Consider the following 144,179-nt stretch of genomic DNA (forward strand, 5'->3'; position numbering starts at 1 on the left):
AAACATAGGATGCAAATGTGAGTGACCAATCACTCTGTACTCCTGTGCATGAAACAGGCCAGCAAGGCAGATATAAGGCAGCCAGGTCCCATGAGAGAGCACTTGCCTGCACATCTTTGGATTCTACGACCCAGCTGCTGCTCCTGATTCCCTGGAACCATGTCAAGGTCTGTGGAGAGGGCACAGCCTTTCACCCTGGAGGAGAACCTGGCATTGCTGGATGTGATCCTCCCACAGTACCCCCTGCTGTATGGGCGACCAGGGTATCAGGTGAGTGCAGAGTCCACTAGCACAGACTGTGTCCCTTTTTTGTGACTGGGACTTCTGCCATTGTGTCCAGGTGTGACACACATGCAATGTACTGTAGGGGGGGTCCCAGGGGGGGGAATGCCTGATGTCTCCCAGCCAGAGCATGCTGTGGTGCATGTCTGCCGTCCTCACTTGCATTGTGTTTACTGTGACAATCACTGCATGGTGCATGCCACATTCTGCCTGTCTTATCCTCCTGGGAATCTAGCCTCTACAGTCCTCATGTGATTATGTGGTCAGCCCAGTGTGACAGGTGATTGTACCCACATATGTGTGTTAGTTCTGTGTACCTGTGCTGAGAGTGTCCACATGATGTGTTCGTAACCTGGACATCGGTGTGTGTGTAAGTCCCCTGTCATGTGGGTGGGTGCATATGTGGAGTGTAGCACCCAAGCTGCATGAGGGATGGACATACCCTGCCCATCTGATGTGAGCAGGGAGCAGTGCTGTGTGTCTGACGTGCAGAGCCAGCCCCACACCTGTGAGCCCCCCCGTCTAGTGGCACATGTGCAGAGTGAGGTTTGTAGCTGCATTTGGCAATGGCAGGTGAATGTCCTGTGCCTGTGTGTGTCTGTGTACTCTGCTGAGGTAGCGTCAGTGGCCTGTGGCATGTGACTGCTTTGAGGTGCTGCACATAATCCTGGTGTAGCTTGTGATGCACAGTGTGAGCCTGGATCATTGATTGTGTCGTTGCCCTCATTCCACCTGTGTACTTTCAATGGCACGTACTGCTTTTGCCCTTCCCCAGAGGATCATGTCCCTATGACAAAGGTGCAATGCGTTGGATGCATATTATGCCTTGTTGTAAACAGCAAAATTGTTCTAATATGTGTCTCTGTGACATGTGCCAGGTGTATTGATGTAGTGTTACTTGTTCATCCTCACAGGTAGGCGCCTCTGCCAAGAAGCAGATCTGGATGAACGCCGTCAGTGCCGTGAGGAGGACGGACGGTCGCAAGCGGCGCCTGGCCCAGGTGAGAAAACGCTGGCAGGATATCTGGTGCTGGACGTGGAGGATCGCACGGGTCCTGCTGGGGGACTCACCTGAGACCCATAAGAACCGCGGGCGCCGCCGTCTGACCCACATCCACAAGCGTGTGCTGGCGGTGGTCTTTCCATACTGGGACAGGCGCTTACAGGAGAAGCAGCAGCAGGAAGGGGGTAGGTACATGTGTGTTTGTTGTGTGTCACCAGCATTTGTAAGTGCACAGTTGCATGGATACACTGCCAGGGTTTAAAGGTGCTGTGCAGATCCTGTTACCCCCAGTATAGCGGTGCTCTCCTGCCTCCCTTCCCCTCCTTGCAATGTGTTCCCTGGTCTGTGTGTAGTCACTCCTTCACAAGGTTATGTAGGCTGGCACTTTATCCACGTGAACAATGCCTGTAGCATCATGTGTGGGGGTGGTGTGTAACAGGTTTTGGGACCTTGCCTGTGCCCTGTCCAGTTCAGTACTTGTGGGTTCCATGTCAGTTGGCACTGATGCTGAGTCCAGACATGGGAGTTAGTCTCTCAAGTGTCATGCCTTTAAGCACGCATGTCCTATGTTGTGGCCTGTGACATGATGTGCATGAGTGTGCGATACGCATAGTGCAGGGATGGTGGCGTGTGTTGCAGTCATTCCCATTCAGGACCATGGAGTTGTGTGGCCACTACTGTCCCCTGGGGCATATTTTCCTAGGTGTCATGTGTGTCATCACAAAATGTGGACACTCTCAGTGTCTACAGCATAGGTTGTGCTCTGTGCCATTGTCCCCTGGCACCATGTATATTGACGTAAAATGTAGTACAAGTGTCCACTGTACAGCCTGACCTGATTTTCCTTGTTCATACTCACGGCGGCCAGTGCCTGTGTGTCTTATTACAATCATCTGATGATGACAATTTGTACATGATTATTTGGACAGGCGCACCTTGGGTATTTTGTGTCCAATCTTGCATTTATCCAGCCCATGTGTATTTCACCCAGACTAAGAGATGTAAGTGCTTCCTGTGTCTCAACAAATTGTCTCATGTAGGGGGTGGTTGGTGCGGGCAAAGCCTACATGTCAAAACCTGATATCTCCTTGCTAGGTCTGGCCAGTGTGTGATGTTTGTCTGGACATACACTGAAGGTGCAGTGAGCCAGTCATGGTGGGCATGTTTTCAGTATTACCTATGCAGCATGTGCCTCAAGTTCATGGATATGGTCCCTGCTCATCCCTATTTTCGGCAACGCTGTGTGGTGCAGATGCACTGCTGGATTGTCCCCAGGGCCTGGCTCCTCTGTCAAAATCCATTTCATGTTATTTGCTATTGTGTCATGCTCTCCATAGTTTTTCAGTGGCATGGTGGGTCAACCAACTGTGTGTTGCATGCCCTACATATGTACCTTGTTTTGTAGATGTTACTCATCTTTCTTTTCAGGCTATGCACTGTAACCTATGTAGATTGGACTCATGTGACATATGTATACAGGTGTATGATTAATTGTTGTCTCTTCACCTTGCCCACAGCATCGTCGGGGGACACAGAGGGAGACATCGGCACAGACGGAGCGGAGGGACCGAGCACCAGTGCCAGCGGTGACATCGTGGCTGGCACATGGAGTGGAACTGAGGCGGAGGAGAGTGAGGCCGAGGACCTGTCCACTGGCACCACAGAATATGAAGCTGACGGGTCCGAGGATGATCTCTCCGAGTGGGCGGAGGCTGCACCAGCAGCTGACAGCGGCACAACATCTCTCCCCGCCCCCTCCATTGCCATCAGTCGCCTCCCACTTGCTCGTGTCCCTTCCCAGCGTGCCCAGTCACCACATGTCTCCTTCCTGCCAGGCACCGCACCCCCTGCCCCTGTCTCCACTGCTGCCGCCAATGCCGAGTCTGTGGACATCCAGCGGCAGTTGCAGGTTGGTCAGGCTGCGATGCTTAATGTCCTCCATGGCCACAGCCAAGTGCTGAACAACATGGAGGCATACTTGGAGGGCATTTTCTCATCGCAGGCTGACCAACGCAACTTGCTGAGGTCCATTGACTCGACACTGACTGCAGCAGTGGGTCTCCTGCAGCGCTTCGTTCAACCCCCTACCCCTGAGCCATCCACACTTCCCACTCCCATGCCTGTCCCACGTACACCCAGACGTCAGCATGCACCCACCACAACAGACACAGGCACCACACCAGCAGGGAAGGTCAAACGCACACCTCCTGGCACGCACACACAGGGTGAAGTAGGCACACCCACTGGGTCGGGGGGCAAACGTAAGACACGCAGCCAGAGTGGGAGTCCGCATTCCACCAAATCCACTCCCTCCAAATCCCCTCCCCTCAGCTCTCCTGGCCACATATCCGGCTAAGACTCCTTCATGGCCGCACTGTCCCTGAGCCCCACAGTGACACCACCCCGCAAGCGGTCAAGGGAGTCCCCGGTCAGGGTGGTTGAGTCCCCCCCCCTGTCCACACCCTCCCCCAGTGGCGCTGCGACCCATCCCTCTGACCCCCCCCCCCTCCTTGGGGCCTGTGGTTCCTTCGGGTGCAGGGGAGTCGCTGGAGGACCTTGCTAAGGTGTGCAGCGACATCCTGGCCTCCGCCTTTGGCCCTGCCCCACCCCCTGTGGTGGAGTCCTCCATCCTTGCACCCACGACGCCTACCCTTCGCCCTCATGTCCCTGCGGTGCCTGGTCCTTCCCCCCCACATGATGCCCTCCCCCCTCTGAAAGACGATGCAGTCTGACTGTGCAGGCAAGCTAGGGGACACGCGTCCCACTGTGTCCCCCACCTGGATTTGAACTTTGGATTGCCCTATGGGCATTGTACATTTTGAACTTTCAAGGGACAAACAGATTTTTGGATGCTGAATAAAGCAATTTATTTTTCCTTAGTACACTACTGTCTGTCTGGTATTGCTGTTGGTGGACCTGCCCCATTATTTTGGGTGGTGATTATGTGTTGGGTGTGTGGGAATTGTAGTTTTGTGCTGGTCATAGGGTGGATCCTGGTATCTGTGTGCCATCACAAGCTGTTGGCTACATAACTTTGTTGATGTAAGCAGTTACTGCATGGTGACATCGTCCCAAGGTGTGTTCCTTCCTCTGTGTAACCTGACATCTTCCCTGCAGGGTCTTTCCAATATGTGGTGCTGAGCTGTGTCTACATAGGCTGGGTGTGTGACGGACTCGTTAGACTTGGGCCATGCATGCTGAGCGATGTCTCCACCTGCATCATTCGTGGCGTCCTTGGTGGTCACTGTACTTGTGTATGTAGACTGTTGTCATGACTTCATGTGGACATGTTTTCTTTTCGGCGCTATGCATGTGTATACTTCCAGCCTCGCACACATGTGGTACATGTACTGCAGGATCTTTGTGCACCTGACTGACATTTGTGGGCATTGGATCTGTGGGTACTCCACCCTTTTCTTTGCAGGGGCACTGCTGTGAGTGTTAGGCACCCACCCCTCCTGTGTCTGGGCACTGCTGGGAGGACTCTACACCCACCCCTCCTGTGTCTGGGCACTGCTGGGAGGACTCTACACCCACCCCTCCTGTGTCTGGGCACTGCTGGGAGTGTTAGGCACCCACCCCTCCTGTGTCTGGGCACTGCTGGGAGGACTCTGCACACACCCCTCTTATGACTGGGCACTGCTGGGAGGACTCTGCACCCACCCCTCCTGTGTCTGGGCACTGCTGGGAGGACTCTGCACACACCCCTCCTGTGTCTGGGCACTGCTGGGAGGACTCTGCACCCACCCCTCCTGTGTCTGGGCACTGCTGGGAGGACTCTGCACACACCCCTCATGTGTCTGGGCACTGCTGGGAGGACTCTGCACCCACCCCTCATATGTCTGGGCACTGCTGGGAGTCATAGGCACCCACCCCTCATATGTCTGGGCACTGCTGGGAGGACTCTGCACACACCCCTCCTGTGTCTGGGCACTGCTGGGAGGACTCTGCACCCACCCCTCCTGTGTCTGGGCACTGCTGGGAGGACTCTGCACACACCCCTCCTGTGTCTGGGCACTGCTGGGAGGACTCTGCACACACCCCTCCTGTGTCTGGGCACTGCTGGGAGGACTCTGCACCCACCCCTCCTGTGTCTGGGCACTGCTGGGAGGACTCTGCACACCCCCCTCCTGTGTCTGGGCACTGCTGGGAGGACTCTGCACACACCCCTCCTGTGTCTGGGCACTGCTGGGAGGACTCTGCACCCACCCCTCATATGTCTGGGCACTGCTGGGAGTCATAGGCACCCACCCCTCATATGTCTGGGCACTGCTGGGAGGACTCTGCACACACCCCTCCTGTGTCTGGGCACTGCTGGGAGGACTCTGCACCCACCCCTCCTGTGTCTGGGCACTGCTGGGAGGACTCTGCACACACCCCTCCTGTGTCTGGGCACTGCTGGGAGGACTCTACACCCACCCCTCCTGTGTCTGGGCACTGCTGGGAGGACTCTGCACACACCCCTCTTATGACTGGGCACTGCTGGGAGGACTCTGCACCCAACCCTCCTATTTCAGGATATGTACGCTTAGAACATACACGGGTGTGGGTTCGCTCCATGCATACGCGGGTGAGGGTACGGATCGTACATACACTGTTGGGGTGGGGGGTACGCTCCATACATACGCGGGTGAGGGTACGGGTCGTACATACACTGTTGGGGTGGGGGGTACGCTCCATACGTACGCGGGTGAGGGTACAGGTCGTACATACACGGTTGGGGTGGGGGTACGGTCCGTACATACACGGTTGGGGTGGGGGTACGCTCCATGCATACGCGGGTGAGGGTACGGGTCGTACATACACGGTTGGGGTGGGGGTACGGTCCGTACATACACGGTTGGGGTGGGGGTACGCTCCATACATACGCGGGTGAGGGTACGGGTCGTACATACACTGTTGGGGTGGGGGGTACGCTCCATGCATACGGGGTGGGGGTACGGTCCGTACGTACACTGTTGGCATGGGGGGTACGCTCCATACGTACGTGGGTGAGGGTACGGGTCGTCTATACACTGTTGGGGTGGGGGGTACGCTCCATACGTACGCGGGTGAGGGTACGGGTCGTACATACACTGTTGGGGTGGGGGTATGCTCCATACGTATGTGGGTGAGGGTACGGGTCATACATACACGGTTGGGGTGGGGGTACGCTCCATACATACACAGGGGAGGGTACAGGTCGTACATACACTGTTGGGGTGGGGGTACGCTCCATGCATACGCGGGTGAGGGTACAGGTCGTACTTCAACTGTTGGGGTGGGGGGTACGCTCCATGCATACGGGGTGGGGGTACGGTCCGTACGTACACTGTTGGCACGGGGGGTACGCTCCATACGTACGCGGGTGAGGGTACGGGTCGTACATACACGGTTGGGGTGGGGGTACGCTCCATGCATACGCGGGTGAGGGTACGGGTCGTACTTACACTGTTGGAGTGGGGGGTACGCTCCATGCATACGGGGGGTGGGGGTACGGACCATACATATCCGTACCCACGCTGTGGAATGCTTGTGCGGGCCGTACCCAGGCCTTTGGCACGTGGGTACGAGCCGTCCCACCATTGTTGGGGTGACGTAGGTGTGGGCGTGGTACGACTCGTACCCACGCTCTTAAGGCATGGGTACGGGACGTACCTGTATTGTTGTGTTGCCGGTTCGCGTCGTCAACCACTTCCGTTGTGGCGGACGCTGGCTTTGCTGGACACGCCCCCACCCCCTCGTAGTGACCAGGGCCTGGGGGTCAGGTATGTCCAGGGCATGTGTGCTGTATGACTTTGGTGGGGGTTTTGTGGCCTGCCCCTGCTCCTGCCCCCCCCCCCTTTCCCCCCTCCCTTTGTTGTTCTGACCTTCTGCGGCGTCTGCGTCGTAACCTGTAGAGGAGGTCGACTGCTATGAGGGCCGGGATGACACGTAGGTTCGGGTCCATGTCTGTCCGTCGCGTGCAGGTACTCCTTGTTTGCGTCGTCCTGATTTCCCGCCAGTTTTTGGCTGCCGGAAAATATTCTCCGTGCGGGATGACGTCGGTGCGATTCGTACTTCCTAGTTCGTGAATGGCAGGCTGCGTGCGTCCCAACGTCACGTCGGCGCTTTCCCGGATCACATTTGTATGCTTATTTTCGTCGGTTGGGGTTTTGTACGATTCGTACGGAAATAGTATTTCCGTGCGAATCGTACTTACATGTTTGTATATTGTTACGACCGGGTACGCGTCGGACGGGGAATATGCTCCGTCCGACGGTTTGTACCCGGTTTTTACAGGATCGTAATCGGCACCATAATGTATTAAGCTGAGCTGCACACAGGAGAGCAACAAAGACAGTGAAATAGAAATGGCCATGACCCTTACGAAAGTTGCAAAGTGCACCCTATTACTATGTGAAGGGTGTGCATTGCCATATTCCACGTGGTCATTGCAACGTGTTTGCGATCCCGTGCGGACTGGGAGCCAGTATCCAGTATGGTCGCCACCTTTTCGAAGAGAAATATATCCGCCATTTATTTTGCTTTAAGAGTCTGCAAAGGCTCATGCGAGAAAATAAGACTTCAAACCAAACCGTATATATCCATTTGTAACATTACTTTCTGCCTTTGCTTTCTTTCATTATTAGTCATGAATCCTTAATTCAGATTTTTATTACATTTAAAGTGTTATATATTAATATTAGCTTTTGAAGCATACACAGATAAGAGCTAAACTGCAGCTTTAGGCGATTTTTTTTTCTTTTGCACTAGCGGGACATAAAATACCAGTAGAGAAAAAAAAGGGCCAGGTGGCAACTCTAGTAGCATAACAAATAGACTTACAAATATGCGCATGTTTGCTCTATAGTCTTACTTATTATTCTCATATTTCATTCTGAAATTTAGTTGTATTGCTAAATCTCATGGAGCTACCTCACCCCTAAATTGGTTTTGTGGTGGGTTTATAACACGTTTTAATGTTTGTTTTCCCATGATTACATCTGTGCAGCATGGATGTGCCCCCACACAATATAATTATGATTGCAACTCTCTCCATAATGGCGCCACAGCCTTCTCAGTACCCAACTGACTGTCCAGGTTTTGGCTTTTAAAGTAGCACTGCCGAATAGTAGCATCTGCATTCATCCTCAAAAGGCTAACACTTAATAATTGACAGTGCCTTTCAGAACTATAAATTAACGGTAGCACTATTCTAACTTAAAGTTGGTCAGGACATTTTCTTGAAAGTACTCCACAAACTGAAATAGGCCGGCCCCCTCAAATATTGGTCCCTTCCTAGCAAATCAGAGAGCTCAAATCGCCCACCGATGGCTTCCGGGGGAAGTACAGTCGCAGACTACTCTTCCTATGGGGTACTTCATGCTGGAACAGGACGTAGACAGGATAGGCTGTATTTGGGGGGAGAGGGGGGCTAGCGAAGTGACAGATAAAAGTGTCAGGAAGGGCCTGTCCAACATATTCCTGATTCTGAGCACCACTGGGATGGTTTGCAAAAAGGGTTACAAAAAATGTGTGTTCTCCCCAAGAGCCAGATTTGTGGGAGTGCGGGGGTATCATGGCAGCGCCAATTTGCTCAGAGCTGGTGTCTTGGACCATGCCTCAGTGGGGCTTTGGCGCCCAACACGCTCCGTGTCGGGCGGGGGTGCGGCGGCCGCTGCGGCGGCCATTGTGGCGGTAAACAGTCAAAATATCGAAAAAAAAATATCGACTGGACAGAAGATCGAGTTTTTAATATAGAATGGACAGAATATCGAATTGCCAAAATATAGTGGTGAAGAATATCGCAAATCAGGTAAGAAATATCGATTTACATAATATCATAGTAAGTAATATCGACAGTCATAATATAGTTGTTAAAAATATCGATTTTTTTTATGGTGTTTTAAGTGTTAGTATATGTGTTAAAAGTATGTATTAATTTTGGAATGTATGTTTGAATATTTTTAAAGTAATGAATTTTATGTTATTTAATTTTTTTGTAATTTAATTCCGTAGCGGGTTGTGGGTTTATAGGGGATTAGGGTGGGAAGTAATTTAATTATAGTACAATAAATAATAATTTTTAGGAATAATTAATTATTTGTAATTTAATTTTGCGTTTTACTTCTGTAGCGGGTTGTGGGTTTATAGGGGAATAGGGTGGGAAGTAATTTAATTGTAAAAAATTAATAATTTTTTTAATTATTTTTGTATATTGATAATTAATTTATTATTAATTAATTATTAATTTGTATTTGTATTTATTAATTTTTTTGTATTGAAAATTAATTGGATGTTAAATAATTATTAATAGGTAATTAATTTTAAAAATTATTTATTGGTATTTATGAATAATTAATTATTAAAGGTTGTGTGATTGGTAAATAATTTTAATACATTTTTTAATAATAATAAATTTATTTTTAATAAAATATTATTTGTACCCCTATGCTATCCAATGCTTTCCCTACTGTTGCACTCACTGGAGTGGGAATAGTATTTTTTACCCTCCCGCTATCCAACGCTTTCCCTACTGTTGCACTCTCTGGAGTGGGAATTGTAATTTTTACCCATACGCTATCCAACGCTTTCCCTACTGTTGCACTCTGTGGAGTGGCAATAGTAATTTTTACCCATACTCTATCCAATGTTTTCCCTACTGTTGCACTCTCTGGAGTGGGAATAGTAATTTTTACCCTCCCACTATCCAGCACTTTCCCTACTGTTGCACTCACTGGAGTGGGAATAGTAACTTTTACCCCTACGCTATCCAACGCTTTCCCTACTGTTGCACTCTTTGGAGTGGGAATAGTAATTTTTACCCTCCCGCTATCCAGCGCTTTCCCTACTGTTGCACTCTCTGGAGTGGGAATAGTAAGTTTTTACCATCCCGCTATCCAATGCTTTCCCTACTGTTGGACTTACTGGAGTGGTAATAGTAAATTTGACCCGCCCGCTATCCTACGCTAAAAATATAGAATATTTTTTATTAATATTACGTTAATATATATAGGTATTACAAAAAAAAATTTTTTTAACTTACATTATTTATTAATTGTAAAGTTATTTAAGTATTTGTAAGTATGTTTTAGTTAATTATATGTATTATTTCATTAATTTTACATTACTTTTAAGACATTTAAAAAATTAGATATTTTGACCAACTATATTTTTTACAACGATATTTTGGAATCGATATTTTTGTACTTACCTGTTTGTAGATAGGGATTCGATATTTTGGCATTCTATATTTTTTCCTCGATATTTTTGTAGGTCGATATTCTTCTCCTCGATATTCTGTCAGTGATCCCATTGTGGCCTGTGTTTCACCATGGGGGGGAGAAAGAAGACCCAATCTGGAGCTGGGCCATGGCAGGAGCGCGCAGCACTCTGCTGGGGCCCAGGTGGAGGCTGGGAGGCGACGCAGCCTCTCTGGCCAGGTTACAGGCCCCCGGGGAGGAGCAGGATGGCTCAAAAAATTCCAAGGGGGTGGGGCTCATTATCGCCGACTCCATGCCTACCCGCGATTCCCCTTATTACCTCGCAATGCTCCTGATCCCACAGGGCAAGAAGGACCACTGGAATTGTCTTCCCGGTCTCTCCCTGGGGATACATTCAGAGCAGTGACTGGGTTAAAGGGCCCAGCCACTAAGAGGTACAAACCGGCTGCAGGGGGTTTCTCAGTAATGGGAGGGAGGCTGCAGGGGAGAGGGCTGGACAGCAGTGAAGCAGGAGGCAACCATAGTTTGAAGAACTCTGAGGCCACGGGCAACAAGTGGCAGGGGGTAGATATTGAGGCCTAGATTAGGGAACAGCAGCCTCGTCCAGGAGACTGAGGAGTGATGGTGGTGCATGTGCAGGAACAGGGAGACTGCTCTGCATTCAGGCTTTACTAGGGAGGGTGGGTGTTCTCCCAGGTGAAGATGTTTGCAGCTTTGGAGCCATCATTACCAGAAGTGGGGGAGGGAGGCATAGGCTCTGGGTGTGTGAAGTGGGGGACCAAGTCACAAGCAGGAAGGGAGCTGCTGCAGCTCGGGAGCCCGGTGGTGCGAAGGACACCCCAGGTTTATACAGCCTGGCAGGGGAAGTTGTGGGAAAGTCAGCAGGTGACGCTGGCAGACAGGTGGTGAAGCCGACAGATGCATGATGGCTTCTGGACTTTGCTCCTGAAGAGGTAGGGAAGTCTGTGGTGGCCACCCCACACCAAGGCTTGTGCCTTAAAAGTGAAACAGGATCATCAGTCCCAGCTGGACAGGGATGCAATTGCTCAGAAGTGTTGTGGTGTGCATCAGACTGCATGTGATGGTGGTGAGAATGAGGATCAGCTGGTGCTGGATTATGACGATGACAGAGATGAATGGTAGGAGGGCGGGCTGCGTGATGATGAAGAAGTGGGAATGCCAGAGGTATGGTCCAAGTGGAATGTGCGTGCAATGGGTGGTGCAGTTGGTGGTTTCAGAAGTCAAGTGTGGACAAGGGCAACACCGTGGACAGGGCATAGAAGCCAGAAGGGACACGTCACAGAGAGAAGGATGTTGACCTCTTGCCTTCAGGTTAACGAGATTGGTGGTAAGTGTAATGCATGGTGGAACAAAAGTTTGGGGGTAAGGCTTGCAGGTCAGAGGGTGTTGGTGACAGAGTCATTGACAAAGGTGCCGATTAGGATCCTGGAAAAAATTTCCCCAACCGAATTGAATCTGGACTTTTTTCCGTACAAATGGTAAAAGCGCCGTACAAACTGCCAAGTACGATTCTTATGGGAAAAAGTCCATACAAATCGCATTGGGAAAATTCCCCTACACGTCCTCGGGTCGGGAAAAGTCTCCGACACGTCCCCGGACATTTTTACGTACAAATGGGAAAACTGAAGTCCAAATGCGCAAGTACGATCCGTCCCATCCGTCCGATTGTACAACTGTATGGAAAAAAGACCGTCCGGAGCGAACTCCCATAGCAACCATGGAGATGTCCAAACAAGTGACCGGTACGCGCCGTACCCCCCCCGCCCCCCGTATGTTCGCGCCGTACCCCCAGCCCCCCCGCGGATGGGCGCGCCGTACCCCCAGCCCCCCCGCGGATGGGCGTGCCGTACCCCCCAGCCCCCCGTATGTACAGAGCGTAGCCCCATACCCCCCAGCCCCCCGTATGTACGGAGCGTACCCCCAGCCCCCCGTATGTACGGAGCGTACCCCCGTACCCCCCAGCCCCCCGTATGTACGGAGCGTACCCCCCGGCCCCCCGTATGTACGGAGCGTACCCCCCAGCCCCCCATATGTACGGAGCGTACCCCCCAGCCCCCCGTATGTACGGAGCGTACCCTCACCCCCGTATGTACGGTGCGGACCTCCAGCGCGTTGCGCTGGGGGTCCGCACCATACATACGGGGGTGGGGTACGCTCTGTACATACGGGGGGCTGGGGGGTACGGGGGTATGCTCCGTACATACGGGGGGCTGGGGGGTACGCTCCGTACATACGGGGGGCTGGGGGGTATGGGGGTACGCTCCGTACATATGCATACGGGGGGCTGGGGGGTACGGGGTATGCTCCGTACATACGGGGGGCTGGGGGGTATGCTCCATACATACGGGGGGCTGGGGGGTACGGGGGTACGCTCCGTACATACGGGGGGCTGGGGGGTACGCTCCGTACATACGGGGGGCTGGGGGGTACAGGGGTACGCTCCGTACATACGGGGGGCGGGGGGGTACGGCGCGTACCGGGCCCCCTAATCAGCTCGCATCGCTGCGTACTTAGCTTTTCCGGCACTTTTTAGGTGCCGTAAAAATTTTCCCATCCGGACTGCAGTCGGTGCGAATCGTAATTGCTGGTACGTAAAAACATGCCTAACTCTGTCCGGACGTCACGTCCGCGGTGTCCCGGATCACATTTGTATGTATTTTTCTGTCGGTTGGTCTTTTTTCCGATTCGTACGGAAATGGTGTTTCCGTACGAATCGTAATTGCATGTTTGTAAAGTTTTACAACCCGGTACGAGTCGGACGGAGAAAAAGCTCCGACCCACGGTTTGTACCGGGTTTTTCCAGGATCGTAATCGGCCCCAAAGAGGTAGGGAAGAAGAGCTCCTTGAAGGAGAAAGGTAAGCCCAAGTGGTTTGGCAGCGGCAAGGCTGCAGATGGGAAAGGCGGTCATACTGATAACTTGGAGTCAGATGCTTCTTGGGGAAGGATGTCACTGAGGAGGACAGACAAAAGAAGAGACTGCTGTACATGGGGTTGGCAATGCCCTTGGAATCCCATCTTTCTGACAAAACTAAGAATAGGATTTGGAAACACAAATATGTTGACGTATTCAAGATATTATACGGGGACATCCAGGCTGATGAGAGGTCTAAGGAGGAAGAGTGGGAGTTGACAAGGAGGCCCAGGGTCCTGATCAACTTGTAAAATTAGACTTCAGCATTCTTCATATATGCCGGTATCTACTGTGAATGGCACAAGGAGTTCTGGGCGAGGGTAATCCTTAATCCCGATAAACCTTAGAGGGAGGTGGACTCTGAACTGGGTATGCAGTTGATGTCTTCTACGCAATCCATGGCCTCTACGTACACTGCGAGTGGCCTACCCATCATCTATCAACGCTTTCAGTCCCACCCAGCTCCGCAAGGGGCTAGTTATGCACCAAAGCCAGCCAGAACCTATGTTGGGGCATTTTGTTCTTTTAATAAGGGATTCTGCTCCCAACACCCAAGCAAGTTTAAATACAAATTTTACAAGTGTGGGGGGAGAAATGCCATCACATAGTGATTCACTTTGGCTAGCCCAGCTTAACAATGGAATTCAGGGGGGCAAGGTCAACAGTGACAGCCTGGGCCAAAGGGTGCCTACGCCCATTAGGGTGGAGGCCATGGTCCTGTGGCTTGCCGCTTATCCAGACAGGGAGACAGCTTTGCGGCAGGAATGGGATTTCTTGGAAGGTTTCAGGATTGGTTACAAGGGTCCTAGGTGATGCAGAAGGGCAGACAATTTGCAGTCTGCCAAGGACGTTCCAGGGGTGGTAGCAGCGCAGTTGGACAAAGAGGTGTCAGAGAGGAGAATAGCAGGCCATTATTTTGAGTGGCCCATCACAGACTTGATCATTTCCCTGAGGGGGTGGTACCGAAAAAGGCGGCAAGGTAATTTCGGTTGATTCATCACCTGTCATGGCTAGAGGAAGCTTCGGTGAATGACTTCATTGCGGAGGATGACACGAGGGTGCTGCATGCATCGGTAGATGATGCTATTCGTTTTGTACGGACAGCGTGAGTGGGCAGCCGAATTGGAAAAATGGTACATCACGTCTGCATTTCGGCTGCTGCCAATACGCCCCTCTGATTTCTCTTTACTGGGCATGCAGTTTGGGGGTGCCATCTATGTGGGCAAGGTTTTGCCATCTAGTGGTCATCACAGGGTGTCTCACTACATGGATGGTTTTGCGTTTTGTGGGCAGGAGGAACTCTGGGGACTGCCTCAGGGCACTTCAGCAATTTCAATCCCTGGTGCTGAAATTCTGGGTGCCTATGGCTCTGGAGGAGACGGAGGGTCCTTGTGAGGTTTTGACTTTCCTGTGCATTAAATTGGACACTTTACTACTGGTTGCTCGGTTGCCGAGGTCGAAGGTGGTGGAGATTCAGAGGTTCCTGTCAGAAGTGATCAGTAAACGAAATTGAGTTGAGGAGCGTTGCAAAAGTTGGCTTCTTGAATTTCGCATGTAGAGTAGTGAGAGCAGTTCGGACGTTTTGCAGGCGTCTGGGTATACCCATTTCTGGGCGGTTTTGCCTCATCATAGTGTGCAAATCTCGTTGGCTGTCAGGGTTGACCTTTGTGTCTGGAAGACCTTCTTGGACAACTTCAATGGAGTATGCACTTTTTGCATGAGAACACAGTATGGCAAGTTCTGTTTTTTTTCAGATGCAGCGGGCACTCAGGGTTTTAGTCTGTTTCGTAGACTTGCGCCAGGAGCAGAGAAGGATAAGACAAAGTTGCCAGCAGACATTTGGGCTTTGGGGTAATGAAAGCAGTGGATGTGGTTGAAGGATCATTGGCTGAGTCTACCAGAAGAAACTACCATCTGGCTTGGAGAGAGTTGAGGTCATTTGAGGTCTGTTCACTGTAGTATTTGGCACAGAATCAACAGGAAGCAGAAGAGAGAGTGTTGTGTTTTGTTTTGTTCTGCTTTGATAAAAGTTTATCGCTCACAACTATTGCGGGCAAGCTGGTGGGGGTTTCATTCTATGGTAAGCTGTACTGGGGTTTTGACCCTGCCATGGACGAGATCCTGGGCCAGGTTCTAAAAGAGTGGGGTAAGGAAGGAGGCGGGGTCAGCGTTAGGGAAGCAAGAATTGCTGGCGGTGTTGCCTGCTTTTTGTTATGATCATTTTGAAGTGTCTGTTGTCCGTCTATGCATGATTTGGATGTTTCTTTTTTCCGTGTATCTGAGCTTTAAAGGCAGGCACAGGAGTTGGGGGTGCTGCCTGAGGTAGTGCGTTTGGACCGGGATGATGGGCATTTGTTTGCAGCCTTCTAAGATGGATCAGCAGGGTACAGGGAAGTGGGAATGGTTGTGTGAGGTGGGATTTTGGAGGTGTGCCTTGTGCAGCAATGGCTAAGCTTTCAGGTTTAGCCTGGTCAGTGGCAGAGGGTGTTTTTTTGTCATGAGAAGGATAGCTGGGTGACAGCTTTTCAAAGTTGGCAGTCCTGTGTATGGCGCTGCACTGCCTGGGGAAGGGTCCAGCTGTTTTTGGGGTGCATTCCTTTCGGATTGGTCTGGCGCACTTTGGGTGGGACTGAGGCTAGATTCATCATATTGGCAGGTGGAGATCGAGGTGCTGCTGGTGCTATGTCGGGCAGTGGTGGGGTTTTACCGGGGGATGGGCGGGTGGTCTGAGGTATGTCACCAGAGCTAATTGCTTTTTCTACTAATGTAGGGTGTGTGAGCAGTCCATGGACCAAGACAGTTGACCTGGATTATGGAGCGTTTGTGCACTGGACAGCAAAGTATGTAGACCAGCAAGTATACGGACGGAACCTGGGATTGCACAGCAGCCGGCATGAGGTGCTATGGTGGGTAAAGGGGGGGATGTGTTGGGGTAACTTGTTGCCTTGGTTGACAAGGCTGATTCCGCAGAGGCGTTGCCCGGACATGATCCTTATTCATCTGGGCCAAAATAATCTTGTTCAATTGTCAGGCTTGACACTGCTGCAACATATGCAGTGGGATTTGGAGGCAATCAAAGCGAACATTTCTGGGACATGTCTAGCATGGATTGAATTTGTGATGTGCAGGGTATGTAGGGGGCTTAGAAACATGCAGCATTGTCTAAAGCTCGTTGGAAACTCAAACGGGTCAAGACAGTTGTTTGCATGGCAAGGAACATTAGGGCGAACCTGGAAGGGGGAAAAAGGGAGAAGGAGCAGTGTCTTTTTCAAGATAACGAGTTGCACCTTTTGCAAATGGGAAATGCATATTACATGATGGAGCTGATGGATTTGATGAGCCAGTTGTGGCACAAAAACATCTGGTGCAGGAGCGATTACTGTTGATGGGGCTTTGCGAGGGCAGTAAAATACCATCGGGTGGGGGGGAGAATGAGCACACGTGACGAAAGATGGTGTGCACTTTTTCATCGAGCAGGAAAAGAGTTTCAGTGGAGGGTGCTTGGTAGGAAAATGAAGTTGAGTCTGGATATATGGAAGGGGCTCAGGGAGTGGAAGAGGGAAGAATGAAACAAGGCATGAGGGTTTGGGGATGAAAGTTGGTGTGAGGTGTTACAGGAGGTGTGGGAATGTCATATTTATAAAGTTTGATGTTATTGTTTAAATGCTAACAAAATTCAAATTAAGTGTTTGCAAGCTGTCCTAATAAATGGCCTTTTACACTAATTCATGGACATGGAGTGTGTTTATAGCAGGAATTTACTAATAGGGAAGGTTTTAACCAGTCATGGGCTGCTGTCTCGGCGTTTACAAGAAATGGTAGCCTGCCTGCCTTCAAGTCTTCTTAAAGGCAATGTGTGTCCTAATAGGAGAGGAATGAAAAGCCTCAACAACCCTGAACAATTGGCCCGCACACCTCTGAACGATATATCCACTTATTGACCTATCAGAGCAGCCCTTCAGGCACCAGAAAGATGATCTTGACAGTACGGGGACAAAACTGGTGAGTTTAGCGCAATAGCCTTATTGCCCTCCTAGGCCAGTTCAACCTGACGTAAATCCAGAGTTGTAGGTACTGTGCACCTTGAAATCTGGATCTGAATTACAAACCATACCCGCTGGGTCTTGAGTGGTCAGTGTACGATTAAGGCTGGCCGCTAGAGCCACCTGCAAAAATTCTTCGCATAGGGGTCATTATAAAGCATCACTAACATCAGCCCTCTATGCAAGTTTAAAATTCAATATACTTTGTGGCTTAATGCAGCTAGTAATTAATTAACATCAATTAATACCTGCCCGCCACCTGCACTTCCATGGGCCTTTCCTAGCAGTTGCAAGATAAACGGGCACTGAAGGATAGGCCAGTGCAAACAACTGAGCATTTATTTGGCCATTTATAAAGAGCGAGCTCGACCTGAATGTACTAGGGCGCTTTACACGAGCGCTAATTACCTCATACAAGGCACTTAATTTTTAGGCAGAGGGTAGATTAAGTAGATGTGCCAAGAATCACAGGGCATTGGCCTAATGCCGAGAATCAAAGTTGTTCCCTTGTTCACCATCAACAGCTCTGGCCCTAGCACTGCATCCTCTCGCATTAAAGGAGGGACGTGAAACCCTAACTTTCAGCCCTGGCTTAAGAAAGGTGAGCTTGTAGGTTATTTAAAGCATCTGACAACAAAACGCATAGCAAAGCCTAGCATCGCAGTGAAGCACATAATTACCAGGTGCCTACATTTGACAGACCTGGATGCACAGCTCTCTCCGCAGATGTGGGACAAACGTGCTGGCAGAGAGTGCTGAGGGAGACAGACTGCCAACAGATTTCAACAACGACACATCGCATGTAAGACCTCTCTCAGCCTGCTTCTACGCCTGGACAGTGTGCTTCTGTGGGAAGCATATGCAGGTCTGTGACTCACAGCCAAGGAAAGTGGGCGCTGCTTCATCTCACAGGGCCAAAGGAATGTCCTGCCTGCCCGGTGCAGACAGCCAACGTTGGATTTAGGGGTAACTCATGATCGCTCAGAGTCTGCCGCTGCCCGCGTCCCACGCAGTGGGACATCAGCAGGGCAGCTCTCTAGTGGCCGCCCGTCGCAGCCTTCCCCCTCCCCCTTCTTCTGCCTCGCGCGCGAGGCCGCGCCCAGGGAGGAGATCTCCCAATGAGTGTGCAGGTGGAGGTGGGCCGTTAGGGGGGCGAGGCTAGCCCCCCCCTACATAGGCGTCCCTCTCGCCCAGTTCCTCCTCTGCTTCCTGCGCGCCGCTCCTGCCCGTAGAAAGGCAAAAACGAGGAGATGTTGCTAAGATATGGGTCAGTTTGCAGTAAACAATAGGATAATACCATGTGAAAGGAAGCAAATTTATATACCCGTGATGTCAGCTTGTGTTTATATACGTAGGTAAAGTGGCTGACTCACACGCTACCTTCACCCTGCTTGTGTGCTGTAGCTGTTGGGAACACAATTACAAGCCAGGAAGGCACTTAATTTGGCCAATTGAAAAATCTTAATAAGATTGCAGGTCCATAAGTGCCTAATTCACCTATGCCTTGTTACCAATGCCATATTTCCCAGCGTGAGAAACAGATTTAGGTGTTGCTCTTCTCGCTCAGCCTTTCTTGGAGCCAGGGAGTTGGGAAACATTCACAAATGTGGGTCCCCGAGCTGAGAGATGTATTCTTCGGCAGCTCAGTCAGTCATATTGGGAGTCATGATAAAGGCGTCCGATTAGCAGTTGCGTTAAAAAGGTTTTGCCCAGCCGAGAAATCATGCAATCCTCGCAGTAGCCGCAGCAACTCAGGAACCATGACGTTATCAATACATCACCTTTGTAGATAGAGTGGAAATTAAAACCTTCGTGCTAGGATATGAAGGGAATCGATGGATTGAAGAATTCAGCTATGGTTCATTTCTGGCTCCATATGCAGGTGCTAGATCTTCCCATAATTACGTTAGGATGATCTGCTGTGGCATCGCTTAGAAGGTTAGGAACACCAGTCACGTCTAAGCTTACGGCAGTGGGGCCAACAGACATCCTTTGTTCGTCTGCCCTGGGCTTCTGAGTAATGTTGCAAATTAATGCCGTCTTTTACGGGTTACAGAACAGGACCCCAATTTAGCCCATTATAAGCTGGCTCGCAGGGGCAGGGCACATATAACAGCAAAGGGAGGAAGGGGGGGCTCTGGCAGCGACGGTAGCCTCCCCAGAGCTGTGGCGGAGTTACAGGGCGATCTGGAGGCAGACGGGTACAGTAAGGGTACCTCTGCGACAGTCGGTACAGTAAGGGTACCCCTGTCCGGCACAGTAAGGGTGCCCGAGCCAAGGTCCACGAGCCGAAGGGGGTTCTGGGAAGACCGCGACGGCGCCCCGTTAGTCCTTCGGGCGGTTGGGGGGCCTGCCCAACCGGGGGTGTGCCACAACACGCTCCGCCCCTGTCAGAAGGGGCGGGAGTAGGATACAGATCACGTGACCCAGTGGATGATCTGAAAATAAATATGTGCCGCACTGCCGGGCATCGACCCACCGTGCGTGCCGGCTCACCAGGCGGGCGGAGCAGCGAGGGGCTGCTTGCCCTGAATCGCCCGTAAGATAACCCATTTATCGTCATACTTATGTTGTATGAAATAAACCTGCAGCAGTTCTTCACCCACAATGAAATTGTCAGTGTAATCCTTGGGTGACGTCTGTGCATGCGTGTTGAATGAAGCGGATGACGGTGTGGTCACTATGCCGCTGCCCGCGTCCCACGCAGTGGGACATCAGCAGGGCAGCTCTCTAGTGGCCGCCCGTCGCAGCCTTCCCCCTCCCCCTTCTTCTGCCTCGCGCGCGAGGCTGCGCCCAGGGAGGAGATCTCCCAATGAGTGTGCAGGTGGAGGTGGGCCGTTAGGGGGGCGAGGCTAGCCCCCCCCTACATAGGCGTCCCTCTCGCCCAGTTCCTCCTCTGCTTCCTGCGCGCCGCTCCTGCCCGGACACGCGTATTCCCACCCTTTCCGCTTACCCTGCGTGGCAGAGACAGCGCGTTATTGGAATGTTTTAATGTTTTTCTTTTGCGTTGCAGGCGGAGTTACAGGGCGATCTGGAGGCAGACGGGTACAGTAAGGGTACCTCTGCGACAGGCGGTACAGTAAGGGTACCCCTGTCCGGCACAGTAAGGGTGCCCGAGCCAAGATCCACGAGCCGAAGGGGGTTCTGGGAAGACCGCGACGGCGCCCCGTTAGTCCTTCGGGCGGTTGGGGGGCCTGACCAACCGGGGGTGTGCCACAACACGCTCCGCCCCTGTCAGAAGGGGCGGGAGTAGGAAACAGATCACGTGACCCAGTGGATGATCTGAAAATAAATATGTGCCGCACTGCCGGGCATCGACCCACCGTGCGTGCCGGCTCACCAGGCGGGCGGAGCAGCGAGGGGCTGCTTGCCCTGGATCGCCCGTAAGATAACCCATTTATTGTCATACTTATGTTGTATGAAATAAACCTGCAGCAGTTCTTCACCCACAATGAAATTGTCAGTGTAATCCTTGGGTGACGTCTGTGCATGCGTGTTGAATGAAGCGGATGACGGTGTGGTCACTATGTGCTTGGATCGAACTCCCTTAGAGCTGTGCTTCTGCCGGGGTCCCGGACAGCGGCATTGAATTCCCTCGGAGTTGTGCCTCTTCCGAGGGCCTGGACTGTGGCCGGACGGTGCTCCGCAGGCGGGCTAATTTCTTTGCTTGACCCAATGACTCTCCGTCTGTGGATGTGCACCACTCCGGCGTCCTTCCCCTGCTGCTCGACGATGACCCACCGGCTATTCTGCACTCTTGCCCGTCGCTTGTTCCTGAGCCCTCCTGCAACCTCGGCTGCTGCTGTGTGAGCTGTTCACCGGACCCACCGGCATTTCTAAACTCCTCCTGTATGCAGCTATTTCTCCTGTCGCTTGTTCTCGAGCCCTCCCGCAGCCTTGGCTGCTGCTGTGTGAGCTGTTCCCTACCCTCACACCGACCTGAAAAGAGCAGTGCTTAATTTGTAAAATATGAAGTGCAGGTGCTCAAAGTTTTTAGGGAGGCCACACCCACTTCCCTCGGCTCCACCCACTTCCACCAGTGGCTCCACCCACTTACTCTAGTTGCTCCAACCACATCCTGATTTGGCACTGCTGACTACTTGGAAGTTTATTTTCTTCTCTGGATTATGGCCCAGGAGGCCCAGGCTACTCCCTTCACCTTTACTCTCCATCACGTCTTCACCCTTTTTTTTTTCTTCAGATTATTATAGTGGTTTACATGAGCACCAGTTATGTTACCCTGGGGCACATTGATTTGCTTGATAGGCACGGGCGGATGACGTGATTTGCCCAGAATCACAGGTTTTTGAGCCGACCCCGAGACTCTAAGCTGGACCCGGTTCCCCCATTCCAAAGTGGGCAGCTGTGACCATTATGCCACATCCTCTACCCCTGACATGGAATCAGAAATGCTCCTTTCTGTTCTCATCACTACCACAGTGTACATTACAACGCTTTCTCCGTTTTGGTTTCAAGCTCTTCCCAGCTTCTGACTGGAGTGGACTTCCCTGAGCCCTCTCAGGTGCACTTGTCTCTCTCCACCATGTAAGAAGCTAAGGAATTCCCCGGTCCGGCCTATTCTGCAATTACCACTCTGGACAGTGTTGTTAGGCCATAACAATGGCACACCTGAATCCACAAATACCATACAATGTATCAGAACTGCACAACAAAATCAGAAGCGGATGAAAAATACCTCTCGGGCACTATTAAACATAGCCGGGACACTGACCCATTATAGCGCCCAGTTAATTAGAGGTGCACTTGTGCAAATACCATGTCACAAACAAAACGTTTCTTACAGCTTGCCTAGTTTCATTTTGTAATTTTTTATGTGTTTCCCATCATAACATTAATTGCAGATTTTGAGTGCAAATTTTAGGCCAGTGACGCATTGCAATCCTAAGGGCGATTGATGCGAAAAAGCTGAGCCAACTTTTCAGGGTCAATGAAGATATTTTTGCTGCAATTCGCTTCTGCAGATGTTAAGCTTTTAAACATTTTTGGTGACATGATTAATCTCCAGAAAGATTCTGTACCGCCTGACCTTGTCTGAAAAGTTGAAGTGGTTTCTCAAGGCATAGAGGGCACAGGCAATATTTTAAGAATACCTGTTTTAATGTCAGCTAGCAGTGTCAAAGGGTGGCAGTGGAATAAAGGGCCCCGTTACCTGTTAAGGTCTAATTTTTAAACTGTGTTAAAAAATTAAGTAAATAAAACATATATGCAAGCAGCCTTGTAGGGTGGTGAGGACACAGAGAGGAAATTTCAACTAGGAAGCCAGACATGCTCTGCACTGCAATAAGTATCACCCAGGAGTTACCAGACCATCCTACACCTCACAGATCTTGCATACATTCTGACATTTTCCTAAGCTACGGTAGAGGCTGGTCCAACAGGGCTCATCGTCCTTTCCCGGCTCCCACCACTGTGGCTTCCATTCCCTTCCTCCGCTCTGTCCCTTGTTATGAGCCTGAGACACGGAGATCTGCTCAGAATCTCTGGGGATGTCCGCTCCTTGTTCTTTGTAGTTTCCCCCTAGCTGCCTGGTTATTGCTGGTGGCTTGACTTGCTTCCCCCCCCCCCTTGGTTCTCACTGCCAACAACAATCCTGGTTAATCTATGTAATCTTTTTGTCGCAACTCTGAATATCATCTCACTGCTGATGACCCACTAGGCCCTCCAATGTAATCTTTATTTATTTATATTTCCTGTATTTTCAAATCCAATGAGCCCAACCACGCCCTCCTAAACACTGTCGTTGATTATATCGATTTGCTCTAATTTGCTGTTTATTATTCCTGTTCAATTACTCCTGTTGTATTACCCTCTTTTCCTATATTTTCAAACCTAATGAGACCAACCACGCCCTCCTAAGCACTGTCATTGATTATCTCGATTTGCTCTATTTTGCTGTTTATTACTACCGCTCAATTACTTAACTTTCTGTTACAACATCTGAAGACTATCGCATCGTTTATAATCCACCATGCCCTCTAATTGTAATTCTCATTTATTCAATATGCCAGTATTTTTTACTCTGCTCTGTCTACTGAATATTCAGAATACCATCTCATCGTTCAATGACTTACTTGGCCCTTGACTGTAATTTTAAGGATTTCTATGCCTGTAATTTACACCATTATCTTTGCCTGTGAATGCTCTTTTACTCATCATCCCTAACCACTGCCCCTTCTGTACCCCCTTAACACAGACCCCCCCCTCCCCTCTCCTTTCATAGATTCCCCTCTCTTTCTGATGCCCTTATGATTGTTACTCTTCCTCCATCTCCCACGGAACTTTCTGGCCTGTCCCCTCCCTCGCCCCCTTATTTCTGACCCCCCTCTCTACACGTGCCCTCTTTGATTTCAATATCCCCCCCTTGTCTCCTTCTCAACTCTCCCCATATCACATCTCCAGTAGTGACCTCACTCTCGACCTACTACTCCACCCAGGTTTCCCCCTCCACTCACACAATCCTCATAATATTCCCTCCACCCTGCACGATCCTCCACTGCAAACTTTCCTGCCCCGGACTCAACAGTCCCCCCCTGCTCTACCCTCTTTACCCGAACTGCCCTCTTCCTACTCTCTACTCATCATTCTTAGGCCCAACATGCCCCCACACAACTTCGCCCACACCCTCTGGGACACTACTCTCTCCAAACATGGCCCCAACTCATGGACCATTCTTTACCCCCGAAATCTCTATAAAAATGCAAAGAAAAACTTTAAGTATAAACTCTTCATCCGAAACCCTGAAACACTCATTGTTGATAACTACCTCAGCCGCACCTCCCCCATTAAAACCAACTACATCTTCTATTCCAAACGCCCTTCCAAATGGAAAAGCATATTCCTACGACATCTCCTAGTTACTAACTCAACTAAAATCCCGTATGGATTTAAAATATCCACTTCTCCCTCCCCAGCTTTTCCTGGCAAAATTAATATCTCCATCTTCAAAACGGGTAACATCCTCATACAAGCCACGGAATTCTACCTTACCATCTTTGAGCACCACTTCAACACTCTGTCTCTCCTTCTTGACAAAACTGTTCCTAACCTTCCGACTACCCAATAGCCCAGAGCCTGCGCAACATAGAACGTGATCTCTCTAATTTGACGACTGAACTCTCTCGATTTTATCTTCCTCAGATCTAGAACCCTCCCTAACCATGCAATCTCCCCCCACTCTCCCGAAAATACCCCACCACTAACTACAATCATTGGAGAACGACCCCTCTCCGCTGCCGTATGCATAGGTCTCGGCACACCTTGAACCATCTCTCCCCGTCTGACCTTTCCGACCTATGCAACTGCTACCTTCCTATTTCATCAATCACCAATCCTCCACTCCCCTACTCCCACATCCCTGTTATTCTAGGGACTAACAGAATCCCCTCCTCTCCCGTCTCCCCCAGAAAGCCTCCTCAACTCACTGCTATCCACTGCTGCCCTCCCCCAAAAGCAACCCCAAGCCCCTTGCATGTATGCTAGTTAACTGTCGTTCTGCCGTCCGGCATGCCACTGAAATTTCTGAAACTATCCTGAGTGAATCTATTGACATAGCGTTTCTCATGGAAACCTGGCTCAATGACCACTCAACGAGCGTACTTGACCTACTCTTCCCCCACGGATACTCCATCCTTAGAAAAGACAGACACGACAGAGTTGGGGGAGGTCTAGCCATTATCTTTAAAAATGAACTTCAGCTATCCCTTGTCAGTAATTCTGGCCACTCCTCCTTCGAATACCTGGAAGCTGAATTAAAAACACAAGGTTCCCTCCCAATTCATCTACATAACATCTATCACCCTCCTGGAGACCCTCATCCCTTCATTGATGAATTATCCAAGCTTCTGACACAATCCTCATTATCTAACTCAAAAAATCTCTTCCTTGGTGATCTAAACCTCCACTGGAACGATGATCCCACAATCTCCCTCCTCACTAATCTACTTGAGATCAATGACCTCAAACAACTATGCCAGTCACCGACTCACATCAAAGGAGCCATCCTGGACGCCATTATTACCAATAAAGTTCTGGCCTCCCTGACTAATATCATCCCCATCGACTGGTCTGATCACCACCTCATTCTGTTCACCCTTGCTACAACGCTAATTCCCCCCCCCACCAAAATCAACAAACCTAAGAAATGGACTAGAAATCTAAAACGTATCCCCCTGGTCTACTTGAGTCTAAACTCCAAGCTCAACTTCTACTCACTCCTCCCTCGCAAAACGTAAATGAGCTTACCGAACACTTTAATAAAGCTGTCACTGTGATCCTTGACCAATTGGCCCCGCACAAACTCAAAAACCAAAGCAGTATCCCTTCCAATTTGTGGTTTAATTCTGAACTCAACAATGAAAGACGTTCACTTAGACTGACGGAAAGAACATGGAGACACCATCCCTCTCCCTCAAATCTGGCACTCCTCAGATTAGCTAGATCCACATACAAAAAACACATTTTTGATGAAAAAGCATCCTTCTTCCGTAGACAACTAAGGGCCCGATGTAGGTGGCCAAATACCGGTCGGTAACAGTGAAATTCGGTAAATTTCACCGTTACCGACCGGTATATAGGCATGTGCGATGTAGGGAAGGAATCGGTAAATTGGTAAATACCGATTCCTTATTACCAATTCCTAATTCACCGAATCGGAATTACCGCTTCCTAATTTACCGAATTGGTAAATAAGAAACGGTAAAAACGATAAAAGAGATGTAGGAAAAGTCGGTAATACCGAATTTCATGAAATTCGGTATTTAGGAGTCGGTAATTAACACTGAATGAAAGCAGGTGGTAATCAGGTGAAGTGTATATAAGCAATCCCAAAATGCAACAGTGTGATCACTATGGCGGCCTTCTGTGTAATTGCAAGGCGGCTACGGCTACAGGCAGCAGGAGTGAGGATCTGGAGACGGGAGGAGCGCGTTTACAGACAGCGCATCACACTCTTCCAACTGACTGAGGCTGAGAGCCATTAAAGGTACAGGCTACACCCCCAAACCATCATGGACCTGATAAGGGACTTGCACCCACTCCTGGATCATCCAACAACACGGGCGCACGCCATACCACCACATGTGCAGGTGCTCTGTAGACTACACCTACTTGCATCTGGCAGTTACCAGGGGGTGATAGCTGCGGTAGGTGGGGTGTAACAGAGTTGCCTGTCCCGTTTCTTCAAGAAGTTCCTGGACACCATGATGCAGAGAATGCATCACTACATAAGCTTCCCAAACACACAGGCGGAACTGCTGAAAACCAAGACAGACTTTTACCAAATGGCACAGTTCCCGCATGTCATAGGGTGCATTGATGGGACACACATTCCAATCTGCCCACCTACAGCCACTGAGTATATCTACAGAAACCAAAAATCCACCCACTCCATAAATGTGCAGGTAATCTGCGATGCAGCCAACATAATCACCGACATTGTGGTCAAATTTCCAGGGAGCACCCACGACTCCTACATGTTCCAGGACAGTGGGATCTACACACGCCTGGCTGCAGGAGAATTTGGAGAAGGATACCTGCTAGGTAAATCATTGTGACACACCCTGATGGATACAGCAGATTAATGTGTCGGTGTTTGTAATTAATGGCACTCTCTTTCTCACCTAGGCGATAGCGCTTATGCTGTGCGGTCATTTATCCTCACTCCCCACCTAAACCCATCAACCCCGAGTGAGAGACGATACAATGTGGCACACAAGACAACACGCAACGTAGTGGAGCGCACGTTTGGACTATTGAAAAGCAGGTATCGCTGCCTCCACAAAAGCGGAGGCGCCCGTCAGTACACACCCATCATCTGCTGCAAAATCATTGCAACTTGTGCTATGCTGCGCAACCTTGCCACTAAGAAAGGCACAAAAGTTGAATTAACGGACTCAGAGGACGATGATAATGCAATTGCTGAGCCAGAGCCCAACGCAGCAGGAGTGGCGCCAGCACCAGATGGGAGACAAAGACGGGCAGAGATCACACGCAACTACTTCTGAGTAAGTAAGGAGACACAGCCAGTTGTTGCATTTGAATGACTATGAGAAGTTGGCCTGGCATATGCTGATCACTAGTTATAGTGGCCACCTTGCACCAGTCCAATTCGACTCTTATGGTAGATAGGTTTAAGACAACCGTTTAAAGAAAGCTATCCTAGTGGTGGCTGTGGAGAGCAGCCTTCAGGCTAAGTTTCAGAGGAATGTAAAGCAGCTTGTTTTACCTTATAATCTCTTGAATTACCAAATGAAAGGACATCACACAGGTATATATATCAAATATATATGTATTTATTACTAGACACACTCTACTAATCTCTTTATGAGATTAGAAGCCAGATACACATTCAAAATTCAGTGTTTCTCAATAAGTTAAGCACAAATATGGCTGGAGCACTAGGGGCGTACCAGACCATATACTAAAAAAATGGTATAAGAATATCGACTTGCAAAATTACAAGCCTAGGGCCTGGGGAATCACTGGGGCTTCACTACTGCAGTGTTAGCAGGTAAGTCACAGACCCAGGGGAGACGCGCGCAGTGTGTGAACACAGCTGCGGGTTCCCTATTGATTATAATGGTGCAAGTTGCGGTTTGATTTTTAAAGTTTTAGGGTACTTCGAGGAAGTCTACAAGCAAGCCACTTACAAGGTAAGTACTTCAAGGGCCAAAACACACTATGGCACTGGATTGCACGAGTTACCTCACCCAGGGAAGCCGGGTGCATAGGTGTCTTTTGGTGTCAGGCCGCGTTGCTGTTTTCTATGGAGACTAAAGAAGACTTGCTGCTTGCGTCAACTGAAGAAGTGTCCGGTGGAATCCAAGGGTGGATTCAAGATGGAGGCGACCTGAAAATGAAGGGACAGTGTTCAAAGTCAATCAATAAGCTTTATTCGACAGTTTAGTCATAAAAGCACATTACAATCATAACACAGAAACATGTAAATGTGGGTGTACTTGTAAAGCGCACTGTGACTCCATGGAGTATCCTGGCGCTGAAGACCGCTGGGGAACCCATCCTGGTTTTCCCTGTGAGATGGTCCCTTTCTGGGTATCTCCAAGGTGAAACCAGGCATCCCCAGCGTCTGTGGGGGGCCGTTGTAGAGATAAGGCAAGCTTAATGCCCAGAGTTGTCGAGTGTGTTCCTGGTTAGAGTAGGTACCGCGGCGAGAATTATCGAGTCCGTTTTTGACCTGGTCCACGACCCTGCCGCGTCGGGAATTGAACCCTGGTCCCTGGCCGATTCTCTGCTTACGGGTCTGCCGCCTCTAACCAGTGAGCCACACCTCTCTACTCAACATATAAATTACCTAAAATTTATAAAACTAGGATTAAATTCATAATACAACCGTCGCTAAAGCTAAAATCGGCATAAATTTTCTCAATTTAGGGTATCACATATGTTCAAATTACTGTTAAAATTCCCTACCTTGGGGCTAACATTTGGTGAAACTTATACAATTTGCAGTTGATCACTATACATTACCATCGCAACTCATGGCTTTAGCCCGTATACCCCAGGCCCACCCTAGGAACTTGGCCATTGCTATACAGATAAGGGGAGCAGTATCAGTACTCAGAATACGAAAGGCTATACGATAGTTCCTTGTACCCAATAACTTACAAACGGGTTTTATCCAGATCTTCCGGGGTATCATATACATTGGGCAAAAAAATAGCAGGTGTTCTACAGATTCACAAACCTCGGTGCATCTATAGCACTTGTCACTTTTGTTTTGGGCACTCCCCCACCCCGCTGTGAATTCTGCAACCGGTAGGGTACCCACCCGTAGCTGGAAGTATAGCTTACGGTCCGAGGGCCTCTCTATTATATCCCAATACCTCTCAAGCAATGGACTAACTTTTAGGTCTAAAAAACGTCCAGTTAGGTGGGAAGAAAGTCCTTGGGTTGTTTCTATCGTAAAAACCCATTCCCAGTATATAGCTTTCAGCTTGTCCTTACTAGGAAAAGTAGCATTTAGTGGGTCATTCCATAATTCGATCAAACCTAAACTACCCAAAAGAAGTTTAATACTACGTAGCCAGTGTATGTTGTGTGATGAATCAGTTTTTAGTATATCACTGAAGCCGCTCTGGTAATGTGCAAGTTCATCAGTACACCAGAGTCGGTGCCAATAGAGTAGTGGACAAAGCTTTGTAAGGTAAGCCAGGGGCTTTTTCCCTAAGTCTAGCAGTAGAGGACGCAATGGAGTGCTAGCAGGAAGGCTTGTAATTTTGCGTAAAAATGCATTTTCAAGCAACGTCAATTTATTCAGGTTGCTAAAGCCCCAGAGTTCAGACCCGTATAAGCATGAACTCAGTACCATTGTCCCATATACTTCAAGGACTGGTGAAATTGGTTTTGTATATGAGCTTTTTAAACTAGTTAAAAGAGCACCTGATTTTTGTTTGTGTAATAGTGTAGCGCGGTCCATTTGGGAATCCCAGCGCATATCCTTCTGTAATGTAATGCCCAAATACGTGAAGGAGGATACCTCCTCCAGGGGCAAGTCGTTCATAAGAATTTTTCCCCTGAATGATTTATGTGCGTTGAAGGACATAAACTTAGTTTTTTCAGTGTTGACCACCAATCCCCTTATTTTACAAAATTCTTCGAAGCGTCCGAGTGCCTTCTGCAGACCGCTTGGGGTCTTAGAGATAATCAACGTGTCATCCGCAAACATGAGGATAGGAACACGGGTTCCAGCCAAAACAGGAGCATCGGTGGGGGTCTGTGAGAGGAAGTCGACCACCCCGTTGACAAAGAGCGAGAACAGGGTTGTTGCCAAGACACAACCCTGCCTCACACCCCTGCCAACCGGGAAGTGTTCCATCACCTCTCCCACGTCCCCCCAGCGAACCCGAGCTACATTACCCTCATGGAAGCGAATGATTACGGAAAGAAGTTCTGATTCAAGTCCCATTTCACGCAAAATTTCCCAAAGTTTTTTCCGTGGAACCAAATCAAAAGCCGCTTTTAGGTCCACGAAAACCGCGTATAGTGCGCCCTTGCCTATAGTTACCGTCTTCCAATATAGGATGACAAATCGGAAAATTTGATCTATTGTGCTTGTTTTCCGACGAAAGCCTGCCTGCATTGGACTTAAGATATCCTGCTCCTCGATCCATAATAGGATCTTCTGTAGGAATAAGCGGGCCACAATCTTCTGCATCGAGTCTATTAGGCTAATTGGCCTATAGTTGGCCGCAATAGACTTGTCCCCCTTTTTAAATACGGGGACAATTTCTGCACCTTTCCACGAGTCAGGGATATCAGCACCCTGTGCAATTGCATTTGCAAGGCGCATAATATACCTGCACCATAGTGGTCTGTTGCCGATAAACACGTCTGCAGGGATACCATCCATACCGGGAGCTTTACCCTTAATCACCTTATCTAAAGCCTGGTCCACATCTTTTAGAAGAAATATTGCTTCCTCATAGTAGGTGTGGCAGTAGGTGACATCTGTGTTTACTTCGTCACTTGGTACTGCATACTGTGGTTTAAAATGATCAACCCACGCCTTCTTGGCCACATTATTCTGGGGGCGCTCTGGTAGCCCCCCCCTGTCCCATTTATATATGTCCCAGAATTGCTTGCTATTCCTGGACTTGCTAGCATCTAAGAGGTCTTTCCACTTTTCATTATCCCACATCCCTTTTGCATCTTTCAGTGTCTTCCTATAGTGGGACCTGGCCAATCTTACCAAAGGTACGTCTTTCAACCTTAGGGCACTGCCAAGTTCAGCTCGTGCCTGCTTACAATAATTGTTATACCAACCCGCAGTGTTACCTTGCTTGGAACTGCTTTTGGAGGTGGTTTTAACAAAATATTTTTTCAAGCCCTCAAAAAGTTTGTTGTGTGCTACCACCACTGCCTGGTGGAAACTCGTATTTCCTACCATTGTTCCAGAGGGTTGTAAAGCATCAGTGACTTCTTTATTCAATGCAATCATGGTTATTGGGTCTTCTTTGATCCTGTCCCATTTTAAGTAACGCAGATTATTGGACAGAAATTGATCCGCTACATAAGTCACTTGCTGAGATAGTTGTCTACCTTGAAAGGGTAAGTCGAATTGTGCTACTAGTGGATGGTGGTCGCTCTCAATTCGGTTAATAACATCCATATCAATAAGATGTGCCCAGAGTTTTACATTGACAAGTAGATAATCTATACGACTCACCCTGCGACCATTATCAAAGATGTTCTTTGCAAGTTTATCTGACTTACTTCTACCGTTTGTGGCCCTCAGCTGATTAGTAAGACACAGACCTTTTAATTGGATTGCTGCATCTGTCCATCTTTTTATAGGGGCAATCTCTAAGGGGGGAATTCCCCAGCTCATGTCTTCCTCTACAGTAAACTGTGGTATGTCATGGCCAAGGGGCTCATAGGTGGTATTAAAATCACCTGCTACTACTGGTAATATATTAGAGGGGAGGAGATCCAGGGTGTCTTCAAGTTCTTGTACTACTGGAGATTTTTTCCCCCCCGGGAGGCCACGTGCGTACACATTAAAAATTTCCATTTTGAGACCAAGCTGTGAGGTTATTCGTATTGAAAGTATGTCATTGCTAGATCTAAGTCCTACTTTTATATGGCACCTCATGTCTTGTTTTACCCATATGGTTAATCCGCCCGAAGGGCGGCCTCTTGTGCTTTTTAGCGCAGGAACATAAAAATTTAGGTAACCATTACAGTGGATAGGGTCTATTGACCAGGTCTCTTGAAAGAGGCAAACATCATGTTTTGTCAAAAAGGCCATCCAGTCTGGATTATACATTTTTGTGCCCAGTCCTGCAATGTTCCATGATAAAATTGACACAATACCATTTTCCCTACTTACCCCCAGGTTACTAACTGGGCTCTCTAATGGAATATTTGTGCTACCTTTCTTAGCGGGGTTCACACTATCATTCATATTAACGGCCATGCTGGGCTTGGAGTTCACTTTGGCAACTTTTCCTAGAACACTTACACCACGCGGGGAGTATGTCGAGCAACCAGATTTATCACCTATGAATTTTTGGCGTACCACCCCGACTGTTTCATGTCAGTTGATAAAGATCCAATATGCAGATTTACTTCTTTACTATAACAGCAATCACTGTCATGTACATTTATATTTATACAATTGCATATATGATCTTTCTTAAGGAAAACATTGCCTAGCCTAGGTGGCTTTTCCCCAACCCCGAGACATCGTCAATCGCAGTCTTCCAAACCGGAGGACCTAGCAGGCCCATGCTGTGCATTCTGATAGCTATATGGCCTGTCTTCATTATCTGGATCTGTTTGCCCACGTATATCTAAGTTGGACTGTTGGTGACCACAGTAAAAAAAGGACAAAGGTAGGGAAAGGATAGGTGTGCTAGAATTCGACCTCTGCCAGTTGAAAATATGTTTGACTGCCCTCTTGTCTCTGAAATTAATAACAATGCAATCTCCCTTAATCGATTTGCTCTTGGGACCTACCCAATCCACTCTTCTAGCAAAAAGTATCTCCGTTGAAACATTCTGGGGTAGGGGGCGATTTAGATTAAGCCAATAGATGCACTTATTTTTCAATTCCCAGTAATCCTCCCTTCTATCTGAATCTAGTGGTTTAACCCCCGCCAGAATCACTACATAAGGAGAGGACTGTGGCGGGAGGTGTAATTTGGTGTTTTCTTTTACCGGCCCACTTGGTAAATCCCTCTTTTTGAATGTGCCTACTAGGCTTTTATCGGTAGCTGTCCCCCTAACATACGACGGGTTACTAGCGATATCCCCACTCGGGGCCCGAACTTCCTGCCCTAGAGTTAGTGGAATAGAACTAGTTAGAATCGGGATGGGGGCAGGAGTGATATTCGCTGTGTTAGAGCGTTGAGTTGGGCATTGAGTTGGCAATTTAGCGGGGATTGTGGCAGACTCTTGGCAAGTACCGACATTTTTTTGCTTAGGCAGTACTGAGGCATAGGACAACTCTAAGCAAACCAATCTATTTTCAATAGTGTCCAGCCTATCATAGATTGGAAGACAGGTTTTATAGAAGATGGATTCAATTTTTCCCCAAAAGTCCACATCTCGATCTTGCGCAGCTGTAAAGATGGGGTCGGGAAAGAGTGTACTATTTCTTTGTCTTCTGCAACGGAGATAGATTTCCCAATAGGGACTTGACTCTCCATACAGTTGGCATCCGGAATTGTCCGCCTAGTCTTTGATTTTTGGCCACCGTTTGGCGGGTCGCCGCATTTCCTCTTCGATCTCAGGTTCTTATTAGTTCCCCTTTTATTTGCCATTGCATTTTTTCCTATGGAGTTATTGGCGGAACGGGTCTTAACACAGGAAGGAGCACTGTCATTTTGGTTAGGATTACCTTGACCTACTCTTGGTCTTGAATTTAGGTCTAGTCCTTCAGATTGAGGTAGGCAATGGAGAAACTCCTCGTCATGAACAGAGACGTTTGCAGACTCACTGGACACCGGGATAACCTCATTTCCTGATCTCGCTATTGTGGTAGGCCCCGGGGATTTGGCATTACTTAGATATCCCAGAGAAGAGTGTTTGTCAACCACAGAGCCCAGAGATAGTCGTTTCTCCGTCAGATCAATTTCTTTGTCCAGTATTGAGGATACTCTCACCAGGAATTGGTCGAGCGTTCCCACTATAGATTTCGTAGCCGTCATTTTGTAGCAAAGGGATTTACAATGGAGCAGTTTAGCAGCAGCCACTAACACTTCTCACTCGCATGTGTGCTAGCGCACAGAATTGTTACAATGTCACTGACCTTTGTCTTAGATGTACGGAGGGTGTCCCATCCCAGCCTCGTCCGGCCTCTAACGGGCTCAAACGGGCCCGCCCTTGGCCCGGGCTTCGCCCGGCGCCCGCCCGTGCGCGTCCCGCGCAGCGGGAGCAGCGAGCACTTTTATATCCCTTGCAGCGGTCACTTGCGGCCAATAAGCAGCGTCGCAAGCCCTCCTGGGAAATGCAGTCCAAGGGTGTCCGTCGAGGTCAGGTTTAGCAGAGATCACCCAGCGCACGAAGCGGCTCCCGCGCAGCGGGAGCGGCGAGCACTTTTATATCCCTTGCAGCGGTCACCTGCGGCCAATGAGCAGCGTTGCAAGCCCTCCTGGGAAATGCAGTCCAAGGGTGTCCGTCGAGGTCAGGTTTAGCAGAGATCACCCAGCGCACGAAGCGGCTCCCGCGCAGCGGGAGCGGCGAGCACTTTTATATCCCTTGCAGCGGTCACCTGCGGCCAATGAGCAGCGTCGCAAGCCCTCCTGGGAAATGCAGTCCAAGGGTGTCCGTCGAGGTCAGGTTTAGCAGAGATCACCCAGCGCACGAAGCGGCTCCCGTGCAGTGGGAGCGGCGAGCGCTTTTATATCCCTTGCAGCGGTCACCTGCGGCCAATGAGCAGCGTCGCAAGCCCTCCTGGGAAATGCAGTCCAAGGGTGTCCATCGAGGTCAGGTTTAGCAGAGATCACCCAGCGCACGAAGCGGCTCCCGCGCAGCGGGAGCGGCGAGCACTTTTATATCCCTTGCAGCGGTCACCTGCGGCCAATGAGCAGCGTCGCAAGCCCTCCTGGGAAATGCAGTCCAAGGGTGTCCGTCGAGGTCAGGTTTAGCAGAGATCACCCAGCGCACGAAGCGGCTCCCGCGCAGCGGGAGCGGCGAGCACTTTTATATCCCTTGCAGCGGTCACCTGCGGCCAATGAGCAGCGTCGCAAGCCCTCCTGGGAAATGCAGTCCAAGGGTGTCCGTCGAGGTCAGGTTTAGCAGAGATCACCCAGCGCACGAAGCGGCTCCCAGTGACCGGTGGCCAGGAAGATGGCTGACCACGGATGTCGCATGATTTCAGGTCGTCGATGGTGTTTTGACTCTTCACTCACGAGGTCCAGGAGGGATCGACGATGACCAGCAGCTGGATTCGGAGTGCGCCACAACGTCTGCAGCTGATGGCTGTGTCGGCAACCGGATTGGAGCCAACAAGCTTTGGCAACTGGAAGTCTTGTGTGGAGTGAATTAAGTCGATGGTGCAGACCAGCAAGATCTGAGGGACTCACACAGCAAGGGTAAGTGAGGGAAGGCCTGGAGTAACAAGGGAAGCCCTTTGAGTTGATAAGAAAGTCTTTGGGGGACCCACCAGCCAATGGGCAAGGGATTGCAAAGACGCCCATTCAGGAAATGCTTCACAGGAGCCCACGGTCCCTCAGGATGGGGTAGGCCTCTGATTTTCACTACAAAGCCTGACAGAGGCTTGGGCCACAAATGGTCCAATGCAAAAGTTCGTAGAATGTCGTGAAGGGTTTGCACTCGACAATAGTGCATGGTCCCCAGGTATTGCTGTTCTTCGTCACTCGTGGGGTCCACTTGCCACAGCTCTGCTGGGGACTCACAATGGCCGTCGAGAAGTCAGGAAATCTACTTCCGGAGCTGCAGGGATTTCGAACTCCGGCGGGAGCGGGAAAGTTTGCAACCCTTGTTTAAGGTTTTTGGTGCCTGCCAAGCAGGGGAGTCACTCCTTGACTCCAAGGGAGATTCTTCTGTCTCCCAAAGGTAGTGGAACATCGAAGGGCCAGGATTCTTCTTTGTAGAGCATCGTCCAGGGTTATCTGTTTTGCAATGGCAAAGTTTGCTATCTTATAGTGAAGATAGGGGAGGGACTAGCTCTATGACCACTCCTCTAGGAGGGTCAGGGGAGGGGATGGTTACACCCACTTCCCTTTGTCCAGTTTCGCACCAGAGCAGGGACAGGTAGCCCCTGAACCGGTTTGAGCTGGCATATGCACAGAGGAGCCTACTGCTCCCCCAGTGCAGGACTTCAAAGCACTCTAGGAGTTCACCCACCCAGCCCCAATACACTAAATCTTGTCTGGAAGGTGGTGACACCTCCCTGTGATAGGATGCCTTTTGCTGGGCTCACTCCACTGCGAGTTTCAGTCAGCAGCAGGAGGGCAGCCCAGTGTCTGTGCTGGTGGCATCCATTTTGTGATGCCAGGGCTCTTTCAGATTTCTGTCGTTTTACATGTCATCCCCTCTAGAAGGGTGGGATCAAGCGCCCACATCATGGACTGATTGTAAACCAAGCACCCTGCCCTCAGGATTGATAGGGCCTACCATAGGGGTGGCTGATAGGTTTATATGTGTATAAGGAAGCTTCTAAACAATTCCGGAAAGCTATTAGGAAAAGCAAAAAGCGCTTTTATGCGGACTCAATTTCTCAGGCAGATCAGTCCAGCAAACAAGTTTTTAAAGTGGTACAGTCGTTTTTTAAGCCAAAATGCATTGAAAGAGAGGTTGTACCCACAGCTACGCTATGTGAGCAAATTTCTGAGTATTTTGATCATAAAATTAAAAAAGTCTACGACTCTTTTGGTCCAATAACAAAAACAGTGAAGCAGGACATAACGAATAAAGGCGAGCTAGAAGAGACTTTTACCCAGTTCATGCATATTCCACTGAATGAGGTAAGGCAAGAACTTAGCCGATGCAAATCCGGCTCCCCTGACGACCCTTGCCCAGCTAAACTATGGAGTGCCATTGCAGACTCGGTAGCCCCGATACTTCAATGTATTTGGAATTCTTCCATTGCTTCGGGCATTTTCCCGGACGTCTGGAAGCATGCTACTCTTCTACCCCTAAAGAAGAAACCCAATGGGGACCCAGACGACCTTACGAATCTCCGCCCAATATCCCTACTTGCTGCCCCGGGAAAAATGCTGGAAAAAATTATACAGCGACAATTGAGTAAATTTGTGGAAACCAATAACATCCTACATGAAACTCAATCGGGTTTCCGTCCCGGTTTTAGCACAGAAACAGCGCTCATAGAGGTAGCCGAGTCAGTGAGGTGGTCGATGGATGCAGGAGACTCAGCAATGCTGGTACTCCTGGATCTGTCGGCCGCCTTCGACACGGTGGACCACGCCAGCCTACTCAGCCGGCTTGCAGAGATAGGCATTCAGGACAGAGCACTAGGGTGGATAAACTCCTACCTATCACTTAGAACGCAGAAGGTAGCACTTGGGACGTTCTCTTCCACACCCAAAATTCTTGGAAGTGGAGTCCCGCAGGGATCGGCCCTCAGCCCCCTTCTGTTCAACATCTACCTGGCTCCTTTGTTCACGTTAATTGCCAACTGGGGTGTCAAGGCAATTTCATATGCCGACGACACCCAGTTGGTATTTCCGTACTCGGAGATGACGCATGATTCTTTCTCAAATTTCAAAGGCTGTCTCCAGGATATAGCACACTGGATGAACACTAATAAATTAAAACTGAATGCCAATAAAACTGAAGTCATCTTCTTCAGCAAGGGTCCCCCCCCCGCCCCTGAACTCTGGTGGCCCACGGAGATGGGCCCGCCCCCTTCACCAAGTCACTCGGCACAAAATCTTGGAGTGAGATGGGATGATAACTTGTCCTTTTCATCCCATGTCCAACAAGTGGCCGGGTGCTGTCTTAGCAAGCTGAGAAACCTCCGAAAAATCCTAAGGCTCTTACCGGAGAGTTGTAGAAAAACGGTTGTCCACGCGACTGTCACCTCACGGCTGGACTATGCCAATGGTTTATACCTGGGCCTCCCAAAATACTTGACTCACAGGCTTCAGGTAGTTCAAAATGCGGCTGCGAGACTGTTACTGCGAATTCCTTTCAAGCAGTCAGTCTCTCCGCATTTTCGAACCCTGCATTGGCTACCAGTGGCCAACAGGATAAAATTCAAAGCTTTGACGCTTTGGTTCAGATCTCTGTATGGCTCCTGCCCACAATACCTGAAAAACCGCCTTCCTAGATACTTTCAAAGCCGTGCACTACGATCCAATGACCGTGTCCAACTGGTCATCCCGCGGGCAAAAAAGGCCCGGCTAGGCGGTCGGACCTTTTCAGCCAACGTTTCCGCTTTGTGGAACTCCCTGCCACAAGTTATCCAACAGGCCCCCTCCGAACCCTGCTTTAGGAAATTGCTAAAGACCTGGCTTTTCTCCCAGCCACGCTAGCTCTCCTATTTTTTTATGCCTAAGGTTATCAGTGATCTACTAGCGCCGGGACACCTCCTCGTGAGGTAGCTGTTCGCGCTGTATAAAATCCAGTATTATTATTATTATGTATGGGGAGATATTGAAACCTATATCTCAGTGAGGAGTGCTAACACTAACTCACACAGGCTGCAGTAGCAGGCCTGTGGTGTCAGATTGAGAATGCTTCCCAGGGGTGGCATTATACATGCTGCAGCCCCTGGTAGGCCTGTGAAGTGCCTATGCCCTAGGTACCTAAGGTACCATATACTAGGAGCTCATAAGGTACCACAGTATCCAATCACTAGTGCATCTAATATGCACAGCAAGTCGTTTAGAGAGAACAGAGAGACTGGGGCCCTGATTATCAGGGACCCAGCCAGGCTATAGCCAGAAACCAGTGTATACATCAGAAAAAAAGTGGGGGCAACATAAGTGCAGATCCTACTCTCCTACACAATATGGCCTCAGCTTCTTCAGGGCCCACACCACAGCAAAGGCCTCCCTCTCTATAGCTGACCAACGTTTCTCTCTAGGGGTCAGCCTTCTGCTTATGAAAGCTACTGACTGGTCTTGACCTTCATCATTAAGTTGAGACAGTACAGCTCCCACACCCAGCTCTGAAGCATCTGTTTGAACGATTAACTTATTTTTGTAATCTGGACTCTGCAAGATGGGGGCAGTGCACATTGCCTGCTTGAGGTCATCAAATGCCTTTTGACAGCTAGCTGTCCACTGAACCTTTTTTGGCATTTTCTTGGAGGTCAGATCATTTAAGGGGGTCACTATAGATCCATATCCCTTAACAAACCTCCTATAGTACCCAGTCAGGCCTAAAAAGGCTCTAACCTGTGTCTGGGTTGTTGGAGCTACCCATTCCATGATGGTTTGGATTTTGCTCTGCAATGGTTGAACCTGGCCTCCACCCACAAGGTTGCCCAGGTACACAACCTAACTCTGCCCTATCTGGCACTTAGGGGCCTTGATAGTGAGGCCTGCTTTTTTCAGGGCCTCCAAAACATTTCTGAGGTGGACCAGGTGATTCTGCCAGGTGGAACTAAAGACAGCAATATCATCAAGATAAGCTGAGCAATAGGTTTCCATACAAGTCAGAACTTTATTCACCAACCTCTGAAAAGTGGCAGGTGCATTCTTCAAACCAAAGGGCATTACCATAAAGTGATAGTGCCCACCAGGGGTTGAAAATGCTGTTTTGGCCTTGGCATCATCAGCTAACTTGATTTGCCAGTAGCCAGCAGTTAGGTCAAATGTACTAAGATACTTGGCTGAGGCCAAAGTGTCTATAAGTTCATCTGCCCTTGGTATTGGGTAGGCATCAGTCCTGGTGACTGCATTGAGGCCTCTGTAGTCAATACAAAACCTAATTTCTTTCTTACCACCTTGGGTATGAAGTTTAGGTACAAGGACTACTGGGCTAGCCCAAGGGCTATCTGAAGGCTCAATAACACCTAGTTCCAACATTTTCTGGACTTCAGTCCTGATACACTCCCTGACATTGTCAGGTTGCCTGTAGATTTTACTCTTGACAGGCAGACTGTCTCCAGTGTCCACCTCATGGGTGCACCAGGAAGTCTGACTTGGGGTAAGGCCAAACATGTGTCTGAACTGTTGCAGAACTTGTCTGCATTCAGTTTGTTGATGCTCAGTGAGGCTGCTTGCCAAAGCAACACCATCAACTGACCCATCATCAGGGTTCTGTGAGAGCAGGTCAGGGAGAGGGTCACTCTCCTCCTCCTGGTCCTCATCAGTTGCCATGAGCAAGCCCATGTCAGCCCTGTCCACATATGGCTTTAATCTGTTGACATGGAGCACCCTAAGGGGGCTCCTGGGAGTTCCCAAATCCACCAAGTAGGTGACTTCTCCCTTTTTCTCAACAATTGTATGGGGGCCACTCCATTTGTCCTGGAGAGCTGCTGGGGCCACAGGCTCCAACACCCACACTTTCTGGCCTGGCTGATAAACAGTCAGGACAGCCTTTTGGTCATGCCAAGCTTTTTGTAATTCTTGGCTAGCCTCAAGGTTTTTAGTTGCCTTCTTCATGTACTCTGCCATCCGGGAGCGGAGACCAAATACATAGTCCATCATATCCTGTTTGGGAGGTTTGAGAGGTAACTCCCATCCCTCCTTCACCAGACATAAGGGTCCTCTGACAGGTTGCCCAAACAGAACTTCAAAAGGGCTGTAGCCAACCCCCTTCTGTGGGAACTCCCTGTATGCAAACAGAAGGCAGGGAAGTAAAAGGTCCCATTTTCGCCTAAGCTTTTCTGGGAGGCCTTTAGTCATTTCCTTTAGGGTTTTGTTGAATCTCTCAACTAACCCATTGCATTGTGGGTGATAGGGAGTAGTGAATTTATAATTGACACCACACTCCTTCCACATTGCTTTTAAATATCCTGACATAAAGTTTGTAACTCTGTCAGATATGACCTCCTCAGGGAAACCCACTCTGGAGAAACCTCCAATGAGGGCTCTTGCTACGACAGGGGCTGTGGTAGTCCTGAGGGGTATAGCTTTTGGATACCTGGTGGCATTATCCACTACCACCAGTATAAATCTGTGCCCAGATGCAGTTGGAGGGTCAAGGGGACCAACAATGTCAATCCCTACCCTTTCAAAGGGAACCCCCTCCACAGGTAGTGGTTTCAGGGGGACCTTTGTTGTGCCACCTGACTTGTCACTGGCTTGGCAAGTGACACAGGAGCGACAAAACTCCTTGGTGTCCTGAGACATGTGTGGCCAATGAAAATGAGGGCCAAGCCTGTCCCAGGTCTTGTTTTGGCCCAAGTGTCCTGCTCATGGGATATCAAGTGCTAGGGTCAAGAGGAACCCCCTAAACTTCTGAGGTATTACCAACCTCCTCGTGGCTCCAGGGGTAGGATCTCTAGCCTCAGAATATAGGAGTCCCTCATCCAAATAAACGTTATGGGACCCACTAGCACTCCCAGCAGCCTCAGCAGCAGCTTGCTGTCTGAGGGGTTCAAGAGAGGGGCAGCACTGTTGCTCCCTGCTCAGATCTTCCCTGGAAGGTCCCCCTGCCCCCAAGAACTCAACCTGACCAGGCTCAAGTTCCTCTGGGGCAGTTCCTTCTTCAGGCTCTGCTTCTCCTCCCTCAGGAGGGGAATCTGAGATCTGAGACAGAGGGGAAGGCACAGCCTTAACCCTACTGCTCCTCCTCTTGGGTAGCATCTGGTCCATAGTTTCAGGATCCAGAGCTGGTTCAGCTTTATGCATTTTGGCCTGTGACCTGGTCACAGCAAACACCTCTGCAGGTATGCCCAACATCTCAGCATGAGTCCATAATTCTACTTCAGACCAGGCTGAAGTCTCCAGATCATTGCCCAACAAACATTTGACAGGGAGGTCTGCACTGACTACTACCTTTTTGAGGCCAGTTACCCCTCCCCAGGAGAAATTCACAACTGCCAGACTATGGTTGGTCCTGACACTGCTTTCATTGGTCACCTGGTACATTTCACCTAGGATGATCTGTGCAGGGTCCACTAGATCCTCTGCCACCATGGTGACACTAGCACCTGTGTCCCTGAATGCCAAAGCCTGTTTGCCATTTAATATAGGCTGCTGTTTGTACTTGCCCAGATTACAGGGGCTCACTAGGAAGGACATATCAAGGTCTCCCTCACAAACTAGCAATGCCTCTGTTGGTACTCTGACTAGGCCAGGGTCCACATCAGAACCCAGGGTCAACCCTACTACTCCCTTATTCTGGTCACCACCTCCACCAATGACTGCACTAGGGGGAGCAGGTGACTTAGGGGCTGGAGTGGTGGTGGTTTGGTCTTTGGACGTGGTACAATCAGAAGTCCAGTGCCCTTTCTGTTGACAGAATTTGCACCAGGGCTTCTTTTGGCCTTTTCCCTTTGTAGACTGTGAATCCCCACCAGTTGCAGATATTTTGGGCCCTTGTGAAGACTTCTGGTCTTTTGACTTATCCCCACCTTTATCTGAGCCTTTAGGATCCTGCTTCTTGGTGTCACCCCCTTGGTTATGGGTTTTCTGCCTCACCCTGGTTCTGACCCATTTGTCTGCCTTCTTTCCCAATTCTTGGGGAGAGGTCAGATCAGAGTCCACCAGGTACTGATGCAACAACTGGTTTTGGCAATTATTAAGGATCTGTTCTCTCATGATAAGAGTATACAATCCCTTAAAATCAGTAACTTTACTACCAACCAGACAACCTTCTATAGCCTTGTTTGCACAATCAACAAAGTCAGTCCGATCCTGAGTCTGTGCTTTCTGGGTATCTCTGAACTTCAACCTGTACTGTTCAGTGGTTAAGCCAAACCCATCTATTAATGCACTCTTCAGGGCTTCATAGTCATTAGCATCCTCTTCTCTAACAGTGAGGAGCTTGTCTCTACCTTTATCAGAAAGGCGAGCCACAAGATTGCTGCCCACTGTTTCTGGGGTACCTGTTGAACTTTACAGGCCCTCTCCACAGTAGTTATCCATTTGTGGATATCATCCCCACTCTGGTAGGGAGGAACAACCTTCGACAGGTTCTTATGGTCTGGAATATATTCCCTACCTCTAGGGACACTGTTGCTGCCACCAGGGGTATCTAACCCCTCTTTTCTAGAAGCTCTCTGGAGCTCAAAGGCTTCCCTATCTAAGGCCAATTGCTTGGTTCTGAGGGCAAACCTAGCTTCCTCATACTGCAGAAACTTGTACCTTCTTTCAGAGGAGGTCTCTCTATGTAAGTATGAGCTCCTCTGATGGACAGAATCCTTGTCAGAGTGATATGAGTGGGTAGACTCCCTTGATAGGGACCTAAGCCTTTCTTCCACTCTGCCAACTCTCTTAGGGAGAATTCCTCTGTCCTGTTCAGATCCTTGTGGATCTGGCCCTTCAACCACAGAGTCCTGGTCATCCTGATTTTCATCATCAGACCCAGACACTGTATTTGACCCATCCCCTGGTTCAGACCTGTTAGCTCCTAGAGCTGACCTAAGGTCATCTGCTATTAACAGATCTATCAGGTGTAGGGCTGAGGTACTCCGTCCTAGCTTCAGGTGTCTTTCAACACACATGGCCTTCAAGTCAATGTAGGTCATGTCCTTGTACTGAGGCTGGGTGGACCCACTGGCTCCACCTTTTAAGGACATTCTAGTGTTGTGCAGTGTTGTACTACCTACACTAGTTTGTGGCCTACTGAACCTACCTTGAGCTGTAGCAAGGGTGTGCTATCCCTTCACAAACAGCTCTAAGTTCAGTAGAACTTATTGATACTAAGCTTGACTTTATATGTACCTTGAGTACCTTTAGTGGTTTTCAGTTAGTAATTCAAATAGAGATTTTCTGGTAAAACAATGGCAAGCTGGAATCCCACACGCTGCCCACCAATGTGAGAAGTTGGCCAGGCATATGCTGGTCACTAGTTATAGTGGCCACCTTGCACCAGTCTAATTCGACTCTTATGGTAGATAGGTTTAAGACAACCTTTTAAAGAAAGCTATCCTAGTGGTAGCTGTGGAGAGCAGCCTTCAGGCTAAGTCTCAGAGGAATGTAAAGCAGCTTGTTTTACGTTATAATCTGGTGAATTACCAAATGAAAGGACACCACACAGGTATATATATCAAATATATATGTATTTATTACTAGACACACTCTACTAATCTCTTTATGAGATTAGAAGCCAGATACACATTAAAAATTCAACGTTTCTCAATAAGTTAAGCACAAATATGGCTGAAGCCCTAGGGGCGTACCAGACCATATACTAAAAAAATGGTATAAGAATGTCGACTTGCAAAATGACAAGGCCTAGGGCCTGGGGAATCGCTGAGGCTTCACTACTGCAGTGTTAGCAGGTAAGTAACAGGCCCACGAGAGACGCGTGCAGTGTGTGAACACAGCCGTGGGTTCCCTATTGATTATAATGGTGCAAGTCGCGGTTTGATTTTTAAAGTTTTAGGGTACTTCGAGGAAGTCTACAAGCAAGCCACTTACAAGGTAAGTACTTCGAGGGCCAACACACACTAGGGCACCGGAGTGCACGAGTTACCTCACCCAGGGAAGCCGGGTGCATAGGTGTCTTTTGGTGTCGGGTCGCGTCGCTGTTTTCTATGGAGACCAAAGAAGACTTGCTGCTTGCGTCGACTGAAGAAGTGTCCGGTGGAATCCAAGGGTGGATTCAAGATGCAGGCAACCTGAAAATTGAAGGGGCGGTGTTCAAAGTCACTTGCCAGTGACCGGTGGCCAGGAAGATGGCTGACCACGGATGTCGGGGGATTTCAGGTCGTCGATGGTGTTTTGACTCTTTGCTCAAGGTCCAGGAGGGATCGACGATGACCAGCAGTTGGATTCCAAGTGTTCCACAAAGTCTGCAGCTGATGGCGTTGGCGGCAACCAGATTGGAGCCAACAAGCCTTGGCAACTGCAAGTCTTGTGTGGAGTGAAGAAAGTCGATGCTGCAAGCCAGCAAGGTCCAGGAGGGATCGACGATGACCAGCAGCTGGATTCGGTGTGTCCCACAACGTCTGCAGATGATGGCGGCATTGGCAACTGGATTGGAGCCAACAAGCCTTGGCAACTGCAAGTCTTGTGTGGAGTGAAGAAAGTCGATGGTGCAGACCAGCAAGGTCTGAGGGACTCAACCAGCAAGGGCAAGTGAGGGCAGGCCTGGAGCAACCAGGAAGCCCTTTGAGTTGATAAGATAGTCTTCGGGTGACCCGCCAGCCAACGGGCAAGGGATTGCAAAGACGCCTCTTCAGGAACTGCTTCACAGGAACCCACAGTCACTCGGGATGGGGTAGGCCTCTGATTTTTGCTGCAAAACCTGTTGGAGGCTTGGGCCACAAATGGTCCAATGCACAAGTTCGTAGAACGTCGTGAAGTATTCGCACTCGACAATAGTGCACGGTCCCCGGGTATTGCTGTTCCTCATCACTCGTGGGGTCAACTCGCCACTGCTCTGCTGGGGACTCACAATGGCTGTCAAGAAGTCAGGAAATTCACTTCCGGGGCTGCAGGGACTTCGAGCTCCGGCGGGAGCGGGAACGTTTGCAACCGTTGTTTAAGGTTTTTGGTGCCTGCCAAGCAGGGGAGTCGCTCCTTGACTCCAAGGGAGATTCTTCTGTCTCCCAAAGGTAGTGGAACATCGAAGGGCCAGGATTCTTCTTTGTAGAGCGTCGTCCAGGGTTATCTGTTTTGCAATGGCAAAGTTTGCTTTCTTATAGTGAAGATAGGGGAGGGACTATCTCTATGACCACTCCTCTAGGAGGGTCAGGGAAGGGGGTGGTTACACCCACTTCCCTTTGTCTAGTTTCACGCCAGAGCAGGGACAGGTAGCCCTTGAACCGGTTTGAGCTGGCATATGCACAGAGGAGCCTACTGCTCCCCCAGTGCAGGACTTCAAAGCACTCTAGGAGTGTACCCACCCAGCCCCAATATGCTAAATCCTGTCTGGAAGGTGGTGACACCTCCCTGTGACAGGATGCTTTTTGTTGGGCTTCCTCCACTGCAAGTTTCAGTCAGCAGCAGGAGGGCAGCCCAGTGTCTGTGCTGGTGGCATCCATTTTGTGATGCCAGGGCTCTTTCAGATTTCTGTCGTTTTACATGTCGTCCCCTCTAGAAGGTTGGGATCATGCTCCCACATCATGGACTGATGTGGGGGTATGATTTCAAGTTGTTTAACACCAAACACGACATGTTTTGATGCAGTCATTCCAAAGTTAGCATTTTAATGCACTTAAGAGTATATGGTTTAACCGCATCCACAAACAGCCATAGAGAATAGACTCTGGTAGCTGCAGAGGGGCCCTGCTCAGGCAGAGGCACCCCCTCACATTGTAAAGCAAGCACCCTGCCCTCAGGATATATAGGGTCTGCCATAGGTGTGGCTGATAGGTTTATATGTGTGTGTATGGGGAGATATAGAAACCTATATCTCAGTGAGGAGTGCTAACACTAACTCACACAGGCTGCAGTAGCAGGCCTCTGGTGTCAGATTGAGAATGCTTCCCAGGGATGGTATAATACATGCTGCAGCCCCTGGTAGGCCTGTGAAGTGCCTATGCCCTAGGTACCTAAGGTGCCATATACTAGGGGCTCATAAGGTACCACAGTATCCAATCACTAGTGCATCTAATATGCACAGCAAGTCGTTTAGAGAGAACAGAGAGACTGGGGCCCTGATTAGCAGGGACCCAGCAGGGCTATGGCCAGAAACCAGTGTATACATCAGAAAAAAAGTGGGGGCAACATAAGTGTAGATCCTACTCTCCTAAAATGACGGTACTAGATACTCTCCCCTGAGGCGGAAGCCGGGGGCTCTATTCTATCCCTGTTGCATTTCTGGCGAGTCTTTTTTAACGATTGTACATATTTTAAACTGGTGTTTTTTAATTGTACATTTACGCGCTCAGTGACAACAAGCTTTGTTTAGCACTGAGGCGCGTTTCACTCACCTTTTCCTCTCGCCGTGGCCGATCAGGGGCTGACGACGCGGGGCATAGGCGCCATCTTGGAGGGAGAAAGGGTTGGCGGTCCAGTGGCAGAACGCCTCCCACCCTCCCGGATACTTAAGTTGCGAGTGTCCACCGCTCTGTGTACTAGATACTCTCCCCTGAGGCGGAAGCCGGGGGCTCTATTCTATCCCTGTTGCATTTCTGGCGAGTCTTTTTTAACGATTGTACATATTTTAAACTGGTGTTTTTTAATTGTACATTTACGCGCTCAGTGACAACAAGCTTTGTTTAGCACTGAGGCGCGTTTCACTCACCTTTTCCTCTCGCCGTGGCCGATCAGGGGCTGACGACGCGGGGCATAGGCGCCATCTTGGAGGGAGAAAGGGTTGGCGGTCCAGTGGCAGAACGCCTCCCACCCTCCCGGATACTTAAGTTGCGAGTGTCCACCGCTCTGTGTACTAGATACTCTCCCCTGAGGCGGAAGCCGGGGGCTCTATTCTATCCCTGTTGCATTTCTGGCGAGTCTTTTTTAACGATTGTACATATTTTAAACTGGTGTTTTTTAATTGTACATTTACGCGCTCAGTGACAACAAGCTTTGTTTAGCACTGAGGCGCGTTTCACTCACCTTTTCCTCTCGCCGTGGCCGATCAGGGGCTGACGACGCGGGGCATAGGCGCCATCTTGGAGGGAGAAAGGGTTGGCGGTCCAGTGGCAGAACGCCTCCCACCCTCCCGGATACTTAAGTTGCGAGTGTCCACCGCTCTGTGTACTAGATACTCTCCCCTGAGGCGGAAGCCGGGGGCTCTATTCTATCCCTGTTGCATTTCTGGCGAGTCTTTTTTAACGATTGTACATATTTTAAACTGGTGTTTTTTAATTGTACATTTACGCGCTCAGTGACAACAAGCTTTGTTTAGCACTGAGGCGCGTTTCACTCACCTTTTCCTCTCGCCGTGGCCGATCAGGGGCTGACGACGCGGGGCATAGGCGCCATCTTGGAGGGAGAAAGGGTTGGCGGTCCAGTGGCAGGACGCCTCCCACCCTCCTCAACACAGTATAAAAATAGGGGGTCTTTCCGTCCGCGCAGCGGGCGGACGCAGCGGGCGCGCCGGCGGCGCGCCGAAGGCGCGCCAAAGGCAAGCCCGTCTGCGCCCGTCCGCGCCGGACCCGGGCCTAGGGCCATTCCCCCTGGCCGGACTGCCCCCGCATGCATCACATCATACCCGCGTTCCGCATTGATAGACCTCTGCCCACAAACATCGGAAAAGTGCACACGGCATAGTCTTGACTCCATATCTTCTAAAACAGTACTGAACTGTACACATTGTTTAACGTCCATCCCTCTACCAGATAAACCGGTAGGGGTTGATATTTTTAAGCATATGAAACTAATGTCTACTATTGCCCTTATCAATGTGCGCTCTCTAGCCAAGCATAGGCAAGAAATAGCAGATGTCCTCACTGACAGGAACATAGATATAATGTTCCTGACGGAGACGTGGCTGGATAAAGCCTCCGACCCAGACCTCGTGATAGCCGTTCCTCAAGGTTTTAAATGTCACAGACTAGATAGAATTGGTAAAAGAGGTGGGGGAATTGCTATAATTGCCCGTGACTCCTTCAAAATCCGTACTACTCCAATTCCTTCCGTGACATGCGAGGCACTTCAATTCGACATCTATTTATCTCCCTCGTATAACTTCAAAGGTGTACTGCTATATAGAAGACCTGAAGCCCGGTCGGATTTCCTTACAGAAATCCTCACCATTTTAGAAACCTCAGTCACGGACAAATCTATAACACTGTTAGGTGACTTTAATTTCCATTTGGATTGTAGTGAAGACAAGGATACCATATCGCTGCAATCTGAAATGGAAGTCTTTGGTCTGTCGCAGTTGGTAAAAGGACCTACTCACATTGCAGGCCATACCTTAGATGGTATTTTCTCCAATCTAGATAATATCTTAGTGACCGACGTCCTGCCAATGACCTGGTCTGACCATCATTTGGTATTGGCTACAATACAAATTAATAAAACACCTACCGCTATAACAAACCCCCCCAAGCGAGAATTGTTCAAGGTCTGGAAAGACATTAACATTCCCTGTTTTAAGGAGGAGTTGCACAATTCAATACCCATATGGGCCACCGACCCGGATACTGCCATTGAGCAATACTACACATGGGTGGGCCAGGCTGCTAATAAACTGGTACCAGTTAAAACAATGTCCAGGAACAGAAGCTCCCCCTCAGCACCATGGTACACTGAGGAGCTGAAGAAACTGAAGCAGCAGTGCCGAAATAAAGAGAGGAACTGGAGGAAAAAGTACGATAATGAAAGTAGGGAAGTGTATAAGGAATCGCTAACCCAATATAAACTCTCAATTATAGAGACAAAAAAGAAGTATTATACCGAACAAATCGAAAGCGCAAAAAACTCCAATAAAAAACTTTTCGAAATAACTAAACATTTAGCGGGATGTGCTCCAGATCTTAATCCCCCTTGCTCACAAGATGTCTGTGATTCACTGGCATCATTTTTCTTCACCAAGGTGAATGACATATTCTCTGCGTTCAGCCTAGGTGATAAACAGGACCCAGATAAAACAAACAGATCATCCTCAAGCAATAATTTTTCCCGCTTCGCAGAAGTTACAGAGGATCAAATTCAATACATCATTAACACTATTAAATCTGGATCAGCTCTAGACCCCTGTCCTCTGAATACCCTTCGTTCACTAATGGACATTGTTACTCCAGTCATCACACGAATATGTAACGTCATGTTTTGCACTGGCATCTTTCCAAATCAATTAAAAAAGACTTTACTGAAACCCCTCCTGAAAAAACCTGGCTTAGATAAAACAGAACTAAAAAATTATAGGCCTATTGCAAACTTACCCTTTCTGGCTAAAATAATCGAAAAAGCCATGAATATCCAACTCGCGGAATTCATCGAGCAACATCATCTGCTCGACGAATCACAATTTGGATTCCGCAAGTTTCATGGCACAGAAACTGCGCTCATCAAAGCGGCGGATGACATCCGATTAATCAGAGACCAAGGCGGTACAGCGCTCCTGGTACTTCTAGATTTATCGGCCGCCTTCGACACGGTTGACCATAAGATCTTAGTCAACCGTGTCGAAAAAATGGGCGTGCAAGGCCTAGCAAAAAATCTATTGGCGTCTTTTCTGGCAGAGAGATCCCAGTCTGTCATACTGGGCCAGTTTGAATCCGCAGAGCTATCACTGCCATGTGGGGTACCTCAAGGTTCATCCCTCAGTCCGACGCTATTTAACATATATGTGTCGGACCTCGCAAACACCATCAAAGCGCATGGGATGAACCTTACCTCATATGCAGATGATACACAGCTGATACTGGCTGTCAGAAATGATGGGGAAGCAGTGGCGCAGCGTTTCAGAACAGGTATGCTGGCCATAGGTAACTGGATGTCAGCAAACAGTTTGAAACTTAATTCTGATAAAACCGAGGTGGTCACCTTTGGCCACCTCAATCCTAGCTGGTCCCCAACCTGGTGGCCTTCTTCCTTCGGAGCGGTACCTAAGCCGGTCACGAAGGTGAGAAATTTAGGAGTCATCTTCGATGACAATCTAAATTTCATGGCCCATGCCAATCAAACGGCCTCTACGGCATTCCATAAATTACGGCTGGTTAGGAAGATTCTCCCTTTCCTTCCAAAAAACGTGGGAAAAACATTGATCAGCGCCTTGGTTTTGTCAGCATTGGATTACTGCAATGGCTTGTTTGGGAATGCGCAAGTCAGGATTATCAAGAAAATGCAGACAATCCAAAATGCAGCAGCCAGACTCCTTCTTGATATTCCTAAATTCGCGCCAGTGGCTGAGACCTTGAGGACTCTCCACTGGCTTCCTGTTAGGAACAGAATAAAATTCAAAACTTTATGCATTGTCTACAAGGCACTGCACCTTCAAGCGCCTCAATTCCTGTGTGAACATCTGGTTCCATATGTCCCCACTCGAACACTACGATCAGCAAAACTACATGACCTTGTAGTGCCACGGACCAGGCTAGTCAACTGGGGAGACAGGCGCTTCCTAGTAGTCGCCCCAAGACTATGGAATACACTCCCGCAAACCATAAGATCTTGCTCAAACTTAATGTCCTTTAGGAAAAAATTGAAGACCTGGTTATTTAACCTCTAACTACTTATAAGATCACCGGGAGAGTAACAACAGTACAGCGCCGAGACGCCTGTGGGCATTTGTTCGCGCTTAATAAATGATAAAAAATAAATAAAAAAAAAAAAAATTATTTTTGGGCACTACACAAAAGGCTCAACTTGCCAGTCCTATTGGTGACAACGCTAAGAGCTTGTCATGGGTTAAGGCACCCAATAGAGTACACAAAGTATGAACTGCATCAACGCCTGTGGCCACGCACAACACTGCTGGGTTCACTCAGCAGGCTGTCTTCACTGGCAATGGTCCCAGTGCCAGCCCCATGTCGCCTGCTGCTCCTCCTGGTCTCAGTTGCAGGGGGCGGTATGCTGCTGCGACTGATAGTCTCCTTGGCGTCCCCCACATCACATGCACCAGTATTGGCAGCCTGAGTTGTTAGGAGCACTTCTAGTGCAGTTGTGACCTTGACAAGCCTCCTAGAGACATCATGGCTGCACTGTTGCATCCCTTCTTGCATGGCCACGGAGCGCCTGCAGAGTTGAGATGTGGCAGTTGCGAGGCGGTTCACCGCCTTTGTATGGTTTTCCTTCTTCTGCCTCTCCCTGCGCCGTAAGACCCTGTCCCCCTCAAGTTTGCTGCACTGCAGCATCACAGCCTGGGACATGTCCCTCAGGCCCTCAGCCATCCCTTTCATGCCCTCCGCCATCTCCTTCATGCCCTCAAACAGCATGGAGGTCATAGTGCTGATGCCCTTCTCGATGTTATGCATGCTACAATTCAGATGTCTCATTTGCCGCTGTACAGACTGTATTGCCTTCCCTTGCAGGCGCTGAACCTTGACCATGTTTGCCTCCAGCCCTGCAAATACACCATTGTCCTCACCCTGCAAAGGTGGACTTTGTTCCCTGGCCCTGGGGCGTCTGGCACCTATGTGCGATCTCCCTGATATGGACTGTGACCCTGCATTACTGCCATCCACTGGCACAGTCGAGATTTTGCCCCCTCTGGTGCCTTCCAAGGACGACTCCATCTCTTGTAGAGTGGCAACTGCATGCCTCCTGGGTCTTGCCACTGGCGGAGGTGTTGCTGCTGGTGATGCTAGCAGTGTTGGTGATGCTAGCAGTGTTGGTGATGCTGGCGGTGGTGGTGATGCTGACGGTGGTGGTGATGCTGGCGGTGGTGGTGTGGTGTGCCCTGTACTTGCACTGGCCTCCTCCGCTATCTCCTTCCGGTGTGCCCTTCCTCCCTTGTCTCGTGCAGCCCTGCGCGATGTCTCGCCTGTGGACATAAATTGTACATTAGCTCACTAGTCTGGCAGCCCTACGTAGCAATAATAAATTGTCATTCCTGGAACACTATCTTTCTGTCCTCTGCTTGCTTATCACTGATGTGTGTCACATGCCTTGATGTTCAGTGGGATGACTGTCATGATATGTGTTCCACTGACTACATCTCCCAGAATGCATTGCTGGTGATTAGTAAAACCTGTACTGGAGTGGGATTCACACAGCCTCATTGGGGAATGGGGTTAGGGAATGGGGGGCGCAGATTGGTGTGCATGCTTCTTACCTTGCTTGTTGGCAGCTCTGGCTGAGCTGTCTGCATCCCCAATTCCGCATACGCTGTCCTGTCTCTATGGTGGACTCCACCAGCTGTTCACGAGCAGTCAGTGCAGGCGCCCTGTTCCTTCCTCCTCCTGTCTGGCTGGCTTGTTTGTTTATCTCTGCCATCTTCTTTTTGGTGATGCCCCTTGTGTCATACCACCTCTTTTTCAGGTCTTCTAATTCCCGGGTGGTCACTCCTATGGCATTCACTTGTGCCTGTATCCCCAGCCAGATCTTCAGTTTTGCAGATTCAGCCACTTGCAGGGACTGTTTGCCAAAGAGCTTCGAATGTTGTTTAGCCACCTCCTCAATTAGGACCTGGAGCTCCCTTTCACTGAACTTTAACTTTTTCTTCCTCTCAGCACCTTCTTTGTCTGTCTCCTTGTCAGGTATTGTGCAGGTTTCACAGGCAAAGTTCTCCTAGTGGCTCCTCTGTCCTCCTCTGCACTCCCAGCCTCTCCAGAAGGTTCAGATTCAGTGCACCTGCATGGGTGTGGCCACTTCCTGGTTGGGAGGTGGGGTGGATGCACATAATTGGCTGATTCCTCAATTGCTGGTGTTTTGAATTACCGATTCGGTATTTACCGATTCGGTAATACCGATTCGGTAATACCGATCGGTAATACCGATTGGTATTAAGGATTCGGTATTGTTTTTCCGATTTTTACTGAATCGGTAAAAAATGCAGATTTTTTACCTACATCGGAAATACCGAATTCTTAATACCGAATCGGTAAAATTCGGTATTAAGAATTCTGTATTTCACTTTTACCTACATATGGGCCTAGATCGGGCCAAATATAGACCCAGGGAACATTTCAACATCGTCCATAACCAAACTTCCTCCACACTTCCAAATCTGATTGCCTCGACCACTAGATGTGAAGAAATTGCCCACTTCTTCTTGGAAAAAATAGCCAAAAATAGCCAAAATAGATCAATCCTTCCTTTTAACTCAGATCCCTACCAACTCACAACACACACCTGACTTCACCTCTAAAGCCTATACCACATTCCCCCCACATTCTGACCCCTCCTCTCACTTGCCCACTACTTCACCTCACCCCTTCCACTCTCCACACCTACCTACTTCTACACCCCCCCAAACCACTCTCCACACTTATCCTCAACTACACCTCTTGAAACCAACCCCCCTAACTCACAACTAAAAAACAATGCCTCCTTGCTTAACTTCCTACGCCCGTAACTGAACAAGAAGTCTGTAACATCATTGGTAATCTTAAACTGTCTTCCCACACCAAAGACCCCCTACCTTCTAACCTTGTTCCAGCCCTAAAGCACATCATTACCCCATCATGGACCACAATCATCAACACCTCTCTTGCCACGGGCTGTGTCCCCATCTCCCTTCAACTTGGACAAATCTCTCCCATTATAGAAAACTCCAACACTGACCCCAATGACCTAAACAATCTCCGCCCCATCAAAAACCTCCCCCTTCGGTCTAAAGCCCTTGAAAAATATGTCCTGCTCCAACTAGATAAATACATTGAAAACTTCAATTTACTCGACCACCTACAATCAGGCTTCAGGAAAGGCTGCAGCACCGAAACTGCCATGCTCAATGTTGTCGATGGCATCCACCACTCCCTGGATAATGACCTGCCTTCTTTTTTTTTTTTTTTTTTTTTTTTTTTGAAAAAGTTTTTATTGAACAATAATTCGGTTACAAGTATGGGCCTACAACCACCCGGGCCGGCCGCTAGGTACATAAGGAAATATACACATATCAAGGCAACAATCAGTTCCCAGGGCACTGCCCCGCAGTGGCTCAAGATAGTTCTCGAAGAACAGCAAGCGTCAGTCCAACAATAACAAAAACAAAAGGAAAAACAATAAAAACAAAAGGCGAGTTATGAGGGAAACCAGTGCGGGTCAGGCTCCCCCCGGGAGACTCCAGTCAGGACAATTGAGCAATCCGCTAAAGAGAGGAGTACCGGGAGGCCGGGGACGGAGGGGGGGGGGAAGGGGGTCAAGGGAGATGAACATCCAAATGTAGTTGTTACAAAAAGCGCCAGGAACCATCAAGGGTCAGGGGGACATGGCGATATCAGTGTCTACCAGGGGGGGCGTACAGATGCCTCCGCGATATGCGTTCCATTGCCCCCAAATTCTACCCCATGCCCCCGGCTTGCCACGGGCCACATACACTGTCTTCTCCCTAAACATACACCAGTCCATATTCTCCTTCCATACTGACACGGTGGGCGGCCGTTGAGCGCCCCAAAGTTGCGCTATATCCCTCTTGGCAATCATGTTCCCTAGGGCCGCCCACCGAGTCTGAGCCGCGCTGTAGTCATTGGGCTCCCACACATTCAGGACACAGCGACGCACCTCCGGCAGCAGCACAACCCCAGTGACCTGTCCCATAACCGTGTGGACCCGGCGCCAGTAGTCCGCCACCTCGCGGCACTCCCAAAGGATATGAAGAAAGGTGGCGCTGAGCCCACAGCCTCGCTTACAGAGCCCGTCGTCGGAAAATCCCATCGAGACCAAGCGCGGACCCGTCACATACACCCGGTGGAGGATCTTGAGCTGTACCAACCGGAGACGAGCCGGAATGGCAGCCTCCTTGGGGGACGACAGTGCAAACTGCCAATCTTCGTCGTCCAGTTCGACCCCATCCCCAGTCCAAGCCTCCCGAAGGCGCACCAGGAGGTCCGCCCGGTGATTAATCAATTTTTTATAAATTAAAGAAATAGTACTATCAGGGACATGTCCGTCAAGTATGCGGTCCTCGAGGGGCGAAGAAACAGGGATCTTGGTCCCCTCCCCGAAGACCGAGAGCAGGGCGTGTCGAACCTGGGCGTAGCGGAAGAACTCCCTGTCGGTCAGCTCATATTCGGCCTGGAGCACCGCGAAAGTCTTGACCGCGCCCTTGTGCCACAGGTCTCCCACTTTGCTGATACCAATCGTGTCCCACTGGTCAAACCCCTTGGTGGTCCACAAGCTGCCCAGGCGGTCGGAGGCAAACAAGGGAGTAGCACATGTTAATCGCTCACTCCAGCCCATGGCCGCAGTGGCAGCCCTCCAGGTCCGCACAGCTATCTTAGTAGGGCCCGTAAGGGTCCGGCCAGCCAGGCGGGAATAAAGTGCCCTGTTGTAGTTCCCGCCGGGAAGCAGGAACTTGTCCATCTCATACGCCGGATTAAAGCCGGGCGCATAAGTGGCGTGGTTAATGGCAGATAGCTGCGAGGCCCAATAGTACCTGCGAATGTCAGGAAGCGCGATGCCCCCGTCATACCAGGGGAGAGTGAGCTTGGCAAGAGCAATACGCGCCCGCCCGTTCCACACCAGTCTCCTCTGCAGGCTCTCCACCTCCCGAAAGTAGGCCACTGGGATAACGTCGAAGGAGTTCTGGAGGGAATAGAGGAACCTGGGAAGGGACATCATTTTAAACAGCGCGGCCCGACCCAGCGGGGACAGGGGCAGCCTGCACCACCGGGCCGTGTCCTCCCGTAGTCGCCGAAGTGGACGCAGGAGATTCTGCTCATAGCGAGCCACCGGGTCCAGCGAAACGTATATCCCCAGGTACTTAAAGCCGCTCAGAGATATTTGAATCGGGAGCCGAGGCGGCAGGAGAGGAAGACCACCAGAGACGGGATAAACGCAGGATTTAGACCAATTGATCGTGAGACCCGAATTGTTCCCAAAGGAGGTCAGAACGTCAAAGAGGACATTGAGTGACTGCCGCGGTGAGGTGAGATACAGGAGAATGTCGTCCGCATAAAGCGAGACCCGATCTTCGAAGCCCGGGCCCCACCGGATCCCTCTAAGCGAGGGCTCCCAACGGAGCCAGGCAGCGAGTGGCTCCAGGGCGAGAGCAAAAAGCAACGGGGACAACGGGCACCCCTGCCTCGTGCCCCTGCCAAGGGCAAAGGGCCGAGAGACCCGCCCATTCACCACAACTTGAGCCATGGGTCCCGTGTAAAGGAGCCTCACCCAGCCAATAAATCCCTCTCCAAAGCCGAATTTATCCAAGACGGCCCAGAGAAATGGCCACTCAATAGTGTCAAATGCCATCGTGGCATCCAAAGAAACCAGCACGGCCGGTTCGGAGAGGAACTCCGCCCTGGCAAGGGCACCGTGCAGACGCCGCAAGTTAAGAGCGGTGTTGCGGTGCGGGATAAAGCCGCATTGGTCCGGATGAATAAGGTCGCACACGACACTCAACAATCGATTGGCCAGGACTTTCGCCAGGATTTTAGGCTCCGCATTGAGCAGTGAAATAGGCCGGTAAGAAGTACAGCGGTCACGCGGCTTGCCCTCCTTGGGGATAACGACTATAGTGGCCAAACGCTGGTCGGCCGGAAGGGAACCCGCCGCAAGAGAGTCGCGGAACATGCGGCTGAGGAAGGGCGCGAGCTTATCAGGACGCAATTTGTATAGTTCAATGGGCAGACCGTTAGGACCCATAGCCTTGCCCGAGCGAAGGGAACGAATCGCGGTCGCTATTTCATCCGACGATAAGGGGGCGTCCAGCCGCTCCCGGTCCTCAACGGACAGGCCGGGCAAAGCAATATCTCTCAGTAGGAGGCGAGAGTCATCCTCGTCCCTGTCAGTCACCGGGGAGTACACCGCCCGGAGGTGGTCAGCGAAGCATTCCACAATCTCATCCGGCTCAGTCACACACACACCATCCGCAGCACGCAACTCGGGGACCACACGATTCACTCTCTCCTTTTTGTCCAGCCACGCAATCAACTTTCCCGCCTTGTCCCCCGCGTCATACAATCGGCCCTGCTGCTCCCTGTACATAGTTTTGGCCGCGTCAGTGACCAGGGACCTATATTCGAACTGTTTCAGGCTAAGGGCATGTAGCCCGTCCGGAGTAACATTCGCCTCCAAGGCCGACTCCAGCCCCGAGATGTCAGTCTCCAGCTGCACCACCGCCTCGCTCCTAACCTTCTTGGCCACCACTATCTGGGCGAGGGCGTGTCCGCGTATCACAGTTTTAAAGGCTTCCCAAAGGGACAACGCAGACGACACCGACCCCTCGTTTTCACTGAAGTATTGGTCCATGGCCTTAACCAGGCTGTCACGAGTCACAGGGTCCCGCAGGTACCAGGGGTTAATGGGAGCTATCCGCCCTGCGGACCGCGACCCGGTGTCAAAGAGAAGCCACAGCGGAGAATGGTCGGAGATACCACGCGCCAGGTGTCTGACCTCTCGAATCCGACCAGTCTGCGCCGCGGGCATAAGGAAGTAGTCTAACCTGGAGAGACTCCCATGCGCCCCCGAATGAAAGGTGAACTGACACTGGGTCGGATGCATTAGCCTCCAACTATCCACCAAGCCGAAGGTCTCCAACATCCCACCCAGCCATGACTGGGCAGCGGGGAGGGTCCTCGGTGGGTGACGATCCAGTTCACCCGAAACAACAGAATTAAAGTCCCCGCCCATGAGCAGGAGGCCGTCCGGAAGGTCAAGCAGCATTCGACCCAAGTCAGTAAAGGTGGAGTTCTGGAGGCCCGGGGGGACGTAGACTGAAACCAGGGCAAGGGGACGTCCCTCCCACCTCCCAATCAAACACACATAGCGCCCTCTGTCATCCGAGACTATCCTCGTGATCTCCACCGGAAGGGAGGTTCGCAGGAGAATGCCCACCCCCCTGGAGCCAGTTGTGAAACCAGAATGGGCTACGAGGCGGTATCCCCCCCTGTTCATCGCATGGCAGACATTGCCGACCAAATGCGTCTCCTGGAGAAACACCACATCAGGAGTCAAACGACGCAAATATTGCAGTACAACACCCCGCTTAATACGGTCCCCCAACCCATTGACGTTCCACGACATAAGCCTCAACCCGTCTCCCCCCATCCCCTCCAATAGAACAAGAGGCCCCCAGCCCGCAGCACTGTTCCCAAATACGGATAAAAATCAATACCTCGCCCTGTAAACAAAAAACACACAACAAAACAACCCCTCTTCCCCCCCAACCCCCCCCCAAGTCCAACGCCCCCCACCCTGCACCCCTGCGGGCCAAAGACCCCCCCCAACTTGCAGTGTGCCTGTCGCCCCACTAACCCCATTCTACAAAAAGACCCCGGAGGAGGAAAGGGACCCGAACCCGCCCGCACCCCTCACGGGTCCTGGTAAGACACAGTATGCAAAAGAAGTAAGACCCAACTGTACAGTGCAAAACCGCAGAAGCAAGGACCAAAGGTCAGTCTAAGGGGACCCGTCACCTGCGGTGCCCCCAGAGGGCCCGGGCCGGCCACCCCCGTCCGGCAGCGAGTCCAGCCAGTCACTTGCGGCCACAGGAGAGTCAAAAAAGGCTGTCCGCTCCCCATGTTCCACTCGAAGTTTCGCCGGGTAGATCATCGAATACTTCAGGCCTAGCTCGCGGAGACGGCGCTTCACCCCTTGGAATCCCATCCGCTGTTTCTGGACCAGTTGCGTGAAGTCCGGATAAAAGTTGACGGTCGAGTTCTCGTAGCGGACCGGGCCACGGGTCCGTGAAGCCTGCAGAATAGCATCGCGGTCCCTGTAGTGGAACAGTTTAGCCACAATAGGCCTCGGGGGGGCCCCCGGCCGCAACCGGCCGCCCGGAACTCGATGGGCTCGCTCCACAGCGAAGAATTTGCTTAGGCCAACCGGGGACAGCTGTTGCAGGATAAGTTCCTCGACCACGAGGTCCACCGGGCGGCTGTCGGAGGACTCCGGTACCCCAATGATGCGGATATTGTTGCGTCGGGCCCGTCCCTCGAAGTCCTCAAGCCGCCGGGCCATATGGTCGTTGACCACTCTAATGTCCCCAAGCGCGGCCCTCAGATCCGACACCTCCGCACCCAGGGTAGAGGTCCGTGTATCAAGGGCCTGGACCCTCTCGTTGGTTTTAGAGAGGTCGGCCCGAATCAGGGTGACGTCGATCGCGACAGTGTCGATCTTACGGGCCAGGGCCTCATATTGCGTCGCGATGGTTTCCCTGATGCCCTCGATGGCGCCCATAATGTCCTGTAGGGAAGGTTCCGCAGAGACGGTCGTGCCTCCCCCTGCAGCATCCAGGGAGAGGCCAGCAGCGCCAGGGGACCCCCTGCCCTGGGTATAGCGGTCCATGTTGTTGCTCTGGACCGCTCCCCCGCGCAGCGAAGCCTTGGTCTTGCGCCCCTCCGGACCCCCTTTGCCCGCCATGTGAGCGCAGTCTCTCAATGGGACCTCCGATCAAGAGGTGTGCGAAAGGACCACAAGCTGTCGGTGTAGGGGTCGGAGGCGGTAGGCCCACCAGTAGCAGATGGAAGCAAGCCTCGGGCAGAGGCCCAGGAGGCACCTCGCCACCTTGAGCACGCACGCCAGCTGATCTCCTGAAGGCCAAAACCGAAACCGAAAGTGCTGAATCGGCAACTGGCACCGCGCTGAGGCCGCTGTTGTTCAATTGCAGCCCGGCCCCACGGGTCACCTTCACCCCGGCCACCTCCGTCGGGTGGGTCCCAAAAGTTCCGACGACGACAACTCAGGATTCCCAGGTCCGATTAGAGTTTTGAAAAGAGATATATGATCAGCTGGTCTTCATCTCCCAGATTCCATAAACCAAATCAGGATAATCTCAGGATATATTCCGAGGAGCAGAAAGGGTCCGGGGAGCCCTGTGCTCACGCGACCATCTTGGATGCGCGCTAGGCTCCTCCCCCATGACCTGCCTTCTTATCCTCCTTGATCTCTACGCAGCGTTTGATACAGTCAACCACTCTGCTCTACTCAATGTGCTCAGAGATCATTTTGGCCTTAATGGTACTGCCCACAAATGGTTAGTCTCCTATCTACAACACCGAACACAGCAAATCAAAATTCAAGACTGTCTATCTAACCCCACTCCGGTCTCCCTAGGAGTCCCCCAGGGATCTATTCTCTCTCCCTCTCTCTTTAACCTCTTTATGGAACCCCTCACCCTCATTCTTAAACAAGCCGGAATCAACTACCACCTCTATGCTGATGACACCCAACTCTATTACAAGATCAAAACCCATTCGGACATCATACACCTTAACAACACCCTCTCCAAGATCCAATCCTGGTTCCATTCAAATCATCTCAAACTCAACCCTAAAAAAAACTAAATCATTCTCTTCTCCCCTAAAAATAACCCTCTCCCCATTCAATCCTAGATCTCCGACCTAAATACCCTCAATTGCTCACTCACCCTGTCCAACTCAATAAAATCCCTTGGTATTTCCATCGATAAAAGCCTAACTCTCAATGTCCACGTCAAAAACACGGCTAAAGGAGCCCTCTTCACTCTCCGTTACCTCAAAAAAATCAAACCCTTTATTCCAACCAATGACTTTAAACTAGTATTCCAGTCGCTTGTCCTTGCTCGTATTGATTACGGTAATGCCATCCTCATCGGAATACCCAAGGTCCAACTAGCTCCACTCAAATCTGTGCTTAACCTTGCAGCCAGGCTCATCACCGACTGCAAACGTTTTGACCATATCTCCCTGGCTCTCAGATCTCTTAAATGGCTCCCTGTCAAAGGCAGATCCGCCTACAAAACTGTGTGCATTACACACAAAGTCCTCTATCAAAATACACCGCAGTACCTCTCAAAGAAACTCTGCAAAACGGGCACCGCACAACCTCTGAGAAGCACCAACACTCTCCTGCTAATCCCACCCCTGCAAAAAAAGAAATCCACACAATCCCGCTCCTTCTCCGGAAATGCCCCTAACATCTGGAATGCCCTCCCAAAAGACCTGCGTTGTAACCCTTCCTATATCAGCTTTTAAAATGACCTCAAAATTCACCTCCTCAATAAATATTGTTGAACTTAACATGCGCCCTGCACTTGATCTCCAATCTCCATGTTATAAATGTATATAGCTAGTGTATTATCTATCTGTTTAGCTGACTTGCATAGCTTTTTGCACTATCTACCTGTTTATCTGATATGTATAATTTCATGCTGTTTCTCTTTTGTTCCCTACTTGTATTCCATGTTTCGTTTTATATATTGTTTTTGCCATATCTCCGTACTCTTGTAAACGCTCTGATACCTCTGGGTCTAGCCAGCGCTATATAAAACCTGTAAAAATAAATTAAATAAATAAATAAATAAAATAGTCTGAGCTGACTAGGGGCCCCTGCTAGTCCGGAGACAGGCCCATGCTGGAGAGCGCATGGGCTACCACATTCACCTCCTGCTTGGCCAATCTTGAGCACAGGTTCTCTCCTGCGTAAAGGTACGGCTATATAAAGAAGCCAACAGGGAGAGGGGGAGGGGTAGTGTGCCTATGCTCTCTACTTCCATGCCCCACACTCCCTTTATTCCTCCTCGAAACCCTATGCCCTGGAGCCCTCTGGGTGCATAAGCCTCGGTCTGCTTACAGTCTGGCTTTGCCTCCCCAGCACTCTCTTCTTTCTGCACCTCTGCTGGAGTTATCAATAGTCTGTGTGCCAGGGGCTGCGTAGGTGATGACGGGACCTGCCAGGTAAAATAATGAGATACACACACATGCTTGGTTTCAGTGTGGGCCAGAAGACCACAATCTTTCTCCACCTATTTATTATATAGCCTCTGGCCATGGCTGACCAGATGATGTACATGGTGCATTTATTTACAGAGCGATTGATTGCCGCGTGAAAGGGGTTACTCAGCATGTAAAGTCTCTGGCTTCTGGCTTGGTGGCGGATTAGGTCAAAGGTGGTACTGGGGCTACTGGGATGTCCTTGCACCTCCCCGAGGTTCTGGTTGCTTCAGGAGTCGTCCTCAGCATTATTCCCTGCACCTGCTTGGTTGGGGATCTTGTCACAAGTGGCAGCTTCTTCCTCTACCTGGCTTTCAGACTTGGAGGGCTCTCCCACATTGTATCATCCTCCCATTCCTCTGGTTCAGACAAGCTGCGAAAGTCTACTATTCGGAACTATGATATGTTCCTCGTGACCAGTTCATTACTCTCACAGACAGGGATCATGGCCCCATTTGCCTGGATGACAGTCCACACACCCAGCTCAAAAGGTGTCCAGAACTTCCATCCCGGTCGACGGTCTTTGAGCAATACCTTGTCACCTGGTTTGTTCACTTGTGGTGTGGCGGGCTAGGATTGTGTCCCGACACTGGCTTTTTAAGCATTGGAGACCATGGAGAGAGTTGATTGGTGCAATGAGGTGTTCCACGGTCTTCCCTCAAAGATTTCTGGAGGTTGACTTCAGGATTGGTTCCTTCTACCACAGAGATTTTGAGGGTCCACATGATCTGTTCCAATTCTCCATACTCTTGCGGCCATTAGGGCGTGATTCAGCGATGTTGGATCCTTAAGCGCTCTAGCAGGACTTGAAACTCAGACCCTTGGAAAGGTGGTCCGTTGTCCATCTTTATCTTGTCTAGTAGACCAAAGAGTGTGAGCTTTCTAGCACCAGGGCTGCATTATTGAAAACTGTGGCGTTGAAAGATTTTGATGAGAGGGTACTTAGAGTAAGCGTCTATTATGACTATGGTTGTTCTCCCGTTCAGGAAACTTCAGAGGTCAAGGCTCACTTTGGACCATGGTGTAGAACATGGCTGTTCTGTTATGACAGGAGCGGGTACCTCTTGAGAGCTGGTCAGTTGGCATGAGGAGCCTCAAGACCCTGAAACTAGACTTTCTTCCTCATGTGGAACTTCATCTTTGCTGTCCCCTCATGTCTGCCATGAGCCAGTTCTGTCACTTGGTGCTGCAGTCTCTCTGGGATTGCCAGACGCTGTCCTCTCAGCATGAGTCTGTCCATTGTGGTGCTTAGCTCATTGCGCACTCGTTATATTTCCTTTTTTCAGGCCTTGCCACCCATTGGCATAATGTATGAAGTTGTGCCATGAGCCATTTTGTAGAGTGATAATCACTTTTTCAAGCACTGTATCTGTTGCAGTGGCGTCTCTGATTTCCTATAGGCTTAGTGCCTGGGTGCAGGCCCTTTGGGTGACCATGCTGATGTAGGCTTCGGTGGCATCCGCGTTATCATTATTTTCACTAACCAGCGAGGGAGGATGGCTTGAAAGAAAGTCTGTTGTGTTTTCAGACCCCTGTTGGTAGGTGACCACCATGTGGTAGTGCTGCATTTGGATGGCCCAGTGCTCAATCTGTGGCAGAGGGAGTGGAGCAGAACCACGAATAAGAGGGACAAGTGGTTGATGGTCAGTGACTACTGTGAACAGCCTTTCACAGAGATACTGGTGAAAGTGTCCATGGGCCCATTTAATGGCTAGCGCTTCTCTCACAATTTTAGAGTAATGTGCCTCTGTCAGTGAGAGTGCTTTGCTGGCGAAGGCTAGCAGAGCCCACCTCCTGGGCGAGCACATCTCCCAAAACAACTGGGCTGGCATCCACTGTTTGGTTTGTTTCTTTGGATCGAAGTCGGCCATGGTGGTCTTACTTAGCTGGGCTGTCTTCAATGCTTGAAAGCACTTTCTTCAGCGGTACTCCATCTCCAGGGGACGTCATCCTTGGTGAAGTCTCTCAGGGGTTCGGTGATGGTGCCCAAATTGGGGATACATCTACCACTGTAGGGGACAATCCCCAGCAATCTTTGGACTTCTTATACAGACATTAGGGCAGGGGCCTGTTGTATGGTTTGCAACTTTCGGGATCGACTTGCACACCTTCCTGATTAAACACATAGCCAAACAACTTGATGGAGTTCTGGAAAAAGGAACACTTCTGCCAATGCAAAGTGATGCTGTGCTCCCACAGGCATCTTAGCGTGGCTTGCAGGTGTCGGTGGTGTTCTTCTGCTGTAGCAGAATATATTAGGATGTCGTCACTCACATTCATGACACCCTGGAGGCCGGACAGTATCTCCATGATGGCGTCCTGGAAGACCTCTGCTGTTGAAGAAATGCCAAAGTTCAGTCTTTTATACCAGCGTAGCCCCAGGTGTGTCAAAAATGTGGTGATATACATGCTTTCTTCGGAGAGAAGCAGTTGATGATATCCTACGTTGAAGTCGAACTTGGAAAACCACCTTGACCCATTGAGGTCAGCTATGATGTTGTCCATTGTGTGTGTGTCTCTGATGGACTGATTGGGGAGGCACATGCTGATGCAGAGACGTATCTTCCCTGGTTGTTTCGGCTTCTCTGCAATGACTATGGAGGACACCCACGGTGTTGGCCCAGACACTGTTTTGATGATGCCTTGGCGCTCCAGCTTGTCAAACTCCTTTTCGACGAGTGGCCATAAATGAATAGGCACCCCTCAGTGGCAAAGTGCGACTGGTTTGATGGACATGTTGATATGTAATTTAATTGGAGGAGCCTTCAGACACACTAATTCTTTGCAAACACAATGAGATGATGGATGGAGTGTTGAAACTTTTCAAACACTCACCCCCAGTCACAGATGTGGGTTGAATCCATCATCATTCTTTAGCTAACTTTGCCACCCCAGTTAAGACACAGCTATATGCAAATCAGTCTTGACCCTAATTCTTTGAACAGTTTAGGGAATTGGCTTAGGAGTTCAACGACCTGGCAGGATGTCATGTTTCGTGCAAAAGATAGTAGGCCTAGATCCTCTGCCTTGTGGCTTCCGATGATAGTGTTGGCCTCCTTGTTGATCACATGGAATGTTCTTGTGATCTCTTGACCTCCCAACTGCACTTGGGCTGTCATCCGCCCTTTCAGGAGCAGATGGGACTGGCTGCCGTAGGTGAAGATCTTAGTATTTGTCGGGGACAGAGGTGGTCTGGATCAGATACATAGGTATTGTTGGATTCCCATCACATTCACAGAGGTGCTGGTATCAGTGAGGGCCTTGCACATCCGCACCAGTGATCTCGACCACACATGTGGCCTGTGCCCTCTATGTCATTTCAAGTTATTGGTGAATGAGATGAGGAAGGCTTCCTCTTTGTCATCGTCTGGTGACGAGTCTTCCAGCCGCTATCGGTGGAGTTGCGAAGACTTGGTGGCGTTTTGTGACTCACAGTCATCCAACGTCAGCTGCCATATGGTTTTGGTGTGGTTTCACCTGAATCTTGCGCATCTTCCTCTGGGTTCGAACACTGTGCTGGGCAGTCTTCAAGGGGGTGCTGCTCATGCCCACAGTACCTGCAACCGTGCCCTTGTTGGGGGGTGATGTGAGACTTGGGCTTGTTCAGCCTTCCTTTTGTGTGGATGGTGTCTGCATGCTGCGTTTTTACTGTAGGGGTCTTATTAGGTTGTTCTATGATGGCAACATCCATTTTGGCTGCTCGTGCTGCAGGCAGATCATGGAACGAGACCAAGATGAGGATGTCATTCAGACTGATGTTGGGCTGCTGCAGAATGAGGCCTCTGAGGGTCTTGTCTTCAGCCTTGGATGATTTGTGCCCTTACATATTTAGGTTGGTCGTCTGCTGTGCACGTGCTGGCCAGTGTGCGTAGGCGCGCGTAGACTGCATCTATGAACACCACCTTACCGCTGCCGTGCATGGAGAAGTTTGAAACGTTCAAGGTGTGGGTTCAATTGTGGATCAAAGTGAGCATTAAGCGGGCTTATGGCAGCATCATAGCCGCTGGCAGTGACTGTATCTGGAAGGTTTTCTAATAGTTTGTAGATTTCTTCGCTCGCATAATGAAACAGAAGGGAGCGTTTGATGGCTCCATCAGTCTCACGGGTTGTGACAAAGTCGTTTTCTAGCCTTCCAACCCATGTCTTCCAGCATAGTGATGCAGTAGCTGGATCAGCAAGCTCACTGAAGGGCTGCAGCACTCCCACAAGAGCGTATTGGGGGTTATATGCCCCTGTTGTAGGCCTTGCTGGGGCGTGGCATTGGCATTATCAGCCATAGTGAGCACACCTGGGGGCTTATTTACAAGCCTCTTGCATCACTTTTGCGTCACTTTCCCAATTAAAAGTGACGTAAAAGTGGCGCAAGGGGCTTGTAAATCTGCCCCCTGGTGTCTACTGATGTGTATGAGCTGATTCCTCTTGTTGGCTTTTCCTTTGAGGCGCTGCTTCTCTTTGTAGTGCGCTGTCATCCCACTATTCAGAGCTTTATAAATGTGAGTCTTGCCATTTCTTTTTTGTCAATGTTTTATTTTTCTTTTGGATTCTCAGCTGTAACGCCCCTCCCTCCTTGGGTCTGCCGACTGCAGATGAGTGCCATCTCAATGCAGGCCACTGGAGGGCTTAGCCACCACGTGAAGGCCCGGGAGCTTGTGTGCGGGGGTGGGCACCCAGGACCAGCCAGAGTTTCAGCGCATCATACGTGCGTAGGTAAGGCTGTCCCACGAGGCAGGCCACAGGGGAGAAGCGCGCAGGTGGAGCATCCTTCAAAGGCAGGTATGGAGGAGCCGAAGAGATGGCAGGCGTCGCTCTAGCCCAGGGCTCCATGTGGGCAGTGTGCGCTGTGGGTGTGCACCAGCAAGTAGGGTGACCAACCGTCCGTAAATTTCACGGACAGTCCGTAATTTCGTCCGTCTGTCCGTTGTCCGTGAAGGATTCTTTAACGGACGCCATTTGTCCGTAATTTTAACCGGGCACCGGTCGCACCACCCTAAAGCCGGCACAGCTTCCACCCACCTCCCTTCTTGACTCTGATGCTGTTGAGGTCGGGTGCAACAGACTCCGATGCAGTACCATAGCTCAGATACCCAGCAGCATTAGAGAGGCACAGCGGGATGGCAACCCTCACACCTTCCGCCCTTGATGAGCTGCTAAGAGGTGCTTGAAGGTAACTGAGAGGGAGGGGCTGCAGCTTCAGGAGCAGGGGCATCTATTCAGATGCAAACAGCCCTGAATGCTCATGTCTCTGCAATTTAGAGGGGCCTCACATATTCCCTTTCTGCCCAGGGCCCCAAACATCCTAGAACCGGCCCTGATTACCCCGAGGCAGCACATGGTTCTCTTCACAGAGCTTAATTACTGTCACTAAATTGTAAGCAAACTTCGGTTCTTCAAACTTGCAGTCTATAATGTAATAAAATAAAGAAATGGCACAATCGCACCCACACTGATTAACAAAGTATGGAGGACAATCAGTTAAATCAGTTCTCTTGGAATATCTCCTTTAAGTACTGTACATCACAGTGGGGGATGGCAAAACTAACATTTTGTCTTCTCGTTGTCTTGTCCAGGAGGGGGTGAGGAGCCCTACCCGACCCTGGAAGAGACCAAGATGATACTAGAATACTGCATGCCCACCCCTGTGCCCACCCTGGTGGATCCTGTTCCCCCTCCTGCGATGGCTCCCCACCCCCCCCCCAGTGATGGCTCCTATCCCCCCATGTGGTGGCTCCTGTCCCCCCATGTGGTGGCTCCTGCCCCCCAGTGATGGCTCCTGTCCCCCCATGTGGTGGCTCCTGTCCCCCCATGTGGTGGCCCCTGTCCCCCCGCCTGTGATGGATCCTGTCCCCGCTGTGGTGGATCCTGTCTCCGCCCTGGGTGGCTTCTGTCCCTGTCCTGGAATGGCTCCTGCAGCGAGGGTGAAGTTCTTGATGGGCCTCTTCTCAAAAAGGCTCAGCTCAAAATTAATATGAAAAGGTGGGTGTGTGAGTAAGTGAAGGGATGGGTGGATGGCTGGATGAATTAGTGAATGGGTGAATGGATGAATGAAAGATTGAATAGATGGATAGTGAGAGAGGATGGATGGATTGATGAGTGAGTGGAAGGATGGATGAGAGAAAAGGTAAATAGCTGGATGTATGGGCGGAAGGGTAGCTGGATGGGTAAAAGGGTGGATGGATGAGTGAAAGGATGGATGAGTGAAAAGGTGGATGATGAGTGAGTGGGTGGATGGATGAATGAAATTATGGATGGATTGATGAATTGATAAGTGCAAGGGTGAATGGATGGACGGATGAGTGAAAGGGTGGATGTAAGGATGGATGAGTGAGTGAAAGGGAGGGTAGATGGACAAAAGGATGAATAGATGAGTGAAGGAGTGAAAGGATAAATGGATGAGAGAAAGGATGGTTGAGTGATAGGGTCAATGGATGGATTCATGAGTGGATGAGTAGAAGGATGGGTGGGTGGATGGAAGGAAGGATGGCTAAGTGTAAGGGTCGATGGAGAGAGAAAGGGAGGATGGATGGATGGATGAAAAGGTGGATGGGTGGATGGGTGGAAGGATGAGTGCCTGGGTGGATGGATGGATGAGTAAGTGAAAGGATGGCTGGATGGGTGAAAGGGTAAATGGCTGGATAGATGAGTGAATGGATGGATGGGTGGAAGAATGGATGGATGAGTGTACAGATGGATAGGTTGAAAGGGTGGATGGATGGATGGATGGATAATGGATAGATGAGTGAAAGGATGGATGAAGGGATGGATGAGTGAAATGATAGATGGAAGGATACATGATGGATAGGTTTGCAAATGGTTGAATATGTTTGGATATGGCTGGGCTTACTTATATACTATTGCGCAACCTCCTCTGATGTGTCTGTAAAACTTACCTATTGTCCTGAAGTTTTGTCCTGAATTTTGACCTCCTGTCCTGAATTTGTGTCCTGAATTTTGACCCTCTGTCCTGAATGTTTACACTCACCGTCCTGAATTTGCACCAATGCCAGTTGGTCACCCTACCAGCAAGGGTGTGTAGTGCTGCATGCTGTTGAGCCATAGTGCAGGTGGGGTAGAAGGGAGCACATCCAACGCTTGATGGTCAGAGTCACAGTGCTGGTCCCTCATTGCTGGGGGCCACATAGGTGATGCCATGGCCCGCCGGGTGAAATAACAAGACACACACACATGCTTGGTTTTGGTGTGGGCCAGGAGACCACAAGCAGTCTCCACCCATTTATTGTATAGTTTCTGGCCACGCCTGGCCATAGGATGTACATGGTGCACTTCCAGGGCAATTGGTTGCTGTGGGGGAGGGGTCAGCAGGTTATTACAGTCTGCACTTTCCACATTTGACCGAGTTAAGAAAATTTTGCTTCTTCTGTTGCGTATATTTAAGACCACAGCCTGTAATCCTCTTTTAAGTTGTTGATGGAAATATATTTGTAAAGCAGCTCTATCGAGCACCGGATAAACGGTGGCCTACTTCTCTCACACTGTGACTGAGTCACTTGAGAAGTATGCAGGTGCAGTGCTGTTAGCAGCGGAGCAGAACTCCAGAGGTGTGGGCTGAAATTGGGGCTCTTACGTGACTTGAGAAACAAACAGAAAAACCTGCGCTCCACTTTTAGCCTTCGGGGGTGGACAAGGCATTCATTTTATACCTCTTAGATGTTCCAAGCCAGAGGACTCAAGGAGGATGGCACGAGGCAGTGGGCGTTGTGTCACAAACAGCAGCTCTCTATAGTGCCCACTAGCCCAGGCCCACTTAAAATTTTGTTCCCAAGACAAACTGTTCTCTCCAGACACTAGAGAACAATCGGCCAGGACAAAAGATAAAGGGATCAAAACAGAGACTGACAGCAAATTTCCAAAATATGATTAAGAGAGCGAAATAAATTAGATTGCATCTCCGACATAAGGGCTTTAAAATTATTTTTAGCTAGTGTTTGCTGTACAGATAACATGAAGACACATGGACACAATCTTGAAACTACTGAAGCAGTGTATTTCAAACATGCCCAGCTGTCTGAGGGATTTGCAACATGTCGAGTAGCATATCGCAAAGTGATGGGCCCTCCTGCAGAATGCTGTGAAGGGCCCCTGAGTCTCCCATGTCCCATAGATACTCATTAGCCTTGAGCTGAATGGGGGCCCCGTGAAGGGTCTGGTGCCCCCTGAAGGGTTGCATTCTGCAGCACTCATAGACAGAGGAAACGCCTCTTAGGATTGTCTGTGTGCAGGAAGGTGCCCCTTCCTGCACAAAACCAATCCTGCATGCAACAAAGGCACCCTTACGCCTAGCTGGCGCTAGGTTGCCGAATCTGTGCCAGAGCAGGGAGAAAGAACAGAAATGAACCACATTGCATAAATATGGTGCATTCCTGCTCTTTCACTTTACCGTACGGCAGCGCAGCAAAGTGGCTTTCTGCGCTGTCCTACGCAAAAATCCCATAAATAGGGGCCGCAGGAGTCCACGGATGATGGCCCTAATTCATGCAAGGTAAATGTGCCTCCTGCCCCTTCTTGGTTAGTTAAAGACAGTCACACTTGTGGTGCAGTGGATCCCTCACACTCCTAGGGCCCAAAGCTGCTACACAAGTTGCATTACAGACACCTACACATTTGTCTGAAACACAAAGGCGTTTTGCTCTTGTTATGCATTTGACAAAATGTGCTTCGAAGGCGCAGCTGAACAACAGATACATTTTTGTGAATAAGTAGAAGGTATTAGAGAGATAGCATGAGATCATGTATCAGACAGCTCTAGACATGCTTAGCTTGTTTGCTATGCTTGGCCCTGTTTTTAAATTTACATATTTGTTCTAAAATAATAATCAAACCTTTGAACTTCATTATTCCAAATCAGTGAAAATGCACAGGAAATGCAAATGGAGACTCTTGAGAGATTTTGTGTGTCATCATTTAATCAGAATGTGTCTAAGAACCACTGCAGTTTTGTCAATGAACTATTATTAAATGGATATCTGTAGAGTACACACTCACTCTATAAGAATCTCTTAGCACCAATGATATACAGTTGTGACAGCAAAAACAGACAAAGAAAAGCAAAATTAGTTATCTAAGAGCCAAATCTTTGTTTTTTTTTCAAAATGTTAAAATGGTGGTAGCTGAACAAACTTCTAGAGGGTGTTGTTCCACAGTTAGACAGCTGCAATCCTGAATTGCTTCCTCTTCATTTTTGAGTTTGAATGCCATGAATCACAAGCATCATGGTGTAGGTTGAGCAGAGCTTTCTACTTAGAACAGTAAGAGTGTGTGATGAATGGTATCGCTGCACTTAGATCTAACATAATGGCAGTGTTTACACCTCCACTAGGTCATCGAGTGCTGACATAATGAGTGACTCTGTGTCCATTTGCTGGCGAAAAACCTCATGGACTTTGTTCTATAGGATGGTATTGTCTATCAGTTGTTGTAACTGTATATCAGATGTTTTTTTTCAGGAGATTTGAGATATAGGTGATATAGGAGAATATTAATATTGGTATCTTACCCGTGTACGGGTTAGAGAGCCCTCTGCCTGTTTTCCGGCATATATATCTGTGCCTGTTGAAAAAGGAAATAAGAACATCCACTCAAACCAGAGTACATACCTATGGTAAGTATAGCCCTTATCCTTATACGCCCCTTAAGTTATAGAGGCGCAACCACCAAATCTCAATCTATATCACTTACCCGTGTATGGGCCAGAGATAGACTCTAACCACTATCCCAGCGTTCGTGTCTGTCTTCGCGTTCATGGCAGACTTCATGTTGTTTGGCTCTTTATTGGTCAGTAGTGCATCTGTGTGTACCTGTAGCAGGAAGCATTATTGAGTTGTGAGAGAATTTCACGGTTATAGTCTAGGCGGTCCATTAAGACAATATTGCCGCCTTTGTCAGCCTCTCTAATAATCGCTTTTAGTTTGCAACACCTTAGGCTCTACACATTTCCCTGTACTTAGGTTATCATTCATATACCCCTTCTCCATACTTTGTCCATATTCAATTTGTCTAGGTCTCCATGAACCAATTTGGAGAACATATCATTATTATTACCACAGGCTAACTGTGGTGTCCAACATAATTTTTTCTCAGTCCACTATATATGCAGACATCAGTCCGTACATTCAGATGCTCAATCAATCTAGCTGTGGTAACTGAGTCCTTCTCAATGTCCGTGATAGAAAGAAGAGCAACTGTGTCATGTATGTCATGGATGGAAAAGTAATTTAAGAACACTTTAGTCTCTTGCTCAACATCAGGTTTATTGATATTTTGATTTAAGGCAATTATTTTTTTTAATTACAGATGTTGTACATATTTGAATAAGTCAATTTTCAGATTGTCCATATTCCCTCCTGTACTTGGCCAGGAACCTAGTCTCTTTTGAAACAAGTTGATCATATCCAGGCTCAAAGTTATTTTAGATAAATTCACCATTGAGACCCCTGAATCTACTGCCCTTACTTATTCTTGTTTCACCATCTCATGTGCATACCCCTCCATTTGTTTCCATTTCCTGCCACCTCTCTTGCCCCTTCTGGTTTTCTTGATTCGTTTTGTCTCGGGCCCTGAACGTGATTGCCCCTTCTTATCCTTTCCACTTCCTGTAAAAAAGAAGTATTGCAAGGTATTGTATTGGATGAGCCTTCACCTATACTTGACTCCCCTTCACTGCGCTCATCAGTACTTAGTGAGGTCAGAATATTACTGGCAAGAGTTGTCATACATGAATTGCTTATTTCATCATTTCTGAGCAAGTGGTCAAAGCGTCTTGCAAAGGTGAATACCCTACCCTTACGGTAATCCTCCTCATCTCTTTTTAATTTCCTTGCCTTACGCTGTTTTACATCACTCTGGTGTCTATCTAAAATGTGATTCATAATCTCATAGTTCTTATTCATAGCTTCAACTAGATTCATGTTTTTGATCTCATCTTCTAAGATATGGATCTCTTTCAATAATCGGGAGACCTTCTTGTCGCAGTTCTCTATTAATGTCTCTATTTATCTTATTGACCTGGGGGTTAGTTCTTTCTCCCATACTGATAATAGATCTATAACTAAGTCATCATATGTCATTATTACTTGTGATCTGAGACTTCTCGGTATCATATTTAGTTTGATATATTCTCTGTATGTCACTCCATCCCACCATTTAGATATCTCATTACTTTTCAGTTTTTCCAGTTTTATAAATTTGTCCCTAAGTTTCTCGTTCTAGTTTGAATTTCCACCAACTACAACCTGTTCTATGTTACTGCCCATTTTTAGCTTCTGCCATTTTCTCTTACTCCAAGGGAACACTCACATTGGAGATTTTTTCAATTGTGTGTGCCTTATGTCGCCTACCTATAACAAATGTACTTGTGACACAATACACAAGTTCTATGGTATGATATATTAGTGCTGTACTATAAGAGAAGGTATGTCATCCCTACATCCCTAACACAGAGGTAAATAGATTTACAGCAAGTCTCTTAGCACACACACTCACATATATATATATATATATATATATATATATATATATATATATATATATAGCTGGAACAAGATCACAGCAGACCAGCTCGCCACCTCCCTGAGCCAGCACCCTCCTGCCAGCTCAGCGAACCCCAGCCAGGCCGCCAACAACCTCACGAAGTGGATCAGCAACTGCGCGGACGAACTCGCCCCACTGAGGACCCCGCCTAGCAGACCCGGCAGCAAGAAGGCCCCATGGTTCACCGACGAACTCAAGAGCTCCAAGAAGAACTGCCGAGCCCTCGAGAAAGTCTGGAGAAGGGAACCGACACCGGACAACAGGACCTCCCTCAAGCTTGCCACCCGGAAACACCACCAGCTGATCCGCGCCGCCAAGAAAACAGCATTCAAGGACCGGTTGGACAACAACGCACACAACTGCAAGGAACTCTTCAACATCGTGAAAGAGCTTTCCAACCCCGGCGCAGGAAACAACGACATCACCCCATCGCAAGACCTCTGCAACTCCCTCGCTTCATACTTCCACAACAAGATCACGGACATACACAACAGCTTCAACAACCAACCAACGCACACCATGACCGAACAACCACCCCCCACCACCACCCTCCACGCCTGGACCCCGATCAGCACCGAAGACACCATCCGCACGATGAACTCCATCCACTCCGGATCACCGACCGACCCCTGCCCTCACCACGTCTTCAACAAGGCCGACGCTGTCATCGCACCCCACCTGCGAGACATCATCAACACATCCTTCAACACCACCATCTTCCCTGAGAGCTGGAAACACGCCGAACTCAGCGCTCTACTCAAGAAACCAACAGCGGACCCCACCGACCTCAAGAATTACCGCCCCATCTCTCTCCTCCCGTTTCCAGCCAAAGTCATCGAGAAGACCGTCAACAAGCAGATGGCCGCCTTCCTCGAGACGAACGGATCCCTCGACCCCTCACAGTCCAGCTTCCGAGCCAATCACTGCACCGAGACCGCCCTCATCGCCGCCACCGATGACATCCGAGCCCTGATGGACAATGGAGAAACAGCGGCCCTCATCCTCCTAGACCTCTCCGCGGCATTCGACACGGTCTGCCACCGCACCCTAGTACGGCGCCTCAGCAACATCGGAATCCAGGACAAGGCGCTGGAATGGATCATCTCCTTCCTCGACGGAAGAACACAGAGAGTCCGCCTACCACCGTACAAGTCAGAGGCCTCCGAAGTCATCTGCGGCGTCCCCCAAGGATCATCTCTGAGCCCCACCCTCTTCAACGTCTACATGAGCCCCCTCGCGGCCATCGTACGCAAACACAACCTCAGCATAATCTCCTACGCCGACGACACCCAGCTGATCCTCTCCCTGACCAACGACCCCGCCGCCGCCAGAGCCAACCTGCACGAAGGGATGAAAGAGGTAGCCGAGTGGATGACGACCAGCCGCCTGAAACTGAACTCGGACAAGACGGAGGTCCTCATCCTGGGCTCCTCACCCTCCGCCTGGGACGACTCCTGGTGGCCTCCCGCCCTGGGCACCGCACCCAAACCGACAGACCATGCACGCAACCTGGGCTTCATCCTGGACTCCTCCCTCTCCATGACCAGGCAAGTCAACAACGTCTCCTCGGCGTGCTTCAACATCCTACGCATGCTACGGAAGATCTTCTGGTGGATCCCCACCAAGACCAGGAAGACCGTCACCCAGGCCCTCGTCACCAGCCGACTGGACTACGGCAACGCCCTCTACGCCGGTACCACCGCAAAGCTCCAGAAGAGACTCCAGCGGATCCAGAACGCCTCAGCCAGACTCATCCTCGACATCCCACGAACCAGCCACATCTCCGGACATCTGAGAGACCTTCACTGGCTCCCCGTCAACAAAAGAATCACCTTCCGCCTCCTCACCCACGCACACAAAGCCCTACACGACCAAGGCCCGAGCTACCTCAACAGCCGAGTCAACTTCTACGCTCCCAAACGCCACCTCCGATCAGCCAACCACGCCCTCGCCGCCGTCCCCCGCATCCGAAGAGCGACTACAGGAGGAAGGTCCTTCTCCTACCTGGCCGCCAAGACCTGGAACTCCCTCCCGACCGACCTGCGCCTGACCCAAGACCACCTCTCCTTCAGGAAGAAGCTGAAGACCTGGCTGTTCGAGCAGTAGCGGCACCCCTCCCCCCCCCCCTCCCCCCCCAGCGCCTTGAGACCCTACGGGTATGTAGCGCGCTTTATAAGTGTCACTGATTGATTGATTGATATACAAAAATAAGAGCCATCCCATCATCTTTATAATCTTCAATCTCTTCTTTAATTGAGAACAGATCCTTCCACTAGCCAACACGTGTTTCGTCAGTTGTGTGTCACCCTAAAACGTCCTCGGGCTGTCAATTTAGATTAAGGGCTAATTTTACATGATTGTGTATGATAAGTAAATTGAAAGTTGCCTACATTGTGCATCTTTATCCATTCCCAGTGTACATTATGGTGTGATGGTGGAAATGTTCTTATATTTAATACATTGCTATTTTGTGCCACATGAGTACATTGATTGTAACGTGTGGCATTGTAATCGCTTCTCCTTTTGATTGCCACTACACCCAGTGAAGAGTCTTACAATTTTTATATTAAAAAGCTGAGTACAGTGTTCTTGTAGCCATGCTAGGTTATGCACAAATTATGCACTGTGCATCAGTGTCATATTCGCTGAAAGGATGCTCCCATGCCAATGCCAGCCACTGTTTTCCAAATAACTTTTAGAGAATTTAAGTCAAGTACCTGTAATCTGTCGTCCTGATCTGTACATCAATAGTACACATGTACTTAATATAATGATCGTATAATCTCCATTTTGACACCCCTTAGTGGTAATGCCACATACCTCATTACATTCAGTAAGTCCATACGAGTAATAGCTATGATTCCCAATATGTCAGCGATATTTTTCGCACTGTTTTGGTCAATACTGTCCAATTATCATCTGCACCTGTCCAATATAGGTACAAGGAATACTAAGAGCCACGCGTTATCAACCACAATTTAGTTAAATAAAAAACAAATCATTGATTTGAACAATAATCGTCACCCCTATTGCTTCAATATTAATATTGGTATCTTACCCCTGTACGGCTTAGAGAACCCTCTGCCCGGTTTCCAGCATATATATCTGTGCCTGTTGAGAAAGTAAATAAGAAGATCCACTTAAACCAGAGTCCATACTTCCGGTAAGTATAACCCTTATCCTTATACGTCCCTTAAGTTATAGAGGCGATGATCCCTAAATCCCAATCTATATCACTTACCCATGTACTGGCCAGAGATAGACTCCTACCGCTATCCCGGCGTTCGTGTTTGTCTTCGCGTTCATGGCACGCACCATTTTTAGTGCCAATATTGGCAACACTCCCCAATTCCCATACAGAAAAATACATAAATAAACCACAAAACACCTTGTTAGTGGAGAAAATTGCTGCAGGTTTATTTGCATAACAAATATGCCAACATGGTGGGTTACCTTACGGGCGATCCAAGGGCAGGCAAGCCCCCCTACCCCGCCTGCCCGCCTGATGAACCAAATTACTCCGTGGCCGTTGGCAATCGATGGTTACCAATTTTGGGAGGAGGCACCCCTCCCAGCGGTGGACCACCAGTCCACGCCCTTACTCACCCCCCCAAAGGGGGCAGAGCGTTCCAGGCAGCCCCCGGTTGCTCAGGCCCACAGCCGCCCTTAGGATTAACGGGGCGCCGTCGCTCTTCCAGGGGACAACGCCAGGACATCCCTGGGTACACTTGGCTTTGCACCCTTGTTGTGCTCCTGCATAGAGTACCCTTGTCTACCTTACTGCCTCTGGATCACCCTGTAACTCCTCCTGCAACACGAAAAATAAGTTAGAATATTCCCCCCCCCCTACCATCCCTTGCCCATCCACAGGGTAAGCGGTAGGGCAGGAAACAGCGAGACGGGCAGCAGACAAGTGGCACACGGTGGGCGGGGGAAAGTATATATACTTCCTGCCCTCCCCCGCCACTGCCGGAAGTGAGCACTAGAAGGGGGAACCAATAGCAGATGACTCGTGTGCCCTCATGTGGCACTAAGGCGGCCGCCCTCTTAGGAGGCTCCCCTTCGTGGACCACGGGCAGCCCACAGTTTAGTTCTTAATTGGTCAGTAGTGCGTGCGTGTGTACGCTTAGAAGAAGGACCACTGTGTTACCTTCAAGAGGTGACGCCATCTTGAGTTTTGTCCTTATTTCTTATATCCACATGTATTCAACAATTCAATTGTTAAGCTCTCCCATTTCCAAGTGCAGTGTATGTAAATTAAGTCCCGGTCAGCGCATATTTGGATCTTTGTTGATAAAGTTGGCTCGCTCGTATTTGAATCTTTAAAACTTTATTGAGAGCGTATGTTCGCTTAGGTAGGCAGGATAGTTTGCATACTCACTGTGCCACTGGACTCAATATATACCGCACGGATGGAGCCAAAGTAGGCTGAAACCAATTTAAGGTTTCTTTTGGTTCCTTCTGGAAGACACCTGGTCTAGTAGTTTAGGCTAGACAGTTCCTACTGGAGCAGGGCCAGTGCTGATTTGCATAAGGCGGATCTCTGTTTAGAGTCGGCCAGGGGGTAAAAACTGATGGAAAAGAACACAGGCTTAACAATTATCAGTAGATAAAATTAATGCAAGCATTCCTCGGTATACTTTGCTGTTTGTTGCACGCATCCAGTTAAATCATGCTGTATGTAGTATATGTCTGTTACAGTTTCTTATGTTGACAAGATAAAGCAAACCATTGTGAAGTGGTAGCAGCAATCAACTTCAATGAAATTTCAATACTTTTATAAGACTATTGGTAACGTCTTTCCAGGACCTGTACAATTTGAGACCGGAGACAAATATATAAATTCAATTGACATTACCATTTCGTAATCTAATGCAGTTTGATTTTTCATTAACTCGTGCGTTATTTAGTTTTTTACGACTATAATCCATTCAAAACATTGTTATGTGCATCTGTATTGTATATTGTGAAATTAAGAAAAAGCATGCTCTAGATTTAAGTTCTTGTGTGACATCCACCATGGTTAATCTCACTCATACACCATCTGTCCATATCTAAACAATTAATGCAAGATCCCAATCTATTCCTCACATAACTTCTCCCAATTTGTAAAGTATCGAGCCCTGAGGATTGATCTGCCTCTCTCCGTTCAGCTTCTGTACAGGGGTGGTTCCTCCGTGATAACGGAAGAGCGTAGCCCCCCTGCTGAGAGTCAGCAGAGGCGAACAAGAAAAAATAAAATGATAATAAAACTATTTTATTAACATTTATTTTTGTTCCTGCATGCTGCCAGTCAAGCCGAGGGAGGGACGGGGCCATCCATAATGGCACTGCAGCTCCAGGGAGGAGGAGGGAGTGGTGGGCTCTGCTAAGTGCGCATGCCGGTTTGGCCGGCCGTCTCGGGCTGGGCAAACTGTCATGTGCACTTAGCCTTTCTCCACCTGTCTGTGTTGTACAGCTGGGTGGAGAACAAACACAGGCTCCCAGTCCCTGTGTGAGTGTCGAGCAAGGTGCTACTATTCCCAGCATGAGAGCAGCGCTGAGATTGGCATCTGGGAGCCTGCGCAGTGTGCAGAAGTTCCTGAACGTCCAGGAGGCAAGGATCAGGAGCAAGGCAGCGTCCGTCTTAACGGCAGGTAGGTGCAATTTTATATATTTTTCATTCTGTTTTTTTTTTTATATCCCCCATACCCCGCCCCACCACTTTGCAACGCGAGTGGACCCTACTACTTCAGTCAACCAAATTCTGATTGGTAAACTCTTTACAAAGTATTGCTTTGTAATCAGGAATTCACATTAAACATCTAAAAAAGCAAAACATCGAATTTACATGAATTAGGGTCAGACAGTCAAAAGGATTATGTTGTAGTCTTGGGTTACACCACAGGTGGGTCCGTTTTGAAATTGTGAAATGTTAGTAGTTATCAAGCTAGTTTTGTGAAAAAATGTAGGTCTTGCAGCCAAATCTTTGTAAAATATTCTGGTGACCATATTTGTCCAGAGCCTCTAAGCAATTTTTTCACACCAAAATATAATTTTGTCATATTGCATTCCTTTGGGGGCCCGGACAGAAAATTGGAAAGTGTTATAAATTCTGGCCACAAGGATGACTCAAAGCTGGGAAGTAGTCCTCAACTGACAACAGTTTCTAGTTATTCAAAGTAGGGTTAGTGACATACAATGGTACAGCATGAAATGAAATATAAAAACGTACTAAACATAGACATTTTAATCAAATGTGCTTACCTGATAAAGACAAGAAGGGAAAGCCATTGTTTAGTAAATGTTACAACTGATAAAACCGTTTTCCAATTGAATGTACACGTTTGCCCTATATTTTCTTCAATAGCAGGGCCCACATATTACACATTTAGCTCTATATAGTCTGGCCCATATTTAAGAGGCCCTTGTGCCGCTGTTGCGTCACTTTTTGTGAAGCAATGGCAGCGCGAACCACTAAATCATATTCATCATTTGCGTGGCTTTGAATGGCCTCATAAATGTGGAGTTAGGCAAGGCAGCGCAAATCGCTGCCTTGCCTTACTCTGTGCGAGGGAGGAGTGCCATGGGCATTGCGGTGGGATTTTTCATGCAACACCCATGGATTTTGACGCATCCCCAGATTTACAAGACCTTTTAAACCTGGGGATGCGCCAAAACCTTCTGCCTCCCTAGGGGAGGGCGCACTGAGGAGAAATATCACTGCTTCTACTCGTTTTGTCCTCTTTCTATGTGTGTTGCATTTTGCAGCACACATATAAAGAGGAACAAGGCTCCCAGGATTGTGTTTCTGCAGGAAGGTGATCCTTCCTTCACAAAAATAATACTGCATCCAACCGGAGTGCACGGGTGCCTGCATTGGTGCTAGGCTGCCGAAATGGCACCAGCACAGGGGGAAAAGACAGGCATGCACCGCATGCCATAGATACTGCACATTCCTGCCCTTTCTCTTTGACGCAGTACAGTGCAGCAAGGTGACCTGCTACGCTGCCCTGAGCCAAAATCTCATAAAACTGCTCCACAGTGTTTTAGATCAGTTTCATGACAGAACGTGTCCTCATGTAACGTAACTGGTGCTATGTAAAGCGCTCTGATACCCGATTCGGGTCAAGTTCACGCTAAATAAAACTCTGCAAAAAAAAAAAGAACGTTCGTTTTTTCATATACTTCGATAGTTTGACACGTATACTAAATGCAAAGAACAAACCTCAATCGTCTGGCTCCACCCTACACTGTGGCGAGATGGGAGAAGGTGAGGTGTAAAAGCAGGAGACTGTCAGCAGAAGGTAAGTGAAGAAATCCTTAAAGTGTGTGGATGGATTAAGGTAGGTGGATGAGAGACTGTTTTTGTGTTCTTGTGTGGGTTTGAGTGAGTGAGCATTTTTGTGTGAGTGACTGGGATGGAGGGAGAATAACTGACAGAGAGCGACAGAGAATGTAACTGTCATCGGCGGCCGCTCCATTGGAGCGGAGGAGCGCCACCTCCTAACTAATAAAACAATAATAAAATGGGTTTTAAACCCGTTTTATTGTTGTTGTTTTTTAATCGCCTGGACCTGCCCCCAGGACTTTGACGAGTCTTAGGGGCAGGTCCAAGGATGACTGCTAGTAGTGGAGTGGTGGGAACTCCCTTCACTGATGGCCAAACACCTCATGCGCAGTAAAGCTCTCTCTAGTTCCAGCTGTGTTGCTGGGGCTGGAGAGAGCAGGCACAGGCTCCCAGTCTGCCTGGGAGCGCAAGTTGCAGGCGCTCAAGCCAATCCTGACGCTGCTTTCCTGCAGCATCAGGATTGGCCACAGTGCATTCCGGGAGCCTGTGCCCAGAACTAGGAACAGCACAATGCGGCGGGAGATGGCGGCGTGAAGGTTTGCTCTTTTTTAATTTTTATTTTCTTATCCCCTAACCCCCCCCCCCCCCCCCCCCATCACCACCTCCCTCTCCCCTCCTCAGCCCGGCGAGGCTCACCTCTTTGGCAGTGGAAGTGCTGCTACTGGTAACTGTGAGTGAGAATAAGCAAGTCAAATTGAGTGAATTAGAGAGTAAGAATGAGAAAGAGTGAGGATAAGAGTGAGTGTCAGTGACAGTGAATGAGTGAGAATAAATGAGTGTGGGAGAATGTGAGGGTGTGACAGTGAGAATGAGTCAGTGTGATTTTAAGTGAGCATGAGTAAGGGAGAGTGCTTGGTTGAGGGATCAACGCTAGTGTCATGTAAACCCTAATAATATTGGAGTCACACCCAGCAGATCAGATTGAATGTTATATAAACTCCAATCATATTTCTTCACACATGTGTAACAAGTTAGTCTATTCCCAAACCAAAGTCATCCAAACCTATATTTCCCCACTACTTTACTAAGCTTATATTATGCCTTACAATGTATAAATCCCCCGCATTCCTTATGCTGTTATTGGGTCAACAGTCAGAATTCAGTCCTTCAGCATCTCCCCCAGTCACCATTCTACGTGTATAATTCTGTCTCTGCCCCAGTTCCTTATACACCTTAACCACTAATGATGTCTTATGGAGGAATAACGGGTCACTTGTCCTTGGCTCCTGGTATGTAGCAAAAATGTGAAAACAATCCCCCATTGCAGAACCATACAGAAGCTAGGAAAGGTCTCTGAAAAGTAATTTCCATTACAGCTGCGGTTACAACATATGTGTCTGCGAAGTGGAAAGTGTTCCTCCTCTATCTTGCTGGTTTGAATAGTGTCAGAAAACATGGATATTGTACACTGAAAACATGGCAACTGATCACAAACTTGTTAGCATTACCACTCAAACGGCCCTCTTTTCTATGCCCTTCACCCATTTCAAGCATTGTCTAATACTGAATGGAGTCATTAAGTCTCGCCTGACCCAGCGCATGCGCTGGTCTGGCGAGACTTTTTGAGAGGGCTCCAAAAAGTGCTACCAGGCCAGCCTAGAGCTACAGTGCATCTGCGCGGGCGTGCGCGCCGCGCTTGACCACGATTACTTTCACTTTCGCTGCCACACGCCCGCTTTGATGTTTGATCGCGATCACTTTCACTTTCGCGGCCGCACGGCCACTTGGAATAGCCAATAGGTCTCGCTTTTGGGACCTTATAAGTATTTAGTTATGCAACTGTTGCATGGCTAAACACTTATAAGGTGCCAAAGGCGAGACCTATTGGCTATGCCAATGCCTTTTTTATCTGCCTTCTGTCCGCATGAACATGTAGAACTGTGATGTAGGCAAACCTGGAAGGCCACAACTCCAGAACTTATCTCTCTCTCCATCAAAGCAATTCACAACATGCGTTTTGATAACAATCTGCCCGTTTTTTTCCCAGGTATTGGAAATACTCCCATAGTATTAATAACATGTAAATATGTTCAGATGCCCTATTTGTTCATCGCTCTCTTGAAATATTCTAGTCAACAAAAAAACGATTAACATTGCACTCAAGACTCGCAGAAAAAACATTTGCCTATCTGTATCCCAGATCCATGGTACTGACGTCATTGAGGAAGTCTTAGAACAGAGAACACCTCTAACCTCATCTTTTATTCTAAAAACACGTTGCCTTAATATTTAAATAGAAGAGCATAAGCCGTGCATTTTGTTTTCTTTTGTGCTTCTGGAAAGATATTAGGAACAGCAGTTCACTAAAGCAACCGTGGTCTTTAAATTGACTGCCTGCTCTTCGATTATGTTAACAGTACTTCAGAATTGCTGCCTTCTGTAGGTCTAAAAGCGATAATTCAGTGATTCACTGTGAATATACAGGGCTCGATTCACAGAACTAACTTAAGACAAAATCCTAAACTTACTACCATTTTGGTATTCACAGAAGGTACTTACTCATTTTGGTATTCACAGAAGGCACTTCTAGGAGTAGTAAAGTTAGGACTCCTAACTTTACTACTATTAAACTGAGAAAAATCCTAACTTTAAGACTTTCGGTATTCACAGAAGGCATTTAGGAGTCCTAAAGTTAGGACTCCTAACTTCTGTGAATACCGAAATGAGTAAGTGCCTTCTGTGAATACCAAAATTGTAGTAAGTTTAGGATTTTTTCTTAAATTAGTTCTGTGAATCGGGCCCTCACTGTTCAGCAATGTTCGAGTGATGATGGGGAGAGAACCCATTACTCCCACCCCACCCCCTCTGCTAGCACTTCATGTTGTCCGTCTCTGATGCAACAAAACATCAAACAAAACCCATGGACTCCCCACTAGCACAGTAACACCAGGCCACCATGTCTACGGCCATTGAGCAATCCCAGAACCACTCGGAAGGGTTCTAGGATTCCTAAACAAGACGAGACCATATAAAAGTCAGTCCTCTTCACAGCACCCCCCTTCCCATCACATTCAAAACCTCATATTATGGCATATTTTGTAGCATACTCTAAAACACGTTATTTGTGATGGCTGCTTCATTTAATTTTATTCTTTACCAAATTTAAGAAGGTGCAATTAATATTAATGATACAGATTCCATTCAAAAGACATGGTATTTCAACATCCAGAGTCTGAAAACGATCTGATGTTGCTGCGATATTGATAGGCTCTGAAGTTGATTTTGTATTTTAGGCGTTTTTATTGACCAAGTATTAGGATACAATGCACACAAGCCTGTGTTTTAGTCCAGTTGTTATATTTCTGTATGTACCCTTTTTGTTTTAATATCAAATTCCCTTACAAATGCGCATTCTTCTCATGGTGTTTACACCTTACTGAACAGTAAGATGATGATTTCAACAAACTCTGCAATAATAACACAAGGCCTACTTGTCTAGATTGACTGTTGTGTAAAGGATAGTGTGGTGTTAAAGTGTGTCTGCCTCTCGAGGTCTGTGGGCCAGTGTCTAGTGCATGAACCTATCTACTGATCTCTGGTGCGCATGTGGCTGTGTTCCTTTCTTTAGATGCACCTGGCCAAAGCGCTGGCTTTATGTGTTTGTGTATGTGCCGTCTCTGTGATGTGTTCATGTATATATGTATGTGCATGAGTCTGTATTTCTGTGGTGATAAAGTGCTCACCTGTGTCTAATGTGCATTTGTCTGTGTGCCTGTCTCTTGCATTCAGGGTTCTTGTGCTTTTCACTGGTGTACTGTTGTCTTTGGTTGTGTGCATATGTCTCCGTACTGTCCCCCCTGCTGTTGATGTTGTAGCCATGTTTCTGGTGCTGATGATTTTATATGTGTGCTCTTGTCTCTTTCGCGAAATTCGTCTATACCCTACACATGTTTTCTCATTGTTTATCTGAACTCAACTCAGTTAATATGCTTTTTTTATATGGGTTATCCAGACGGCCCCTAGGAGGAATAAGCATTTTCATGTACCTTATAAAATTATAAGCTCCATCCTTGCGCGAAGTTTCTGTAACCACCAGACTGATGAGACATCTAAGATCCAACACACAAAATGGACTGACTGTCCATCTGGCGAGCAGGTTCGGATTGGAATCGGAAATGAGCTCAGGCCACTCATAAAAATATGGCCCACATATATGCTGATCATGACCAGTAGAGGATAGTGCCCTTTCGTCAAACACTGCTTGTTAGAGAGTGCTAATAATGGGAGTTCAGGATTAAAAAAAAAATTGCATTAAAAAAAACAACAGCATATCCCGCAATAACTTTATAGGTCACAAGTAGAGGCTCTACCTCGTTCAGGTTTTTATGAAGATTCATAAAGAGGCCTGAAGAAGATGTGTTAAGACAGAAGCCATATGGATTTAAACTAGGGGTGGGCGGAAATTGCGCAATCGCGTTACGCAAATCTCCGCGAAACGGTAAAAAATCTCCGCGAACACGCAGAAATTCCGCGAACACGCGGAATTGCTTGTTCGCGATACTTTTTTCCTGTTCGCGATCGCTGATTGCGTGCTCGGGGTGAAATATCTCGCGAACACGCATATTGAGAACGCGAACAAGCAAAAAATTCCGCGAAGTCGCGGAATGCCGATTTTTGGGCACTTTCGCGTTCTCCGCGGAACGCGAAATTACACTAATTACGCAAATTCCGCGAGCGGAGCGGAATTTACCGCCCAGGCCTAATTTAAACGTTCTCTGGACCAAGGGCGCTACATGAAGAACACAATTAGAACGCCTTTGAGGCCTTCATAAGAGACACAGATGTATACAAAAAAGCAAAGCATGGAATGCTCAAATTAATCTCAGTCACTGGTAATTACTCGGGCGCATCTCTGTCCATCATCACTTTGCATACCATGCCACCTCACTTTGGACCCAGCCATATGCAAATCAGTCTTGACCCTTCTCAATAGGAGCAGTCCAGTCCGAATTGCTAGACCAGGTCCTCCTTGAACCCGAATATTATTAGATCTCACCAGTCTGGTATAGCTCAGCTCCAGTTGCACAGTATGCAACTTACCAATGTATGGGTGTACCTGTCCCACTTAAGGCGTTGCACTGAAATATACAAAAAAAAAGTGATAGATAGAATGCTTGATTTAATCTCAGCCACTTGTATTTACTCTGGGCCGCATCCCAGTCCATTTCTATTTTGCATTCTATGCCTCATCAGTTTGAACCCAGCCATATGCAAATCCCCTGCTCCAATGGAAACAGCCCAGCCCAAAGCACCAGGCCAGGTATTTAAATGAAATCTTAAAACACATTCATATCAGCCAGAAGTTGAAAACTATCACTCTTGCTAAGGTTTCACCCTGTGACTTTATAACCTTTCTCTTCAACATCATTACAAACGCTCATTGAAGAATCCTTTGTACTTTGTCATCACTGTATACAAAGAAGAAATCAAATACCATTAAGGGTATTGCAGAGGTTAACTGGGTGGACCACCCACCATCTTCCATAGTAGTAAGTGGACTTGGGGAGAAAAGGTGGGTAGGACAGACTACTCTCCTAATGCATCCACATGAAGCTTCAGGTAGGAGAACCTTGGGTGAGTTCTGAAGTGGTTTGACCATCACTCAGGACTAGCAATTATTACTCATTGACTGGACTGTCATGTTATTGCTCCGGCATCTCCCTCTTCCACCTCTCACTCCAAAAGTAGCCCACTGCTGTGCATTGACACCCTTTTCAGAGGCCCGCATCTCAGTGATAAGCTAGGGCCTGACTAGTTTGTTGATGAAAGTGAGTAGCTGGATTCTTGTCGGATGCATGTTCATACTATAAAATACTTGCACACATTTAAATACTCCTTGAGTTTCTGCTTTCTGGGTTTTGCTGTGCGAATAGAGCTGGGCAGTCCTGGATGGCACCCAGAAGCTCACATAAATAGGGAGAAGGAAGGGATATAAAACAACCAGTATTTGTCTTCACTGAGGAGTGCCGTCTACCACAAATGACTCAAAATGTAGAAAGCATTTTCAAGGAGAGTAAAGACAATAAAAACACTGAAAAAAACACTGAAGGGAAAAGAACTAGGAGGTCAGTACAGGGGTGGTGAATATTCTGATTAGTGCAAGAATGAATGGTTTTGCACGGAATGGTGGTAAGTGAATACTGAAATAGCATGATGGTTGACTGGTAGCACAGCACCCTCACACTGTGGGACTGTGGGTGCTATTAGTTTTGCGTGCTAGCAAAGCTAGGAACTAGATCAGTAGCAAAAAGAAGCTCTGGTTTGTACAACTACATGCATATGCTATTGAGCGCCTTGGCAGCCATCTTTGATGAGGAACTGGTTTTCCTCACACAAGTGATAATTGATCTGGACACGTGATGCAATACTCTTTTGTATTGGCTTCCAGCTTTGTGAATCTGCTTGTTGACACCGCTCCTATAACTGTTATTAAACTGTACAAATAAGTTGGATTGGAAGATGGCTGAAAACCAAACTGACTATATAACTGCTCCTATGACTAAAATTGATGAAACTGTTCTTGGGTAAACTGCTTGTGTGTAGTATTAACAGTTCGTACATGCAGTGCTCTGACATCTGTGCATCTGTCAGAAAGAGCAACAGTGGCTGTAATGTATAAAACCTACTCCAGCAGTATGCACAGTATCCGTAAACAGTTCACTATTGAAGGAGAAGAGGGCTTTCCAGTGCCTAGGGTCCTGTGCCTACTTTTCTGGTACACACCACCTTTTGAGGTCGAGCCTACTAAACTGTCATATGCAGTCTAATGCAAGGCATATTGTGGCTGTTGGACAGGCCACATGAAGGTCTTGCTCCCTCCCCGCATGACAGGGCCCAAGCCCTGGGCCTCCAGGTGTTACCCACAGAAACAACCCGCACCCCGTCTCCCGACGGGACTCCTGCCCCCGGACATCTCTGTATCATGGGGCCGAACCACTACCGGCTCCCTCGCCCGGCCCGGCCGCCATCTTGGACACTGCACCACGAGGCCGCGTGGCCTCAGCTCGACCCTAACCCTGGGCCTGGCCAAGCCCTGACATCCCGGCACCACCATCCACCCAGGAGGTGAACGGACCACTTGGCAGGTCGATGGGAGAAAGAAGTGTCGATGGCTCTCCCCCGCCAGGTGCCGATCGCCCCCAACTTCCCCGGGCGCTGGCTCCACCCCCCTGCTGGGTGTCTGGACTCCCTCATCCCGGACCTCCCGACCTCCAAGTGCGAGGGTCCGGACATCAAAGGGCGCCAGACCTATAACTGGGGCAGCTCCAGAGCAGGAAGGCAGTTGTATCCTGGAGTCGAGAGACACCGAGAAGAACTCATCCTTGACGGACTACCGGCGCTGCCGTAGCCCTGCCTTGTGAACTATCATCCTGCCTGCTGGCGCTGCCGCGGCCTTCTGCATCCTCCATCCTCGTCGGGACCTGCTGGCGCTGCCGCGGACCGTTGTAACTACCACCTTCATTGGGACCTGCTGGCGCTGCCGCGGACCGTTGTAACTACCACCTTCGTTGGGACCTGCTGGCGCTGCCGCGGACCGTTGTAACCGCCACCTTCATCGGGACCTGCTGGCGCTGCCGCGGACCGTGTAACGACCACCTTCACCGGGACCTGCTGGCGCTGCCGCGGCCCGTCCAGCTAGAACACCGAGCTCGAGGATTGTGAGCTATCCATCATATCATCGCATCTACCAGATTGGTAACAAGACTGTCCCGCTACCCCCTTTCCCAACCAAGAGACTAGAATCGAGGGGACCCCTAAGTCCTGACCTCCTTGTACCCATCTATCGTACCTAAAGATTGCTTATAAAGAACGTTAAACCTTATCTTTGTGTGGTGTACATCTGTGGGGGGGAAGTTACTCGTCTGTACGATCGCTGGAGACGGCTCTCCCCGGAGACCTCTCCCCTTGTCCTCGGCCGACCCTCCCGGTCCGTCTAACAGTGGCTTACCAAGAACATAGAGGGCCTTCCTTGTCACTCACATATGCCTGCTTATTATTTTTGTTCGAGCTTGTAAAGTTTGTGTTTGTCCCTCCCTTGAAGCATTGCCTCACAATCTCTTTGATTGACTGGCAGCATCGCAGCTTCCACTACTTGCCGTTCAAGCAGGGAGAGGATGTGGCTTACGGCTTGAGCGTCAACCTCGAATATGAGCTACCGGGTTCGAGTCTTGGCAACAACGCACAACATCCAGTGATTCTGAGCAAATCACTTAATCTCACTGTACCTAACAAAATTAATGTATCCGTCTGCAACACAACTGGTGCTCAGTGCTCTGATACCTTCGGGTTAAGTTCGCGCTGTATAGAACTCCGGGGTAAAAATACACTACTTTTTAGGTCTTGCTGAGTCAGCGCGCATGCGCTGCTCGGAGAGACATTTAGTAGATGAGTTTTCAAAGTGCTGCTGGCTGGCCTAGCGCTTGCGTTCACGCGAGCGTGCACGCACGCAGCCGGCCGCCAGCAGTCTTTCACGGGTCATTAGAACCGTGATGACTTTCGCAAAAGTAAAGAAATAGAAAAAAACATCTATTTCTTTACTTTTGCTATAATCGCGGCACCCGTGCTTTGCTTTTAATGTTCAAAGTAAAGCGCCGGTGCCGCGATGCTTGTTCTCGCGCGCGCGGCCAATGCTTGTCCTTAGTATGCTGTGACTTTTCCCTGATTTTATAATTGCACGAACAAGACTACAAATCCCAGAATCCAAAGGCAAACTTGTGGACTGATAGAACTACTCAGGTGTGACACTGGGAAACTTGAGGGCTCCGTACAGAGACCATGGTTCTTCAAAACAGATCTCCATTTCTTGGATCCGGGACTCTACATTATAGACATCCCGGTATTGAAAACCCTGCCGTTTCCATATCAACACGGGCCCGGGAGATTTATGTCACTAACGCACAGCAGCTCTGTTTATCTGGGCGCTACAACGCTATACACCGAACACTATAAACATGCCCATGCGTAATACACAGCCCTGTCGCTCCCATCAACCATGTGCTACAGTTGGGTACCTTCTACAAGGGTACACAACATACGACCCGTAGCCTTTGCTCTCAAAAGTATCCAGTGGCAGCCAATTGTCCTCCTCGTCAGTACAACCCCCTCATCACCAAACTCCTCTCCAGTACCATGCCATTTCCCCAGCTTCGGTTTCTTACATCATTCTCCAAACCCTAACATACCTCCTCACCCCCACCAACCACCTTCCACAACCCCACCGCTTTCTCTAATAATATACGCCTACCCCTCCATTATAATAGCCTTCTTTACCACTAACCATCACACTGACTCAGATCCCCCCGCCCCCCTTTAACAGCCCCACCCTCTCACCGGTAGCGGTCGCCATCACTGGACAAGGCACTGAATCCACCTCCCTATCTAAAGCTGTAGGTTCTTGTCCCTCTGTGTCCGGAACAAAGATGGCGGATTGAGCAGAACCAAAACATCTATGGGGGGTGGAGCCATACACCCCACTCTGGACTGACAGGTCATTTTTCCAATCTGTAGCCCAGTCTCAGAACAGACCCACCCTATGTAGTCAACTCAGCCAACAGCACCCCAGACGAGTGAGGATTGGCAGCAGAGGGTGCGGCAGGATTGGCTTCAACTGGAGAGCGGCGGAGCTAAATGGTGTCCGTAATAAGAGGACGGATTATGATGCAAACCAATTAAAGGAGCGGCTGACCCAACAAATAGACAATAATGACCAGAGTTGCGAACAGACACCTTGAGATGTTGATTGGTTCCGCTACAGAGGAGCGTTAGATGAAGATGTTTTCTGCCTTCAAGGAATCAGTAAGCAGAGTTCGTACAAATTTTACTAACACATCCTGCACTTTTTGGGAAACGATCTTTGCAAATATTTTTTAAGCATTTCATGTTTCTGTACACTACAGAGATTTTTCAAAGCAAGTTATATGGATAACAGAAATGTCTATATAAATTTGTCTTCATTCAGCAGCGCCTGCACGTTGTCTGCTTTCATTCCCAGCAGCACTGTGCAGGCGAGGGTGGTTTGTTATTTTAAATTCCAGGTGAGCCCAAAACAAAGGCCAACTTTAAGGGGCCGTCAGACCTCCTTTTGATTGAGTTTTCTGGATGGGAGCTATCTTGAACCTTACACCTAGCTGCAAAAAGGCTCACAGCTTATTCCTTTACAGGTACTTAAGAGAGTCATGCTTTTTACTTTGTTCAGTACCTGTATATAAGATATATGAATGCACTGTAAGAATGTCAGATGTGTTGTTCTGTCCCATTATTTACACAAATAATTTAAATACACTATTTTCTTTTATAGTGCTAACCATCCCAATCCAGGATGGCTGAGCCCTTCCCAGCACAGATACACATTATACATGGCCAATAAATCATAAGTGTGTAAATCAATGTATAGGATATGCTACATAAGACAATGAGTCCATGCTAGTAAATGGGCATTAGCAAAACCAATAGGTCTCACCTTTTATAGGTGATTGCTGACGAATTTGCCAATGTGGTACTATTATTAAATAAAATAGAACGAAATTTACAACATTGGAAGAAAATCTGACCTGGCCGTGCCACGATTTTAAGTCGAGCAACATCAGATATAAGCAGTTAGTGTTTAACTCACTGAGCCATCTTTCAAACATTCAGCCATTTTATTAGTTTGGTGCTCCATTTGCACTCGACACACCCAAACACCATCAACCCTGTAAGAGGCAACACTGCCATCGTGGCACATGAAAATGATAGCTTTCGAAATCCTAGATGATGCCCTTTAAAATGAAACAAGCATTGACATAGCCAATAGGTCTCGCCTTTGTGACCTTATAAGTGTTTAACCATGCAACAGTTGCATAACTAAATACTTATAAGGTCCCAAAAGCGAGACCTATTGGCTATGCCAATGCTTGTTTTTACATGCAGTCAGGCCAGTCTTGCATGAACGTGCATTATTTCACAAAAGCTATGCCATGCACAACACTTGTAAGTCTGCCTATGCCCTTGGTACATTGGAGGTAATTCTTGGAGTATGGGATATCTCATACCGGACATCTATGACAAAATGCTGGCACTGGCATATCGGGGTAATTCTTGACAACAGGGGCAAATATGGCAAAATGCTGAAGATGGCACAATAGAGGTAATTCTTGGCATCCAGGACACCCATAAAAAATGTTATCGCAGCCATACTTGAGGTAATTCTTTCTAGGCATTAGCAAGGATAACAGTGGCATATCAGGGTGTGAGGCCAGTCAACTGTAAAAAAATGCTGGCCATGACATACGGGACAATTGGGGCCCCAATATCCAGTGGCGTAACAAGGGCCCCCGCAGCCCCCGCAGTGCGGGGGAGCCCTGAGCTCCAGGGGACCCCCTCAGCACAGTCTCCTGGCCTGAGAGGTCCTCCTGAGTAAGTCCAGAGAGGGCCCCTCAATGTACTCTGCAGGGGGAGGGCCGTAAGTGGCGTAGCTGCCTTTGTGCCGCCTGTGAAGGTCACTGCTTTTGCCGCCCGTGGTGGCCGCGTGAAAAGAGCAGTGGGGTGCTGGCATTGTCTGCGGCTGCATGAAAGAGCGGGGGTGGAGGCCACTGGGCCCTGTCAACTTTCGTTACACCACTGCCAATATCATATATATTAGGTACTCATGACAAAGTGCTGGCCCTGGTACAACAGAGGTGAATTTTGATATAAGGTGGGCTCAACTGCACATTCTGAAACAATGGGCTAAACTTTTAGGGAGCTGTAGACTCATTGACTTGGCAAAGCAAAAGCTTTTGGGCAAATGCGTGTTAAATTTATGGTTCAAACTGAACAATTTCTCCCCATTTATTGACAAAATTCTTGCAGGGAACCCCCACATTTTTTTGGAAGAAGTCTGTCTTGCTCCCTTCACTCGCTCACTGAAATTCAGGGCAATTGTTAATAGACCTTGGAGTAGTTTGCAGAGTTTTGCTAAGCGGAACTCCGTGAAGTTACAAAAAAACTCTGCGAAGTTCCACGAGTGGTGGAGTGCAGTGTGAGCTACAGTTTGTACTGGTATTCCTGCTGCTCGGTTAGAAATTCTACCAGAGCAGTAGCTCGCACTCGCGAACTTATTGTTTTTGATCGCAAGCGGGGAAAAAACTCTGTTGCACATCGCGAAGCGGAGTTTTCTGCACTCCGCGAGCTCCGCGAAGTGCAGAAAACTCTGCAAACTCCGCGGACAGAGCGAAGTTCACTGTCCAGGCCTAATTGTTATCCCACACCAAATGCGCACCAGCCCCCACCAGGCTGAAGCACACACAGGAAGAACACAGCGATTTTTAATCTGCCAGTATCTCAGGTGAAAAAGATACAAAATCTTCTGTCCAAGAGTATTACAGGAGACCTAGAAATTCTACAGGGAAACATCCCTTCATACGCTCTACTGTAATTGCGTATGGAAACTTTTCCTCCATCAAGGAGCTTTACATTGGTGCGCAGACAAAGCTGCTGAAAGAGGCCTAATGGTTTAACAGCGAATGCATGTACTGTTGAAGGAAAATCATAAGTGCTTTTTTAAATGTTGAATATTCCTCTATTGCGAGTCTGCACAAGACTTCAGGAGTGTAAGGAAGCCAGAGATACAAAACAGAAATGTACAGCGAAATAATAAATGTGAATAGAGGCGCTCCTCAGATAAATGTTTAATCCACAGTGGTACATAGACATATTCACCTACAGCATCGAGGAATTTTCTCATTAGAAGACAAGAAGTTATTTCTCCTTCTCAGAGCAGCTTTTTGGCTGAGGAAGTATGCCATACTAGGGGGCAGAGTTACTATGAGTCGTACAACACAGCGCATACTTTGACTTGCAAAAACGCACAAAAATTGTGGAGTGTCGTATGTGCAATATGTCGCACACCAATGACAAAATCATCCATTCTGCACAATTCAAACATGTTTTGCCTCCATTATCATTATAGTGGGCTTCCTGTTGCGCTAAGAAATGTCCTTTAGTGCTGCGCTCAAGAACACAGGGCCTTATTTATGAGGCCATGCAACACTTTTGGGCCACCGTTGCGTCACTTTTTGTGACGCAAAATACGCCACGTTGCACCATATATACAAAGTGACGCATCTAAGCAGATGCGTCACTTTGTAAAGCCCTGCACTACATTATACCTGTGACAGGTATAATGTATGCAGATTGGGCATTCCTCCGCAAAAAAGCCTCGTAGAAATGGCGCAGTGACTAATGCATGCCCTTTCACATGGGGCTTGCTCCATGTGAAAGGAGACATTGCCGGAGGTGCATCACTTTTGTGAAACACTCCAGCAATGAGTCATTAGTGCGAAGACAGATATGTCAGTAATACTGACGTATCTGTCATTCCTTGCGACATGATGTGTCATACAGTAAATATGCAAGGAGGGCGCACTGAGAAGTGTTTCATCGCTGCTTTGTCTCAGCGATGCAACTCTTCTCATAAATGAGGCCCACAATTCTCACAAAAAATCATTTAGGGGCCGATTCCGATCCTGGAGAAACCGGGTATGAACCGTCGGATGGAGCATTTTCTCCGTCCGACTCGTACCCGGTTAAAAAACATTACAAACATGCAAGTACGATTCGCACGGAAACACCATTCCCGTACGAATCGTAAAAAACACCGACCGACGAAAAAATACATACCAATGTGATCCGAGACAGCGCCGACGTGACGTCGGGACGCATTCAGCCTGCGGTCCACGAACCAGGAAGTACGATCCGCACCGACGTCACCCCGCACGGATTATATTTTCCAGCTGCCAAAAACTGCCGGGAAATCAGGACGACGCGCACAAGGAGCACCTGTACGCGACGTACAGCCATGGACCCGAACCTACGTGTCATCCCGGCCCCCATAGCAGTCCACCTGCTCTACAGGTACCGACGCAGACGCCGCAGAAGGTCAGAACCACACCCAGGGGCAAAGGGGGGGGGTAGGGGCAGGAAACCAAACCCCCACCCATGTCACAAGTCATACATGCCCTGCAAATACCTGACCTCCAGGGCCTGGTCACCTCGGGGGGGGCGTGTCCAGCAACGCCAGCGTCCGCCACAACGGAAGTGGGTGATGACGCGAACCGCCAACCCAACAAATCCGGTACGTACCGTACACACGCCTTAAGAGCGTGGGTACGGGCCGTACCACGCACACACCTACGTCACCCCAACAATGGCGGTACGACCCGTACCCACGTTCGAAAGGCCTGGGTACGGGTTGTACCAGCATTGTTGGGGTGATGTAGGGGTACACGTGGTCCGACCCGTACCCACGCCCAGAAGGCCTGGGTACGGTGCGCACCCCTACGGCACCCCATTGGGGGTCCGTACCGTACCCATGCTTTAAGAGCGTGGGTACGGTGCGGACCCCCAATGTTGGGGTGTCGTAGGGGTCCGCACCGTACCCATGCTTGAAGAGCGTGGGTACGGTGCGGACCCCCAATGTTGGGGTGCCGTAGGGGTCCGCGCCGTAACCAGGCCTTCAGAGCGTGGGCACGGGTCGGACCACGCGTACCCCTACATCACCCCAACAATGCTGGTACGGCCCATACCCAGGCCTTCCGAACGTGGGTACGGGTCGTACCGCCATTGTTGGGGTGACGCAGGTGTGTGCGTGGTACGGCCCGTACCCACGCTCTGAAGTGCTGGGTACGGCGCGGACCCCTACGGCACGCCAACATTGGGGGTCCGCACCGTACCCATGTTCCAAAGGCATGGGTACGGCCCGTACCCAGGCCCGCAGAGCGTGGGTACGGGTATGTACGAAGCGTACCCCCACATGTGTATGTATGGAGCGTACCCCCACCCGTGTATGTGTGTATGCATGGAGCGTACATGGCCAGACATAGGAGGGGTGGTTGCCTATCACTCCCAGCAGTGCCCAGGCACAGGAGGGGTGGGTGCCTATCACTCCCAGCAGTGCCCATACACAGGAGGGGTGGGTGAGAGTCCTCCCAGCAGTGCCCAGACATAGGAGGGGTGGGTGCAGAGTCCTCCCAGCAGTGCCCAGACATAGGAGGGGTGGGTGCCTATCACTCCCAGCAGTGCCCAGACATAGGAGGGGTGGGTGCAGAGTCCCCCCAGCAGTGCCCAGACATAGGAGGGGTGGGTGCAGAGTCCCCCCAGCAGTGCCCAGACACAGGAGGGGTGGGTGCAGAGTCCCCCCAGCAGTGCCCAGACATAGGAGGGGTGGGTGCAGAGTCCCCCCAGCAGTGCCCAGACACAGGAGGGGTGGGTGCAGAGTCCCCCCAGCAGTGCCCAGACACAGGAGGGGTGGGTGCAGAGTCCCCCCAGCAGTGCCCAGACACAGGAGGGGTGGGTGCAGAGTCCCCCCAGCAGTGCCCAGACATAGGAGGGGTGGGTGCCTATCACTCCCAGCAGTGCCCAGACACAGGAGGGGTGGGTGAGAGTCCTCCCAGCAGTGCCCAGACATAGGAGGGGTGGGTGCAGAGTCCTCCCAGCAGTGCCCAGACATAGGAGGGGTGGGTGCCTATCACTCCCAGCAGTGCCCAGACATAGGAGGGGTGGGTGCAGAGTCCTCCCAGCAGTGCCCAGACATAGGAGGGGTGGGTGCAGAGTGCCCCTAGCAGTGCCCAGACATAGGAGGGGTGGGTGCAGAGTCCCCCCAGCAGTGCCCAGACACAGGAGGGGTGGGTGCAGAGTCCCCCCAGCAGTGCCCAGACATAGGAGGGGTGGGTGCAGAGTCCTCCCAGCTGTGCCCATGGAAAGAAAGGTGTGGAGTACCCACAGATGCAATGCCCACAATTGTCAGTCAGGTGCTCTAAGACCCAGCAGAACACGAAACACATGTGTGCGAGGCTGGGAGTACACACATGCATAGTGCGGAAAAGGTAACATGTACACATGAAGTCATGTCAATATACTCCAGTCACAAGTACAGTGACCCCCAAGGATGCCACAAATGATGCAGGTGGAGACCTTGCCCAGCATGCATGGCCAAAGTTGAAGGGGTCCGTCACACACCCAGCAAATGTAGACACAGCACTGCACAAATGTCTTCACAACACCCTGCAGGGAAGATGTCAGGGTCCACAGAGGAAGGTACACACCTTGGGACAATGTCACCATGTAGTAACAGCTTACATGAGCAAAGTTTGATAGCAAATACCCTGTGATGGCACACAGATAACAGGGTCCACCCCACGACCAGCACACTACAACATATCCCAGACACCTAACACATTATCGCCACCCCAAATCATGGAGCAGCACCACCAACAGCAATGCCAGAAAAGCAGTAGTATGCCAAGGAAAATAAAATAGCTTTATTCAGCAATGTTCTAAAATGTATTCTATGAAAAGTTCCATATGCACAAGGCCCATAGGGCAGTCCATAGTTCCAATCCAGGTGGGGGACACATTGGGATGCGTGTCCCCTAGCTTGCCTGCACAGTTCAGACTACCTTGTCATCCACAGGGGGGGGCATCATGTGGGGGGGAAGGACCAGGCACCGCAGGGACAGGAGGGGTAAGGGTAGGTGTTGTGGGTGCAGGGACTCCAACACAGGGGGTGGGGCAGCGCCAAAGGTGGATTTGAGCACGGCGCTGCACACTACTGCCAGGTCGCCCAGCGTCTCCCCTGCACCCGAAGGAACCACAGGACCCAAGGAGGGGGGGGGTCGGAGGGATGGGTTGCAGCGCTACTGGTGGAGGGTGTGGACAGGGGGGGGACTCAACTCCCCTGCCGGTGTCCTGCCTCCACCGCTTGCAGGGTGGTGCCACACTGGGGCTGATGGACACACTGGGCAGGACTGACCCTGTGTCCGACTCTTGGCCAGGAGAGCTGAGGGGAGTGGATTTGGAGGGTGGTGGTCGTGAGGAATGTGGACTCCCACTCTGGCTGCGTGTCTTCCGTTTCCCCCCCGACCCAGTGGGTGTGCCTACTTCACCCTGTGTGTGCGTGCCAGGAGGTGTGCGCTTTGCCTTCCCTGGTGGTGTGGTGCCTGTGTCTGGTGGGGTGCGTGCATGGGGACGTCTGGGTGTGCTTTGGACAGGCATGGGAGTGGGAAGTGTGGATGGTTCAGGGGTAGGGGGGGACGTAGCGCTGCAGGAGACCCACTGCTGCAGTCAGTGTCGAGTCTATGGACCTCAGCAAGTTGCGTTGGTCAGACTGCGCAGCTGAAATGCCCTCCATGTATGCCTCCATCTGGTTGAGCACTCGGCTGTGGCCATGGAGGACATTAAGCATCGCAGTCTGACCAACCTGCAACTGCCGCAGGATGTCCACAGACTCGGCATTGGTGGCAGCAGTGGAGACAGGGGCAGGGGGTGCGGTGCCTGGCAAGAAGGAGACACGTGGTGACCTAGCACGGCAGGAAGGGACACGAGCAAGTGGGAGGCCGGTGATCGGAATGGAGGGGGCGGGTAGTGATGGAGTGCTGCTGTCAGCTGTGGGAGCAGCCTCCGCCCCCTCGGAGAGCTCAGCCTCGGACCCGTCAGCGTCATAGTCGGTGGTGGTTTGACTGGACAGATCCTCCGCTGCACTCCCGTTGGCCTCCGTGCCACTCGATGTGCCAGCCAACTCAGCACTGCTGGCACTGGTGCTCGCTCCCTCCTCACGGTCCGTGCCAGTGTCTCCCTCGTAGTCCCCCGATGATGCTGTGGGCAAGGTGAAGAGACAGGAGAAATCAGACACCTGTATACATATGTCACATGAGTCAACTCTACATAGGTCACAGTGCATAGCCTGAAAAGCAACAAGAGTAACATCTACAATACAAGGTACATATGTAGTCCCTGTAACACACAGTTTGTAGACCCACCATGCCACTGTTAAAATATGGAGAGCATGAAACAATAGCAAATAACTTTATATCAAATTGTACAGAGGAGCCAGGCTCTGGGGACAATCTAGCACAGCATCTGCGACACACAGCGTAGCCAAGAAAGGGATGAGCAGGAACCATGTCTATCAACTCTTGGGACATGCTGCAAAGGTAATACTGAAAACCATGGCCAACATGACTGGGTCACTGCACCTTGAGTGTTTGTCCACACAAACATCACACACTGGCCAGACCGAGCAAGGAGACTTCAGGTTTGGACATGTAGGCCTTGCCCGCACCAACTCCCCCCCTACCTGAGACAATGTGATTGAGACAGAGGAAGTACTTACAGCTCTTAGTCTGGGATGAAAACACATGGCCTGCAATAAATCCTGATCGTACACAAACTACCCCTGGTGCGCCTGTCCACATATATCACTGACAAACAACCATCATCAGATAGTTGTACCAAGACACACAGGCACTGGCCCCTGTGAGTATGCACCAGCTAAATTAGGTCACCCTGTACAGTGGACACATGTAGCACAGTATACGTGAATACAAATGAGGCCAGGGTACTATGCCACAGGGCCCAAACTATGCTGAAGACACAGAGAATGTCCACATTGTCTGATGACACACATGATACCTAGGAAAAGGTGCCCCAGGGGACTGTAGTGGCCACACTACTCCATGGCCCTGGATGGATATGACTGGAACACAAGCCACCATCCCTGCACTATGCATATCTCACACTCAAGCACATCATGTCAGAGGGCACAACATTCGACATGCAGGCAGTAAGGCAGTACACATGAAACACACACTCCCATGTCGGGACTCAGCATCAGTGCCAACTAACATGGACCCCACAATGACAGAACTGGCCAGGGCACAAGCAACGTCCAAAAACCTGTTACACACCACCCCCACACATGATGCTGCAAGCATTGGGCACTTGGATTAACTGCCAGCCTAGATAACCTTGTGCAAGAGTGACTACACACAGACCAGGGAACACATGGCAAGGAGGGGAAGGGAGGAAGAACAGCACTGCTTTACTTTGGGGAACAGGATATGCACTGCACATTTAAACCCTGGCAGTGTATCCATGCAACTGCGCACTTCCAAAAGCTGGTCACACACAACAAACACACATGTACCTACCCCCCACTGCTGCTTCTCCAGTAAGCGCCTGTCCAAGTCGGGGAAGACCACCGCCAGCACACGCTTCTGGATGTGGGTCAGACGCCGGCGCCCACGGTTTTTGTGGCTCTCAGGTGAGTCCCCCAGCAGGACCCGTGCGATCCTCCGCGTCCAGCACCGGATATCCTGCCAGCGTTTCCTCACCTGGGCTAGGCGCCGCTTCCGACCCTCCGTCCTCCTCACGGCACTGACGGCTTGCTTCCAGATCTCCCCCTTGGCACAGACGCCTACCTGTGAGGATGCAAAAGTGACAATACATCAATCCACCTTATCAATGATACAGAGACACACATATTACAAATTATGCATGTTTGAACTGGCCATAGTATGCAGCCAACTCATTGCACCTTTGTCATAGTGACATCATCCTCCTGGGAATGGGCAAATGCAGTAGGTGCCATTGAAAGCACACAGGTGGCATGAGGGGTGCAACACAATCAATGATGCAGGCTCACACTGTGCATCCCAAGCTACACCAGGAATCTGAACAGTACTCCTAAGCAGTCACATGCCCCAGCCCACTTACGCTACCTCAGCAGAGTACACAGACACACACAGGCACTGAACAATTACCTGGCATCGGCAACTGCCGCTACAAACCTCACTCTGCACATGTGCAACTAGACTGGGGGTGTCACAGATGTGGGGCTGTCTCAGCACGGCAGACATCCAGCACAGCTCCCTGCTCACATCAGATAAGCAGGGTATATCCATCCCACATGCAGCTGGGGTGCAACACTCCACATATGCACACACCCACATGACAGGGGACTCACACACACACCAATGTCCAGGGGACGACCACATCATTTGGACACTCTCACCACAGGTACACTGAACAGACACACATCTGTGGGTACTGGCACCTGTCACCCTGGGGGGAGCACAGACTCACATCAGGACTGTAGAAACAACATTTCCAGGAGGATTAGGCAGTCCGAAAGTGGCATGCACCATGCAGTGATCGGCACAGTAAGCACTATGCAAGTGCGTTGTGCACACAGGAACTACAGCATGCTCTGCATGGGAGACATGAGCCCTTCCCCCCCCTGGGACCCACTATGAAGAACCCTGCATGTCTGTCACACCTGGACACAATGCCAGAAGTCAGAGTCACAAAAAGGGGCACAGTTTAAGCTAGTGGAGTCTGCACTCACCTGCTCCCCTGGTCGACCATACAGCATGGTGTACTGTGGGAGGATCACATCCACCAACGCAATATTCTCCTCCATGGTGAATGGCTGGGCCCTCTCCACAGACCTGGACATGGTGCCAGAGGAATCACAAGCAGCAGCAGTGTTGTGGAATGAAAGGATGTGCAGGCAAGTGCTCTCTCAAGGGACCTGGCTGCCTTATATCTTCCTTGCTGGCCTGTTTCATTTACAGGAGTACAGAGTGATTGGCTCAGTCACATTTGCATCCTACGTGTCCTCCAATCACTTTAAAACTACCCCAGTGACAGGCTTTGCATGGTTTAAAAATTGAGCATGATGCAATGTCAACAACCACATTGCAACAAAGTATATTGTCTCCAACCGACTTCTGCTGGCCACATGATGCAAAATTCAAACATGAAACTCGGTCTCCATGACAACCAGCATGCATTTAGGCCCCTATACTTGTCCCTCATGTGTCCCTATGTCAATCCTATGTTGAAACACAGGTAGGTGCGTTCCACAATGCATACCCCAAATGCATTGCAACGGACCGTACACGCGTGTGTACGGTCCCCATCACTATGGGAGTGCTCGCGTATGCGTACGCCACAGTGATACGGACCGTACACGCGTGTGTAGGGTCCCTATCACTATGGGAGTACAGGCGTATGCGTACGCCATAGTGATACGGACCGACCCTACACACGCGTGTGTACGGTCCGAACTACTATGGCGTACATGTACGCGAGCACCCCCAAAGTGATAGGGACCATACACACGCATGTGTACGGTCCGAACTACTGTGGCGTACACGTAAGCGAGCACCCCCATAGTGATCGGGACCATACACATGCGTGTGTACGGTCCGAACTACTATGGCGTACACGTACGCGAGCACCCCCATAGTGATAGGGACCGTACACACGCGTGTGTACGGTCCGAACTACTATGGCGTACACGTACGTGAGCACCACCGTAGTGATAGAGACCGTACACACGCGTGTGTACGGTCCGAACTACTATGGCGTACACGTACGCGAGCACCCCCATAGTGATAGGGACCGTACACACGCGTGTGCACGGTCCGAACTACTATGGCGTACACGTACGCCAGCACTCCCATAGTGATAGGGACCCTACACACGCGTGTACGGTCCGTATCACTATGGCGCACGCATACACCAGCACTCCCATAGTGATCGGGACCCTACACACGCCCTCAGAGCGTATGTACGGTGCGTTTCACACCTGACAGTGATGACAGGCGGCACACAGGAAGGAATTGAGCTGTCATACTTGGCCAAGGCTGGACATCAAGGCATTGTCTGTGCAGTACTACATGTGTCGGGCACAGGTGGGTCAGGCTGTGATGTGGCATCATACTCCTGAGGTGTGAAGCTAATTCAAGTATGATGAGCTGTGTACACATGTCATGTGTGATGGTGCCCTATGTGCCACACATCCCCTTCACTCCTTTGACATGTGTGCATGTAGTACAGATTTGGTGAGCCATGCGTCACTGGCATGGCGCAGTCACCGACACCCGCAAATGTCCCCTGATGCCAGGTGAACGGAATGTTACCCCTGACAAGTGAATGCCCGCGTTGCATGCTGTAACTATGTCATGTGTGTGTCATGTGTTCCCATGGGTGTGCTGTAGGTGTTTGGTCAAATGCATCTGCAGTTGCTGCAACCAACATGTGTCTGTATGTAGATGGGCATGGTACACTGTTACGCACACCAGCACACATGTGTAATCCGACGTAAGGTGTGTATGTATGCATCGACACGGAGTTTCAAAACAAGGACATAGCTGCATACTCTCAATGTATGTGTGATCAGTCTTGACATGTAATCCTTCATGGCAAGGTGTGTGGTCTGTCCTCTTTCTATGAAATGTGACCTGTGCCTCTAGTGTTCCGCAACCTGTCTGTACAATAAACATCCTTCTTATGCACATATTTGGATGTCTGTAACTCCCGTAATGCGTCTGCCTGCTCACTTACACTGGCCCACAGCTAGTTTCATGGCATGGCATATTGAGGTTGAGAATCAACATTTGTAGCTGGCTCTTGGTAGGAGTGTCACATGCCTGGCATACGTGTCCAGGGCATATTGCACAGACCGGACTCTGTATGTAGCATATGTGTATTGCCTGTTGAGCATGTGCTCAGTACATTGACATTGGTGGTGTACTGTACTCACTCTTCGTTGTCCCTTCTAATTCACTGCAGGGCTCCGCCTCTCCCTCGAGCAATTCCGGACTTGGCTGACCTGAGGGAACATGACTGTATACGCCGCTACCGCTTCCCCCAACGTTTGATTGACGAGTTGACGGCATAGCTGGCACCACACCACCAACCGCTACACAGGTATCCTACTGCACTGACACCCAAGATGAAGGTGATGGCAGCCCTACATTTCTTTGCCACGGGTACCTTTCAACATACCATTGCCCATGTCGGTGGCATGTCCCAAACGATGTTCAGCCGTGTTCTGCATGATTTTTTAGAGGCCATGTTGGATCACCTGGATGAGTTCAAAAAATTCCCAACTCCTGAGCAGTTGACAGGTGTCAAGCGTGAGTTCTATGCCCTGGGAGGGATGCCCCATGTCATTGGGTCCATAGATGGAACACATGTGGCTTTGGTACCACCACAGGCACAGGAGGTAGCGTATAGGAACCGCAAGCATTACCACTCCATTAATGCCCTTGTGGTGTGTCTTGCCAACATGGTGATTTCACATGTCTGTGCTCGTTTTCCAGGATCAGCACACTATGCCTACATCATGAGGCGTAGCAGGGTGCCTGAAATGATGCTGCAGCTGTGCAACGAACGAGCATGTATTGTTGGTGGGTATACTCTGGCAGTCCTGTATTTAACGTCATCTTCCTGTCATATTGCTTCTCCTGACCCACTCTTGTCCATGATGTTTCCATGTAGGGGACGCTGGCTATCCCAACATGCCATGGCTGATCACGCCTCTCCGCAACCCCAGCATGGCTGCCGATCACCGCTACAACAACGCCCATGGGCGGACCAGGCGAGTGATAGAGAGGACGTTTGGCCTCCTGAAGAGCCGATTCCGTTGCCTCCACAAGATGGGTGGCACACTCCCATATGCACCGGTGAAGGTCTGCAAGATATTCCTCGTGTGCTGCATGCTGCACAACATGGCAGTGGAGAAAGCTGTGCCACTCATCCTGGATCCAAATGAGCAGGACCATCCACCCGTGGAGGATGAAGGGCTTGGTCACAAGGCAAGTGATGTGGAGGAGGAGGAGGCGGTAGAGGACATGCGGAGTCGGCTCATACGCTACTTTTTTGCTTAGTGGTGAGTTCCAGTGTCTGAGTGTGCACGCATTGGGCCGTGTGTGGCAAGTGTTGCAATGTGTGTGTCCATCTGCATGTCTGCCAAGTGAGTTAGAGGTGTGTTTGGATGTGTCACTCGAGTGATGGTGCAATAGAAGAATGTTTTTCCAGAGTCATCATTGTCACCTAGCATGTTGACAACCTTATACGTGTCGAGTACATGCACATGCATGCGGATGTGCTTCTTTTGGCTGACTTCTGGTGTGTCTCCCATCCACAGGTACTTGCGCATGCTGTCTGCTGGTGGCATTGTTGTGCTCCTGCTATTCCTCATGAACACAGCAACATGTGCTGAATCAGCGTTACATGCACGGACAAGTTTGAAAATCTCCTTCGGGTAAGGGATGCAGCACGGCTTTTTGGGAGTGGTATTTGTTTTGAATGTGTGTGCACTGCTCCTGTTCATGTTTGGATACTTTACATACATGTAGAATCACCATGGGGCACATGACATGGAGCTGAATTCACCTGAATTGATGGTCAGACTTGGTGACAGTCATCTGTAATGGGATTGTGGATTGTGTTGGAGCCATCAATGTGTGTAACACTGCCCTCGGAAACATACGGGTTGCACCGGGTTGACATGGTGTGTGAATTCCCCATTAGGGGCTCAATGGTGTATAGCAGCCTCTCCGTGAGCAGCAGGGGGTGTTTAGCTGTAACCCGTCACTTGTGTGCCAGTGCCATGGATTTCCAGCATCTGTGGTGGTAAGGGGGGTGCCAGTGTTGGTCCCACGTGTTCATCCACATGACCTGTGTATGTGTGGACAGAGTTGCATTAGCATTCCGACACACATGAGTAATAAAGGTGTCCCTCTGCCTCCAAGGTGCCTCATCTCTGTCAATGGTGGTCGGTTGCCACTGTGCATGCGGCATGTCTGGCATTGTTCTCAGAGATGGTGCATATGAGTCTATGTGTAGAGTAGCAAGATGCAAGCTGTTTGTCAGGGATTAGATTCTGTATTGTGCATGATGTCCATGGCTGTGTAGGTATTGTGGCATGTCAGTCTCCACGACGGCCACTGTGCTGCATGTGAATCCATTGTGTGTGTGTGTGCCATGTTGAACCAGACATTCCTTCCTTGACATACACCTTTTGCATAGTTCCTTCCTGAGATCCTTGTCTTTGTGTGCTACTTGTGGCATTGTTTTCTTGACATGGCGCATGCTGCTGCAGACCCTGCAGCAAGGGCACCCAGTGTCCACGCAAACAAGCTGGTGTTCATCATGGATTGCTTGCTGACATGTGCTATGCTGATCAGCAGCATCTGTGCCTCAAGCGGCAGCACACTCTGCATTATGCACAAGATCCCCAGTTCCATCAACCTCAAGGCAAGAGGGAGACCATCCCCCAGGTCAACTACGACATCCGTGTCTAATCCTACCCTGCACTCTACGGACATGTGCGTTAGAAATCCCATGATACTTGTCCACATCCAGGGTGCATCTGCACAGCTCTGCTACTACATCCGGCGACCAGGCCACATCAACGTCCAACAGAGATGGGGGGAGTGGATCACTGACAGCTGCAGGATGACCTTCTCAATCCACGCACACACTCAGGATGCAGCCCACAACCACAACACAACCTTGTGGCACTGTGATCCAACACCCAATTGTGCCATCTCCATGCATCCAACCTTGACTGGCCCACCATTCTCCACATCCACCTGACTCAAGCATGCAGGACATGGTTCTGCCACGTGTCTACACATACCTGGGACTCCCACCCCAGGACACTCCACATGATCCCTGACCTCTGTGCATGACTGTTGCTCTTCTAAATAGGTCTGTAGGCACAGTTGTGCAGGCACCCCCTCAGCTGGTTGGGCCCACCACGGGTGAGTATGGTGCTCCATGTCTGTCTTGGATGGTACATTGTGACCCATGTGTGTCCTGTGCCAGACTCAGACCCCAGGGTATGGATGTTTGGAGTTACTTCTGAAATCAGGCATGGTTTGACTTTACAACACACACATGTAGTGGAATAATGCAAACTGACGGCATCATCTTGTGATTGTGATTAATTTTATTGGTGCTGGGGTACGTGTTTGGGGGGGTGACAAGAGGTGCTTGGCAGGAGTGTAGAATCCAAAGTTCACAGGGGGAGTTGGTATCCTGCCATTGAAAGTCATCAGAGTCTGTGCCACAGTCTTTGTCAACATTGGTCAGACAGTGACCAGCAAGGCCATGTGGCAGAGAATGTCAGTTGCTGCTGTGCTGCTGTTGGGCAAGAGGGCCAGGTGCCAGGCCAGGTGACCTGGGAGATGGTGATGTTCCGCTGACTCTCACGGTCTTTTGCGTGGACGACCCACCTTCCTGCGGGGACCCTCAGAAGCAGGCCTTGATGATGCTAGGGACGCTCCGTCAGATGAATCCTCCTCCTCCTCCCTCCCTGTTTCTGGTGCTGGTCTACGCCTGGTGGCACAGGGAGGGTTTGCCAGGCATTGGGCGATCTGACGGAGTGATTAGCTCACGTCCCTGTGCACCGCCAGGAGCTCAGCCAGTCTTGCCTCCATCCGTCCATGGTGTTGTAGATGACTGGCATGATGCTCGACCTGCAGGGTCTTCATCTCATTGAGGTCTCCACTACCTGGTCGATGCCTCTGGAGTCACGCCGGTATGCATCCAGGTTGTTGTGGACGTGTGACATTACCGGTTCCTGAGCCAACTGGTTAGGTTCGCGCCTCCGCCGTCCTCCACTCCCACCACCCCTGCCCACTTGCGCCTGGCCTGCCGTTGTGGGCACATCGGGTCTCCGGGACCCCTGAGGGATGGCATTTGCGGTGTCGCCTGCCTCCTCCTGGGTGCTCGGAGCACCTTGTCCCTCCTGGACAGACTGGCTGTGTTGTTGTGTGCGGGCAGGGCTCCTGGGTGTCTCCTGGGATGTGGCAGGAATGGGGGTGGTGGTTGGCACAGTTGTACCTGACGCAGGTGCTACAGGTGGTTGGACACCAGAGGGGCCAGGTTGGTCTGGGTCATCCACGGAGTGGTGAGAGTTGTCGCTGCCGGTGGGGTCCTCTTCACGCAGAGCCTGGTCCTGTGAGTCTTCCCCCCCAGTGTTGGGGGGAGATCGACGACGTTGACCTGTGTGTGAGAGAGACAGTGTTAATTGTGTTACATGCGACATCCATGTTCATTCATTTTTGATTAGGCACAGTTCCTCTGGGTGGTTGGATTTGGCGAGCATTCCTCTCACAGTGCACTTGTGCATGGGTTTGTCCCTTGGCCACAGCTTTCAACACTTTACATATGTGTGACAAAATCTTACTTGATGCATCTTTTGTGAACGCAGTCAGCAGTGTAGTGAGCGGGTGTAGCAAGCCATGCAGAGCCGCCTTACGTGTTGCACTGTACGTGGCCAAATGGTGTTTTTTCCATGCTATTTGAGAATGCAGGTAGGTAACTTAACAAGTTGTGACAGGGTTCTGACAAACACAGTGGGTGGGTATACTGGGTGTAAGGTTCTGTTTGTGCCTGCAGCACGGATGTACTCGTGCACAGATTGACACATGGCCCAGTGTTTATCAAAGGTTGAAGGGGGGGTTCACGCAGTGCCAAACCTTGTCTACATGCACACAGTCCACCTGCTGACGAGCGGACATGGCCACACCACCCAAGGGTGATTTGGTCTCCCTCTGTCTCCCTTTCTCCCTCCCTCTGTCAGCCTCCTCCCTCTGTCCGTCTCCCTCTGTCTCCCTTTCTCCCTCCCTCTGTCAGCCTCCTCCCTCTGTCCGTCTCCCTTTCTCCCTCCCTCTGTCAGCCTCCTCCCTCCCTCTGTCCGTCTCCCTTTCTCCACCTCTGTCTCTGTCCCTCTCTCTGCCCCTCTCCCTCTGTGTGTCACCCTCTGTCACCTCAGCCCAGCTTCCTGGGCACACACAGTTTGCAGGTCTTTCAAAGGCCATTGGCTTGTTCATGTGGGTTTGTTTCTTCTCTGCCGGCACCCATTGGGCGGAGTGTCTGAGTCTGCGCTGCTGCTGTGGCGGTGGCGGTGTGTGCTGACACTCTTTCAGTGTGATGCGTCTTCATTAGCTGCTGTTATGTGCAAATTGTGCCTTCATACCCATGTCATCCTGCAACGCGGCCACCATTAGCAGGCAAAACAGTACTGTGTGGGGACACACTGTTTGTATGGCTGTGCCCTAAGCCATATGGGCTGAGGGCATTGTTGTGTGCTTCAGAGTTGCTCTATGTGAGTTTTGATGCCCACCCTCCTGGCATCGGGGACATCCTGTCTTGTGTTGGTGTTTTGTGTGGCCTGTGACTTGGCATGGCCTTGCTTTGGGCATGGGGCATGGAGGCGCTAGTGGCATGTGTGTGTTTTTGGAGTGTGGTTATGTACGGTGCTGGCTTTGGGGGGGTTGCGTGCATGATTGGTATTTGGGTTGTATATGGTGTTCCCCCCATGTGAGGTGAGTTGTTTGTGTACTCACCAGGCTCTCGGACTCCTTCTAGTCCGTCTACTCCCACCGGCGGCAGCGTGGCCATCACCTTCTCCTCCCAGGGATGGTAGTGTACCGGTCTGCAGGACGGACCTCCTCCAGTGATGTTGGCCTGGTTGTGGTCGTCCGTCATTTTGCGGCGGACCGTCCTCCGCAGATCGTACCACCTGGCTTGGCACTCATGCCTGGTCCTTCTGGTGGCCCCAACAGCATTCACGGAATTGACTATCCTCTCCCACATGGCAGATTTTTCGGATATGCTGGTCCGTCTGACCAATGTTCCAAAGAGCTGTGGCTCGACTCTGACGATTTCGTCGACAAGGACCTCTAGCTCCTCCTTTGTGAACTTTGGATTCTTGTTAGTGGGCATGGTGTGGGGTGTGGGTGTGGATGGTTGTGGGGGTGTGGGTGTGGATGGTTGTGGGTGTGTGAGTGTGGCTGTGCAGGTGTGTGTGTGTGAATGTGATGAGGGTGTGTTTGTGATGGTGGTTGTGTGAAGGAGTGCAAGTGTAAGGTGTATTGATGTATGTAGTATGGTGCAGTGCGTTGTCTCTGTGGTCTGGCAGTAGGGAATCTGTTGCAAAGGATCATGGTTTGTGTGTGCTGGGCCTTTTTATTGGTCCATTTGTGGGTGTGGCTGTGTTTAAACTTTGGGTGGGTGTGTTATAAGGAGTGGTAGTGGTTTGGGCCTCTGTTTATCTGTTTGTCAGTTGCAGGTCAGTGTATAGGATGTATTTGGCCTTGTTGGATATGTTTTGTGGTGTTGTGTGCCTCGAATTGACTCTCCTTGTGTTTTTTTGGTTTGTCCTGGTTCAGTACGAGTGTTTTTTGCGTCCTTACGGTGCGTACATGGGCCATGTTGTTGTACAGTGCTGTCCTTTGCTATGGCTTAGTACGACTCGTACATGCGCGATGTTGGGTGAGGGTGCTGGAGTGTGGGCCTGGGGTAGGGTGCGTACGAACACGGGCAGGGTGTTGGTCCGCACCGTCCATCGGTGGTGGTGTTTCGCACCATACATACAGGGGGGGCTGGGTGTAGGGTCCGTACATACACGGGTGGGGAGTTGGTACGCTCCATGCATACACGGGTGGGGGTACGGTCCGTACATACACGGGTGGGGTGGGCGTACGGTCCGTACATACACGGGTGGGGTGTGGGTACGGTCCGTACATACACTGGTGGGGGGGTACGGTCCGTACATACATGGGTGGGGAGTTGGTACGCTCCATGCATACACGGGTGGGGGTACGGTCTGTACATACACGGGTGGGGGTACGGTCCGTACATACACTGGTGGGGGTACGGTCCGTACATACACGGGTGGGGAGTTGGTACGCTCCATGCATACACAGGTGGGGGTACGGTCCGTACATACACGGGTGGGGGTACGGTCCGTACATACACGGGTGGGGGTACGGTCCGTACATACACGGGTGGGGGTACGGTCCGTACATACACTGGTGGGGTGGGGGTACGGTCCGTACATACACGGGTGGGGGTACGGTCCGTACATACACGGGTGGGGAGTTGGTACGCTCCATGCATACACGGGTGGGGGTATGGTCCGTACATACACGGGTGGGGGTACGGTCTGTACATAGATGGGTGGGGTGTGGGTACGGTCCGTACATACACTGGTGGGGTGGGGGTACGGTCCGTACATACACGGGTGGGGAGTTGGTACGCTCCATGCATACACGGGTGGGGGTACGGTCCGTACATACATGGGTGGGGGTACGCTCCATGCATACACAGGTGGGGGTACGGTCCGTACATACACGGGTGGGGAGTTGGTACGCTCCATGCATACACGGGTGGGGGTATGGTCCGTACATACACGGGTGGGGGTACGGTCCGTACATACACTGGTGGGGTGGGGGTACGGTCCGTACATACACGGGTGGGGGTACGGACCGTACATACACGGGTGGGGAGTTGGTACGCTCCATGCATACACGGGTGGGGGTACGGTCCGTACATACACGGGTGGGGGTACGGTCTGTACATAGATGGGTGGGGTGTGGGTACGGTCCGTACATACACTGGTGGGGTGGGGGTACGGTCCGTACATACACGGGTGGGGAGTTGGTACGCTCCATGCATACACGGGTGGGGGTACGGTCCGTACATACATGGGTGGGGGTACGGTCCGTACATACACTGGTGGGGTGGGGGTACGGTCCGTACATACACGGGTGGGGAGTTGGTATGCTCCATGCATACACGGGTGGGGGTACGGTCCGTACATACATGGGTGGGGGTACGGTCCGTACATACACTGGTGGGGTGGGGGTATGGTCCGTACATACACGGGTGGGGGTACGGTCCGTACATACACGGGTGGGGAGTTGGTACGCTCCATGCATACACGGGTGGGGGTATGGTCCGTACATACACGTGTGGGGCGTTGGTACGCTCCATGCATACACGGGTGGGGGTACGGTCCATACATACACGGGTGGGGGTACGGTCCGTACATACACGGGTGGGGGTACGGTCCGTACATACATGGGTGGGGAGTTGGTACGCTCCATGCATACACGGGTGGGGGTACGGTCCGTACATACACGGGTGGGGTGGGTGTACGGTCCGTACATACACGGGTGGGGTGTGGGTACGGTCCGTACATACACTGGTGGGGTGGGGGTACGGTCCATACATACATGGGTGGGGAGTTGGTACGCTCCATGCTTACACGGGTGGGGGTACGGTCCGTACATACACGGGTGGGGGTACGGTCCGTACATACACTGGTGGGGTGGGGGTACGGTCCGTACATACACGGGTGGGGGTACGGTCCGTACATACACGGGTGGGGAGTTGGTACGCTCCATGCATACACGGGTGGGGGTATGGTCCGTACATACACGGGTGGGGTGTTGGTACGCTCCATGCATACACGGGTGGGAGTACGGTCTGTACATACACGGGCGGGGGTACGGTCCATACATACACTGGTGGGGTGGGGGTACAGTCCGTACATACACGGGTGGGGAGTTGCTACGCTCCATGCATACATGGGTGGGGGTACGGTCCGTACATACACGGGTGGGGTGGGGGTACGGTCCGTACATACATGGGTGGGGGTATGGTCCGTACATACACTGGTGGGGTGGGGGTACGGTCCGTACATACACGGGTGGGGAGTTGGTATGCTCCATGCATACACGGGTGGGGGTACGGTCCGTACATACATGGGTGGGGGTACGGTCCGTACATACACTGGTGGGGTGGGGGTATGGTCCGTACATACACGGGTGGGGGTACGGTCCGTACATACACGGGTGGGGAGTTGGTACGCTCCATGCATACACGGGTGGGGGTATGGTCCGTACATACACATGTGGGGCGTTGGTACGCTCCATGCATACACGGGTGGGGGTACGGTCCATACATACACGGGTGGGGTGGGTTTACGGTCCGTACATACACGGGTGGGGTGTGGGTACGGTCCGTACATACACTGGTGGGGTGGGGGTACGGTCCATACATACATGGGTGGGGAGTTGGTACGCTCCATGCTTACACGGGTGGGGGTACGGTCCGTACATACACGGGTGGGGGTACGGTCCGTACATACACTGGTGGGGGTACGGTCCGTACATACATGGGTGGGGAGTTGGTACGCTCCATGCATACACGGGTGGGGGTACGGTCCGTACATACACGGGTGGGGTGGGTGTACGGTCCGTACATACACGGGTGGGGTGTGGGTACGGTCCGTACATACACTGGTGGGGTGGGGGTACGGTCCATACATACATGGGTGGGGAGTTGGTACGCTCCATGCTTACACGAGTGGGGGTACGGTCCGTACATACACGGGTGGGGGTACGGTCCGTACATACACTGGTGGGGTGGGGGTACGGTCCGTACATACACGGGTGGGGGTACGGTCCGTACATACACGGGTGGGGAGTTGGTACGCTCCATGCATACACGGGTGGGGGTATGGTCCGTACATACACGGGTGGGGTGTTGGTACGCTCCATGCATACACGGGTGGGAGTAAGGTCTGTACATACACGGGCGGGGGTACGGTCCATACATACACTGGTGGGGTGGGGGTACGGTCCGTATATACACGGGTGGGGAGTTGCTACGCTCCGTGCATACATGGGTGGGGGTACGGTCCGTACATACACGGGTGGGGTGGGGGTACGGTCCGTACATACACGGGTGGGGTGTTGGTACGGTCCGTACATACACTGGTGGGGTGGGGGTACGGTCCGTACATACACGGGTGGGGAGTTGGTACGCTCCATGCATACACGGGTGGGGGTACGGTCCGTACATACACGGGTGGGGGTACGGTCTGTACATACACTGGTGGGGTGTGGGTACGGTCCGTACATACACTGGTGGGGTGGGGGTACGGTCCGTACATACACGGGTGTGGGTACGCTCCGTACATACACGGGTGGGGTGAGGGTACGGTCCGTACATACACGGGTGGGGGTACGGTCCGTACATACACGGGTGGGGTTTGTGGGTACGGTCCGTACATACACGGGTGGGGGTACGGTCTGTACATACACGGGTGGGGTGTGGGTACGGTCCGTACATACACGGGTGGGGAGTTGGTACGCTCCATGCATACATGGGTGGGGGTACGCTCCATGCATACACTGGTGGGGGTTCGGCGCGTACATCCGCGGCCGGGGGCCGTTTTGCGCGTGCATGCGGGGTCTGTGGTGGGGTGTTCGGCGCGTATGCGGGCACATGTCTCCATGGTTGCTATGGGAGTTCGGTCCGTACGGTGTTTTTTCCATACAGTTGTGAAATCGAAAGGACGGGAGTGATCGTACTTGCGCGGTCGGACTTCATTTTTCCGATTCGTACGGTAAATCGTCCGGGGATGTGTCGGACACAATTTCGGACCCGAGGACGTGTGGGGACATTTTCCCGATGTGATTCGTATGGAGTTTTTCCCATGCGAATCGTACTTGGCAGTTTGTACGCTACTTGTACGATTCGTACGGAAAAAAATCCGGATACAATTCGGATGGGGGAAATTTTTCCAGGATCGGAATCGGCCCCTTAGTGTGTGAAAGATTATCTGAGTGCCGACGCACAACTTTAGTAACCCTGGGATGCACCTCTTTATCAGGGGCGTAGCTTACACTGGTGCGGCAGATGAAGTAGCACCAGGATCCAGAGGCCTGGGGGGCAACTCAATCCTGATTATATAATGCAGACACCAGCCTGGGGGCAAATTCCTTCTTTCCACTAGGGCCCATCACACACTTGCTAGCTACTGCTCAATGTGCTTTTCATGGGATAGACGCAAGGCCCGCGTTTATTTCCCAGCTAGAGGAAGATGCCCAGTGTCAAACTGTGTTGAAGGGAAGATGCAGAGAACCTCCTGCAAGAAGTGCATGGTTCTTGGTGAACAAGAGTGATGCCACTGGTGAAGAATTAAGGCACACCTATGGTTTGAAAAAAGGCTGAGCCGGCGGAGAACTGCTTTACATAGGTTGAATGCTGCCTGCTTTAATTTATATTAACGTCTTTATGTGGATGAACCATATAGGAGGAATGGGAAATTTAGCAGATTGGCAGTTCGGGTGGGCTGTTGTCTCTTTTATGGAGAGGGAGAACCGGTACATTGCCTTCTCAGAGGCTAGTGTAGAGTTGGCTGGCGCTAGGCCCACATACTCGTGAAATTATGACACAGACACAGTTGGTATGGGTGCATAACTGGCCCAGAGCACGTGCGCTCGGCCCCTTTTATTATCAGGGTCACCTGACTGGTGACGCCTGTGGTGGGTGGTTGTTTAGTGTGTGATACAGCAGGACAAAACACTAGAACGTATCCAGCCGGATACTACAGCTAGGAGTAGACCTGATAAATCAGCAATTTTAAAGTAAACAAAATCCACAAGACTTTTTTGACTGAGTGTGCTGGAATTTCACCTGCTTAGCTAGCAGTGAGAACAAAGCAGCAGATGAAATAAAAATTAAAACGAGACCAATTCTTTGCAATCTCGCTTTTAAGTTTGACTTTTTGCAAAAGCTGTGAGGTGATCCCATTTTAATTAAAAAAAACAGGCCCTGTCTGTATGTGGCACAGGGCAAGATGCTTGACTTGATAGCGAAAGTACTTCAATGGTTGTAGAACATGGAACAACCATTAGGTGCAGCAAGAACATAATAATATTTCATGTCATGTGGTCTACATATATATTACTCAGTGACTAATGATGGGAAGTCTTTTTTTCGTTTGTTTGTAAGTTTGGTGCAGTTTGACAAATCTGCATTCAACTTTTGAATATTACAAATCCTAAAGTATTGGAATGTCAAGTTTCATGCAGTTCTGGGAAATAAAGTTGTGACAATATTTTTAGGTTTCAATGTTAATTCACAAATCCTTGCTTTTCACTACAGCAGAACTGTTTAACAGAATTAAACCAAACTTGGCATAAAACTAGAACTTTACTCAGCAGTGTGTTTACTCATCATCAGAGATCAAACTGTAGCTTGCACCACCAACCTTATGACCTTACATATTACAGCATTCATGACAGGTTAAATGGCATCAATGGCGACCTCACTGTTGGCATGTCAAATGATATCATTGATGACGTCTCAGATGACATCATCCAAGATACATGCTACTCAAATTACCCTATACATCCTTAGATTATTTAAAAAAAGAAAGTATACAGCATAGATTGACGACATGTATATATGTGTATGTATAAAATGAAAATAGTGTACTCCTAGAGTTGAGGGCCAGATGTACGACCGTGGAAATAGTGCCTCGGAAATTGCGAGTTTTTTGCGATTTGCAATTTGCAAGGCGCTTTTTCCAATGTACAACAGTGTATTTCACACTGTTAGCGATTCCCAATGGGGTTGCAAATTGAGAGGCTCATGAATATTAATGAGCCTCTCCCAATTTGGGACCCCATTGGGAATGGCAGGCCCTACCTTGTATGGTGGCATGCTGGGCTCAGCAGACCACCATGTCTGGAGCTGCTTTTAAATAAAGCAGTTTTTTTTAATGCCGCCCGTTTTCCTTAAAGGAAAACAGGATGCATTTAAAAAAAAGAAATTTGAAACGTTTTCGTTTAATTTTTTAAGGGTAGGCAGTGGTCCCTGGTAGCACTGCCTGACCATAAAAATATTTTCCCCTGCATTTGCAAAAGGGAAGGGGTTCCCTGGGAACCCCTTGCCTTTTGCGAGTGCTTACCACCCTCTTGAAGAGGGTGGTAATTTGCGAGTGTTTTGCGCCCGTAATTGCGGACGCAAAACATTCTTACATTGGGTTGGGCTCGCTATTAGGAAGGGAATGCCCCTTCCTAATAGCGAGCCACAAAACCCTAGTCAAAAAAAATTGCGAGTCAAAAAATAGGGTTTGTACATTCCCCATGCTGTATTTGCATGCACAAACGGGTTTGCAAACCCATTTGCGCATGCAAAAATGGTCGTACATGTCTGGTGCAGAATGATTATAGTTATATAGTGCACGCTTCAGCCACCACTAAAGTTTTGAGTGCAACCACTGGCTTTTAATACATTTTTATAATAATAATTTTACTGACCCCCAATCAGTGATAGGTGCCATAGAATCAAAACTGAAGAAACTCATGCAAACCCAGAGGAAGAAAGTGGTTAACTTAGTATGGGTAGGAGACTTTAACACGCAGCCAAGTAAACATAAGCTAAATAAAATGTGTGGCCTTGTTGATAATCAGGGTGAGCCAATTTACCTTTCTGAACATCATGATTACGGAAACAGTCTAAATAGGTTTATCTTGGTGAGGAATCTGGAAATTTGTAATCGGACAGACCCAGATACAGGGGATCACGATAAGACCTTTATTCGTAGCGACTATGTGTCGACTATTGATTTTGTAATAACATCATCCTCTATTAAGGAAAGGATTGATCACATTGATACTCAATTCTCCCCATATAGTGATTATGCCATTATTTTCATTGCAATTATGCTTTTAGTTCCCAAAAAAATATAACATTAAAAATGGAGAAACCAATATTGAGAAGAAAAAAATGGCTTTCAATTAAGATGGGCACAAGTAAATAAGACAGAGGTACTTTCACAAATTGTGACAGAGAACTTGGGGTTAGTTTTAAAATGTCTGGATACAGCTGATAATTATGAATTAGCTGCTAATAATTTTACCAACCTCTTAGAGAAGAATAAAATGGCCTTAATTCGCCCTAATCCACGAGCTAACTCTGCCCCAAAGCATTGGTTTGATCAGGAATGCTCCAAAGCATCTAAAAACTTACACATAGCACTTTAAGAACACCCTAGGGCTAGAGACCTGATTAAGTTACTCCAGAAGACATACTCAGTGACTAGGAAAACAAGAGAACTGACATTAAGAGAGGAAGCTTGGAAGAGTCTGGAGAAGGCAGCAACTTTCAACAACAGCAAAGATGTTTGGGGGACGATTGACGCGCCCTTCTTTAAAAATAATACTAATCCTTCCCTAGATTCACATCTTAACGGAAACACATGGGTGGCTCACTTCAAACATTTTTTTACTACCTGTAATACATCTTCCACTGTCTGCAGGCCTACTGACTCATTGCAGCCAGATCAACTGATATTCTCAGTTGAGGAGAAAAAATTTGCCCTGAGTAAGTGTACTAGGGATAAGGCACCGGGCCCAGATGGAGTCCCTATCGATCTCTTTCTTGATTACCAAGATCTATGGGCCCCTTAACTGACAAACATCTTTAATGGCATAGCAAAAACTACTCTACTAGATTCCTGTAAGACCAGTGTTATTGTTCTTATCCATAAAAGGGCCCTAAGGATAACCTCCAGAATTATAGGCCGATTTCATTATTAGACAACACGGCAAAACTCATGGGGGCGTCCACTATTAAATAGGTTGGAAGAGTGGGCATATGAAAAGAATATTCCCATGCAATCTCAGTATGGCTTTAAGTCCGGTAGGGGCACTATAGACCAGTGCCTCAATCTATCATTAATTATTGGAAAATATACTAGAGCGAAGTCTGGCCAGATTTTTATGGCATTTATGGATTTAAGCCAGGCGTTTAGTTGTGTCATTCATTCAAAGCTTTGGGATTTAATGGAGCTGTTAGGGGTGGACTCGACAATAATCTGCTTCATCCAACAAATGTACTCCACTGCCACTGCTCGTGTTAGATACGGGAAAGAGGGAGAGTTGACATGCCCATTTAAGATAGAAAGGGGAGTTAGGCAGGGCTGTGTCCTTGCCCCTTTCTTATTTTCTGTATACACAAAAGGAGTTAAAGCAGCTCTTCTAGGAGTAACCCTAGATGTTCCTAAATTTGGCCCCACTCCTATGCCTATTTTAGTATACGCCGATGATGCAGTTTTAATTGAAAGAACAGGGCTGGCCCTTCAACGGCTAATAACGGCCTATGCCACATTCATGTCTTCTCTGGGCTTGAAGGTAAACGAAACAAAGTCCTTTGTCCTTGTTACAGGGACTTCATCCTCAAAAAGATCCCTGAACTTTACAATAGGCCCACGGAAACTGTAGATTATAGATTTGTTCCCATATTTAGGGGTTCTTTTGACCTAAAACAGTCATGGGAACCAATGGTGAATAACAGAGCGATAGTAATGGAGAGGGGTATGTCAGCAATCTGGACCTTTGCAAAAAGATTAGGGTCTAAACCTTTATGAACAATAAGGAAAATATACCAAGCGAAGATAGTATTTATTTTAATTTAAAAAATTTTAACAACTTGTAAAGTGCACAAATACCCGTAGGTGTCTCAGTGCTTTGTGCTGGAAGGGTAAGCAGAGAGCTGGTGAGAAAGCCTATTGCTTGAAAGGCAAGTTTGTATTTGTTTTCTAAATGACAGAAGCCTGGGACTAGCCTTCATCTACAAGGGAAGAGAATTTCACAGTTTTGATGTGGCAACTATGAAGGTTCTGTCACCCCAGTTGGCTTTCTTGGGCATGTAAGCCAGGAAAGCTTTCTTCAAGCATTCCGGTCCTGCATTGTGAATTGCCTTATAAGCAATACAGAGAGGCTTAAATTTTGTTCTGCTTCTTATGGGCAGCCAATGGAGCAGTCGCACCACATTAGAGATGGGCTTGAACTTAGGGGTACCCAACAGTATTCTAGCGGCTGCGTTCTGTACCAACTGCAGCCCACCAAGAACCCTTTCTTGGGCATTAATTACAAGGCTATTGCAGTAGTCAACTTTAGACATGACCAGAGCACAGATTAACTTTCTCCCAGGACTAGCTGGGATGAAAGGTAACAATTTATTTATCATTCTTAAAACATAAAAGGATGAGGAAACAACTGCGTTAGCATGATGTATGAAAGATAATCTATCGTCAAAAATGACACCCAAGTTTCTGGCCTTTTTGACAGGGATTGGGGGTAATCCCAAATTATCCGGCCACCAGGATGACCATGCTGGGGCAGGGTTTCCAAAGACCATTACTTTTGTCTTGGCTAAGTTTAATTTAAGACAGTGATTTGACATCCAGGTACCATCATGAAAGCTGGCTGAGACTGCGTCTCCATCTTTATGCACGGTGAGCACCAGTTGTGTGTCATCCGCATATGACGTAAAACCCATCCCAAATGATTTAATTACTCGTGCTAAGTCAGTCATGTAGATGTTAAACAAAGTTAGACTTAGCGAAGATCCTAGTGGAGCTCCACATGGGAGTGAGAAAACTGGTGAGTTGAAGTCACCCAAACTAACTGACTGGGTGCGATTGGATAGAAATGAGAACAGAAGGACTTTGGCCTTGTGCCCAATGCCTATGGCTGAGACACAATTGATCAGCGTAGCATGATCAACCGTGTCAAATGCTGCCAATAGTTTCAGTAGCACCAGTACTGCGGCACCTCCTTTGTTAAGCACAAACCTAATTTCATCAGACGCTTTAATGAGTGCGGTTTCAGTGCTATGGCCTTTCGTGAAGCCAAACTGCGTATTGTCCAGCAGCCTATTATCCTCAATAAATTGAGCCAGCTGAGCATTCATAATCTTTTCAATGAGTTTAGCTGGAAAAGGGAGATGCGCAATTGGCCCATAGTTTTTGGTCTCTCCTGGATCAAGATTGTGTTTTTTTTAACAGCGGCAGAATAGAGGCCTTTTTCCATAGGGAAGGATAGATGCCTGAACAGAACATAGAGTTGCAGATGCTGGCCAGGTTGGTACCTATTAGGTCTGGGATCCGTTTCAGGACTGAAGGGGGGCACAGATCAAACGGAGAGTCTGATTTGACCATGTTACCCAGAGCAGAGATCTGTTCCACAGAAACTGGATTTAATTCCAAGAAGTCGAAACTGTCCCTACTCTTGCTATTTCTGACCAGCTGATTCCAGCCCACCACGGGGGTAGTGAAGTTAGAGTAAATTTACACCACCTTGTCCTGAAAGCAGCTGGCCAACGAATTGCAGAGTGATTGGGATGCCAACTTAGTGGAGCTATCCGTTGGCCCTGCCACTTTAGAAACTACCTGAAACAACTGTTTAGAGGAGTCTTGTGCGGTTTCTATTTTCCTGGTGTAGTAATTACTTTTTTCTGTATTTATAAGACATTTATAATTTGTCAGTGCCATCTTGTAGCGAGATTTCTCCTCATTGTCATATTCTTGGCACCAGCGCCTTTCTAAGGTAAGGGCTATAGAATCCTTATCTTCGGGGGCTTCCAGATGAAAATTAAAGTCCCCAAGAATGGTGAAATTAAATTCACCAGCAGCGGGTTCCAGTTAGTTTCCTATTGCTGATTGAAAATCTCCCCTAGGACCCGGTGGACGGTATAAGAGGGTCCCCTTAAATGACTGATAATTGGTGAGAATTATATTAAAATTAAATGCCTCACAAACCATGGAGGAAATCATCTCTATCTTGACTGAAAAGTAATCTCGGTGTATGAGAGCCAGACCTCCCCCTCTCTTCTGTTGCATCTGTATGCAGCAAAGCCATCAGGGGTAGCGATACAGAAATCTGGGCCTGCTGAGGGGTCAGCCCATGTTTCTGTGATAAGTAGGAGATCAAGATGATGATTATCTAAGAATTTGGATATTTTTTATTTATGCTTTGGGAGAGAGCGTGCATTGATAAGGGCAGAATAAACCTTGTCCTTTTCCTTATACTTGTTTAGCTGTGTGTTATTAAGCACAGTTTCCACCTGGTTAGTCTGTACCCTGTCATGGGCCTCCAATCTAAACCCACAGGTAGGACACAAAACTGTGACCCTGTTAGGGAGATTTGCTGGATTTATGTGGGCACAAATCTGTTTGCACTGATTGCCACCATTATTGATAGCTCTGAGTTGCTTACTGGTATAGGACATTACACATCTCTGCGCTCCTAACCCACGAGGACCAGGGGTCCTAGCACTCGGCGCAGTCCAGGTGCGGACAGGTGCAGACAGGCTTGCCTTTGGTGCGCCTTTGGTGCACCCGCTGTGCAACGGTGCCATGCTGAGTCTTTATCGCGGAGGAGGCGGAAGAGCCCGGCGATCCTGGCAGAGCCCAACAACTAGAACGCCAACCTCCCTAGATTCCATAAGGGGAGAGCGAGACAAGGAAAGTTACATCCGCCTTCCCCCCTCCACTCAATATGAACCTATTTGCTGTGGTGGATGGGGAGAGAAATGCGGTCACACTGCCAGGTGAGGGCAAGTTTTAAAAACCAACGGAGGGCAGCATAGTAATTATAAAATAAAATCACAAATTTAAGAACCCTAAAAGACATACAAATACGTAAAATCAATGTAGCAGCAAAATATGTTCAGGAGAGGTGGGATAAAACAATTCAGCCAAAACGCTAACCTTCCAGCACACTGTGCGACGGCGCCATGCCGGCAGCAACTTATGGGGGAGGGGTATGGGGAACGTCTACAGCAACCCAACTCCAATCCTTGGAGGATAGGTTTTTATAAGAATCTGTCTGCCATCCCTATTTCATATTCTGATAACAACTATTATCATGAAATAGAAATCCCGTACCTGATCGACAACATTAAGATCACACCGGTACTCCTGTGGCACTCGATCTGGTGTAGGGACACAGTGAACCTGACTCAAGTCATAATTAAAAATTTTATAAACCTAGACAATAGTTGTAAAATTCCCTGGCTTTGGTATGTAAGATCATTACTGTGGACACAAAGATTGGAAAAACTTTTTGTTGGACCAAACTTGTGCAATACGATAACAAAGGGGAAATTGAGGTCTATACTCTAAATTGATGTGTGAGTGTCAAAGTGCAAATAATTCTAAGGTCACTGTGATGTTGTATCATACCTCTCCAGGAATATCATCTAGGGGTTTCTCATATTTAGACCATATAAGAAACTCACACCACAGATTTATCTTGCTTAGATTCTGGTTGAACCTAATACCACTCATACTGGGTTTTCCTACGAAGAGATTTAGACATACTGATTTGGTACCTTGCTGCTGTGACTGTGGCTCAGAGCTGGCGGACCTTCATATACTCTTTTTTGTGGGTTTTATAAGAATGAACGTATTAGATTTTTACGCCCAATTTGAAAGAAAATGAATTTTAATCAATGTCGCTCAGCATTATACTTGTTAAAGAAACTCTCGGATCCATTTGTATGCTTCTCAGTAGCTACATTTTTATTGGCATGTCTAAGGAGAAGGAAAACTGTTATTCACATGCCTTGTGAATATTGATAATTGACAACCTTGTTTTATTAACCCAATTGTAATTCGGACATTTGTAATTAGTTTTTATGAAATTAACTTCCAGACTTAGGGCCCCATTAGCATGCCGGGCGGATCGCCACCGCCGGCCCGGCGGTGGTGATCCACCCGCCGAATGTCCCTGATACTCCCCCCGCCATATTAGTATGGCGGAAGGCACCGCGGCAGACGGGAAGATCGTCTGCCGCTTTACAACTGGTCGACTCATCGACCAGGCGGAAAAGGGACCTGATATGGTGGCGGTGTCTGCAAGACACCGCCATCCATATCAGGATGCATGCGGTCATTGGCCTTTCCATGGCAGCCTTGCAGCCATGGAAAGGCATGCAGTGGCTGACATTGGGGGCCTGTTGCAGGCCCCCAGGGTGTCGGGGGGTGGGGGGTGCCCATGGGGTCATTGCCATGCACTATGTGGCAGGCACCACGTGGTGCTTGCCAAGTAGTGCATGTTAGTGATGTAGGCACTGCATTTGCATTGCAGACAGGTCTGCAGCCAGCAGATCCATCTGCAATGTCAAATGCCCAGGATGCGTCTGCCAGTGTGGCATCCTAATTTGCATTGCAGGACCGCCGCAACTTCGGCGGTCGGTCCCATGTTTCGTGTCCGCACGCCATCGTAATGGACCCCTTAGTCGTCTTTTTAACATGTTTGTCGTTAAGATTTCAATTAAGAATTGTGTCCAAACTGATTCGATTTTAAATGTTTTTATTGCTTTGTACTTTTATGATCTGTATTCTTAAATGGATCGAATAAAGTTTCTTTGATTTGATTTGATTTGAGTGCAACCACTTCTTCATTTAAACAAGGAAGAGACTGAGCACAATTAGTATGAGTTACAGACACACATTCCAAATAGGCTGTGGCTTAAATCTAAAGCATGTTTCCAAAAATATGGGAGGAAAGCGAACTTCTGTTTACAATAAACTAATTACCTGTGGGCGTGTGGGGACATACTCATTTAAATAGTTGTCATACATAGCTTTAAACAATTTCTAAATACTTTGGAGGTTTATGCAGTGCAGATATTTATTTCTATATGTTCCCTGATAGATTTTAGGAATAAAATAAATGTTTGGGACATTCGGGTGATCTTTTCTGATGAATTGATATTCATCCATAGTTAAAAGTCCCGCACTCTTCCATGCCACAAATTTTCCATGAAAATCATTAGAAATTCCTCTAAGGGCCAGCGCATTACTGATCTGATAACAAGCTCTATCGTTTAGCTGTGAGATTGCCTCCTCCATATAGTCTTTTTGGGCCGATAAAACCACGTTACCTCCTTTGTCCGAATTTCTAATGACGACGTTTTTGTTTTTTCTTAATTTGGTCATTAGGTGATGGTATTGCCTATTTCTGTTGTTAACCTTCCTTTTGATGTTTAAAGTTTTGAAGTTAAATTTTTTTATTTCGTTCATGACGAGGCTATTTACCAAATAACAGGAGGAGGGCATGCGGCCCTCTCCCTGAGTCATGCTCGGGGCTATTTCTTTATAAGGGGAGGGGGGCATATGGCCACTGTTGCCCAAAGCCTAAAAGAGGTTCTGGGGACCCTGTCCACCAAAGCCATTTTATTATTAAGGGAAAGGGGTGTTCTCCTACCTGCCTTTGGCTCCCCCGGTGTTCCCTCGCTGCTATTGCTGCATCTTGCTGCCTCCGCCAGATTCCTGGAGCCTCCCCTGGTGGGACGTGGGTCCCAGGGGCTACGCAGCATCCGCTGCAACACCGGTGCTACACCAGGCAATCACACTCTGGGGTGGACTTCAATCCCCAGAGTGCATCAGTGGCTCGCTGCCTCTCACACCTGCCGCGAGTGAGGGGGAGGCAGGGCCAATGCGCTCATAGCGCAGCCTCTCCCCCCGCGGCACGTTTGTTCTCCTACCTGCCTCTGGCTCTCCCAGTGTTCCCTCGCTGCTATCGCCGCATCTTGCTGCCTCCGGCGAATTCCTGCAGCCTCCCCTGGTGGTACGTGGGTCCCAGGGGCTACGCAGCATCCGCTGCAACACCGGCGCTACACCAGGCAATCACACTCTGGGGTGGACTTCAGTCCCCAGAGTGCATCAGTGCCTCGCTGCCTCTCACACCTGCCGTGAGTGAGGGGGAGGCGGGGCCAATGCGCTCATAGCGCAGCCTCTCCTACCGTGGCGCGGGACGTAGCCCGGATGAAACCCGGACCAAGGGCGGGCCCGTCTGAGGCCGTCAGAAGCCGAAGGAGGCTGGGCTGGGCCATGTTATTTGGCCCTGGCGGAAGCTCCACATGCTGTTCTGACTTCTCATCTGGGAACATCCGGCATTTAGGTAATGTGAAGCAGTTTTCTGCTTACTGCCCTCAGTTATTGTTTAGTGGGTTTGCAACCGGGTCAGCCGCTCATTATATGATATAAAATGAGTAAATCAAGAGGTGTAGCCGGGACCCCGGACGCATTTATTGTAAGGGCCGAGTCGCTCCTAACGCACAAAATTCATTTGACTGAGAGACGGCTGTCTTTGGACCCCACCACGCTACAGTCTCGCCTGTCGCTGGGTGGTTCAGCTAGTGCTAATATAACATGTCCAAATACAACAATTGCATCACCAGTGAGGCCTGACTTTGTTTCCTCTAACCCACCCTTGCCACTCTTGGACTCTCCCAATATGTCTGTCCCAGATGTGCCCTGTGTCAACACCAGGGGACACGCCACAAAGTCGCAAAGGGACATTAAATTAAGTGCTCAATCCACCCAAAAAAAAACATGCTGCCATTGCTAAACCCAGCTCCAAAAACGCTAAAGGTCGTCAACTTGCCAGCAGCCCAAACAATCATGTGGTTGTCATTACAAACTCAGTAGCGACCCAGACAGACACTACCTCTGAACTTATGTGTCATGAGGTTAACACAGGTGCTGTGGGGGAAGCTATACACACAGGGTCTGCAACGGAAGTACTTGAAACTATGCTGGATGTGATTGATAAAAACTTTGATTTGCTGTGGGGGAAATTAAAGCAATTGGACTGTATTGTGGATAATTTAAGCAGCGGGAAGCTGATTAAAGTCCTTGATGAAGCGGGGCTGGGGAATCCTACAACATCTGTGGCCAACAAACATGGGCTCGTCATGCAACCGATGGGTAATGTTCTCCCTCCTCAAGTTACCCCTCTTGTCAATTCCAGTGTATCTTGTTGTAACCAAAATGATTTTTCTGTGCCAAACCCTATTCTTGTGCAGAGGGAAAGTTTGGGCATATCTCAAGTACACAAGATAAATAATCCAAACTTGGCCCTAGGGAGTGCGAACTGTAACCCACCTCAGCAGGGTACTATTGCGGCCGACCCAAGCAATGTTGTTGCAAATCACCCTAGGGATACATATTTAAGTCCTAACACTGATGTCTTGAGCCTACCACCGGCCTCTAGTCCTTATGTGCTAGTACTGGTTGGTGTTCCCAACCTTGTTGAGGAACAGAGGGAGTCCTGACCAGATCTCCGTAATAAATCCGTAGACTGGCTACACCAACACAAAGGTTTCCACCCTTCTTTAATGAACGAAATTATCATGGCCAGGAGAGTAGGGTGGGTTGGCCAGTCGGATAAGAATATTAACGGAGACTGTATCGTCCTTAACTTTCACAGGCCACAAATGGTTCGCCATCTACTTAGTGTTCAAGAGCAATCCCTTTTACAATGTACTGGCATTTGCGCACTCCCTTTGGGTTATTTTTACAAACCACCAGCTACACCGTTTAGGGATGTTCATACACTACCGTTGGTGGCCAATAGGTTTCTTGCACTTTCCAATTAGATGCCCAGGACTGACAATCACCATTGATGACTAACACACAGGTTTATCAGGAGGATCAATCAGGTACCATACTCCCATCTTATAATGATAAACCAGCTATAACTAGGGCAAACAGGGGAGCCGACCTGAGCATTCTAAGTTGGAATGTAGTGGGGCTTCAACCCAGGCTTGAAGAACAAGACTGGCTGCGTATAGTAAAGGAACAAGACGTAGCCATGTTCCAGGAGAACTGGGCTACTGATGACTTATATATTGAAGGGTTCCACTGCTTCAGTGTAGTAGCTCCAAGCCCTAAATCGGGTAGACCATGAGGGGGGCTATTTATTAGGATCAATGTGGCTGCTGGAGGTAGTTTTAAGGTCCTCCCAACTAACAGTAAAAACTATCAAGTTGTGTTTTTTAAAAGGAGAGTTTGTTTCTACTTGGTAAATTTTTATAACAATGATTTCCATTCTGGTTCTAACAAGAACTTCATTGGGCTTTTTGATTTTATTTCTAACTTAGATAGTCAGCGAAACATGGGGGGATCTACCGGGATTCTTTTGGGGGGAGATTTTAACGCCAAACACACCGGTATGGAGCATGACGAAGGAACAAGCAATTCTGGTCCCTCGTTTCGTAGGGGTGCAGAGCTAGCAATGTTCTTAAGATCATATCATTTGGCTAATGTTATGGATTTGGTGGGCAGCCCTAATGCTACCAACACAGGGCCGGACTGGCAATCACCCAGGAGGCCGGAGCTCCTGGAGGCTGGTTTTGACGCATGGAGGCCGGTTTCGGCACCCGGGAGTCCGTTCTGGTCTTCGGAAACTGTGGTGCGACTTATGCGGTCCCATAGTATCTTTCAATTGCTGCCCGTTTTAATTGTTTGGAGCTTTTTTAGGATGCACACACATCCTACGCATTCTCTGCAAAAACAGCTACCTTGGCGCTTGTCCACATTAAAGGTGAACACAGGAAATAGGAAAATTATGAAAAAAAGCAGATGGCAGGTAAAACAGTCTGACTCCTGCACTCCCGCATCATTGTGCCTAAGTTAGGTATGTGACTCAAGCATATAGACAGGCATTGGTGCTAGACACATTCCTGCCTGGGGGTGACTCAGGGCAGTTTTGCCTGCCAGTACAGTGAAAAGTGCATGCGAGCCGAGTTTTAAAACGAAATGAAAATCCCTTGATTTGAAGCACTTAGTCGCTGTCACTGTGCAGCAGGCTCAGGCTGCTCCAGCCTCCCACAGCGCAGCAGCATCAGGGGCTCTCACTGCTGGCCTGGTGGTCTCACTAAGGGCTAGGAGAGCGCTTTGAGAGCCGCAGGTGAATACTACCAGCTAGCTGTCTGTACAGCAAAAACACACTGGCAGTCCTTGTTGGTTCAGGCACATTTGTGCAGCATCCCTCCCTCTTGTATGAAAGGGGACTCCACAATGGAAACAGGCCTCTCATTTGTGTGACGGGCTCTGAGCAGACAGACCTGAGCCCTTTCTTCTGTTCCCTTGAGCAGAACTGACCTTTTCCCTTGTGGCCTAGTACACCATTTTCACAATTTATTCCCAACATTTCTTGGGAGAAATACTCCCCAAACCCCACCTTGTGGTTGTTGAGCTCGCTCATTGTGCTTACTTGTCGCACGCAGTATGGGGGCTGATCTGACAAAAATTTCCAGGGCTGCTTTTGGTTCCCAGTCCGGCCCTGCACCAACAACAAATTACCAACATTTAGGGGAAGGGGATGTTCGTCAACTATTGATTTTATTTTTATTTCCCCTTGTCTTGGAGACCAACTAATGGCCGCCGAGGTCATTGCCACGGATTATAGGGATCTCAACCCCATCAAAATAGTACTGAGTTCTGCACCTCGGCCCGTGTTTTCCTCTGAATGCGGGGCAAAAAATCTCACGCCCTCAACCGACAATTTAAGGCTAACTTAGAAGGGTGTTGATAGTGGCGAACATTTTAAAACATTAGTTAAGGGCCATATGCACCTTATTAACTCTTGTTTGTCATCACAAATTGCACACACTGAGGTAGTCCAGGATTTCTCCAAATTGTGCCTGGCCATTAAAACTCTCTTGTCGAAAGCTGCCCCTCTGGCAGGAAACAACCCTAGATGGTTCGACCGTGAGTGTACATTGGCCAATAGGAATCTCCGCAGGGCATTGTCATCTAACCCGAGGTGTGCCACAGATGTACAACTGGCAAGGCTGAAATACAATATAGCAATTTCGAATAGTAAGGGAGCTCTTTTAAATGAACGCTGGGAAACTTTATCACAGGCTGCAAGTATAAAAAAGGCAATATCTTTTGGTACGCAGTAAGGGAGCTCCGATCGATGGGCCATTTACTAACCCCCATTAGCTGCAACATCTCGAGTGAATCTTGGGAAAACCATTTCTCAAAAATGTATGCTACCCCCCCAATCAGAGTTTGATCAATATGACTATGGCCCATTTACCACCATAGAGCTAACCATCTCTGAGGTAGAAGAGGCCATTCAACAGAGCATTGGGAATAAAGCACCTGGTCCAGATGGGCTACCAATTGATTTAATAAAATGGAAACCAGACTTCTGGGCCCGCTACTCCTGAATGTTTTTAACAGTTTAACCCACGCCATGCTACCTGATACGTGGGCTAAGAGTATCATAGTTCCAATCTTTAAAAAAGGAGATCGGTCCCAGACTAGCAACTATAGGCCGATCTCACTAATTGATAATACCCTAAAAATATTGGGAAGAGTCTTGTATAATAACATTTTAACCTGGACAGAGGTAAATGGTATCTTGGAGCCCTGTCAGTTAGGCTTCCGTAGCAAGGTGGGCACAAATGAACAATGTCTCAACCTTAATTTGGTTATTGGGAAATACACCATTGCACGGAAGTCTACGGTATATTTGGCCTTTATGGACTTGTCCTCAGCATTTGACCTTGTTAATAGGTCAAAGCTTTGGACAATCCTTCTGGCATATGGTCTGGATGAGCCTCTGGTACATTTCCTAGCGTACCTTCATAAAGACCTCCAGGCGCTGGTGAGGATTGGCATGGGTGGAGAGGTTTCGGGAGCCATTAAGGTAGGAAGGAGGATCAGACAGGGTTGTGTCTTGGCCCCCCTCCTTTTTTTTATCTACATTAATGGGCTGAACAATTCGCTTAAAACCTCGACCCATGATGTCCCCACGATTAATGGTAAAACTCTCCCCGTGCTACTATACGCAGATGATGCGGTTCTCATAGGCCGCACTCCAAACTCCCTGCGCATTTTAGTACAGACTTTTGTCGGGTATATGGACAGTTTGGATCTATGTGTCAATTTTAATAAATCATTTTTAATGTCCTGTGGTCCTGGGAAGTGACAGCTAAGTTCTATTGTAGTGGGTAGCCAGAAACTGACAAGCACCCGCACATTTCCTTATCTTGGGTTGGTCTTTGCTGCGAACGGCTCCTGGACTGAGCATCTTGCTCACTCCAGGAGCAAGTTCTCAAAGGCCACCAACTCAATTCTTAGCCGTCCCCGTCCAAAGACCACTGGTGCTATTTTAGCTATTCAAAACTTTTTAAATTACAGTGCGTCCCTGTGGCCACATATGGAGCTGAGATTTGGGGTATCGCAAACAGTTCCTGCATCCAGCAGGAAGAAAATAGGTTCTGCAGGAAACTGCTGGGTACCCCAATCTCTACCCCAAAATACATTTGCCACAGAGAACTTAATCTTAATTTTATATCGGATTTTATACGTGCCCGTCCTGCTCTTTTTTGGTTATCAGTATGGAAGAACCAGGCTGCCTCCCTTACCAGAGAGATCATTAATGACTGCCTCATGTGCAAAAACGGGATGAAAATTCCTTGGTTGAGTGGAGTACATCAAAGCTTGTGCAGTGTCAATAAAGAAAGTATCTTCTTAAACCCAAATACAGTTGATACTGTGCCTAAAAAGGAGCTAAGGGATGCCCTGTACTCTTCATACAATACAGAATGGATCGGTTTGGAATCCAAAAAATGTTCTGTTCTTAGCTATATGTCTAGTGAACAGTATCAGCATCCTCTACCCATATATCTCGGCCTACGCATGAGTCATTGGGAAAGGAGCCTATTATTCCGCCTAAGAGCAGGAACTGTCAGATTTGCACTGTGTTTTCCTCTTGGCTACCACCCTAATCTCGATCATGTACCATGCCCTTCTGATGGGGTGAGTGGCCAATCAATTTTACATTTTTTATTTTTCTGTAAGTATTACATAAAATACACAAAGTGGCTCTTTAATCCATTTTTTTAAAAGAGAAGACCCATCAGTCTGGATAACGCCTATTTGTGCTTAGTTTCCCTGGCCGACAAAGAGTTGATTTTCCGTATAAGCACATTTTTGAGAATCGCCACTAGAGTACGTAAGACTGTGCTCGATCCCTGAGTTTTTATTATGACTGACTATCTCTGTACAAACTGCCAGTTGACATAATGTTTTATTAATAATAAATTATTTATTTATTAGCAATGAAGTTCTTTTCAACTTGTTACTCAATTTACCAAAATATTATGGTTATATCATTGTAAATGTTTTTATTATCATGTATTTCTAACCCTCCATCTGTCACTTAATTTGCTATGATGATGTGCTTTGATGGGTACTAAGCTACCCGAATAAAGTTTATGATCTGAATTAAGGGAAAGGGGGCATGCAGCCCCCCTAACCAAGCCTGCAAGAGGCCCTGGGGTGAATGTTCTTTTTTTGGGGAGGGGGGCATTCATAAGAGCCCTTTTCCCCATGAGTGGCTCTAGAGAACCCATCCTTCGGAGCTTGATTGCAGTTACCGGGACCCCATCCCACGGGACATGGCATGTCCCTGCCTGGAAGAATGAGAGCATCGAATTGAAATCAATTCCCAGTCCACGCTATCCCGGGCAGGGAACACAACTATGTTCACTATGTAGGAGGAGAGAAAAAAGCTGCTCCTGCCTGGGTGAGAGCAAAGCAATGGTGCCGGCTCCTGCCAACACCCAGTATAGTGCTGACCAGGGAGCCCACTGGGGCTGCAGAGACCCTGGAGTTCCCCCGCAGACCCCAATGGGGTGTTTCGTGTGCCCCGGTTGGGCACTGGAGAACTCACCAACAATAGAAGTGGCCGGCTCCTGCCAGGGGAGCAGCTGAGGCCACGGAGGCTTTGGACTCACCTTACAGCCCCCAACAAAAGTTCAGGGCACCCCAAGTAGGCATTGGGGCATCCACTTAACAAATAAATGCTTGCTAATGCTGGCACCCATGATGAGTGCCCGCTGGGCAGCTGGCAAGGGCCACATGGGCACAGGAGCCTTGGGGCTCCCCCTGCAATCCCCAATGTTAAACAATAGTGTGGGTGCTCCAGGTGGGCAAAGGGCACTCACAAAATTAAAATTAAAATTAAAAAAATGTTAATAATAAATGAGCCGCTCCAGCTGCTCATTTATTATTTACTGCACCGGCAATGAGCACTCAAAATACCCTATGACATTTATAAATTACATATTATTTTGCTAGTGTTCCCTCTAGAATTGGCAGGGCATTTTTTTATGTTGTGGGAGTGGCTGCAGAGAGTGCAGCAGCCCCCCAGCAACATAAAAAAAACACAGTAAGCTTCCTTGGTCATTAAACCCATGTCCCCAAGAGAGCGTACTATATTTTTAAAAAGCATTCCAAGATGGAGCTGAATGCTCTTCAGCTGGAATGCAGAGCCCCCTTGTGATGAGCTTTATTGTTGCACTTTGCGGCCTGAAAAATGTTATAAGACAGACTCAAAGACATGTTGGTGTTTTTTTATATAGTTTTATCAAGAAAGTTAAGGCAATCACTTTTTTAAACATTGCACTGTGTCAATTTATAAAACATATATTTGATGATAGCAATTGGTGACTTTTTGACAAAAATAATAGGTCTGCTTTATATATGTGAAGCTGCTGACCCCATGATAAAGTCAATAGGTCTGCTGGATCTTTGAAAAATCCAATGGGTTACTTACTTAAAATAATACCCTTAATAATCTTACAGCATATAAAAACTAGATATTTAGATTGAACTCATGAACATCATAGCTTACTACATCACACAAATTAACACCAAGCTAGAAAAGCTAACTGACTTATTAACAAAAGTTCAAGCAATTCACTCGCCACCCCAAGAAACTTGCCCATGTAGCCAAATAATAGATAAACTAAGTTCTCGCAGCAATATTAGATCAAATACTAAACTTCAAGAAGGAAAACCAGGCAAATAGTTCACTGACTAAGCCAGACAGCTTGTTAAACACTTGTACAAAGCAACAAGGACACCCCGTCGTCCATACGCAGTATAAGGAAGATCCAAAAGAATCCCAAAACAAGCAGAATTTAAAAAGGGGTTACAGAGCAACCACCAGCAGAAAAATCCACCTCGGACCAGTATATAGCCCTTACACACACGAAAAACAAAGAAAATAGGAAAGAAAAGCAAGAAACAAAATCACACACAAACAAAAATACGGACGTCAAAAGTCTATCCAATATTTGGATCAACACTGGATGGCAATCGTAAGTCTGGTTCATCCAACAATTCTAAGCAAATCAACATGGAGACAATCACGCCGGAAGAAATACGTTTATCGCAAGGATTAGGAAGGGATCCTTCTCAAACAGAAAACTTGAACAACCGTACACAAAAAAATGATACAGTGATAAGCCCCTCTGAAATAGCAGGAAAGGATCCTAATGAAACTTTACCCGGTGAGATCCCTGCCAACGGGAAATCTAGAAATACTTTCTAGTCAAAAAACGGTGTTTATGTGGGAAAAAGATCATCCGATCAAAATTCTCCCAAAAAATGAATGGCCATTAGGAATCAGACAAGACTCCATTTCTAACATCGTCTAGGTCTCTCAGGCAGCAGGACCTTCCACACGGGGCGGCCCTCCAAAAACATATACGAATAACGTCCTGAAGGCAGAACCACTTAATCAGCCACAGAGTGCGGACTGTGATTATCCAGGGAAACAAGAAGTTGACAGACTTGAATCCCTCCGGACTCGGGCCATCACTTCAAAGAACAGCACAAAATCCGAAGGGTGCCTTTGGTTCACCATCCAAAATTCGACCATGCAGAACCTCGTAGAAGACATTTTGCTTTCATATGATAAGTAGGAAAATTCTCTCTTCCAACAATTTGCAACACATGAACTAATTTTAATACCAGAATATGAATCGCAGGGTTGACATGATATATTAAACAGGGGGAACATTCTAAAACTCACAGCGGAAATTCCAGCATTGAAAAACTTAACATCTGAAACCTTCTAACAGATGGAAGATCAAACATACAAGAAACACACTTGTACAACTGGGCAAAGAAATAGTGTATTGTATTCTGGAAAGCTCTAGTCTATTTGAAACATGGGGTATAAAACTAATTAAACAATTATCTCCATGGTATCCCCGTCCTTTCTCGTCAAATCTAAATCACAAACCAAAAACACCTACTGACAAAAACCTGGCATATTGAGCTCTGCAGAATGCCCAAGGAGGAAATTGGAACAAAGCGATAATGTCTAGTGATCATAACGGCCAACATAAACTTCTCAACCCAGGCCAACAGCATTGGGCTTGGCTACCGGCGACTCCTAATGCAAAAAAAGAACAATGACCAAGCACTGAAAAAAATAACTTTTTCCACTTGCTCTCATGGAATATTGCAGGTGAGAAAAAAAGGCTTGAAGATGGGACCCCTCCGCAGGACTGGAAACATTACAACATAATAGCCCTGCAAGAAACTTGGATTTTACTCATTTCAGTTTACCTGTGGAAAAAACAGAGCAATATGGGCTTCCTAAAGGAGGGTTGGCAGTTTCCGTGCCCGCAGCGTTACACTTCAAATTAGAACATCTGGCATCCCCAGACCCCCGGAATATAATTAGTCAAACTCACAACCAGGAGTACACTTAAACCAAATACGTTGTTGTTAATCAACACGTATGCACACCCCAACGTAAGAAACAAAAAATCACCAATCTCAACACTCATTACTACGATCTCAGATACAAGATTACATTTCCCATTTTGGGATATACTTTTGATGGGAGATTTTAATTGTAATCTAAGCCATGCTCCAGATGAAATGAGATTCTAAAAGCAGATAATACTCACTGGTGTATTTCTCCCCAATATGAGCTAAAAACGTAAAGACAGACCGCTTAGGCCAGCCGCTAGTCACAGCGTTGGAATACCTCGGGATGAGGGTATTACACAACAGAAAAATGGATGACATTCCTCCAAAATTCCCATTTCATGGAGTGCATGATTGATTTTAGACTATGCAATAGTCATGCTACCATTAATACCATTACTCTCACAATATTCAATTAAATATACTAACAAAAATGACCATTCTTACCAATGCATCCAGTTTAACCTAACTCTACCAAAGCATGAAAAAACAACCATTTTGGCAGGTAGATTAAACACAATTAATTAAAGGCAATTTAAATGGACTAAAGATTTCATACACGACCTGCAACATACATTAAAAGAACAGATGAAGGCAAATAGTTCTGAACAGCAAAATACAATAGATGCATGAATAAAATTCACTTCAAATCTAATACCTCATGCTGGCTGTTCAAAGCTAAACCACAAGAAAAATATGTAAAACAATTTCTTGCCCTCTCTGGTCCATGAAACAAAATCTAAGGAAAGCTGTCAGAAAGTTAAAATCAACAACTCCAGATGATTCAGTATTGGAAATAGTAAGGCTATTACAGAAGGAATACAAAAAAAATGATGGGTCGAAAATCAAAACAAAGAGGAAATATTTTGGACTATACTATTGTATAGTGCAAAACAAGCCAACTGAAGCTCATTTTGGGACACAATAAACAAGCTGAAATGGCTCAAATGATGCGTTGACCTCTAACGTCCAGGAACTAACTTCCTGACCGACAGGTTTTCTGGCAAACCATTGCCTACTTCCCACTCGGACAGCATGAACTATCATAAGCCTGGTTTGGACATAACTGACAAATTAATCAGCAGACAAGATGCTATTGGTCCCTTCTTGCCATACTTTAAAAACAGGCAAAACTTTTCTGCCCAAGACATAACAGACATAATAAAGAAGGGCAGAAAGAAAAGGGCGCCAGGACCTACAGTTATTCTGCAGATGGTTTTCACATTTAACCCGGTTTTCTGGAGTAACCAACTACTCTTTCAGTACAAAAAAATGACGCTATTAAATAAAATAACGCCAAGGTGGCAAGGCTCAATCCTCTCCCCAGTTCATAAGGGTGGTGACAGTAGGAATCCAGCCAACTATAGACTCACAGCAGTATAGGACATTGAAGAAAAGTACAATGCTTCCGTGATCCTTAAAGATTTGGTGGCTGGTCCGAATCTAACAACACGATTCCGGCCAACCAACCAGGAATTAGAAAAGGGATCGGATTCATCACAAACAAATTAACGTTTTCCATAATAGCAGAAAAGAGCAGACGCAACAAACACAATTTAGATCTCTGATTTATCAATCTGAAAGCTGCCTTTGATAACGTGGATCGAAGTATACTTTGGATAAAAATTAAAAGCCTGGAACATCCCAGATAGAATTTGGAATGGAATATTGCTACATAATTCAAACACCTGAACAACAGTCAAGCTGAGTGAGGGCTCAACACTTTCAAGAGAACAGGTCACAAACAAAGTCCTCAAAAAGGGGTGCTTCCTGGTGCCACACCTCTTTAATTTGTTCATGTCTGACCTGAAAACTCAGCTTAACCAGTACCTCCCATCCACCTCACCTGGGAAATTTAACGTAAAGTTCACATCTGTCATACGCAGATGATGTAGTACTGATACGCCAATCAAAAGTTGGACTTCAGAACTCCCTAAACGAAATGTGAGTATGTTACGAACAATTCTCTCGAAATTAATACATTGAAAACTAAGACAATGTAGATCTGCAATTGTACAAGTTCTCCATTAAATATCGAGCTAAATGGTAAAGTACTGGAAGAAGTGACTAGCTCTAGGTACTTGGGAGCTTATATTGTTAGTAGGCTGACGCACCGGTCTTCAAACTGTGGGGTGCGCCCCCCTGGGGGGGGCGTGTATTGGTTCCCAGGGGGGCGCAAAGACCTCTGTAAGCACATGTAAATGAAGACGCCTGGAAGTGCAGCAATGTTTATTTGCTGCATTTCCAGGCTGTCTTCATTTTCTCGGAAGCCCTCAGAGTGCCGTGGGGTCAGAGGTCAGTAGGTGTGCTGCTGGGGGCTCGGCTGGACAGAGTCTGGAGTCTTATTAAGACTCCAGCACGCTTGAGTTTTTCACAGGTCTTTAAAGACCATTTGCGTACCTTTGGAAACTGGTTACCAAGGCTTAGGTTTTTTTCTTTTTCCAGTACCCCATGGGCCCCGACTCTGCCTATTTCTTACATTTGTATTTTAAATTTAGTGCTGTACTCATGTAAAGGAATATAAAAAACGGTTGCCAATAGAAAAAATGCCAGCTATGTATGTTTAAAGAGCCTGCAAAGAAATTGTTTTGACACTAAATAGGGTCTTAAAAAAAAGTCTGTATTCATTTGTAATGTGAATTTCTGTCTGTTCCTTTTATTTTCAGTCATGAATCATTCAGGCAGCCCTGGAACACATTTAAAAGTGCTTTATATTTGCTTTTCGAAGTATGCACAGATAAGTACAGAAAATAGGGCTTTAGGTGACTGTTTATTTTTTAACAGTCTGCAATGTCAAAATAATGAGCTGGCAATCCTAATCATAAGAGTGGAAGTTTGTTGCAGGATCAGCACATTATTTATTTCCTTCACCCTCGCTCCCTGATTAATGCTATAATAGCAATAGTTTAACTTATATCTGAAACCCTACGCCCCGTCAATAACATGCTGATTTACTTCAAGTGTCTGGGAATTCACCCTGCATTCAGACAAATCACTCCTCATTCTCACCCTTCACTTTCACACTCACCCTGCACTCACAGGGCATAGTTATGGTTTTCCCGCATTTGCCACATAATCCATCGTCTGCTGCATAATTTGCAGATTAAAAAAAACTTTTTTCTAGCTCAAACGGTTCAACAGTTTAAAAAAATGCAGCAACACATGTTACCTCACAGTGAAAGGCCCTTTCTAAAGGTTGACTGGTAACCTTTCTGTTGCTTATTGCTATATGTGGGTGTTAATATGGAACTTATGAGGGACAATAAAGGCCAGGACAGTGTTAACAAGTGTAAAAATAGCAAAATGGTGCAGTAATGCTATCACAAAATATGCAGCATAATTTGCCTTTGCTTGCTGCAGAATTTAGTCAACCATGCTGTATAATTTGGCCGTCTCCTGCCACATAATTCCAATGGCCCTGTTTATAGTGCTATGAGGTCTCAGCCTGTGGCAGAAAGCACTATGAATAAGTAAGTCATTATTTTTAAAACAGTATTTACCTAGTCTAAGCTAGGCTGCTGCAAAATGATGCAGTGATTGAGATAAAACAAGTTCTAACAAAATATACTTTTTAGTAATCAGTAATCAAACTGTATTTAATGCAGACATTTGTGTAGGTGTCTCCACTATTCTAGATCTCAGCTGATAACACCTTAACGTTACATCTCAAAACAAATTGATCTTTTCCACCATGAAGCTTTAAGCAGATCCACTGGAATTATTCAGCAGAAGAGGACAACATTATGCGGCAGGTTTGACTAAATTATGCAGCAAGAAAAGATAAATTATGCGGCACAATGAGCCACATTTTGTGTTTAGCATTACTTCATTATTTTGTCATGTTAGCTCACGGTAACAATGTCAGGGGAAATATTTCACCTCATTAGTACCAGTTTAACACCCAAATACAACAGTAAGCAACTACAAGATTACCAGTCAACCTTTGCAAAGGGCCTTCCACTGCTCCGGAGCACTTTGTCACGCTTTAAGTAACTTTTGTTCCGTTTGAGCTAGATCAAGTTTTTTTGTTGAAATCTGCAGATTATGTAGCAAATGCAGTAAACTGATAATTATGTGGAAAACGCTGCTGCTGCAGAAACTCATAATTCCAGTGGCCCTGGCTTTAAGTGATTCCGGGGCCGATTCACAGAACTAACTTAAGATAAAATCCTAAACTTACTACTTTTGGTATTCACAGAAGTTAGGAATTTGTCTTAAGTTTCTCTTAAGACAGGCTTAAGACAGACTTAAGACAGACTTAAGACAAACTTAAGACAAACTGAAGACAGACTTAAGACAGACTTAAGACAAACTTAAGACAAAATCCTAACTTAAGTCTGTCTTAAGTCTGTCTTAAGTCTGTCTTGTTTGTTTTAAGTCTGTCTTAAGTCTGTCTTAAGACAAACTTAAGACAAAATCCTAACTTCTGTGAATACCAAAAGTAGTAAGTTTAGGATTTTATCTTAAGTTAGTTCTGTGAATCGGGCCCAAAGATTACAGGGACGGTATAGATAGAGTTAGATTTCACTCATACACAACCAGTGAAATTCAGCAGTTATAGTTACCTGAGCTAACTATAACTTACGCCCCCGCAATGTACTGCTAATGACCTCAGACATTACATCATTCATGACATGGTCAGTTACATCACTCATGACATCACTCATGACATCTCTAATGAGCTGTGAATGGAATGGAACTATAATCGCTAGAACTTTATTTAGGGATAGTGTGTGTATATTAACACCCCTTTTTTTCCTTTTCTTTCGTGTAAGAATCATTATAATACGCAACGTGCCCAGATTAATATGGCCGATAGCCTTTCACTTTAAAGTAATGTGTAGTCCATTGTTTATGTTGATGTTTGCAATTCTAAGTATGTTTATTATGAATAAGTCACGTTGATGAACATACAGGTATGGCGGTCACGGGGCAAGATATGCTGAAATGACATTGTGTGCATATTAACACTTGTTTTTTATTTTTATTTTATCAATTCCTGAATTTTCACATCGTGACCAGGCCAATATGGCCACCAGCTTTTTGGATTAAAGTAATGCACTGCTAATAACGTTACATATTACATCACTCATGACATGGTCAGTAACATAACTGATGACATCACTGATGACATCTCAAATGACATCACTGATTACATCATCTACGTGATCATCTGATGCACCTCCTCACACCCTAAAATAAAGACTACCATTCTCGAAACCATAGACACACCAATACTAGTACAGCTACAATATTCTGTGCTCTATGCATGCAGCTTCTAATCAGCTACATAGCTATGATACAGTCTTTTAAATACTCAGTTAGTACCTATGCAGTCTAGGAATCCTTCTGTCTGTCCCATGGACTTCTCCATTCAACCATCCAGCACTATCTACGTATCCTATCACTCTGCCAATACCGAAGCACTAATAAATTTAACATGAACTCTCTTTGCAGCACTGAAATTACTCCAATTATTAGTCATATACATAAGGAATGGCCTAGCCACTAACACAAGTGCAGGTACAATATTTTGTACACTATACATGCACACCTCTAACCAGCTACAAACTATTGATACGTCTTCTAAATACCCAGTTAGTACCTATGCAGTGTAGGAATCCTCTGTCCCATGCATTTCTCCAATCACCCATCCAGCACTATCTACTTATCCTATTACTCCACCATTAGTATTTATTTATTTGTTGATTAATTAAAATCATTACAAAGGAAAAAAAAAAAAAAAAAAAAAAATAATAAATATCCACAGCAACGTTTAACTAAACATATACATATACAAATGAATTTTGCTTACAGCACCAAAACTAAAGTACCTTATAATAGCAGCAAATATAGACAATTTTAACAATATGCCAATAATTATTAGCAATTACAATTACAATTTTGGCTCCAAAACTAAAGTGCCTTGCGCTAGCAGCGAAAGTTTGCAGCATTTGAAGGGGTAAACTACAATATTAATATAACATATACAGACAACAAAAATAACACATAATCAAGATAAATCTAAAAATACATTAAAATAGCCCACATACTCCCTAAAAAACGCTTAAAAAGTATTATTTTGTTACCCTTTTTCTATTATCTTTCATAACAGGTATTTCTTTTGCTTAAAATATCTGCTTTACAAAGTTTCTTTTGAGCCATGAAAACAAACTTAACAAATTGGCAAATAATTTGAATGTTAACACCACTTAGACATAAAATAATTGCAGTCCTACATGATCTAACCCCCAATTTCTTAAAAATAGGCTTCAAAATGATCTTCCGCTCTTCTAACAAATTTGGACATAGAGTTACTATGTGCAGTAAGGTTTCATCACACATATAAATTCAGCACGCATTTTCTTTGCAACACTTAATTTACTCCAGTTATTAGTCGTATACTTAAGGAATGGCGTAGTCAAAAACACAAGTGCAGGTACAATATTTTGTACACTATGCATGCACACCTATAACCAGCTACAAACTATTGATACGCTCATCTAAATACCCAGTTAGTACCTATGCAGTGTAGGAATCCTCCTGTATGTCCCATGCATTTCTCCCATCACCCATCCAGCACTATCTACTTATCCTATTACTCCACCAATACCTAAGCACTTATAAATTCACCATACACTCTGTTTGCAATACTGCAATTATTCTAGTTACTAGTCATGAACTTCTGGAATGGCCTAGCTACTAACACAAATACATCTATAATATTTCGTGCACTATCCAAGCAGACCTCTAACTAGCTACATACTATTGATACACCCTTCTAAATACCCAGTTAGTACTCATGCAGTGTAGGAATCGTCCAGTCTGTCCCATCCACTTCTTTAATCACTTATCTACCACTATCTACTTATCCTATAACTCCACCAATACGTAGGCACTTATAAATTAAGTGTTCACTCTGTTTGCAGCGCTGTCATCATTCCAGTTACTAGTGGTATTCTTATAAAATGACCTAGGCACCAACACAAGTACACATAACATATTCTGTGCATAATCCTTACAAATCTCTAAGCAGATAAGTACTATTGGTCCACTCCAGTAAATACTGAAGTAGTACCCATGCAGCGTAGGATACCTCCTGTCGGTCTCATGCAATTCTTCAATCACCCATCCAGCACTATGTTCTTATTGTATCAGTCTGCCAATACATAAGCACTTATGGGGCAGATTTACAAGCACCCTGCGCCACCAGTACGTCACTTTTTGTAACGTAGTGATGGCGCCAGGCATTCCTTCATATTTACAAGGAGAGGAAAAGCCACCCTACGTGGTTTTTCCTCTCCTTGTAAATACGACCCCTTCATACACAGAACTTTGCGTTGAAGGGGCATCCCATAGGTGTTGCTGTGGGTGTTCCCACGCAACACCCATAGACAAGACACATCTCCGGATTTATGAGAAATCGTAAATCTGGAGATGTGTGTGAATGCTGCGCCATCCTAGAGTTGGTGTAGCAAGGCGCAAAGAGGAGAATTGTTTTCATTTCTCCTCATTTTTTCCTCTTTCAATGCATGCTGCATTCTACAGCATAAGTTGAAAGAGGAAAATGCCTTTACTGATTGTTTTTGTGCAGGAAGGTGTCCTTTCCTGCACAAAAACAATCTCCACATGATACGACACGACACACCATGGTGCAAGGGTGCCTGTGTCACCGCATGGCTGCAGTTTGTGAGGGAAGCACAGAGTTGCAACATATTCATGTACATATAACACATTCCTGTGCTTCGGAAGTGCCACAGTGCAGTGCAGCTAAAGAGCATGCAGTGTCACGCTGCAGTACTTCCTCATAAATCTTCACCTAGAAATTCACCATACACTACTAATGCATTCTTTCAGTCAATCATGCTGTATACATATATTCAACCAAACTTTACACACATTACCTTGCAATTATAGTTCTTTCTTTAACCAGATAAGGTAGTTCCGATAAGATTTTTTTTTCTTCTTTTATCTTTTGTATTTTATTTTTATTTTTTTTAACAATTTTGTATTTTTTTAGTTTTTTTCTAAAAATGAACAAAAAAAAGAACGAATAAAACAGGAAACATTTGGATTTACTTATCATTCGAAAAACAAAAAAACAAAAAAATGAACAACGATGGTTGCGTTGCGCAGCACAAACTGCATCCACCGACTGCTCACCGAAGCATATAAGTTTCTTACACTTCACGCAGTGTTGCTCGAGAAAGGTGAATTCTGACCTAATGTCCATTGCAGGTGTTCCTGAGGACGCTCCAGATGTACTTGCCACAGCAGGTGAGGGGTTCAAAGCAGCTAGCCTCATTTCCTCCCGAGCAAGATTGAGAGGATGTATGGTCCGGAGATGCTTGTACATGGAAGCAGTGCCACAAGAGTATTTTTTTTCTCGGACTCGGCCACAAATTTTGCACATCACCTTTCTCGCATTCTCTCCAGGTGGAAAAGTGAAGAATTTCCACATGACAGATTCCGGCCTCTGTGGATGTGGTGCCTACTGCAAGAATTCTTCTCCAGAAGATATTTCCTCCTGTTGCCGCTGCTGTCCAGATGCCATTTTGTCTGATATTTTTTGAAAAACACCAAAATAAAACGAGCAAAAAGGGTTCTTTTAGGAAAAGAGATGTCTCTCTAAAGATGCTCCAACAAGAATGATTAAAATGGGTGGGGTCCTTCAATAGTTACAGTGGGAAATGTTATGAACCAATGAAATCTTTTTTTTTGAGGTCACATGGGATCCACGCACTCTGCGCTCACGAAGCACGCACCCAACGCAACTTCGCGAAAATATATTTAAAAATAATATAAGTTTATTATAAGTACAAATATATTATTTTTATGAATATCTTAGATAGACTCTTGCCCTAATATGTATAATAAACACACATACATATCATTTTAGAACATAACATTTTTTTGTGGGAGTTCGCAACCAGCGCGCCCCAGCACGTATATGATGTCACGCGGGACGCGCCACCACGCAAGCGTCGCGTACTGTAATGCGCATGTGTCGTGAATGCGCGGGAGCAGGAGTCGCGGACTGGTCGCATACCAATCGCGCACATCACGTAATATTAAATGTATATGATGTAACTGAATAACACGCAGCCATCGCCATGGATCCTTCACGACGTTTCTAAAATGGCGGCTAGAATCCACGCACCCACTGTGATGTGTACGCTTTTGGTGCGCGACTCCTAAACAATTTTGGAAAAAATTTTTTAAAAGAAAATAATAGAAATATATTAAAATAAAAAAATAAAAAATATTTCAGTTTTTTTTTTACAATTTTCAGAAAAATATATAATGTTATTTAATGAATAAAATATTTATACATAAACGTTAAAAAACTGTAGAAAATCAGTACAAAAAAATAGGTATAACTACTATTACACTTAAAAATTAGCATTTACAAAACCTTTGAAATTCACTGAAAAAAACATAGGTTTCAGAGACGTTATAGTTAGAAATTAGCATTTAAAAAAGCTTTGAAATTCACTGAAAAAACCATAGGTTTCAGAGACTTTATAGATAAAAATTAGCATTTAAAAAACCTAATAAATTCACAGAAAAAAACATAGGTTTCAGGGGTGTTATAGTTAGCTGGACATTTCACTCGTACAAAACCATAGAAATTCCTCCGTTATAGTTAGTTCTTCTAACTATAACTCGCGCGCCCGCAATGCACTGCTGATAATGTCACATATTACATCATTCATGACATGGCCAGTGACATCACTGATGACATCTCAAATGACATCACTGATGACATCACTGATGACATCAT

The 144,179-nt window shown here is 48.4% G+C and overlaps 1 protein-coding gene across 2 annotated transcripts; it reads right to left on the reverse strand.

Annotated features, from left to right (window-relative positions):
- Window positions 1–27,943: 27,943 nt before the first annotated feature.
- LOC146820801 (uncharacterized) lies at window positions 27,944–90,439 on the reverse strand. Of its 2 annotated transcripts, none has more exons than XR_014962623.1 (5): window positions 90,373–90,439; window positions 76,771–76,823; window positions 71,891–71,980; window positions 71,680–71,732; window positions 27,944–28,313 (listed from the first exon to the last, which is right to left on the reverse strand). XR_014962623.1 is itself a non-coding variant. In XM_085609292.1 (5 exons), the coding sequence occupies exons 1-5, from the start codon at window positions 90,386–90,388 to the stop codon at window positions 28,237–28,239; spliced, it is 318 nt and encodes a 105-aa protein (XP_085465418.1). In that variant the 5' UTR covers window positions 90,389–90,433; the 3' UTR covers window positions 27,944–28,236. The 2 variants fall into 2 exon arrangements, 1 of the variants encoding a protein (XP_085465418.1); XM_085609292.1 differs by having other exon boundaries at window positions 71,862–71,980; window positions 90,373–90,433.
- Window positions 90,440–144,179: the final 53,740 nt, after the last annotated feature.

The sequence above is a fragment of the Triturus cristatus genome, chromosome 6, assembly GCF_964204655.1.
Source record: "Triturus cristatus chromosome 6, aTriCri1.1, whole genome shotgun sequence".
NCBI classification, from domain to species: Eukaryota; Metazoa; Chordata; class Amphibia; order Caudata; family Salamandridae; genus Triturus; species Triturus cristatus.

Bases quoted from the DNA above. Each gene is read 5' to 3' on its own strand.
- LOC146820801 (XM_085609292.1), bottom strand. The intron at 71,981-76,770 runs GTAAGATACCAA...TTCCTGCTACAG, and splicing joins GTTCTCTAAGCCGTACAGGG to GTACACACAGATGCACTACT. The intron at 28,314-71,679 runs GTAAGATACCAA...CTTCATTTTCAG, and splicing joins GCTCTCTAACCCGTACACGG to GTCGCCTCCATCTTGAATCC.